The sequence below is a fragment of the Oncorhynchus masou genome, chromosome 32, assembly GCF_036934945.1.
Source record: "Oncorhynchus masou masou isolate Uvic2021 chromosome 32, UVic_Omas_1.1, whole genome shotgun sequence".
NCBI classification, from domain to species: Eukaryota; Metazoa; Chordata; class Actinopteri; order Salmoniformes; family Salmonidae; genus Oncorhynchus; species Oncorhynchus masou.
The window spans coordinates 63147199-63286777 of NC_088243.1; the positions used below are offsets into that span (position 1 = coordinate 63147199).

General features: G+C 41.8%; 13 protein-coding genes across 23 annotated transcripts in view; 4 read left to right on the forward strand and 9 right to left on the reverse strand.

Moving 5' to 3' along the window:
• The first annotated feature begins 1474 nt into the window (after positions 1-1474).
• Positions 1475-17074, forward strand: LOC135526433 (probable carboxypeptidase X1). The gene is made up of 5 exons (XM_064954804.1): positions 1475-2270; positions 4039-4234; positions 4418-4477; positions 12255-12378; positions 15710-17074. Exons 2-5 carry the CDS (start codon positions 4160-4162, stop codon positions 15733-15735), a joined length of 285 nt encoding a protein of 94 aa, XP_064810876.1. The 5' UTR covers positions 1475-2270; positions 4039-4159; the 3' UTR covers positions 15736-17074.
• Positions 17075-18580: 1506 nt separating this feature from the next.
• On the reverse strand, positions 18581-23684 carry LOC135526430 (adhesion G protein-coupled receptor E5-like). Of its 4 annotated transcripts, XM_064954800.1 has the most exons (10): positions 23329-23684; positions 23134-23223; positions 22540-22671; positions 22261-22298; positions 22012-22128; positions 21716-21878; positions 20812-20934; positions 20504-20670; positions 20200-20361; positions 18581-19223 (listed from the first exon to the last, which is right to left on the reverse strand). In XM_064954800.1, the coding sequence occupies exons 1-10, from the start codon at positions 23357-23359 to the stop codon at positions 19065-19067; spliced, it is 1182 nt and encodes a 393-aa protein (XP_064810872.1). In that variant the 5' UTR covers positions 23360-23684; the 3' UTR covers positions 18581-19064. The 4 variants fall into 4 exon arrangements, with proteins under 4 accessions (XP_064810872.1, XP_064810870.1, XP_064810869.1 ...); XM_064954798.1 differs by lacking the exon at positions 23329-23684 and having other exon boundaries at positions 20206-20361; positions 23134-23322; XM_064954797.1 differs by lacking the exon at positions 23329-23684 and having other exon boundaries at positions 23134-23322.
• A 1215-nt stretch (positions 23685-24899) lies between these two features.
• On the reverse strand, positions 24900-36103 carry LOC135526427 (adhesion G protein-coupled receptor E5-like). 3 transcript variants are annotated; one of them, XM_064954790.1, is made up of 13 exons: positions 32536-36103; positions 31738-31881; positions 29905-30004; positions 29388-29519; positions 29163-29294; positions 28541-28669; positions 28385-28422; positions 28145-28258; positions 27906-28068; positions 27308-27430; positions 27014-27180; positions 26716-26874; positions 24900-25781 (listed from the first exon to the last, which is right to left on the reverse strand). In XM_064954790.1, exons 1-13 carry the CDS (start codon positions 32659-32661, stop codon positions 25623-25625), a joined length of 1686 nt encoding a protein of 561 aa, XP_064810862.1. In that variant the 5' UTR covers positions 32662-36103; the 3' UTR covers positions 24900-25622. The 3 variants fall into 3 exon arrangements, with proteins under 3 accessions (XP_064810862.1, XP_064810863.1, XP_064810864.1); XM_064954791.1 differs by lacking the exons at positions 31738-31881; positions 32536-36103 and adding an exon at positions 30118-31399 and having other exon boundaries at positions 29966-30004; XM_064954792.1 differs by lacking the exons at positions 31738-31881; positions 32536-36103 and adding an exon at positions 30118-31399.
• A 91-nt stretch (positions 36104-36194) lies between these two features.
• On the reverse strand, positions 36195-47437 carry LOC135526428 (adhesion G protein-coupled receptor E5-like). Of its 4 annotated transcripts, none has more exons than XM_064954794.1 (12): positions 43024-43301; positions 41193-41292; positions 40677-40808; positions 40452-40583; positions 39830-39958; positions 39674-39711; positions 39434-39547; positions 39195-39357; positions 38597-38719; positions 38303-38469; positions 38002-38160; positions 36195-37068 (listed from the first exon to the last, which is right to left on the reverse strand). In XM_064954794.1, exons 2-12 carry the CDS (start codon positions 41275-41277, stop codon positions 36910-36912), a joined length of 1401 nt encoding a protein of 466 aa, XP_064810866.1. In that variant the 5' UTR covers positions 41278-41292; positions 43024-43301; the 3' UTR covers positions 36195-36909. The 4 variants fall into 4 exon arrangements, with proteins under 4 accessions (XP_064810866.1, XP_064810867.1, XP_064810865.1 ...); XM_064954795.1 differs by lacking the exon at positions 43024-43301 and adding an exon at positions 41406-42222; XM_064954793.1 differs by lacking the exon at positions 43024-43301 and adding an exon at positions 41406-42221 and having other exon boundaries at positions 41254-41292.
• A 133-nt stretch (positions 47438-47570) lies between these two features.
• On the reverse strand, positions 47571-52519 carry LOC135526431 (fibrillin-1-like). 2 transcript variants are annotated; one of them, XM_064954803.1, is made up of 6 exons: positions 52399-52519; positions 52174-52305; positions 51552-51680; positions 51396-51433; positions 51152-51265; positions 47571-49708 (listed from the first exon to the last, which is right to left on the reverse strand). In XM_064954803.1, the coding sequence occupies exons 1-6, from the start codon at positions 52469-52471 to the stop codon at positions 49550-49552; spliced, it is 645 nt and encodes a 214-aa protein (XP_064810875.1). In that variant the 5' UTR covers positions 52472-52519; the 3' UTR covers positions 47571-49549. The 2 variants fall into 2 exon arrangements, with proteins under 2 accessions (XP_064810875.1, XP_064810874.1); XM_064954802.1 differs by lacking the exon at positions 47571-49708 and adding an exon at positions 50308-51075.
• A 9521-nt stretch (positions 52520-62040) lies between these two features.
• On the forward strand, positions 62041-72572 carry LOC135526435 (insulin-like growth factor-binding protein 7). The gene is made up of 5 exons (XM_064954806.1): positions 62041-62531; positions 66166-66293; positions 68606-68713; positions 69788-69914; positions 70911-72572. The coding sequence occupies exons 1-5, from the start codon at positions 62069-62071 to the stop codon at positions 70931-70933; spliced, it is 849 nt and encodes a 282-aa protein (XP_064810878.1). The 5' UTR covers positions 62041-62068; the 3' UTR covers positions 70934-72572.
• A 160-nt stretch (positions 72573-72732) lies between these two features.
• LOC135526434 (DNA-directed RNA polymerase II subunit RPB2) lies at positions 72733-82586 on the reverse strand. Its single transcript, XM_064954805.1, has 24 exons — positions 82421-82586; positions 81946-82018; positions 81688-81838; positions 81466-81578; positions 81135-81354; positions 79566-79724; positions 79283-79447; positions 78958-79154; positions 78640-78759; positions 78282-78468; positions 78014-78157; positions 77685-77824; positions 77419-77530; positions 76920-77273; positions 76529-76697; positions 76308-76404; positions 76131-76225; positions 75710-75960; positions 75253-75342; positions 74782-74889; positions 74439-74552; positions 74171-74331; positions 73365-73560; positions 72733-73095 (listed from the first exon to the last, which is right to left on the reverse strand). The coding sequence occupies exons 1-24, from the start codon at positions 82437-82439 to the stop codon at positions 73006-73008; spliced, it is 3525 nt and encodes a 1174-aa protein (XP_064810877.1). The 5' UTR covers positions 82440-82586; the 3' UTR covers positions 72733-73005.
• Positions 82587-87569: 4983 nt separating this feature from the next.
• On the reverse strand, positions 87570-95720 carry LOC135526436 (RE1-silencing transcription factor B-like). Its single transcript, XM_064954807.1, has 4 exons — positions 95594-95720; positions 92942-93858; positions 92761-92844; positions 87570-92399 (listed from the first exon to the last, which is right to left on the reverse strand). The coding sequence occupies exons 2-4, from the start codon at positions 93846-93848 to the stop codon at positions 90418-90420; spliced, it is 2973 nt and encodes a 990-aa protein (XP_064810879.1). The 5' UTR covers positions 93849-93858; positions 95594-95720; the 3' UTR covers positions 87570-90417.
• Positions 95721-100601: 4881 nt separating this feature from the next.
• On the forward strand, positions 100602-118967 carry LOC135526438 (beta-1,4-galactosyltransferase 1-like). The gene is made up of 6 exons (XM_064954808.1): positions 100602-101523; positions 102794-103029; positions 111457-111644; positions 113656-113778; positions 115564-115668; positions 116317-118967. The coding sequence occupies exons 1-6, from the start codon at positions 101226-101228 to the stop codon at positions 116447-116449; spliced, it is 1083 nt and encodes a 360-aa protein (XP_064810880.1). The 5' UTR covers positions 100602-101225; the 3' UTR covers positions 116450-118967.
• A 6029-nt stretch (positions 118968-124996) lies between these two features.
• Positions 124997-127286, reverse strand: LOC135526440 (exosome complex component RRP40-like). Its single transcript, XM_064954812.1, has 4 exons — positions 127024-127286; positions 126116-126265; positions 125687-125838; positions 124997-125523 (listed from the first exon to the last, which is right to left on the reverse strand). The coding sequence occupies exons 1-4, from the start codon at positions 127237-127239 to the stop codon at positions 125316-125318; spliced, it is 726 nt and encodes a 241-aa protein (XP_064810884.1). The 5' UTR covers positions 127240-127286; the 3' UTR covers positions 124997-125315.
• A 213-nt stretch (positions 127287-127499) lies between these two features.
• Positions 127500-130140, reverse strand: LOC135526442 (probable pancreatic secretory proteinase inhibitor). The gene is made up of 4 exons (XM_064954814.1): positions 128618-130140; positions 128391-128425; positions 128111-128223; positions 127500-127784 (listed from the first exon to the last, which is right to left on the reverse strand). The coding sequence occupies exons 1-4, from the start codon at positions 128673-128675 to the stop codon at positions 127739-127741; spliced, it is 252 nt and encodes an 83-aa protein (XP_064810886.1). The 5' UTR covers positions 128676-130140; the 3' UTR covers positions 127500-127738.
• Positions 130141-130621: 481 nt separating this feature from the next.
• Positions 130622-135506, forward strand: nipsnap3a (nipsnap homolog 3A (C. elegans)). The gene is made up of 6 exons (XM_064954813.1): positions 130622-130883; positions 132940-133147; positions 133410-133571; positions 134315-134464; positions 134588-134674; positions 134786-135506. Exons 1-6 carry the CDS (start codon positions 130809-130811, stop codon positions 134860-134862), a joined length of 759 nt encoding a protein of 252 aa, XP_064810885.1. The 5' UTR covers positions 130622-130808; the 3' UTR covers positions 134863-135506.
• An 87-nt stretch (positions 135507-135593) lies between these two features.
• The window catches only part of LOC135526439 (phospholipid-transporting ATPase ABCA1-like), a 41608-nt gene continuing 37622 nt past the window's right edge, over positions 135594-139579 (reverse strand). For both annotated transcript variants that reach the window (XM_064954809.1, XM_064954810.1), the window contains 5 exons: positions 139433-139579; positions 138788-138891; positions 138330-138422; positions 137274-137517; positions 135594-137076 (listed from right to left, as the gene is read on the reverse strand). The exon at positions 139433-139579 is cut by the window's right edge and continues 130 nt beyond it. In XM_064954809.1, the coding sequence (XP_064810881.1) occupies positions 136921-137076; positions 137274-137517; positions 138330-138422; positions 138788-138891; positions 139433-139579 (744 nt within the window). In that variant the 3' untranslated portion in view covers positions 135594-136920. The remainder of the gene's footprint in view (positions 137077-137273; positions 137518-138329; positions 138423-138787; positions 138892-139432) is intronic.

A 139579-nucleotide genomic window follows, 5' to 3' on the forward strand; every position in this document is an offset into this window, starting at 1 on the left:
TGGCACCGGTGTGCTGAACTGTGCACATACATGTGCTTATGTGTTTCTATGAAATAAACATGAAAAAAGTTAAAGTTGCAAATTACAAAAAAAAATAATTAAACTACCATATTTGGTCAAGTCAAAAATGAAGCAGCATTGAATACTTCTGTTATTTGCTGTCCCCGGGCATGCTCTAATATCATTGACTGTGTCCTATGCTTCACAGTACAGGCTTAAACACCATTACACAAGGGCTAAAAAGACACAGGAGGATATTGGGGACAGGATCCAACGAACAGAGCTCCAAACACCTGCATGTGAGATTTCATTCCCCCCAGAATAGAGTCGGTGGGGTGGAGCCTGAATGAAGTGTACACTGGAAAACGTGCAAGGTGACTCATTTGAAAAGCATGTATAACTTAGAAGGAACCGGAAACTCTGCTCAAGTGTTTGCTCAACATTGTCAAAACAAATCTTCAATGAATAATGCAGAAACATCCATTTATAATTCCTTGAAGGACAGCGGAAGGAAATCAAATAAAAAGAGGACAATCAAGTAATAGCTACTGCAGTTGAATGGTAAGTCCACGAAGAAGTAAAAACATAAAGGCTACTTCCTATATGCCTGTCATACTATTGCAATTTTCTATTCATTATTTTCTCCCTGTGTATTTATCAAAAAAGTATACTTTTGCACATTGTCTGTCTGACGTGATGACAATTATGTAAGATGATGAACTTATGTTATATTCCACAAAAAATACTGAGATAAATTGAACTATCAAAGCTGATGTGGCTTACTTATCATGACTATAATCCATTAAGTCGACAAGACACTTGAAAGGTTCATACTCAACAAAAGCAAAAAATATATATATTTGGTCCCTACTTTGGCCCTCAGATCTTCAGCTCAAACTCTGGTCACTGGCGCCATCTAGTGTGTGTATCTTCCCTACTACTTATTATCCCGTTTACAGAATAACCATTTGCATCAAAGTCCACTGGCCCTACAATGTTAATGATACGGAGATAAAGCTAAGATAAACAATCCATATGGTTTCCATATACAATTTGACAGTTAAATAAAAAGTAAGACAGTAAGCCTGCTTTTATTTAGCCTTTTTTGAATGTCCTATAGGCTACTTGCTGAGGAATGCAACATTGCTTTTGATACATTTTCCATTTGTTTCAGCTCTGTCTTGAAAAAAACATATAGACAATGAACGCAAACGTCATCAATTATTGTCATTATTTTCGTTAAACTTTTATAGAATAATGTCATTAACATTACGTCTTCATTAACTTTCAATCATAGGGTTTAGAAATGATTTATCTTCTACATTCAAACTGCACATTATTCTGTAACTTTTATCGTTGTAATACTCAACTATGGTCACTAGACAGAAGCGCATCCCCACCAATCTTTGGCTGTCTAATATTAGTGGAGAAGCTTCTGCTTTTTCTTCTATCAAATTAGAAGCTTGATCGTATGATATAGATGTCTCATTGTGAACACCATCATTGTTTTGCGAATAACTAGAGAGAAGAAAAACTCATATAAATAGGCTGTAATTGTTTATGAAATATATAATTGTTTTGCGTTTAATAATACTCCACAGCCTTGTGAAAAAGTGTAACTTGTCAAAAAGGTGTAACTTTTTTAAACTGTCAAACATGGGCTCTTAATGTGACGTTGTCGTAAACGTTCTGGACACAGAATATTATCGGCAGTGGTCCTGTCACTGCAGCATGCACAGCAGATTGCGGAGGGGACCGTATATTATGTACATCTATGAGTGGACTTTCATGTGGAGTGGCGGACGTTTAAACGGTCAATATTCACCAGCAATGTCTGAAGGGACAGTTATGGTACAAGCCCGGTGCTTTGCTTTAGTTGTATCGTTTTGATATGTGGATCAACAACTACAGTGAGGTCTACTTTGGATTATAATAAAACTACATCTGCTGCCGAGAAACGAGATTCTACAACTAAACCAAATACTACCCCTAGCAATAATAGCACCACCGGTAAGGTTGACATCTACAATTACAGCAAAGCCCAAGGTACGGACTACCACTACTAGACCACCCAAAACGGCACCACCGGTAAGGTTGACATCTACAATTACAGCAAAGCCCAAGGTACGGACTACCACTACTAGACCACCCAAAACGGCCACCACCGCTAACTATAGCTTCAACATTGAAGTTTTAAATGAGGGTAACGACAGGAAAGGGGAAAAAATAGTATGGAACAAAGAACCTGATGATGAACACACTAGAATTAGGTGAGCATTCAAATGTATTTGCTGATGTAAAATGCAGGTCAACTGCTGAAATAATTGTTATATCAATATAATGCATACTAAAGTATTAACGTGTTATTATAGGCCTATACATTGTACATTATATATATTTGCCGACATTGTTAATGATCTCACGTGTCTTTATAAAATTGTGATATGACTGGAAAATGGCACAGCCCTATTGGTTAAAAAGCACCTCAATCTTTATCTTTCAGTTCTTACATGGAAAACATGTATACTATGAATACTGTCCATCAGGTTATTTGACAAACAACTCAGAAAACACACATTGAAAACTGACATGATAAATGACAATAGTGTGGATCACAATGCAGGGAAAACATGACTGACAGGGTGGTTGGTATGTCCATTCTGCATCGCTGTGGTCTTGAAAACCAAGTCCAGGGGGTTGGTTCTACATTCCCACCTCTGTGTGGTGAAGTGTTTAGCCGGGGTTATCAGGTGGTGATGGAAACCGGCTGTGTCTGCTAACTCCATTCAGTACCAAGTCACCACAGTTCTGCATAGCCAGTGAATGTGTTGTATAGTCCTAATTACGGACGTCATACTTTCACATTTCACAATGTTCGTAGTTGTTCATGAGATGGTTTGCCTTTTGTAGCTAAGCGGTTCACCAGGGGTGATAAGGTAGTAAAGACGCATAAAAAGATATGAAAGAAAATCAAGAAACCCAACGTCCTGCCAAAGAAGCGCAAGGCCAGTAGGCGCCCTTCGCTGCTAGTGAAGCCAGTGGGACGTATGTATGGGAGAATACATGTATACATATACAGTATACGAATGAGGTTCACCCAGTGGCGTGGCCCTAATAGCATTATTGAGATCTCTATTTCCCTGCTGTGCTAAACGCAGTGTTCATTTTCGTTCCATGTTGGAAATGCAACATGATCGACATCTGACATTCACAGCATTGCTTGATGGCACATAGTTACAGTACTAGTGGTGGTAGAGCAAAAACAAAAATGTTCCCTGGCTTAAATAGTTGTTGTGCTTGCACCTGTTCTCCAGTGACTGACCTATTCTTCTGTAGTATTTCCTACCCATCTCTCTCTCGCTCTCTCTCTCTCTCTCTCTCTCTCTCTCTCTCTCTCTCTCTCTCTCTCTCTCTCTCTCCCTCTCTCTATCTCTCTCTCTCTAATGAAAGCATTGTTGACATGGGTTCAATATATTTGGAATCAATTCACTAGTTCAGTAGATAACTTGGCTACATGGCATGGGACACCACAGGCTAGGCTGCTATCAACAGTAGTTTTAAACAATTAAGTCTTGGAGCAGTGCAGCGCTTTCCTCACAATGAACCCAGTGGAGAGATCCAGCAGGCCTCTAAGGCAAAATGGTATTAGGCTTTTAAGAGAGACCACTGCCGGCAGTGACACAGGAACTGGTGTTTAGAGGGCCAGTCAACCAGGCTCAACTCCTCAGACAATGAGCCCCTGTCTGCTCCTCTCATGGAAACGCAGTAAAAACTGAGGAAGTCTCTCTCTTTTTCTCGCTCTTACGCTCTCTTTCTTGTGAACCCTGCTGCTCTCCCTCTCGCTTCCTCACTTTCCCTATTATTGCCTATCATGCTCATATAAGCCTTGTAGAATTGCACTCTCTCAATACCCATGTAAAGGCATCAAATTCAAATATAACAGATGCATAAGTAACCATTGGTTCCCACTCCTTCTCTGGTGGTCAATAATGTTTCCCTCTTTCACCATATGACAATCTCATTCTCCATGTCTGTCAGAGTGCCCTCCTCTGGGGCTGGAGTCTCTGAGAGTGAAGGACACACTGCCTGCCTGCCTGGGCGTTGAGGATGGGGACATCTACAATGGGGCGTGGTGTGCCCTGTATGAGGATAAGAAACAATGGCTGGAGGTGGACGCCCGTCGACCCACACGCTTCACCGGGGTCATCCTGCACGGACGCAGCTCAATCTGGAGGTCAGTGCAGGTTTTTGTTCCACCCCAGCACTAACACTTCTGATTCAACTAATCACAAAGTTGCACTCACTGTGCAGTGATTTAGCCATTGCATAGATTTATATATATTGTAAATGTTGCATGGACATCGCTGAAGAGTTGCCCCGGTCTTTCCTAACAGTTGGGATTTCTCACTCACCATAGGTGCTGTTCAGTAATGATACCCTGGCCTGGAAGACAGCTATGAATGGGACTAAAGAGGTGGTGAGTTGATTCAATACAATATATTAAAATATGATATGTAGTAACCATAATCTATTGCCTTCTTTCCATTACTTTTACTGCAACATTTGGATATTCCACACATTTTAATCTCTTGAATATCTTTCTATTCAGTTCCTCATGATCCAGTTGTCAAGTTGTGTGTCATTATGTGGTCCAGTGAGGTATTATATCTACCATGCTCTGACATCATTGACCAATGACATTCCACTGCCGCTGGCCTATTTACACTGTAATGGAGACTGTGGCTATTGGCAAGCTGATCATGGCCCTGTCAGTGGTTCTTTTGGAAAATGTGCCCTGGCCAAAGCTGACTCCACTGTGCCAACCTTGCCAACTGTGTCAAACTTGCCAACTGTGCCAACTGTGCTAACCCAGCCTACTCTCCATGGGCACACTGTGGCAGATTGCACCATCTAATTACCAGTCTGTGGCACTGGTTTGGCAAAGGTGCAGAGGGGAAATGTGACTGGCAGAGAGATGTACACTGAGTGTACAAAACATTAGGAACACCTTCCTAATGTTGAGTTGCACTCTATTTTTCCTTCAGAACAGCCTCAGTTTGTCAGAGCATGGACTCTGTAAGGTGTCAAATGCATTCCACAGGGATGCGGGCCCATGTTGACAATGCTTCCCACAGTTGGGTCAAGTTGGCTCCATGTCCATTGGGCGATGGACCGTTCTTGATACACATAGGAAACTTTTGAGCATGAAAAAAACAGCACCTGGTGTGCCTGGCACCTACTACTATACTCCATTCTAAGGCACTTACATTTCTTGTCTTGCCCATTCACCCTTGGAATAGCACACATACACAATCCATAGCTCAATTGTCTCAAGGCTTAAAAATCCTTCTTTATCCTGTCTCGTCCCCTTAATCTACACTGGTTGAAGTGGATTTAACAGGTGACATCAATAAGGAATCATAGCTTTCACCTGGATGGTCACTTTGTCATGGAAAGAGCAGATGTTCCTAATGATTTGTGCACTCAGTTTTTTAAGTAAATACAAATTTATACATTTTTCATAAAACATATTTTTTATTTAAATGAATTAAGCTCTGCAGTGATTAAGTCTTGTTTTGTACACTCAGTGTTTTCCGAACTCTGACATTGTTCATTCCTATATTTATTAATTACTTTCTTTTTACTTTCTTGATTATGTGCATATTGTTTTGTATTGCTAGGATATTATTACTATGCTGTTGCGAGAAACATAAGCACCTGCAATAACATCTGCAAATCTGTGTACATGACCAATACACTTTGATTTGATTTGTTTTACACTTTTAACATAGGCCAGGCCTTGATGTTACCTCATATCCCACTGGGAAGAAAACATTTCAATTTGCTCAACTTGCCATTGGCTGAAACATTGGCTCAATTTACCTCATGGCTATTGGCTTAACCTCTTACACTTATGGTGGCGCTATTTCATTTTTGGAAGAAAAACGTTCCCGTTTTAAACAAGATATTTTGTCACAAAAAGATGCTCGACTATGCATATAATTGCTACTGTTCGAAAGAAAACACTCTGACGTGTCCAGAAATACAAATATCTTCTCTGTGCGTGCCCTTTAACGTGAGCTTCAGGCAAAACCAAGATGACTTGGCATCCAGGAAATGACAAGGATTTTTGAGGCTCTGTCTTTCATGATCTCCTTATATGGCTGTGAACGCAAGAGGAATGAGTCTGCCCTTTCTGTCGTTTCCCCAAGGTGTCTGCAGCATTGTGACGTATTTGTAGGCAGATCGTTGGAAGATTGACCATAAGAGACCACATTTACCACGTGTCCGCCCGGTGTCCTGCGCCGAAATTGGTGTGCAAAAGTCACCTGCCAGTATTTTTCCATGGGGCACAGAGAGAGAAGCAAGCTTCCAAGAACTGCATGTCAATGAAGAGATATGTGAAAAAACACCTTGAGGATTGATTCCAAACAACGTTTGCCATGTTTCGGTCGATATTATGTAGTTAATCCGGAAAAAGTTTCACGTTGTAGGTGACTGCATTTTCGGTTCGTTTCGGTAGCCAGGCGCAATGTAGAAAACGGAACGATTTCTCCTACACACAGACGCTTTCAGGAAACACTGCGCATTTGGTATGTGGCTGGGAGTCTCCTCATTGAAAACATCAGAAGCTCTTCAAAGGTAAATGATTTTATTTATTTGGTTATCTGGCTTTTGTGAAAATGTTGCGTGCTACATGCTACACAAAATGCTATGCTAGCTTTGCATACTCTTACACAAATTAGTCAATTTCTATGGTTCAAAAGCATATTTTGAAAATCTGAGATGACAGTGTTGTTAAGAAAAGGCTAAGCTTGAGAGCAAACGCATTATTTTAATTTTATTTGCGATTTTCAGAAATCGTTAACGTTGCGTTATGCTAATGAGCCTGAGGCTTGGTCACAATCCCGGATCCGGGATGGGGAGTTTCAAGATTAACTTACCCCAAGGCAAACATTTTGACTATATTATCCCACAAAGCTACAAGGATGTGCTTTCATGTTAAGTTTAGGGACCTCATATTAAAGCTTATAATATCAATGAAATCAAAGTTTATTTGTCACGTGCGCCGAATACAACAGACCTTACAGTGAAATGCTTACTTACAGGCTCTAACCAACAGTGCGAAAAAAAGGTATGTATGTGTGTATAAGTAAAGAAATAAAACAACAGTAAAAATACATTTGAAAATAAGAATAGCAAGGTAATATACAGACACCGGTTATTCAGGCTTATTGAGGTAGTATATACAAGTAGGTATGGTTAAAGTGACTATGCATATATGATGAACAGAGAGTAGCAGTAAAAAGAGGTGTTGGCGGATGGTGGGACATAATGCAGATAGCCCGGTTAGCCAATGTGCGGGAGCACTGGTTGGTCGGGCCAATTGAGGTAGTATGTACATGAATGTATAGTTAAAGTGACTATGCATATAAGATAAACAGAGTAGCAGCAGCGTAAAAGAGAGGTTGGGGGGTCGCACAATGCAAATAGTCTGGGTAACCATTTGGTTACCTGTTCAGGAGTCTTATGGCTTGGGGGTAAAAACTGTTGAGAAGCCTTTTTGTCCTAGACTTGGCGCTCCAGTACCACTTGCCATGCGGTAGTAGAGAGAACAGTCTATGACTGGGGTGGCTGGGGTCTTTGACAATTTTTCCTCTGGCACCGCCTAGTGTAGAGGTCCTGGATGGCAGGCAGCTTTGCCCCAGTGATGTACTGGGCTGTATGCACTACCCTCTGCAGTGCCTTGCGGTCGGAGGCCGAGCAGTGGCCATACCAGGCAGTGATGCAACCAGTCAGGATGCTCTCGATGTTGCAGCTGTCGAACCTTTTGAGGATCTCAGGACCCATACCAAATCTTTTTAGTTTCCTGAGGGGGAATAGGTTTGTCGTGCCCTCTTCACAACTGTCTTGGTGTGTTTGGACCATTCTAGTTTGTTGTTGATGTGGGCACCAAGGAACTTGAAGCTCTCAATCTGCTCCACTATAGCCCCGTCGATGAGAATGGGGGCGTGCTCGGTGATCCTTTTCCTGTAGTCGACAATCATCTCTTTAGTCTTGGTTACGTTGAGGGATAGGTTGTTATTCTGGCACCACCCGACCAGGTCTCTGCCCACCTCCCTATAGGCTGTCTCGTCGTTGTCGGTGATCAGGCATACCACTGTTGTGTCGTTTGCAAACTTAATGATGGTGTTGGAATCGTGCCCGGCCATGCAGTCGTGGGTGAACAGGGAGTACAAGAGAGGACTGCGCACGCACCCCTGGGGGGCTCCAGTGTTGAGGATCAGCGTGGCAGATGTCTTGCTACCTACCCTCACCACCTGGGAGAGGCCCGTCAGGAAGTCCAGGATCCAGTTGCAGAGGAAGGTGTTTAGTCCCAGGTTCCTTAGCTCAGTGATGAGCTTTGAGGGTACTATGGTGTTGAACGCTGAGCTGTAGTCAATGAATAGCATTCTCACATAGGTGTTCCTTTTGTCCAGGTGGGAAAGGGCAGTTTGGAGTGCAATAGAGATTGCATCATCTGTGGATCTGTTTGGGCGGTATGCAAATTGGAGTGGGTCTAGGGTTTCTGGGATAATGGTGTTGATGTGAGCCATTACCAGCCTTTCAAATCACTTCATGGCTACGGACATCAGTGCCACGGGTCTGTCGTCATTTAGGCAGGTTGCCTTTGTGTTCTTGGGTACATGACTAAGGTGGTCTGTTTGAAACATGTTGGTATTACAAACTCAATCAGGGACATGTTGAAAATGTCAGTGAAGACACCTGCCAGTGTGTCAGCACATGCCCGGAGCACACGTCCTGGTAATCCGTCTGGCCCCACAACCTTGTGTATGTTGACCTGTTTAAAGGTCTTACTCACGCCGGCTACGGAGAGCGTGATCACACAGTCGTCCGGAACAGCTGATGCTCTCATGCATGCCTCAGTGCTGCTTGCCTCGAAGCGAGCATAGAAGTGATTTAGCTCGTCTGGTAGGCTCGTGTCACTGGGCAGCTCGCGGCTGTGCTTCCCTTTGTAGTCTGTAATAGTTTGCAAGCCCTGCCACATCCGACGAGCGTCGGAGCCGGTGGAGTATGATTCAATCTTAGCCCTGGATTGAGGCTTTGCCTGTTTGATGGTACGTCGCAGGGCATAGTGGGATTTCTTGTAAGCTTCGGGGTTAGAGTGCCACACCTTGAAACGGCAGCTCTACCCTTTAGCTCAGTACGAATGTTGCCTGTAATTCATGGCTTCTGGTTGGGGTATGTAAGTACAGTCACTGTGGGGACGACGTCCTCAATGCACTTATTGATAAAGCCAGTGACTGATGTGGTGTATTCCTCAATGTCATCGGAAGAATCCCAGAACATGTTCCAGTCTGTGATAGCAAAACAGTCCTGTAGTTTAGCATCTGCTTCATCTGACCACTTTTTTATAGACCGAGTCACTGGTGCTTCCTACTTTAATTTTTGCTTGTAAGCCGGAGTCAGGAGGCTAGAGTTGTGGTCGGATTTACCAAATGGAGGGCGCGGGAGAGTTTTGTACGCGTCTCTGTGTGTGGAGTTCAGGTGATCTAGAATTTTTTTTCCCTCTGGTTGTACATTTAACATGTTGATAGAGATTTGGTAGAACTGATTTAAGTTTCCCTGCATTAAAGTCTCTGGCCACTAGGAGTGCCGCCTCTGGGTGAAAGGTTTCCTGTTTGCTTATTTCCTTATACAGCTGACTGAGTGCGGTCTTCGTGCCCGTATCTGTTTGTGGTGGTAAATAAACAGCCACGAAAAGTAGAGCTGAGAACTCTCTAGGCCACACTACTTGCAATTTATCACAATATACTCTACTTTAGGCAAGCAAAAGCTAGAGACTTCCTTAGATTTCATGCACCAGCTGTTGTTTACAAATATGCACAGACCCACCCCCCCCTCCCCTCTTCTTACCGGAGTGTGCTGTTCTATCCTACCGGTGCAGCGTATATCCGGCTAGCTGAACATCCATGTCGTCATTCAGCCACGATTCCGTGAAACATAGGATATTACAGTTTTTGATGTCCCGTTGGTAGGATATTTGTGATCGTACCTCGTCTAGTTTATTGTACAATGATTGCACGTTGGCAAGTAATATTGACGACAATGACAGCTTTCCCACTTGCTTTCTGCGGATCTGGACGAGACATCCGGCTCTTCGTTGTCTGCGTCGCTTCCTTTTGCGAATAATTGGTATGCCTGCCCTGTGGGGTGTTTTGGAGTATATCATCCTGCTTGTTGTTGAATTTTTTTGTCTAATTCGAGGTGAGTGTCACGCCCTGACCTTAGAGAGTCTTTTATGTCTCTATTTGGTTTGGTTAGGGTGTGATTTGGGTGGGCATTCTATGTTCTGTTTTCTATGTTTTTGTATTTCTATGTTTTGGCCGGGTATGGTTCGGGTATGCTCTGCGAACTGTGTCTCTGGTGCGTCTGCACAGCCCAGTGCATCCTGTGCCAGCGCCCCGCATTTGCAGGGCGAAGATAACCATCCAGCCAGGGCGGGTTGTGCAGGCTCTGCACTCAAAACCCCCAGTGCGCCTCCACGGCCCAGTGTATCCGGTGCATCCGCAAAGAACCAAGCCTCCTGTATGTCTCCCCAGCCTGGTGGGCCCTGTGGCAGCCCCACGCACCACGCTCCAGTTTCAACTGTTCTGCCTTATTATTATTGGACCATGCTGGTCATTTATGAACATTTGAACATCTTGGCCATGTTCTGTTATAATCTCCACCCGGCACAGCCAGAAGAGGACTGGCCACCCCACATAGCCTGGTTCCTCTCTAGGTTTCTTCCTAGGTTTTGGCCTTTCTAGGGAGCTTTTCCTAGCCACCGTGCTTCTACACCTGCATTGCTTGCTGTTTGGGGTTAAGGCTGGGTTTCTGTACAGCACTATGAGATATCAGCTGATGTATGAAGGGCTATATAAATACATTTGATTTGAACTGACCATATTCACAGCCATATATCTGTTGCGTTCCACTGCTTAGACTTTGCATGCATCAACCATCGGTTGCATTTTGTGCCACATCATCGACTGTGTCATTGACTGACAGATTGCTATATCATATGATGTGGTTAGCTGATAAGTAACATACATTTCCAGGCATTTTAAGATCTGGCAACAACTAAGCAGTGAAATGCGACCACTCAACTACTGTTTTCCTCTAACAATTAGCAAACTTCAGACCAATAAGAATAGAGCCAGGCAGTTTCTAGGTAGATAATCAATCATATTACCATTCTAAACAACTGACTCACAATATTTTAGAACTACACAGTGACTCAGAAAATAAATCATACAATGGCTAAAATGTTGTGATCTTGTGCACTCCAAATAAATAAATGCAGTAGGGACCTTACAAAGGTGCTATCTCAAACCTTAAAGGGTTCTTTGGCTGTCCCCATAGGATAACCCTTTGAAGAACCCTTTTTGGTTCCAGGTAGAACCCTTTTGGGTCCATCTAGGACCCTTTCCACAATTGTGTTCTCCATGGAACCACAAAGTGTTATGCTATGGGAACAGGAGAAGAACGCTTTTGGAAGCCTTTTTTCTAAGAGCATAGGCATCCATGCAACAGTTAGCAAGAAACTCCCTCCCTTCCATTCAATCTACTCTGTGTGGCGCTTGACTGAGCTGTCCTGGAAGCAGAGGGTTTGTGGTTGTAGCTACCTCCCTCAGTCTCACCGAAAAACAAATATTATTCTTTTTTCTTCTTCTTTTCCCCTCCTCACTACACTGCCACCACCGCTCAGTAAAGAGCTTGAGGTGAATCTGACCATTATGATATAACACTGGGCTCTTGTGTCCACACACACACCACACTCTCCCCATGTGCTCTGCAAACTAATCCAAGACTTGGATCTATTTTTAAAGTAATACAACTCTACTGTACATACTTTCTTCTCACACTTAACCACAGGAGGTTGGTGGCACCTTAATTGGGGAGAACAGGCTCGTGGTAATGACTGGAGCAGAATTAGTAGAATGGTTTCCATGTCTTTGATGACATTGCATTTGCTCCATTCTAACCATTATTATGAGCCATCCTCCCCTAACCAGCCTCCGCTGCACTTAACCATCATAAGGCAGTGTTATCCAATCCATTCCTGATGGACCCTGTGGGTGCAACAACAACAAAGAAATCTGTCCCCCAAAAATGTGCATGCCCTGGGGGTCCCACAGGAATGAAAGACTTCTGCCCACCAGACAACACCATAATGCTCAGTACCATTTAACTCTGTCCCTCCTCAGCTCATGAAGTCAGTGACCGAGTCCTGTCCTGACATCACCCGTATCTACAGCATCGGGAAGAGCCACATGGGCCTCAAGATGTACGTCATGGAGATCTCTGACAGCCCTGGAAAGCATGAGCTGGGTAAGTAGATATAGACCTACTCCAGTTTATGAAGTTTTATCTTAAGGCAATACTACATAACGTATCTACAGTACCACTGCTATAGTACTTTGTACTGTATGCTCTCAGAGATTGGAGTTAACCCTTGTCTACACTGACAGGTCTAAAGTGTTGAATCGGTCTGCCAGTACTGGCAACCGCTAATACCCCTTACCTACAGTACTTATAATGAAACAGAGAGAGCCAGGAATGCCGCAGCATAGACGGAGAACTGGTTAGCCTGCACACTGGAATAGAGAGGAAAACCCTATTATATAGAGGGTGACTAGTCTTCTTAATATGTCAACAGTGGAAATTCTTGGCCTGTTTTGTACGGAGTAAAAAGCTTTCAATGGGTTTTGGCGGTAAATATTTGTTTATCTCCAACTCTCTTGGCAGAGGTTAAGCCAGACTGTAGTTTAACTTGTTGAGTCTAGGGGTATTTTTTTTTTGGGGGGGGGGGGGGAAATAACGTTCCCAAAGTAAACTGCCTATTTTTCAGGACCAGAAAATAGAATATGCATATAATTGACAGTTTAGCATAGAAAACACTCTAAAGTTTCCAAAACTGTAAAGATATTGTCTGTGAGTATAACATAACTGATATTGCAGGCAAAAGAATGAGAAAAATCCAATCAGGAACGCAGCGGTTTCTAAATAATCCTATGCTTCCCTATTGAGCAGTGAATGGGATATCAACGAGATTCATTTTTCTATGGCTTCCTTAATGTGTCTAGTATCACAAGACATAGTTTCAGGCTTTTATTTTGAAAAATGAGCCTGAGCGATAACATTGTGTCAGTGTTCACCTGATGGCTCTTTGTGTATTTCTCACACAAAAGACAGAGGTAGCCATTTTTCCAAGCTCTGTCCCGGTTGATATATTATCGAATAGATATTTCAAAAACACCTTGAGGATTGATTATAAACAACGTTTGCCATGTTTCTGTCGATATTATGGAGCTAATTTGGAATATTTTTCGGCGTTGTCGTGACCGCAATTTCCGATCATTTTCTCAGCCAAACGTGAAGAACTAACGGAGCTATTTTTGGCTACAAATTTTTTGGGGGGGAAAAAAAGGAACATTTGCTATCTAACTGGGAGTCTCGTGAGTGAAAACATCCGAAGCTCATCAAAGGTAATCTATTTAATTTGATTGCTTTTCTGATTTTTATGACCAGAATGCCTGCTGCTAGCTAGGCATAATGCTATGCTAGGCTATCGATAAACTTACACAAATGCTTGTCTTGCTTTGGAGGTAAAGCATATTTTCTAGAATCTGAGATTACAGGGTGATTTACAAAAGGCTAAGCTGTGTTTGAATATATTTCACTTGTGATTTCATGAATATGAATATTTTCTAGTAAGATTTTTTGTCCGTTGCGTTATGCTACTTAGTGTCAGTTGATGACAATTCTCCCAGATCCGGGATGGGTAGTTACAAGATTAATGTTCCACTGGTAAATGACTGTCTCTCCATGTCATGTTCCAGTATTAATAATGTGAACTCACAGACAGTGGGTTCATAGTGAGAGAAATGTTCCTTGTTTCTTTTTTGTGGGTTCCTTCCTATGTAATCCCTAATGTTTTTCTGTAACACAAGGCTTAAAGGACGACTGTACTTCCTGATTTGACCTCGTTTTGAGTTTAACTCATTAAGAAATGCTAGCAGCCATGACTGAAGCTAAACAATAGTTATCTTAAGAGTGTGGTTTGATGTGGGTGTGTTATGTTTGCATATCGTACCTTGGCTGGTTTTGATATTTGTCCCTCCTGAGTCACTGTAGCAACAACATAGCCACTAGTCTGAATTAATCTAAGATAAATTAAGAAATCTGTAATTAATTTAGACGTTTTTGCCGAGGTCTTTGTCGCGCAATTTTATTACTAGGTAAATTGTTTGGTCTGGCTGCATGCTCAGAACTGATTTCTGAGAAAAATAACATGTCTACAACGTCATCATCTGCAAGCTATCGTAAATAAACTATCGTAAATAAACTATCGTAAATAAACTATCGTAAATAAAGCACGAGCTACACACTGTTTGTCAGTGCCCAAAATAACTTGTTAATTAGCTAAATTCCAACTATGTGTTTGTTAAAACCTCTGATGACTCCCCATCCCGCATGAGGGAGCATAATCATCGACTGACACTAATTATCATAACGCAACGGACAAAAATATTCCTAGAAAATATTCCTATTCATGAAAATCACAAGTGAAATATATTGAGACACAGCTTACTTAGCCTTTTGTTAATCACCCTGTCATCTCAGATTTGAAAAATATGCTTTACAGCCAAAGCTAGACAAGCAATTGTGTAAGTTTATCACGAAAACGTCGAAAAATATTCCAAATTAGCTCCATAATATCGACAGAAACATGGCAAATGTTGTTTATTATCAATCCTCCAGGTGTTTTTCAAATATATATTCGATAATATATCCACCGGGATATGGTTTTTCAGTAGGACCGATTGGAATAATGGCTACCTCTGTATTTTACGCGAGAATCACTCTGGGAGCCATCAGGTGACCAGTTGCGCAATGTAGCCGCTTACGGGTATTCTTCAACATAAATGCGTAAAACTACGGTCACAATGCTGTAGACACCTTGGGGAATACGGAGAAAAATCTGGTTGATAGCCCATTCACTGCTCAATAGGGACGCATTGGAATGCAGCACTTTCAAAACATGAGGCACTTCCGGATTGGATTTATCTCAGGCTTTCGCCTGCAATATCAGTTCTGTTATACTCACAGACAATATTTTTACAGTTTCGGAAACTTTAGAGTGTTTTCTATCCTAAGCTGTCAATGATATGCATATTCTAGCATCTTGTCCTGACAAAATATCCCGTTTACTACGGGAACGTTATTTTTCCAAAAATGAAAATACTGCCTCCTAGTCACAAAAGGTTAATGAAGCTAGCAAATAGTAGCTAGCAGGCACATTGAGCAGCCAGGCTACAATCAGCTTATCAAGTCACTGGCGAGTGGAGACGTGTGTGCTTCGTTGCTGTTTAGCTTTATACAACTTTCTCATGATCTATTACCAGAGTGTGAGTCTGTCTGGCAGTGTTTCAAAAGAACTGTCACGGGAGACACAAGATGCTCACAAATGGGTTATGGAATATTAACAAGATGCAGTTTGGATACAAGTTCACTCTGATCGTATCAATTCTAATCTTGCCAAAAAAAAGCGGCAGACTCGAGTGATTGACACTATAAAAAACATCAGCAAGTGGCCACTCCATAAAGGGCTTAGGGCCAAGGGTTATTCCAACATAACATTGGGGACGTGTTGTTTTAGGTAAACAAGTCGGAGGCACTGCGTAAAGGGCAGATCTGCTGTCTGGAGATTCTGGCTGCTATCTAGAACCTAAAAGGGTTCTTTGGCTGTCCCCATGGGAGAACCATTTGGAGAACCCTGCCATAATTCTCCTGTGACGATCTGGAAGATCAGGTTACTGTGGATCCGCTCTACAGTGTGCTCTCTCTCGTAGAGGGGGAAAGCAGGAAGTCTGCTGTTTTATGGGGGGTCATAAAATACGCTGCCTCTGTACTCTGGTGTGTTCGAGATTGGAATGTAAACTGTGGAACACAGAGTGACCCTTGGATATCAAAAGTTGAATAATTAAACAATATTTATATTTTTGGGAATGTGGGAATGGTCCGTGGACACTTAAGGGACAGTCATGTCGAGTGTGTTTCATTTGATGATCTCATGAAGGACAGGAAACGCACATAACTGTATCTCTAAAAGTGTACATTTCCCAGCTGTCAGGTTTACATATAAATATTGTGAAACATATGTGATTAAACATGACACTTTTTGTGAAAAGATGTAATGTGAACCTTCTAAATGAGAGTATGGATTTTCATATAACGTTTAACTAGTCAGTGACCACACCCCTGTGAGCCCAAACATCACATTAGGCATCATAGAACCGCCCCTTCTTCCACAGAGTATAAAACCACTTCCTACAAAATTTACATTAAGTCAGAGAACGCCGGGATGGATTCCCCACATTGGAATTGCTACAATTCTATAGGCCATCAGACCAGAAAATATGGAGATGACACTACCTGTTGAAATGGTTAGGCACTACAACTCTACCAAAGGATAGGACCATACAGCGTGGAGCACTAGCTACACAGCTGGAAATGGTTAAATTCTGAGACTATCAACTCAATTCAAGAAGTAAGAAATCCTAGGCCGTCGAACTACCAGTCTGCAGATGGAAATGTACGAAGCCTAGGACAAGAATACAGACACCACCGAAATATCCATCCTATGCGACAACCATGGGTACGCCTGACATACCATTATGAACACAACCAGAGACTTTCTGTCGATTGACTCTCCAGCAGACGGACCGGTGACCATAGAGAGAGACAGCAAGACATACACCAGTAAATATGTAAATTGCAATTTATTTTCAAATGAGCAGTTGTTCATGTAAGGTAGTAGCAATATCTATGAGTGTAGTTATCAGCTATGAGTTTCCCGCTCTTGAGCGGTCCACATCCCCTTTCCTTTGTCTACCAAGCCGTCATATCGTCCGCTGGGGACTTTGTCTTTGTATCATGTAGTAACCCTTGTATAACTAATTGTGTGTGTGATTATGTATTTCTGTGACTATTTAGATAGTTAGTAAATAAATAATTAAGCCAATTTGTAGATCGCTGATTCATCATTTAGGCATGCAGATATCCAAGGGTTTGTGACATTCAGTAAAGAGAACTAATGAGGTACAATACATTAATGAGAATTACTTATCGATAAGATATGAAAATATCTGAAGAGTCAATTCGGGAAATAGAGACTATAAACATTTTCCAGTGGTGCCCCGACTTCCTAGTTATTATTAAAGTTTACATGATTAGTTTAATCACGTAATAATAATTACACATAGAGAATTGATTTGATAAAATAACAGTCTTCACATTTAATGACAGTCACAGACACGACAACCCTTTTTGGTTCGAGATAGAACCCTTTTGGTTCCAGGTAGAAAGAAGAACCCTTTTGGGATCCGTGTAGAACCCTTTTCACAGAGGGTTCTACATGGAATCCAAAAGTGTTCAACCTGGAACCTAAAAGGGTCCTCCTATGGGGACACCGCAAGAACCCTTTTGGAACCCTTTTCTCTAAGAGTGTATGACTGGATAGAGTGCACAGAGCTGATAAAGAGCCATCACCACAGCTTCTTCTCTCGTGTTAGTGTGTAACTGTGGAGCTGTCCACTGTAACAGTGGAGTTGTCCTGTGATAAGTTCCCTCATGCCAGTGAGCTGCCCATCAAGTGGGAGAACAACAAAGAGTCTTTACAGGTCTACATGGAGCAGGTTCGTCCATCAATAGTGTCTAGTGCAGGTAAACACAACACGATGTTACGGTTGATCCTAACTCTATATTTTTGTTTGGTATTGAAGGTCCATAGAGGACGCAAGGGTGTAATCAGAGACAAATACACAGAGGCTGGCATTGAGGATGCTATAATAGAACGTGGATGCCATAGACCACCATATTAGATCAGATGGGCTCTCTCCCTCCTCACATGCAAATTTTTTTATGTCAGTAAATGATACAAGAAAACCTATAAATTATGCTGTCAAATTGCCCCTAGATGGCACTCCAGGAATATGTTATGAAATTAGTAGGCCAAAGAAGTCAACCACTTACCAGTAGCCATTTTGTGTCCTGCCCCTACTGTAGTACCTGACGGGGACTACTGGCGCCTGCTGAACCCGGGTGAGTACGAGGTCACGGTGAGTGCCGAGGGCTATAACACTTCCACACATACCTGCCGTGTGATGTACAACCACTACCCCACCATCTGTGACTTCCGCCTCACAAACCCCCCCCAAGCAGAGGCTGAAGGAGATCCCATCCAAGGGAGGCAAGCTCCCCAAAGCCCTGCAGCGGAGGCTGCAACAACTGCGTCTGCGCAAACTGCGTGCCAGCACTAAGGCCATCAACCAGCGGTGGCTAGCAGGAAGGCACAGGGATCGGGATTTTGAACAATCACAGCCCACTTTGTCTGGAGGGTTGTTGTATTTCATTGGCTCTTGTTAGGGCACTTTCTGGTTTAAGTCAGTTTGGGTGTTTGGAAGTCTTTACAACATGTGGGCAGGCAAAAAAAAATGTTTTGGGAGAGCAATGGTAAAATACATTGTACTTTCAGTATGGTAAAGCTTTATTGCTGAAGAAAGGGACCAATTGTATTTAGATATTTGAATCAGATTGGAGCAAAATATTGCAAGATGATTGAATGACAGGGCCAAATATTATTTTCACTTGATTAGCTCTCAGAAAATAGTTACAACAACAACGAAGTGGCTTGATACTTGACAAATGCAGCGTTGTGTGGATATACCACTATTCTAGGAAAATTCATGCCACAAATTCTAAGTAAAACTCGTGAGCCTAAAATGACTTATGTATTTTGACATATAGTTAAGAGCTCATATGCTACAGTCTAGAACTAATAAGAGTTCTATACATGAGATATTGTATATCTATTAATATAAAGTTGTGTTCTTATATTTTAGTTTTTTGATACATTTTTATAATACTGGATGTCCTTGCAAGCCAAGAGACAATGTTACAAATGAATTCCAAGTAAAGCTTTTCTTAGAACACAAATAGTTCAAATCCATGTCTTATTTTCTATGTAGCTGTACTTCCTGTTGCAGCCGGTGTCCTCCACGGCGTTTGCGGCTGACAAAGCGACACCACAGGGTGGTGATCAGGGACAGGACCACACAGGTCACTGCCACAATAACACCCACCCACATCACCAACGACAGCTGCCCGCTTCCCTGCCGAAGAGGAATAACAAGCATCAGACACACACCATCTAGACAGTATGAACATCTCAAACAACAGCACTTAACTTAAGCACTCAACAAGTATCAAACTCCCCGAAATAATGTGACAAATGAATCAAACACTACATTTAGTAGTTTAAAACATGCCTTTTCAGCTCGGGGGTTTGAACTTGCAACCTTCCAGTTACTAGTCCAACGCTCTAACCACTAGGCTACCATGCCACCACAGACACACATATCTGGGAATATATTTTCTCCCTCTTCAGATGTGCTACAGTAAGTTTCTATCCATTTGGCAACAGATTTACATGGGAATACTCTAAAATCAGCATTAAAACAATATGTGCATTTTCCCACCAGAGAGGTGTTTCCATCACATTGACTTGTTGCGGATAAAAGGCTGTACTTGATGACATAGTGCAGATAAAAATACCCTTTGCGGTAAAATTTCCATGTACCGAAAAAAAATGCAAGTTAAATGGGATTACATGGTATTTTCAACTTTTTGAACTTTACAGCAAATGTGCCCACTCCGGTATTGTCACGAGCGCTTAAGCCCACAGCGCTATTTGAAAGCAGCATCAAACTCATCACCATGCACATTCACCACCCTGTGAAGTTCAACATAAACATACTTAGTCTGTTGCCTAATAAACTGCATGCTTTCCCGACAAGTCATAGTGGGAGGACCACACACGGCATAGCGTGTCTCCAAGTTTACTTCCATATCATGGTTATTTTATCAATATATGGCCTTAAAAGCGTTTCCACCGATATGTCTTGCATAAATATTTTTACAGACACAAAAAGATCCCACCTTGTCTAGCTTATTTTGGTTTCTTGACAATTAGAAAGTTTTCCCGAAACATTTTCTGTTTCCATCAGGCCTGTCATGACATTTTTTAAACGACATGTACTTTACTCGCATAAAAAGGTTAGATGGAAAACAGGTTAGTGTTCTCATCACCTTTACCTGGATTCCCTTCAGCAGAGCGAATGTGCTGAGATGGTTGCAGGAGCACACAGTGTGGGTGGAGTTCGAAATCACTAAGGTGCAACCCCGCCCAGACCACACCCCCGGTCCATTCTCATCCGACCAATAAACACAGGTGGGGTCAACATCACTGGACTAGGACACAGTGTATATGGGTTGGGGTTAATTCCATTTAGACTCAGTAAATTCAGGAACGAATGTGACTTCATGAAAAATATATAAATGAAAAACATGTTTTACTGACAGTCAGAAACTATTAAGTAGAGACAAGTGTTACCTGCAGGTGATGGAAGGTGAGATTAACCTGTTGGGGCAGTTTTTTTGTATTGGAGTTGCTAACGGAAACTGTCACAGCACTGGACATGAGCTGCTGGCTCTGATGAGAAGTGTTGTCCTTCAGATTATCCAGATTCCTATAGCTGAGCAGAACGACATAAGCAAACCCTGCACACAAAAAAACAATACAAGAAAACATAAGGCCTGATACAAGAACATGTACAACTCACAATATCCCAAGTGAATCGATCAATGTATGTCTTTAGTAATATTTGGAGCAGATGATTGGTACTGTAGGACTGTGGCTACCTAGGTAATTCTGGTAATCTCCAACCACCGTCTCCCAGGTGGTGTCAAGTTGAGTGTTTTCATTGGTCAGGCTGACTGGTCCTTTAGGTGGAGTCTTGTCTCTCCTCACCATAATCTCAACCTCTGTTTTTATTGACAAAATCAACACAGAGCAGGAATCACCATTACTGAAAGAACACAGTATTGCATTAATTATATTTTAAGTTGACACCATGTAATGTGCTTGTGAGTGCTCTGTTTATGGTCAGTATGGTGCTCAGATTGTGGTCTTTCTGTGGTACTGTAACGTCTGCTTCCAACTCACACTCCCAAACACAAAAATCTGCTGAATGCAGCTCACTTTCCAGCTCACACTCTCAAACACATAGATCCCCTGAACGCAGCTCAATCTCCAGATCCCAATCACCTGAATTCTGATCACCTTTTCACACACCTGTATGTCATTATCACGCACAATTTAGTTCAGTTCTTTGCACCTCATCATTGTGAGGTGTTTGTTTTGTGATACACTTCTATTAGGAGCTCTGTTTTTGCATCTGTAATGTAATCCTCCTGTGTATGATAGTGAGGCAGGCAAAAACTAACGATGCCTTTTGTCTATTCCCTGCCTGTACTTTAGCCTATGGGATTTCCTCTTATCAACCTATTGCCTGATCTCCCGAACGTTACTAGTCTTTTCCCTGCCTGTACTGTTGCCTTTTTTGATTTTTTTTGTGTAAGACCTTCTGCCTGCCACTGGACCCAACTCTCTGCCGCCTCCTGTGGTCCCTTACAAATAAACACCTGCTGCGCCTTGCGCTTGAAACCAGCTCTCTGTCTCCCATTGTGTTCAATAAAGGTACCTGCGAGGTGGTCAGTAAATGGTAAATATGTGGTCAGTGTGTGCTCAGTGTGTTTATGTTACCGGTGTGGTTGGTCTCTATCCTGGTCACGTTCTCTGTCAGCAGTGGAGCGATCAGTCTGAATGAGATTTCAATCGTCCTCAGTAACTTAGTCACTTCACTGCTACTACGGTGACCATTGGACTGGAGGCCCAGTTGAACAACATCAGTGGCATTAACCAGTAACTAGAGAGAGACATAAGGGTTTTGTACGTGTGTGTTAGAGGTTGACCGATTATGATTTTTCAATGCCAATACTGATACCGATTCATCGGCCGACCTCTTGTGTTTGCATGTGTGTTTCTGTGTGGTGACTTACTGTCAAAAGCACATCTCCAGTTGGCAGCAGTCTTGTCGGTCCAGACAACGTAGGGCTGTTCAACACCAAACAGCTGTTTTTCAACAGAGACAATAAACTATCAAGGACTGGTAGAGTCTGGGAGGGAGGGAGGGAGGGAGGGAGGAGGGGGCATGTGCATTAGTGGGAAAATGCATACAACATTTCAAGATCATGGAAAAATACCCTGTTCTCAATTAATAATGTAATAATTCTAAAGTAAAGCCTTACCTGTCCAGGCTGTGTTTCGTACTGGTCACAATTAAGCTCTAATGTAAAAACATGGAGACATTATCTCAATACCCTTCTAAAGTACACTATGTACAGACCTGTGCATGATAAAGGAGTACATCATGGACAACAAGTGGAATGTACAGTATAAAACCTGACATAGACTTTTATGGCGCTTCAGTACAGTCAGCCAGTACATGGAAGACAGACAAAAGGTAGCCTTAGAGTATTTAGACAAAACCCAATACAACAGCACCCAAGAGGAAATGTGTCTCTCACCTGCACACTGAGTTTGTCTGTTGCCGTAGTTACTGAATCCTGTGGGACACTTGCACAGGTAGCTGCCCAGCTGATTGACACAGCTTCCCCGTTCCCCACAAAAATGTTGGTTCTCAACACACTCATTTATGTCTGATAGAGAAAGAGAGTGGTAAAGGGAAAAGTAGTGGAGATGGAAAGATGATTAAAGATTGTATGTTTACAAAGAGAGGGTGATAATCCCTCACGTTAACACAGTCACACTTTCAATAAGATTATATTGACCACCACATGATTCAAAGCCAAGCGATCTGAAGCCAGAATAGCATTGACAGTAATAGCTTTCAACGGTGTTGATACAAGTTGAATAGCCTACAGATGTTCTTCTCATTTAAGCACTCATTATATCTACATGAGGGAGATGAGAGGTGAATTTAGAAATACTAGATTATCTTCCGAAAAAACATCCCACTACAAAACAGTACATAGTGTTGAATGTTCCTAAACAGGGTCTGTTTAATGCTGGAGATTATCAGAGGTCAACATTACTGATCATAGCACATTCCTAAAGCAAAATACTATGCAGGAAATTATAACCATATTGTCCATCATTACCAATACAATTCAGAAACTCTGATTTGGAATTCGGTTGAGTAAAGCCATTCGCATATCTAGTAACTCTTGCTCCTTGGTCCTTGAGTAGCGCTAAATGAAGACAAAGAAAAGTTGAACTGCACACATGCATATGTTAAATGTTTTAAACAGACTTGTGGATGTGTTGGTTAAATAAAAAGCAGAAAATTGACCGACCCACAATCAGTAGAAATAGAATGGATCCCATGATGTCTGACAACTGGTGAGTTAATGGTACATGTCAGCTTGGTTTTAGTTCTAAAGATTCATTTGGAGACCTCACGGATGTGGTTACCGCAGGGAAGTAAAAATATTTCCCCATAACTAGCACTGGCATTTTCTTGTAAGTCGAGAACAAAGAGGAACTGACTGTGTGGCATGAGAAGACCATTTGCATCGCAATTCACATCAGGTTAATTTGTCTAGTTTTGCATAGACCACATCCAGGAGTTCCATCCCTGAATTAGACTCTAGTGTAGAAGGTCTATCTCCAAGATCAGATATAAGAGGACACATTGATCTAAAACACCAACATGCACAATATAGACTCTTATCAACAGGGCCACATAAACCAGCTGCCTTACCAAAAGCAGACTTAGAATCCATATTTCACTCTAAAGCAAGGCTATTTTTCTTTTCAAAATGTCTTGCTCTTGATTTCTTTTGAAGATGTCTGACCTTTACGCAAATTTTACAAGTTACTGCAGCAGCATTTCCCGTAACTTTCACATTCTCACTTGCTCTATCAGCATTGACGGGGAAGGGGTTTGAATGCTTAACATTTAGTGTGTCTTTATGATTACACAAATGAAGAGGGTCTCTGTGTTTTTCTTGAAGTGGTAATGGGACTATTTGTCCATGAAATCAATAATTTTCCTGACGAATTCTCCTTCCATAGCCGAAGCATCCTAATATATTGAAAGGCTACATTATCTAGATTTATGTTAGTTCAAAAGGTAGGTCGATTAACCAATGAAGAGAGAAGTTTCAAGACCTATTGAGAATGAAAGATATCAAAGTCATGATAATGATGGCAAATGCATTTGTGTGATAAACAGCCTGTTGGAAAATGAAGAAGCAACTATGATGAAATGGTGGGAGACATGAGATTTACAATATTAATATCACTCACACTATGTTCCTTCATGATGACCAACGGTAAGTTTTAGGGCAGACATACATATCTCTAGTCTGTCTGACACAAAACGCGAAGTCTTCTTGACAAAGCTATCTCTCTCTGTGCACTTGTCGTCACTAGCTACTACAGCCACAGCTTATTTCTAAAATGTCTCTTAATTAAAATTTCAGTTGAATCCTAACCCTAAACTTAAACACACGGCTAACCATATGCCTGCCTAACCTTCAACTAAAACCAAAAAGCTTCTTTTTGGGGGGATGGGGGATTTTTATGATTACAGCCCAGGTTTGGAACGCTCTTTCTTATTAGTCTATTAACTAATTTACTGCCTGGTGATGTCACCAGCAAGCCAAAACTTCATCCTACCAAAACAGGCTGACATTTCAAACAGCTCTTACACTTAAAGGGAATTATCATAATGTCCACAATTTCACAGTCTTATTCCAACCTCAAAGTGTTTAAATATAGATAAAACTCAGGAAATCATGTTCTTGACTGCACTGGGCCTTTAAGTCCGTTTGGAAGTGTTTACACCATGTGGGCAGTTCTATAGGCCTAGCCTCATGAGAGTCAAAAAAACAATGTCTTGGGTGAGCAATGATCAAATTCATTGTACTTTCAGTATGATGTTGTGCTTTATTATTTTTACAAAACGGACAGCTCATATTTAGACATTTATGTCAGAATGAAGGAAATAATAGCAAGATGATTTGTGGATTTAAATACCTTCTCAAGCACTGTAAAATAAACAGGAAAAATATTACTTTCACTTCAAATAAGTCAGTTACAACAACAACCAAGTGGCACAAGTGGCATAAAATTTAAATTTAAAAAAGAGGCAGCAGCGTAGCCTAGTGGTTACAGTGTTGGACTAGTAACCGAAAGGTTGCAAGTTCAAATCCCCGAGCTGACAAGGTACAAATCTGTTGTTCTGCCCCTGAACAGGCAGTTGACCCACAGTTCCTAGGCAGAATTGCCTAATTAAATAAAGGTACAATTTAAAAAAATACTGGACAAATGCAGCGTTGAATGGATATACCACTATTCTCATCTCTACAAATTACCAACCATGTTAATGAGACTGAAATGACTTATGTTGCCATAAAATTGAGAGCTCATTTATTACAGTCCAGAACTGATTTCTATACATGAAAAATTGTATATCTATTAATAAAAAGTTATGTTTTTGTTTTTGTTTGTTTGGTACATTTTTAAACTACTTAAATAAATACTAATTCTGGCAATTGGATGTCCTTGCAAGCCAAGAGACAACATTTTCAAATGAATTCCAAGTAAAGCTTTTCTTATAACACAAATAGTTCAAATCCATGTCTTATTTTCTATGTAGCTGTACATCATGTTGCAGCCGGTGTCCTCCACGGCGTTTGCGGCTGACAAAGCGACACCACAGGGTGGTGATCAGGGACAGGACCACACAGGTCAGTGCCACAAAAACACCCACCCACATCACCAATGACAGCTGCCCGCTTCCCTGCCAATGAGGAATAACAAACATCAGAAACACACCATCTAGACAATACGAACATATCAAACACAACAGCAGCACTCAAGCACTCAACAAGCATCAAACTCCCCTAAATAATGTAACAAATGCATCAAACACATTTAGCCGTTTAAAACATTAACCTTTCCAGAGGAACCAAAGGAAGTCTCTGACACAGATATCCTGGAAGATGGTTTCACCCCCATCAGATGTGCTACACTAGCTAGGTTTCCAGACAATTTGCGAAAGATGTACATAGGAATACTCTAAAATCTGCATTAAAACAACATTTTCATTTTCCCACCAAAGAGGTGTTTCCATCAAAATGACTTGTTACAAATAAAAGGCTGTACGTGATGACATAGTGCACATAAAATACCCTTTGCGGTTAAATTAACATGTACCGAATAAAAAATTAAGTTAAATGGGTTTACAATGGCATTTTGAATACTACTGATGGTTTTCTCAAGAAACAAAAAAAGCTTTATATAGCAAGTGTGCGCACTCCAGTTTTGTCACGTGCCCTTAAGCCCACAGCGCTATTTGAAAGCAGCATCAAGCTCATCACCATGCACATTCACCACCCTGTGAAGTTCAACATAAACATACTTAGTCTGTTGCCTAATAAACTGCATGCTTTCCCGACAAGTCATAGTGGGAGGACCACACACGGCATAGCGTGTCTCCAAGTTTACTTCCATATCATGGTTATTATATCAATATTTGGCCATAAAAGCATTTCCACCGACATGTCTTGCATAATTATTTTTAGCGACACAATCCCACCTTGTCTAGATTATTTTGTTTTCTTGACATTTAGAAAGTTTCCATCAGGCCTGTCATGACATTTTTCATCCGACATGTACTTTACTCGCATAAAAAGGTTGGATGGAAAACTGGTTAGTGTTCTCATCACCTTTACCTGTTGCACTTTGTTCAGCAGAGTGAATGTGCTGAGATGGTTGCAGGAGCACACAGTCTGGTTGGAGTTTGACATCACTAAGGTGCAACCCCTCCCAGACCACACCCCCGGTCCATTCTCATCCGACCAATAAACACAGGTGGGGTCAACATCACTGGACTAGGACACAGTGTATATGGGTTGGGATCAATTCCATTTAGACTCAAATTCAGGAAAAAATGTGACTTAATGGAAAATATATCAATGAAAAACACGTTTTACTGACAGTCAGAAACTATTAAGTAGAGACAAGTGTTACCTGCAGGTGATGGAAGGTGAGATTAACCTGTTGGGGCAGGTATGTTGTGTTGGAGTTGCTAACGGAAACTGTCACAGCACTGGACATGAGCTGCTGGCTCTGATGAGAAGTACTGTCCTTCAGACTATCCAGATTCTTATGGCTGAGCAGAATGACAAATGCATACCCTGCACATAAAAAACAACACAAGAAAACACAAGGCCTGATACAAAAACATATACAACTCACAATATCTCAATGTGTGCCTTTAATAATATTTGGAGCAGATGATTGGTACTGTAGGACTGTGGCTACCTGGGTAATTCTGGTCATCTCCAACCACCGTCTCCCAGGTGGTGTCAAGTTGAGTGTTCTCATTGGTCAGGCTGACTGGTCCTTCAGGTGGAGTCTTGTCTCTTCTCACCATAATCTCAACCTCTGTTTTTCAACATATTGACAAAATCAACACAGAGCAGAAATCACCATTACTGAAAGAACACAGTATTGCATTAATTATATTTTAAGTTGACACAATGTAATGTGCTCGTTAGTGCTCCGTTTATGGTCAGTATGGTGCTCAGATTGCAGTACCTGTGAAGTGGTAAGTAAATGGGAAAGCGTGATACCTAGTCAGTGGTCCAACTGAATGTGTTCAACTGAATTGTGTCTTCCGCATTTAACCCAACCCCTCTGAATCAGAGAGGTGCAGGCAGCTGCCTTAAATCGACATCCACGTCTTTGGAACAATGGGTTAACAGTCTTGCTCAGGGGCAGAATGACAGATTTTTACCTTGTCAGCTTGGGGAGTGAATCCAGCAAACTTCCGGTTACTGGTTCAACATTCTCACCACTAGGCTACCTGCCGACCCATTGTAAATATGTGGTCAGAATGTGCTCAGTGTGTTTATATTACCTGTGTGGTTGGTCTCTATCCTGGTCACGTTCTCTGTCAGCAGTGGAGCGATCAGTCTGAATGAGATTTCAATCGTCCTCAGTAACTTAGTCACTTCACTGCTACTACGGTGACCATTGGACTGGAGGCCCAGTTGAACAACATCAGTGGTATTAACCAGTAACTAGAGAAGAGACACATGAGGGTTTTGTATGTGTGTGTGTGTGCGTTTGCATGTGTGTTTCTGTGTGGTGACTTACTGTCAAAAGCACATCTCCAGTTGGCAGCAGTCTTGTCAGTCCAGGCAACATAGAGTTGCTCAACACCAAACAGTTGTTTCTCAACAGAGACCAACTATCAAAGCCTGGTAGAGTCTGGGAGGCAGGGAGGGGGGAGAGGGGGCATGTGCATTAGTGGGAAAATGCATAACACATTTCAAGTTCAAGTAAAAATACCCTTTTCTCAATTAATAATGTAATAATTCTAAAGTAAAGCTTTACCTGTCCAGGCTGTGTTTCGTACTGGTCACAATTAAGCTCTAAAGTTAAAACATGGAGACATTATCTCAATACCCTTCTACAGTACACTATGTACATAGCTGTGCATGATAAAGGAGTACATCATGGACGACAAGTGGAATGGTGCTTGTCTCTCACCTACACACTTAGTTTGGTTTTTGCCAAAGTTAGTAAATCCAGCAGGACACTGGCACCAGTAACTTCCAATCAGGTTTTGGCAGATTCCCCCATTTCCACATACTCCGTCTGTATTACACTCGTCAATGTCTGAAAGAGGAAGAGAGAAAGAAAGAGATGAGGAATTAAGGGAGAGATGTTGAAAGTGTGGGATGACTAGAAAGGATGTCACACACAAACATTTTACCAGTGATATTCTCAGGCTCTAATCTAAACCCAGGAAGACACAGTTTTAAACAGCCTGCGGTGTTGACGCATGTTCAATTGTCCCCACAGACGGGGAGAATGTCTATACACTCGTTGATATCTAAATAATGTTGAGTCCAAGTGTAAGAGAGTTTAAAATGTTTCCACCTTCTTCACCAAAATGGTACATTTTCGATGGCGCATCTGGCTAATGTGTTGTCAAGCAGACAGTTATGTGTGTTTGTTAATCAGAGTTTGATGAGTTTGAGCCAGGCACAGCGAAGCCTGTTACACAAGGAGTAAATACCAGTTGAAACAGAATATTATGGGTCAGTCAACATAACACAGCAGTGGACGGGACAGTCAGAAGACTCAAGAAGAATTGTGTTCCTCTCACCTACACACGGAGTTTGTCCGTTGCCAGAGTTCCTAAATCCATTGGGACACGTGCACAGGTAGCTACCCACCTGATTAAGACAGGTTCCCCATTTCCCACAAATATTTGGGAACGTAACACACTCCTCTATGTCTGAAAGAGAAAGTGTGTGGTGAGGATGAGATGGAGAGATGAGGGTGAGAGTGTCTGATTCTAAGGATGATACTAAAAACAGAGAAGACTTACCCAAGCATTGTCGCGCGGCACCAGTAAAGTCATCAAACCCAGGATGACACAAACAGAAGTAGCTACCCTCAGTTTTGAAACAATCTGAATTGTCCCCACAGATGAGGGAGTTGCTACTGCACTCGTCGATATCTAAATGACACCACATATACAAAAGAATGTTATGACACGCGTAATGTTGTTACATGGCCATTTAAAAGCACTGGTTTTGGCTAGTCCTGCTTACATACGATTCACTCTCAAACTCAAGGTATCCATAAGAGTACTGATTCAAAGCTCTATACATCAGAGGAAAATAATGTTTAAAGTTCTGACAGATCATATTTACGTCAAAATAAATACATATTTTCTGAATAAAGACCCCCCTTAAAGTGGATGGTTTTAATGTTCTTGAGCTAGGTCTGGTTAATGCTGGAGAATGAACAAATGAGCTATGTATAAATTACTGATATAGGTGAATATTACTGATCAACTTAACAATACAATCATTTACAAACATTAAGTCTAAAACCCTCACGTTCAGTCTTCATCATCATCACAAATAGCATAAAACAAAACCCCCTTAGCTTCAGCCCCACCTTCCTGTGGCGCTCCATGACCATAGTCCTTGAGAAGCGCTAAATGAAGACACAAAAGAAAGGTTGAACTGCACACATACATATAATATATATCTTTTAAACAGACTCAGTGATGATATGTTGGTCAAATAAAAAACTGAACAGTTACCGACCCAGAATCAGGAGAAATATAATTGCTCCCATGCTCTCTGACAAGCGATGAGTTAATGTCAAATACCAGCTTGGCTTTAATTCTAAGTAATGATTTGGTAACGTCACGCATGTGGTAAGCACAGTGAAGTATGAATAGCTCATCTTATCTAGCAACATCTTTCTCTTTAAACAGCAACTGCCCCTAAAAACCAACTTCTCATTTAGAAAACAGTCTATGTGGCATCTATAGGAGTCCGAAACGTATTCTTTACTGCCAAAATCGACTACCAAGTATAAATAGGATCATTTTTCATAAAGTCATTCTTTAACCAAGTTTTGTGAGATTGTGGTCGTGAATACTGCATCACAACATAAATGAAAGTTGCGTTTGTTGAAATGGAGTGGAATGGATGGAATGGACTGAATGGAATATTATCAAACCCATGAAAACCATGTTTTTTATACCATTCCATTTCCTCCATTCCAACCATTATTATGAGCCATTCTCCTCCTCAGCAGCCTCCCCAACTGTTCAATACTGCACACAGATGGCAGCACACAAGTCATCATCAGTTCGGAGTGCAGCTGCACATGTCCTTATCCAGGCACTTGTCCTCTCCTGTCTGGACTACCGCAACTCGCTGGAGGCTGCGCTCACCACTTGTGCAATCAACCCCCTGCAACTTATCCAGAACTCAGAAGCCCGCATGGTTTTAAACCTTCCCAAGAACCCTCATGTCACCCCGCTCCTTCACTCACTCTACTGGCTTCCAGTCGAAGCTCGCATCCACTACAACACCATAGTGCTTACCTACGGAACAGAAAGAGGAACTGCCCCTCCCTACCTTTAGGCTATGCTCAAACCCTACACCCCAAACCGAGCACTCCGCTCCCCCAACTCAGTCTCATGGCACGGGTGGGGGGGAGCTCCCACCTCAGCCCAATCCAAGCTCTTCTCTGTCCTGTTACCCCAATGGTGGAACCAGCTTCCCCCTGAAGCTGGGTCAGCAGAGTCCCTGCCCATCTTCCAAAAACATCTGAAAACATACCTCTTCAAACGGTATCTTAAATAATTATCCTTCTCACCTCGACCACCCGCCATTTTTTTTATTAAAAAAGAACACTTGCACTTGACACCCCCACCCCTCTTCTAGCTCTGAATCTACCGATAGCTACATTACTGAAGGAAAATGTACTTTCTATGCCTGTGATATGTGGTTCACCCACCTTGCTATCTTAAGATGAATGCACTAACTGGAAGTCGCTCTGGATAAGAGCATCTGCTAAATGACTAAAATGTATATGTAGCTGTCTCTTTTCTCTCAATTAGTTGGTGTCAAGTTGAGTGTTCTCATTGGTCAGGCTGACTGGTCCTTCAGGTGGAGTCTTGTCTCTCCTCACCATAATCTCAACCTCTGTTTTTCAACATTGACCAAATCAACACAGAGCAGAAATCCCCATTACTGAAAGAACACAGTATTGCATTAATTATATTTTAACGTTGACACAATGTAATGTGCTTGTTAGTGCTCCGTTTATGATCAGTATGGTGCTCAGATTGTGGTCAACCTGTGGTGCCTGCGAGGTGGTCAGTAAATGGTAAATATGTGGTCAGCGTGTGCTCAGAGTCTGTGTGTTACCTGTGTGGTTAGGTCTCTGGCAGCAGCTGAGCGTTCAGTCAGAGAGATTTCAATCTTCCTCAGTAACTTAGTCACTTCACTGCTACTACGGTGACCATTGGACTGGAGGCCCAATTGAAGAACATCAGTGGTATTAACCAGTAACTACAGAAAAGAAACAAGAGTTATATGCATGTGTGTGTTTGTGTGTGGTGACTTACTGTCAAAAGCACATCTCCAGTCAGTAACTATCTTGTAGGTCCAGACAACGTAGAGTTGCTCAACACCTAACTGTTTTTCTCAACAGAGACAAGAAACTATCAAAGCCTGGTACAGTCTGGGAGGGAGGGGGGGGGCATGTGCATTAGTGGAGAAATGCATAAAACAATTCTAGATCAAGGAAAAATACAATTTTCTCAATGAATAATGTAATAATTCTAAAGTAAGGCTTTACCTGTCCAGGCTGTGTTTCATGCTGGTCACAGAAACTCTAAAGTAAAAGCATCTCAATACCCTTCTACAGTACATTATGTACATAGCTGTGCATGATAAAGGAGTACATCATGGACGACAAGTGGAATGGTGCTTGTCTCTCACCTACACACTTAGTTTGGTTTTTGCTAAAGTTAGTAAATCCAGCAGGACACTGGCACCAGTAACTGCCATTCAGGTTTTGGCCTGGGTAAATAAAACTTGACAAGGAATGTTATGGGGGTTCAGTAGTCAGCCTGTACATGGAAGACAGACAAAAGGTAGCCACCTTAGAGTATTTAGACAAAACCCAATACAACAGCATCCAAGAGGAAATGTGTCTCTCACCTGCACACTGAGTTTGTCTGTTGCCGTAGTTACTGAATCCTGTGGGACACTTGCACAGGTAGCTGCCCAGCTGATTGACACAGATTCCCCGTTCCCCACAAAAATGTTGGTTCTCAACACACTCATCTATGTCTGATAGAGAAAGAGAGTGGTAAAGGGAAAAGTAGTGGAGATGGAAAGATGATTAAAGATTGTATGTTTACAAAGAGAGGGTGATAATCCCTCACGTTAACACAGTCACACTTTCAATAAGATTATATTGACCACCACATGATTCAAAGCCAAGCGATCTGAAGCCAGAATAGCATTGACAGTAATAGCTTTCAAAGGTGTTGATACGAGTTGAATAGCCTACAGATGTTCTTCTCATTTAAGCACTCATTATATCTACATGAGGGAGATGAGAGGTGAATTTAGAAATACTAGATTATCTTCCGAAAAAACATCCCACTACAAAACAGTACATAGTGTTGAACGTTCCTAAACAGGGTCTGTTTAATGCTGGAGATGATCAAAGGTCAACAATACTGTTCAAAGTACAGCACCAGTCCAAAAATGAGACACATTTACTCAGTCAAGGTTTTTCTTTATTTTTACTATTTTCTACAATAGTGAAGACATCAAAACTATGAAATAATACATGTGGAATCATGTAATAACCCAAAAAAAGTGTTAAACAAATCAAAATAGATTTCATGTGTTAGATTCTTTAAAGTAGCCACCATTTGCCTTGATGACTGCTTTGCACACTCTTGGCATTCTCTCAACCAGCTTTACCTGGAATGCTTTTCTGGCAGTCTTGGAGTTCCACATATGCTGAACACTTGTTGGCTGCTTTCCTTCACTCTGCGGTCCAACTCATCCTAAACCATCTCAATTGGGTTTAGGTCAGTTGAATGTGGAGGCCAGGTCATCTGATGCAGCACTCCATCACTCTCCTTCTTGGTCAAATAGCCCTTACACTGCCTGGAGGTTTGTTTTTGGGTCACTGCACAAACCAGATGGGATGACGTATCGCTGCAGAATGCTGTGGTAGCCATGCTGTTTAGGTGTGCTTTGAATTCTACATAAATCACTGATAGTGTCACCAGCAAAGCACCTCCACACTATCATATCTCCTCCTCCATGCTTCACGGTGGGAACGACACATGTGGAGATCATCCGTTCACCTGCTCTGCATCTCACAAAGCCACGGCGGTTGGAACCATAAATCTCAAATTTGGACTCATCAGACCAAAGGACAGATTTTCACCGGTCTAATGACCATTGCTCGTGTTTCTTAGCCCAAGCAAATCTCTTCTTCTTATTGGTGTCCTTTAGTAGTGGTTTCTTTGCAGAAATTTGGCCATGAAGGCCTGATTCATGCAGTCTCCTCTGAACAGTTAATTTTGAGATATGTCTGTTACTTGAACCCTCTGAAGCATTTTTTCGGGCTGCAATTTCTGAGGGTGGTAACTCTAATGAACTTATCCTCTGCAGCAGAGGTAACTTCCTGTGGCAGTCCTAATGAGAGCCAGTTCCATCATAGCGCTTGATGGTTTTTGCGACTGCACTTGAAGAAACTTTCAAAGTTCTAGAAATGTTCCACATTGACTGACCTTCATGTCTTAAATTAATGATGGACTGTCGTTTCTTTTGCAAGTATGTTAACACAGCTGAAAACTGTTGTACTTGTTAAAGAAGCAATAAAACTGTCATTAGACTAGTTGAGTTTCTGGAGTGTCAGCATTTGTGGGTTCGATTACAGGCTGAAAATGAGCAGAAACAAATAACTTTCTTCTGAAACTTGTCAGTCTATTCTTGTTCTGAGAAATTAAGGCTATTCCATGTGAGAAATTGAACAATTAGCCTTTTAAAATGATAAACCTGGATTAGCTAACACAACGTGCCATTGCAACACAGGAATGGTGGTTGCTGATAATGTGCCTCTATACGCCTATGTTGACATTCCATTAAAAATAAGGCATTTCCAGCTACAATAGTCTTTTACAACATGAACAGTCTACAATGTATTACTGATCAATTTGATGTTATTTTAATGGCCCAAAAATGTGATTTTCTTTCAAAAACAAGGACATTTCAATGATGATGTGTTGGTCAAGTAAAAAGCAGAAAATTGACCGACCCACAATCAGTAGAAATAGATTGGCTTCCATGATCTCTGACAGCTGGTGAGTTAATGGTACATGTCAGCTTGGTTTTAGTTCTAAAGAATAATTTGCTAACCTCACGGATGTGGTTACCGCAGGGAGGTAAAAATATTTCCCCATAACTAGCAACGGAGTATTATTTTAAGTAGAAAACAAAGAGGAACTGACTGTGTGGCACGAGAAGACCATTTGCATCGCAATTCACATCAGGTTAATTTGTCTAGTTTTGCATAGACCACGTCCAGGAGTTCCATCCCTGAATTAGACTCTAGTGTAGAAGGTCTATCTCCAAGATCAGACATAAGAGGACACATTGATCTAAAACACCAACATGCACAATATAGACTCTTATCAACAGGGCCACATAAACCAGCTGCCTTACCAAAAGCAGACTTAGAATCCATATTTCACTCTGAAGCAAGGCTACTTATCTTTTTCTTTTCAAAATGTCTTTACAAGTTACTGCAGCAGCATTTCCCGTAACTTTCACATTCTCACTTGCTCTATCAGCATTGACGGGGAAGGGGTTTGAATGCTTAACATTTAGTGTGTCTTTGTGATTACACAAATGAAGAGGGTCTCTGTGTTTTTCTTGAAGTGGTGGTGGGACTATTTGTCCATGAAATCAATCATTTTCCTGACGAATTCTCCTTCTATAGCCGAAGCATCCTAATATATTGAAAGGCTACATTATCTAGATTTATGTTAGTTCAAAAGGTAGGTCGATTAACCAATGAAGAGAGAAGTTTCAAGAGCTATTGAGAATGAGAGATGTCAAAGTCATGATAATGATGGCAAATGCATTTGTGTGATAAACAGCCTGTTGGAAAATGAAGAAGCAACTATGATCAAATGGTGGGAGACATGAGATTTACAATATTAATATCACTCACACTATGTTCCTTCATGATGACCAACGGTAAGTTTCAGGGCAGACATACATTTCTCTAGTCTGGCTGACACAAAACGCAAAGTCTTCTTGACAAAGCTATCTCTCTCTGTGCACTTGTCGTCACTAGCTACTACAGCCACAGCTTATTTCTAAAATGTCTCTTAATTAAAATTTCAGTTGAATCCTAACCCTAAACTTAAACACACGGCTAACCATATGCCTGCCTAACCTTCAACTAAAACCAAAAAGCTTCTTTTTGGGGGGATGGCGGATTTTTATGATTACAGCCCAGGTTTGGAACGCTCTTTCTTATTAGTCTATTAACTAATTTACTGCCTGGTGATGTCACCAGCAAGCCAAAACTTCATCCTACCAAAACAGGCTGACATTTCAAACAGCTCTTACACTTAAAGGGAATTATCATAATGTCCACAATTTCACAGTCTTATTCCAACCTCAAAGTGTTTAAATATAGATAAAACTCAGGAAATCATGTTCTTGACTGCACTGGGCCTTTAAGTCCGTTTGGAAGTGTTTACACCATGTGGGCAGTTCTATAGGCCTAGCCTCATGAGAGGCAAAAAAACAATGTCTTGGGTGAGCAATGATCAAATTCATTGTACTTTCAGTATGATGTTGTGCTTTATTATTTTTACAAAACGGACAGCTCATATTTAGACATTTATGTCAGAATGAAGGAAATAATAGCAAGATGATTTGTGGATTTAAATACCTTCTCAAGCACTGTAAAATAAACAGGAAAAATATTACTGTCACTTCAAATAAGTCAGTTACAACAACAACCAAGTGGCATAAAATTTACATTTAAAAAAGAGGCAGCAGAGTAGCCTAGTGTTTACAGTGTTGGACTAGTAACCGAAAGGTTGCAAGTTCAAATCCCCGAGCTGACAAGGTACAAATCTGTCATTCTGCCCCTGAACAGGCAGTTGACCCGCAGTTCCTAGGCTGACTTGCCTAGTTAAATAAAGGTACAATTTAAAAAAAATACTGGACAAATGCAGCGTTGAATGGATATACCACTATTCTCATCTCTACAAATTACCAACCATGTTTATGAGACTGAAATGACTTATGTTGCCATAGAGATGAGAGCTCATTTATTACAGTCCAGAACTGATTTCTATACATGAAAAATTGTATATCTATTAATAAAAAGTTATGTTTTTGTTTTTGTTTGTTTGGTACATTTTTAAACTACTTAAATAAATACTAATTCTGGTAATTGGATGTCCTTGCAAGCCAAGAGACAACATTTTCAAATGAATTCCAAGTAAAGCTTTTCTTATAACACAAATAGTTCAAATCCATGTCTTATTTTCTATGTAGCTGTACTTCATGTTGCAGCCGGTGTCCTCCACGGCGTTTGCGGCTGACAAAGCGACACCACAGGGTGGTGATCAGGGACAGGACCACACAGGTCAGTGCCACAAAAACACCCACCCACATCACCAATGACAGCTGCCCGCTTCCCTGCCAATGAGGAATAACAAACATCAGAAACACACCATCTAGACAATACGAACATATCAAACACAACAGCAGCACTCAAGCACTCAACAAGCATCAAACTCCCTAAATAATGTAACAAATGCATCAAACACATTTAGCCGTTTAAAACATTAACCTTTCCAGAGGAACCAAAGGAAGTCTCTGACACAGATATCCTGGAAGATGGTTTCACCCCCATCAGATGTGCTACACTAGCTAGGTTTCCAGACAATTTGCGAAAGATGTACATAGGAATACTCTAAAATCTGCATTAAAACAACATTTTCATTTTCCCACCAGAGAGGTGTTTCCATCAAAATGACTTGTTACAAATAAAAGGCTGTACGTGATGACATAGTGCACATAAAATACCCTTTGCGGTTAAATTAACATGTACCGAATAAAAAATTATGTTAAATGGGTTTACAATGGCATTTTGAATACTACTGATGGTTTTCTCAAGAAACAAAAAAAGCTTTATATAGCAAATGTGCGCACTCCAGTTTTGTCACGTGCCCTTAAGCCCACAGCGCTATTTGAAAGCAGCATCAAGCTCATCACCATGCACATTCACCACCCTGTGAAGTTCAACATAAACATACTTAGTCTGTTGCCTAATAAACTGCATGCTTTCCCGACAAGTCATAGTGGGAGGACCACACACGGCATAGTGTGTCTCCAAGTTTACTTCCATATCATGGTTATTATATCAATATTTGGCCATAAAAGCATTTCCACCGACATGTCTTGCATAATTATTTTTAGCGACACAATCCCACCTTGTCTAGATTATTTTGTTTTCTTGACATTTAGAAAGTTTCCATCAGGCCTGTCATGACATTTTTCATCCGACATGTACTTTACTCGCATAAAAAGGTTGGATGGAAAACTGGTTAGTGTTCTCATCACCTTTACCTGTTGCACTTTGTTCAGCAGAGTGAATGTGCTGAGATGGTTGCAGGAGCACACAGTCTGGTTGGAGTTTGACATCACTAAGGTGCAACCCCTCCCAGACCACACCCCCGGTCCATTCTCATCCGACCAATAAACACAGGTGGGGTCAACATCACTGGACTAGGACACAGTGTATATGGGTTGGGATCAATTCCATTTAGACTCAAATTCAGGAAAAAATGTGACTTAATGGAAAATATATCAATGAACAAAAACACGTTTTACTGACAGTCAGAAACTATTAAGTAGAGACAAGTGTTACCTGCAGGTGATGGAAGGTGAGATTAACCTGTTGGGGCAGGTATGTTGTGTTGGAGTTGCTAACGGAAACTGTCACAGCACTGGACATGAGCTGCTGGCTCTGATGAGAAGTACTGTCCTTCAGACTATCCAGATTCTTATGGCTGAGCAGAATGACAAATGCATACCCTGCACATAAAAAACAACACAAGAAAACACAAGGCCTGATACAAAAACATATACAACTCACAATATCTCAATGTGTGCCTTTAATAATATTTGGAGCAGATGATTGGTACTGTAGGACTGTGGCTACCTGGGTAATTCTGGTCATCTCCAACCACCGTCTCCCAGGTGGTGTCAAGTTGAGTGTTCTCATTGGTCAGGCTGACTGGTCCTTCAGGTGGAGTCTTGTCTCTTCTCACCATAATCTCAACCTCTGTTTTTCAACATATTGACAAAATCAACACAGAGCAGAAATCACCATTACTGAAAGAACACAGTATTGCATTAATTATATTTTAAGTTGACACAATGTAATGTGCTCGTTAGTGCTCCGTTTATGGTCAGTATGGTGCTCAGATTGCAGTACCTGTGAAGTGGTAAGTAAATGGGAAAGCGTGATACCTAGTCAGTGGTCCAACTGAATGTGTTCAACTGAATTGTGTCTTCCGCATTTAACCCAACCCCTCTGAATCAGAGAGGTGCAGGCAGCTGCCTTAAATCCACATCCACGTCTTTGGAACAATGGGTTAACAGTCTTGCTCAGGGGCAGAATGACAGATTTTTACCTTGTCAGCTTGGGGAGTGAATCCAGCAAACTTCCGGTTACTGGTTCAACATTCTCACCACTAGGCTACCTGCCGACCCATTGTAAATATGTGGTCAGAATGTGCTCAGTGTGTTTATATTACCTGTGTGGTTGGTCTCTATCCTGGTCACGTTCTCTGTCAGCAGTGGAGCGATCAGTCTGAATGAGATTTCAATCGTCCTCAGTAACTTAGTCACTTCACTGCTACTACGGTGACCATTGGACTGGAGGCCCAGTTGAACAACATCAGTGGTATTAACCAGTAACTAGAGAAGAGACACATGAGGGTTTTGTATGTGTGTGTGTGTGCGTTTGCATGTGTGTTTCTGTGTGGTGACTTACTGTCAAAAGCACATCTCCAGTTGGCAGCAGTCTTGTCAGTCCAGGCAACATAGAGTTGCTCAACACCAAACAGTTGTTTCTCAACAGAGACCAACTATCAAAGCCTGGTAGAGTCTGGGAGGCAGGGAGGGGGGAGAGGGGGCATGTGCATTAGTGGGAAAATGCATAACACATTTCAAGTTCAAGTAAAAATACCCTTTTCTCAATTAATAATGTAATAATTCTAAAGTAAAGCTTTACCTGTCCAGGCTGTGTTTCGTACTGGTCACAATTAAGCTCTAAAGTTAAAACATGGAGACATTATCTCAATACCCTTCTACAGTACATTATGTACATAGCTGTGCATGATAAAGGAGTACATCATGGACGACAAGTGGAATGGTGCTTGTCTCTCACCTACACACTTAGTTTGGTTTTTGCCAAAGTTAGTAAATCCAGCAGGACACTGGCACCAGTAACTTCCAATCAGGTTTTGGCAGATTCCCCCATTTCCACATACTCCGTCTGTATTACACTCGTCAATGTCTGAAAGAGGAAGAGAGAAAGAAAGAGATGAGGAATTAAGGGAGAGATGTTGAAAGTGTGGGATGACTAGAAAGGATGTCACACACAAACATTTTACCAGTGATATTCTCAGGCTCTAATCTAAACCCAGGAAGACACAGTTTTAAACAGCCTGCGGTGTTGACGCATGTTCAATTGTCCCCACAGACGGGGAGAATGTCTATACACTCGTTGATATCTAAATAATGTTGAGTCCAAGTGTAAGAGAGTTTAAAATGTTTCCACCTTCTTCACCAAAATGGTACATTTTCGATGGCGCATCTGGCTAATGTGTTGTCAAGCAGACAGTTATGTGTGTTTGTTAATCAGAGTTTGATGAGTTTGAGCCAGGCACAGCGAAGCCTGTTACACAAGGAGTAAATACCAGTTGAAACAGAATATTATGGGTCAGTCAACATAACACAGCAGTGGACGGGACAGTCAGAAGACTCAAGAAGAATTGTGTTCCTCTCACCTACACACGGAGTTTGTCCGTTGCCAGAGTTCCTAAATCCATTGGGACACGTGCACAGGTAGCTACCCACCTGATTAAGACAGGTTCCCCATTTCCCACAAATATTTGGGAACGTAACACACTCCTCTATGTCTGAAAGAGAAAGTGTGTGGTGAGGATGAGATGGAGAGATGAGGGTGAGAGTGTCTGATTCTAAGGATGATACTAAAAACAGAGAAGACTTACCCAAGCATTGTCGCGCGGCACCAGTAAAGTCATCAAACCCAGGATGACACAAACAGAAGTAGCTACCCTCAGTTTTGAAACAATCTGAATTGTCCCCACAGATGAGGGAGTTGCTACTGCACTCGTCGATATCTAAATGACACCACATATACAAAAGAATGTTATACACGCGTAATGTTGTTACATGGCCATTTAAAAGCACTGGTTTTGGCTAGTCCTGCTTACATACGATTCACTCTCAAACTCAAGGTATCCATAAGAGTACTGATTCAAAGCTCTATACATCAGAGGAAAATAATGTTTAAAGTTCTGACAGATCATATTTACGTCAAAATAAATACATATTTTCTGAATAAAGACCCCCCTTAAAGTGGATGGTTTTAATGTTCTTGAGCTAGGTCTGGTTAATGCTGGAGAATGAACAAATGAGCTATGTATAAATTACTGATATAGGTGAATATTACTGATCAACTTAACAATACAATCATTTACAAACATTAAGTCTAAAACCCTCACGTTCAGTCTTCATCATCATCACAAATAGCATAAAACAAAACCCCCTTAGCTTCAGCCCCACCTTCCTGTGGCGCTCCATGACCATAGTCCTTGAGAAGCGCTAAATGAAGACACAAAAGAAAGGTTGAACTGCACACATACATATAATATATATCTTTTAAACAGACTCAGTGATGATATGTTGGTCAAATAAAAAACTGAACAGTTACCGACCCAGAATCAGGAGAAATATAATTGCTCCCATGCTCTCTGACAAGCGATGAGTTAATGTCAAATACCAGCTTGGCTTTAATTCTAAGTAATGATTTGGTAACGTCACGCATGTGGTAAGCACAGTGAAGTATGAATAGCTCATCTTATCTAGCAACATCTTTCTCTTTAAACAGCAACTGCCCCTAAAAACCAACTTCTCATTTAGAAAACAGTCTATGTGGCATCTATAGGAGTCCGAAACGTATTCTTTACTGCCAAAATCGACTACCAAGTATAAATAGGATCATTTTTCATAAAGTCATTCTTTAACCAAGTTTTGTGAGATTGTGGTCGTGAATACTGCATCACAACATAAATGAAAGTTGCGTTTGTTGAAATGGAGTGGAATGGATGGAATGGACTGAATGGAATATTATCAAACCCATGAAAACCATGTTTTTTATACCATTCCATTTCCTCCATTCCAACCATTATTATGAGCCATTCTCCTCCTCAGCAGCCTCCCCAACTGTTCAATACTGCACACAGATGGCAGCACACAAGTCATCATCAGTTCGGAGTGCAGCTGCACATGTCCTTATCCAGGCACTTGTCCTCTCCTGTCTGGACTACCGCAACTCGCTGGAGGCTGCGCTCACCACTTGTGCAATCAACCCCCTGCAACTTATCCAGAACTCAGAAGCCCGCATGGTTTTAAACCTTCCCAAGAACCCTCATGTCACCCCGCTCCTTCACTCACTCTACTGGCTTCCAGTCGAAGCTCGCATCCACTACAACACCATAGTGCTTACCTACGGAACAGAAAGAGGAACTGCCCCTCCCTACCTTTAGGCTATGCTCAAACCCTACACCCCAAACCGAGCACTCCGCTCCCCCAACTCAGTCTCATGGCACGGGTGGGGGAGCTCCCACCTCAGCCCAATCCAAGCTCTTCTCTGTCCTGTTACCCCAATGGTGGAACCAGCTTCCCCCTGAAGCTGGGTCAGCAGAGTCCCTGCCCATCTTCCAAAAACATCTGAAAACATACCTCTTCAAACGGTATCTTAAATAATTATCCTTCTCACCTCGACCACCCGCCATTTTTTTTATTAAAAAAGAACACTTGCACTTGACACCCCCACCCCTCTTCTAGCTCTGAATCTACCGATAGCTACATTACTGAAGGAAAATGTACTTTCTATGCCTGTGATATGTGGTTCACCCACCTTGCTATCTTAAGATGAATGCACTAACTGGAAGTCGCTCTGGATAAGAGCATCTGCTAAATGACTAAAATGTATATGTAGCTGTCTCTTTTCTCTCAATTAGTTGGTGTCAAGTTGAGTGTTCTCATTGGTCAGGCTGACTGGTCCTTCAGGTGGAGTCTTGTCTCTCCTCACCATAATCTCAACCTCTGTTTTTCAACATTGACCAAATCAACACAGAGCAGAAATCCCCATTACTGAAAGAACACAGTATTGCATTAATTATATTTTAACGTTGACACAATGTAATGTGCTTGTTAGTGCTCCGTTTATGATCAGTATGGTGCTCAGATTGTGGTCAACCTGTGGTGCCTGCGAGGTGGTCAGTAAATGGTAAATATGTGGTCAGCGTGTGCTCAGAGTCTGTGTGTTACCTGTGTGGTTAGGTCTCTGGCAGCAGCTGAGCGTTCAGTCAGAGAGATTTCAATCTTCCTCAGTAACTTAGTCACTTCACTGCTACTACGGTGACCATTGGACTGGAGGCCCAATTGAAGAACATCAGTGGTATTAACCAGTAACTACAGAAAAGAAACAAGAGTTATATGCATGTGTGTGTTTGTGTGTGGTGACTTACTGTCAAAAGCACATCTCCAGTCAGTAACTATCTTGTAGGTCCAGACAACGTAGAGTTGCTCAACACCTAACTGTTTTTCTCAACAGAGACAAGAAACTATCAAAGCCTGGTACAGTCTGGGAGGGGGGGGGGGGGGGCATGTGAATTAGTGGAGAAATGCATAAAACAATTCTAGATCAAGGAAAAATACAATTTTCTCAATGAATAATGTAATAATTCTAAAGTAAGGCTTTACCTGTCCAGGCTGTGTTTCATGCTGGTCACAGAAACTCTAAAGCACATATGTCAGAGTCAAGGCCCGCGGGCCACATCCGGCCCGCGAGAAGGTTTTTTACGGCCCCTGGGATGATCTTGATTTATTATTAGAACCGGCCCGCAGACCGCAGCAAGCCGGCAGCCCGCAGATCTTTTACACGCACCAATACTACATTTCCCACAATGCAACGGTGACGCACCGAGCAGTAGGCTGCTTCATTTCAATATTTATTGGCACAGCAGTCGTCAGCATCACAGTAAAATTAACTTTCAGATACCCATCAAAAATGGCAAAACGGAAGGTGGACACTGAGAACCGGGGTTTCAAACAAGGTGGGAGTCGGAGTATATGTTCACGGAGGTAGCTGGAAAACCTGTGTGTCTTCTGTGTGGAGAAAGTGTGGCGGTACTGAAAGAGTATAATCTGAGACGACATTATGAAACGAAACACGCGGACAAAAACAAGAATATGGACATGGAACAAAGGCTACAAAAGGCAGAGGAATTAAAACGAGGCCTCAAATCTCGACAGGCTCTGTTCAAAAAAGCCAAATCACAAGGCCAGGCTGCTGTCAAGTTTTATTTTGTCTATGTTTGGCAGCACATACCTGTGTGAACAACTTTTTTCTTTGATGAACCTGAACAAAACATCACACAGAAGTCGACTTACTGCTGAACACCTCCACTCAATTCTGAGGATTTCCTCAGCTCAGAGCCTTACCCCGAACATTGATGAACTTGTGGAAAAGATGGGACACCACCAAGTATCACCCTCAACCTCAAACAAGTGAACATTACTGTGCAATCACATATTTAGAGTTTTTACTCAGTTCAAGTTTAAAAGTTAAAGTTTAATATTTGTTTTCACTGCATGTTACTTCTCCTTAAACAAAGTGTTGTTTTTGATTAATAGATTTTTGCACTTTATTTTATTGTATTTCAATCCAATTATATTTTAAAAATATTTCAGTTGAGTGGATGATAGAAAATTGCTATTATTGTTTTTTTCTTTGAAGTAAATTTAGCCCACTTTTGCTAAAATAGAAAATATAGGCTACTGATGGTGCCTTGAATACCGGTTTCTTTCATTTAATGTTCATGTTATGGGGATTTTTATATAAAGGAAATTTGTCTTTTGTGTCTGTTGAAAATTAAAGATTACTGACAGAGCCATAAGAAAATATTGCTTTATTTATCTGATCATATTGGAATATATTTGTTAGGTTTTCAGTAGGTTCAATTAGGTTCACTAGACTATATGCGTCATTTAAAAAATTTTCAATGAACATTCGAACAGTCCGGCCCTCGGCTTGTAGCTAAATTTTTTATTTGGCCCTCCGTCCATTTGACTTTGACACCCCTGCTCTAAAGTAAAAGCATCTCAATACCCTTCTACAGTACATTATGTACATAGCTGTGCATGATAAAGGAGTACATCATGGACGACAAGTGGAATGGTGCTTGTCTCTCACCTACACACTTAGTTTGGTTTTTGCTAAAGTTAGTAAATCCAGCAGGACACTGGCACCAGTAACTGCCATTCAGGTTTTGGCCTGGGTAAATAAAACTTGACAAGGAATGTTATGGGGGTTCAGTAGTCAGCCTGTACATGGAAGACAGACAAAAGGTAGCCACCTTAGAGTATTTAGACAAAACCCAATACAACAGCATCCAAGAGGAAATGTGTCTCTCACCTGCACACTGAGTTTGTCTGTTGCCGTAGTTACTGAATCCTGTGGGACACTTGCACAGGTAGCTGCCCAGCTGATTGACACAGATTCCCCGTTCCCCACAAAAATGTTGGTTCTCAACACACTCATCTATGTCTGATAGAGAAAGAGAGTGGTAAAGGGAAAAGTAGTGGAGATGGAAAGATGATTAAAGATTGTATGTTTACAAAGAGAGGGTGATAATCCCTCATGTTAACACAGTCACACTTTCAATAAGATTATATTGACCACCACATGATTCAAAGCCAAGCGATCTGAAGCCAGAATAGCATTGACAGTAATAGCTTTCAAAGGTGTTGATACGAGTTGAATAGCCTACAGATGTTCTTCTCATTTAAGCACTCATTATATCTACATGAGGGAGATGAGAGGTGAATTTAGAAATACTAGATTATCTTCCGAAAAAACATCCCACTACAAAACAGTACATAGTGTTGAACGTTCCTAAACAGGGTCTGTTTAATGCTGGAGATGATCAAAGGTCAACAATACTGTTCAAAGTACAGCACCAGTCCAAAAATGAGACACATTTACTCAGTCAAGGTTTTTCTTTATTTTTACTATTTTCTACAATAGTGAAGACATCAAAACTATGAAATAATACATGTGGAATCATGTAATAACCCAAAAAAAGTGTTAAACAAATCAAAATAGATTTCATGTGTTAGATTCTTTAAAGTAGCCACCATTTGCCTTGATGACTGCTTTGCACACTCTTGGCATTCTCTCAACCAGCTTTACCTGGAATGCTTTTCTGGCAGTCTTGGAGTTCCACATATGCTGAACACTTGTTGGCTGCTTTCCTTCACTCTGCGGTCCAACTCATCCTAAACCATCTCAATTGGGTTTAGGTCAGTTGAATGTGGAGGCCAGGTCATCTGATGCAGCACTCCATCACTCTCCTTCTTGGTCAAATAGCCCTTACACTGCCTGGAGGTTTGTTTTTGGGTCACTGCACAAACCAGATGGGATGACGTATCGCTGCAGAATGCTGTGGTAGCCATGCTGTTTAGGTGTGCTTTGAATTCTACATAAATCACTGATAGTGTCACCAGCAAAGCACCTCCACACTATCATATCTCCTCCTCCATGCTTCACGGTGGGAACGACACATGTGGAGATCATCCGTTCACCTGCTCTGCGTCTCACAAAGCCACGGCGGTTGGAACCATAAATCTCAAATTTGGACTCATCAGACCAAAGGACAGATTTTCACCGGTCTAATGACCATTGCTCGTGTTTCTTAGCCCAAGCAAATCTCTTCTTCTTATTGGTGTCCTTTAGTAGTGGTTTCTTTGCAGAAATTTGGCCATGAAGGCCTGATTCATGCAGTCTCCTCTGAACAGTTAATTTTGAGATATGTCTGTTACTTGAACCCTCTGAAGCATTTATTCGGGCTGCAATTTCTGAGGGTGGTAACTCTAATGAACTTATCCTATGCAGCAGAGGTAACTTCCTGTGGCAGTCCTAATGAGAGCCAGTTTCATCATAGCGTTTGATGGTTTTTGCGACTGCACTTGAAGAAACTTTCAAAGTTCTAGAAATGTTCCACATTGACTGACCTTCATGTCTTAAATTAATGATGGACTGTCGTTTCTTTTGCAAGTATGTTAACACAGCTGAAAACTGTTGTACTTGTTAAAGAAGCAATAAAACTGCCATTAGACTAGTTGAGTTTCTGGAGCGTCAGCATTTGTGGGTTCGATTACAGGCTGAAAATGAGCAGAAACAAATAACTTTCTTCTGAAACTTGTCAGTCTATTCTTGTTCTGAGAAATTAAGGCTATTCCATGTGAGAAATTGAACAATTAGCCTTTTAAAATTATAAACCTGGATTAGCTAACACAGCGTGCCATTGCAACACAGGAATGGTGGTTGCTGATAATGTGCCTCTATACGCCTATGTTGATATTCCATTAAAAATAAGGCGTTTCCAGCTACAATAGTCTTTTACAACATGAACAATGTCTACAATGTATTACTGATCAATTTGATGTTATTTTAATGGCCCAAAAATGTGATTTTCTTTCAAAAACAAGGACATTTCAATGATGATGTGTTGGTCAAGTAAAAAGCAGAAAATTGACCGACCCACAATCAGTAGAAATAGATTGGCTTCCATGATCTCTGACAGCTGGTGAGTTAATGGTACATGTCAGCTTGGTTTTAGTTCTAAAGAATAATTTGCTAACCTCACGGATGTGGTTACCGCAGGGAGGTAAAAATATTTCCCCATAACTAGCAACGGAGTATTATTTTAAGTAGAAAACAAAGAGGAACTGACTGTGTGGCATGAGAAGACCATTTGCATCGCAATTCACATCAGGTTAATTTGTCTAGTTTTGCATAGACCACGTCCAGGAGTTCCATCCCTGAATTAGACTCTAGTGTAGAAGGTCTATCTCCAAGATCAGACATAAGAGGACACATTGATCTAAAACACCAACATGCACAATATAGACTCTTATCAACAGGGCCACATAAACCAGCTGCCTTACCAAAAGCAGACTTAGAATCCATATTTCACTCTGAAGCAAGGCTACTTATCTTTTTCTTTTCAAAATGTCTTTACAAGTTACTGCAGCAGCATTTCCCGTAACTTTCACATTCTCACTTGCTCTATCAGCATTGACGGGGAAGGGGTTTGAATGCTTAACATTTAGTGTGTCTTTGTGATTACACAAATGAAGAGGGTCTCTGTGTTTTTCTTGAAGTGGTGGTGGGACTATTTGTCCATGAAATCAATCATTTTCCTGACGAATTCTCCTTCCATAGCCGAAGCATCCTAATATATTGAAAGGCTACATTATCTAGATTTATGTTAGTTCAAAAGGTAGGTCGATTAACCAATGAAGAGAGAAGTTTCAAGAGCTATTGAGAATGAGAGATATCAAAGTCATGATAATGATGGCAAATGCATTTGTGTGATAAACAGCCTGTTGGAAAATGAAGAAGCAACTATGATCAAATGGTGGGAGACATGAGATTTACAATATTAATATCACTCACACTATGTTCCTTCATGATGACCAACGGTAAGTTTTAGGGCAGACATACATTTCTCTAGTCTGTCTGACACAAAACGCGAAGTCTTCTTGACAAAGCTATCTCTCTCTGTGCACTTGTCGTCACTAGCTACTACAGCCACAGCTTATTTCTAAAATGTCTCTTAATTAAAATTTCAGTTGAATCCTAACCCTAAACTTAAACACACGGCTAACCATATGCCTGCCTAACCTTCAACTAAAACCAAAAAGCTTCTTTTTGGGGGGATGGGGGATTTTTATGATTACAACCCAGGTTTGGAACACTCTTTCTTATTAGTCTATTAACTAATTTACTGCCTGGTGATGTCACCAGCATGCCAAATCTTCATCCTACCAAAACAGGCTGACATTTCAAACAGCTCTTACACTTAAAGGGAATTATCATAATGTCCACAATTTCACAGTCTTATTCCAACCTCAAAGTGTTTAAATATAGATAAAACTCAGGAAATCATGTTCTTGACTGCACTGGGCCTTTAAGTCCGTTTGGAAGTGTTTACACCATGTGGGCAGTTCTATAGGCCTAGCCTCATGAGAGGCAAAAAAAACAATGTCTTGGGTGAGCAATGATCAAATTCATTGTACTTTCAGTATGATGTTGTGCTTTATTATTTTTACAAAACGGACAGCTCAAATTTAGACATTTATGTCAGAATGAAGGAAATAATAGCAAGATGATTTGTGGATTTAAATACCTTCTCAAGCACTGTAAAATAAACAGGAAAAATATTACTTTCACTTCAAATAAGTCAGTTACAACAACAACCAAGAGGCATAAAATTTAAAATTTAAAAAAGAGGCAGCAGCGTAGCCTAGTGTTTACAGTGTTGGACTAGTAACCGAAAGGTTGCAAGTTCAAATCCCTGAGCTGACAAGGTACAAATCTGTCATTCTGCCCCTGAACAGACAGTTGACCCACAGTTCCTAGGCTGACTTGCCTAGTTAAATAAAGGTACAATTTAAAAAAATACTGGACAAATGCAGCGTTGAATGGATATACCACTATTCTCATCTCTACAAATTACCAACCATGTTTATGAGACTGAAATGACTTATGTTGCCATAGAGATGAGAGCTCATTTATTACAGTCCAGAACTGATTTCTATACATGAAAAATTGTATATCTATTAATAAAAAGTTATGTTTTTGTTTTTGTTTGTTTGGTACATTTTTAAACTACTTAAATAAATACTAATTCTGGTAATTGGATGTCCTTGCAAGCCAAGAGACAATATTTTCAAATGAATTCCAAGTAAAGCTTTTCTTAGAACACAAATAGTTCAAATCCATGTCTTATTTTCTATGTAGCTGTACTTCCTGTTGCAGCCGGCGTCCTCCACGGCGTTTGCGGCTGACAAAGCGACACCACAGGGTGGTGATCAGGGACAGGACCACACAGGTCAGTGCCACAAAAACACCCACCCACATCACCAACGACAGCTGCCCGCTTCCCTGCCGAAGAGGAATAACAAGCATCAGACACACACCATCTAGACAGTATGAACATCTCAAACAACAGCACTTAACTTAAGCACTCAACAAGTATCAAACTCCTCTAAATAATGTGACAAATTAATCAAACACTTACATTTAGTAGTTTTAAACATGAACATTTCCAGATGAGCCAAAGATAGTCTCTGACACAGATATCTGGGAATATATTTTCTCCCTCTTCAGATGTGCTACAGTAAGTTCACATCCATTTGGCAACAGATTTACATGGGAATACTCTAAAATCAGCATTAAAACAATATGTGCATTTTCCCACCAGAGAGGTGTTTCCATCAAATTGACTTGTTGCGGATTAAAGGCTGTGCTTGATGACATAGTGCAGATAAAATACCCTTTGCGGTAAAATGTCCATGTACCGAATAAAAAATACAAGTTAAATGGGTTTACATGGCATTTTCGACTCTACTGAGTGTTTTCTCACAATTATTTGTTTGCGCTTTATAGCAAATGTGCCCACTCCGGTATTGAAACGTGCCCTTAAGCCCACAGCGCTATTTGAAAGCAGCATCAAGCTCATCACCATGCACATTCACCACCCTGTGAAGTTCAACATAAACATACTTACGTCTGTTGCCTAATAAACTGCATGCTTTCCCGACAAGTCATAGTGGGAGGACCACACACGGCATAGCGTGTCTCCAAGTTTACTTCCATATCATGGTTATTATATCAATATTTGGCCAAAAAAGCGTTTCCACCGACATGTCTTGCATAATTATTTTTAGCGACACAATCCCACCTTGTCTAGATTATTTTGTTTTCTTGACATTTAGAAAGTTTCCATCAGGCCTGTCATGACATTTTTCATCCGACATGTACTTTACTCGCATAAAAAGGTTGGATGGAAAACTGGTTAGTGTTCTCATCACCTTTACCTGTTGCATTTCGTTCAGCACAGTGAATGTGCTGAGATGGTTGCAGGAGCACACAGTCTGGTTGGAGTTTGACATCACTAAGGTGCATTGGCATCCACGTCTTCGTCGCCCATGGAACAATGGGTTAACTGCCTTGCTCAGGGGCAGAACGACAGATTTTTATCTTGTCAGCTCGGGGATTCGATTCAGCAACCTTCCGGTTACTGTTTCAACGTCCGTTAGGCTACCTGCCGACCATTGTAAATATGTGCTCAGTGTGTGTGTGTTACGTGTGTGGTTGGTCTCTATCCTGGTCACGTTCTCTGTCAGCAGTGGAGCGATCAGTCTGACAGAGATTTCAATCGTCCTCAGTAACTTAGTCACTTCACTGCTACTACGGTGACCATTGGACTGGAGGCCCAGTTGAACAACATCAGTGGTATTAACCAGTAACTAGAGAAGAGACACATGAGGGTTTTGTACGTGTGTGTGTGTGCGTTTGCATGTGTGTTTCTGTGTGGTGACTTACTGTCAAAAGCACATCTCCAGTTGGCAGCAGTCTTGTCGGTCCAGGCAACATAGAGTTGCTCAACACCAAACAGTTGTTTCTCAACAGAGACAAACTATCAAAGCCTGGTAGAGTCTGGGAGGGAGGGAGGGAGGGAGGTGGGGGGCATGTGCATTAGTGGGAAAATGCATAACACATTTCAAGTTCAAGTAAAAAATACCCTTTTCTCAAATAATAATGTAATAATTCTAAAGTAAAGCTTTACCTGTCCAGGCTGTGTTTCGTACTGGTCACAATTAAGCTCTAAAGTTAAAACATGGAGACATTATCTCAATACCCTTCCACAGTACACTATGTACAAAGCTGTGCATGATAAAGGAGTACATCATGGATGACAAGTGGAATGGTGCTTGTCTCTCACCTACACACTTAGCTTGGTTTTTGCCAAAGTTAGTAAATCCAGCAGGACACTGGCACCAGTAACTGTCAATCAGGTTTTGAAAGATTCCCCCATTTCCACATACTCCGTCTGTATTACACTCGTCAATGTCTGAAAGAGGAAGAGAGAAAGAAAGAGATGAGGAATTAAGGGAGAGATGTTGAAAGTGTGGGATGACTAGAAAGGATGTCACACACAAACATTTTACCAGTGATATTCTCAGGCTCTAATCTAAACCCAGGAAGACACAGTTTTAAACAGCCTGCGGTGTTGACGCATGTTCAATTGTCCCCACAGACGGGGAGAATGTCTATACACTCGTTGATATCTAAATAATGTTGAGTCCAAGTGTAAGAGAGTTTAAAATGTTTCCAACTTCTTCACCAAAATGGTACATTTTCGATGGCGCATCTGGCTAATGTGTTGTCAAGCAGACAGTTATGTGTGTTTGTTAATCAGAGTTTGATTAGTTTGAGCCAGGCACAGTGAAGCCTGTTACACAAGGAGTAAATACCAGTTGAAACAGAATATTATGGGTCAGTCAACATAACACAGCAGTGGACGGGACAGTCAGAAGACTCAAGAAGAATTGTGTTCCTCTCACCTACACACGGAGTTTGTCCGTTGCCAGAGTTCCTAAATCCATTGGGACACGTGCACAGGTAGCTACCCACCTGATTAAGACAGGTTCCCCATTTCCAAAAAATATCTGGGAACGTAACACACTCCTCTATGTCTGAAAGAGAAAGTGTGTGGTGAGGATGAGATGGAGAGATGAGGGTGAGAGTGTCTGATTCTAAGGATGATACCAAAGACACAGAATTCTTACCCAAGCATTGTTGAGTGCCACCAGTAGTCATTAAACCCAGAGAAACACACACAGTAATACCTAAAAAATACATGATTTTTAAAAGCTTTAACAAGAGCAAGGTAATTGTGTTTCATTTGAAAACAGCATCACATTTTGTAAAAGCAGAATATTTCAGGTCATCCCACCCCCTTGACCTCATAACAGCTAATTCCATGGGTGAAAGCACATGATAGTGTTGAAGCAAGCTGAATTGCCCCCACAGATGAGTGAGTTGTTACTACACTTGTCGATATCTAAATGACACCACATATACAAAATAATGTTATGATAGGCGTCGTTTCCTAGCATCCTTTCCTTTATTGTTTTCTTCCTTTCCTCCTTTGCTATGCTTGCTCTCCACTACTACTGCTTGCTCTACACTACTACTACTGAATGTCACACCATCCTTCGCTCTGGCTCCCCCTCCTGTCCAGCTCAGAAGTTCGGCGTCGCCGGCCTTTTAGCTGCTGCCAAACCTGCTGTGAACAAACGCCCTTCACTCATCAACCCCGTACATGTCGTCATCATTACACACACACCTGGTTCCAATCCCCACTCTATCACTGCATATATACTCCCCCAGTCATTGTAAATGTTGCTTGTTTTCCTGAGAGGAATCTCTCCTACTATTCCCTGAGAACTTTATTATTTTGCACTTTGGGTTTTGTCCCGCTTTTATATATGGCGATTTAATAAATGTAGTAGTTCGATACCTGTGACACTGCTACAATTACAGTTACTTTAACAGTACCAGCAAATCAGTGGCCCCGTGGTAGAGTCCGCCCTGAGATTGGAAGGGGGAAGAAAAAAAATAGACTTAAATTGAGATAGCGTCTGCAACAACATGGCCAGCGCCATTGAGGCTATAATCAAATATTTGTATAACTAACCCAAGATAGACCAGACAGAATCTGTCGTTTCCAACGGCAGCAAATTAATCATAGTTGGCAGAACAAGCAAGGTGGTTGGCAGAGTGAGATCCTATTGGCTCGTTGATTTAACTTGCTGGATTGTAATGTACAGATTGCGGATTTAATTCATTTCAATATTAGTTTCTGCATTTGGAATGAAGGTGAGAATGTATAACTTTATCCAAACTGCATGGGATAGCAAGCTCATGTGCAATACATGATGTACTAGTAGCTAAGCTACACAGACATGTTTTAGTTGTAAGATAACCTTGCTGCTGCTTGTTTGCAACAGCTTTCTTGGGTGGTTCCTATTCTTCTAAAGTAATGGGAAAGTTGTTTCAAAGTGCAAAAATAAATGTTTTAAGTTCCAATGTCCAGTGACCTTGTTGCCCGTGTCGCTAACTACGTAAGCTGATCAATCAGACAGCTACCAGCTTTCTGGTAACACAGCCTGAAACAAGCACTGCAAAAACTTGGAAAGCTGGTATCACAGTCTGATTTACCAGACTAACTAGCTAGCTACACAGGCAACAGGTTATATACAAATGTGCCAATGGTGACTGTTGGTTTCTATATTACTGTGCAACTTATTTAGCCCATTCACAAATGAAGCCTACTTCTCATAATAATAGTCCTCTCTTCTTAAAGATTTGTCACAATACTGCTGCAGAATATTAGCAAGCACTTGGGGCTCTCGAGTGGCATAGCGGTCAAAGGCACAACATCTCAGTGCTAGAGGTGTCCTTACAGACCCTGGTTCAATTCCAGGCTGTATCACAACCAGTCATGATTGGGAGTCCCATATGGCAGTGCACAATTGGCCCAGTGTCGTTAGGGTTTGGCTGGGGTAGGCCTTCATTGTTAATAAGAATTTGTTTTTAACTGACCTGCCTTGTTAAATAAAGGTTCAATTAAAAACATTACATCAAATCAACCACCTCCCATTCGAAGCATCTCCCACACTCCCTTTGCCTGTGACCACCACACAACACACAGCAACCACATCCCTCTTAGGGTGGCCACATTATCCTGGCTACATCCTAAAGTTGTAAAAAAAATATATTTATTTTATTTCACCTTTATTTAACCAGGTAGGCTAGTTGAGAACAAGTTCTCATTTACAACTGCGACCTGGCCAAGATAAAGCATAGCAGTGTGAACAGACAACACAGAGTTACACATGGAGTAAACAATTAACAAGTCAATAACACAGTAGAAAAAAAAGGGGAGTCTATATACAATGTGTGCAAAAGGCATGAGGAGGTAGGCGAATAATTACAATATTGCAGATTAACACTGGATTGATAAATGATCATGTACAGGTAGAGATATTGGTGTGCAAAAGAGCAGAAAAGTAATTAAATAAAAACTGTGGGGATGAGGTAGGTGAAAATGGGTGGGCTATTTACCAATAGATTATGTACAGCTGAAGCGATGAAATAAACTTCATGTTTCAGCCCGGTAGACCAGTTCCTACAACCAGCGGTAGAGGCCGGTATGAGAGCATAGCAGACTCTACTCCTGTCCCTCTGACTGAGCAGCTACTGAGGTCTATCCATCAGAACACAGGTCTACCGTGGTGGGCCAGTAGCGTCTGTGCCCCCGTGGCCCTGGGGACAGTCGTAACACTGCCACTGGGAACCTATAAGGTGGTCATCCTCGCAAAGGCCTGTGTTGCATCGAGAACCAAGCATCCTATTATACAGTGTGTTTTTTCAGCCCTTGTTGGTGCACACACTAGTCTCAACAGGGTCAGAGTTGAGCTGGAGAAGCCCTGGGGTGAATTTCCATAGTCTAAAGTGAAGTAGCATCCTTCCTCATCTTATTTCCTTAATTTGCACAGGTGAAAGCAAATATCCAGGAAGCATCGACAAGTGGTTTCACCTATTTTGTGAACACAGATGGATGCAGTTGAAGGAGAAGAGATACGAGTAGGAACCTACATTAGACTATTGAGGTACAACCCTGGCGTAATGTGTTATTTGCTAAACAATTTCAAATGTAAATGTACAGTATCCAAATAACCACAAAATATTTTATCAGGAAAGAAGTGCTCATCCATAGTGTTATGTTAAACAAGTGAAACATTATATAATCACAATGGGGAGATGTTCTCTGCTGCTCACCATTCGAGTTCAAAACCCCCGAGCTGACAAGGTACAAATCTGTCGTTCTGCCCCTGAACAGGCAGTTAAACCCACTGTTCCTAGGCCGTCATTGAAAATAAGAATTTGTTCTTAACTGACTTGCATGGTTAAATAAAGGTAAAATTAAATTAAAAATTCCACCAGAGGGAACACATGAGACACTTGTTGAAACTCCCTCGTCTCCCATCGTTTTGTCATTGAAACATCCCAGGAAGATCAAGATGTTTACACACATTCTGGGGAACTATGACAGGCATTTTAAAGTCAGCCAATGCTATGACTGGTGCAAACGTTGCTGAGCGCTTGGCCTTATTAAGCATTCTTTCACACTCCTCCATCCTTCCTCAGCTGTGGGATGTTGTTTTTTTCCTGCCTCCACTTACTCCTTTTCCTCCCCTCCCCAGTGCTGCTCTCTCCCCCACTGTGTGAGAACAAGGGTCAGCATATTGCTCCCCCCTCTCACAGGCCTGACACACACACACACACACACACACACACACAAGCATTCTATTCTACTCATGTCTGTGAATTACCTTCATGAGTCATCATGAGGAAAACAGCATTTTTACTTTAATATTTGGCTGTAATACATCAAGGTCCCTGACTCTTGGAGGACTTTGAGAACTTGATTTTAAAAAAGGAGCAGTCGGTTTGAATGTTTCGTTGTGCTCCCTTCTGACCAGGCTACTTGGCTACCCTGATTCACTCTACGACCTATGTCCAGTTTTGGGTTACTAATGTGTGCAGTGTAATTTTATAACTTTTGTCTGCAGGGGGTGTCTATGTTGAATCAAAGCTAATCCCTGTGTTTCTCTTTGCCTCCAGCTAAGTTGAAGACCTGAAAGTGGAGATGGCGGAGCTGGCTAAGAGGTTGCGCTACGAGATCTCAGTGTGAGCCAAGTGAAAAGGGCTGGATGGAAAAACACTGCCGGTAAAGAAATGACCTTTGACCCAGGCTTATGGAGGGCTGCCTCTGGGAGCTTGGCGCCAACCTCAAGACTCTAGTCTATATATATCAACAGAAATAGAACGCACTGCCTCACTCAGTATGGAAGTGGTCAGATGATGCAGATGCTTAGCTACCCGTACTGTTTTGCTAGCCCAGACTGGAATATGTTCCGGTATTCATCCGATAGCTTTGGCGAGTATTCCACATTAGTCACCGGCTTCATCAACAAGTGCATCAATAACGTCGTCCCCACAGTAACCATATGTACATATCCCAAACAGAAACCATGGATAACAGGCAACATCCGCACTGAACTAATGGCTAGAGCTGCCGATTTCAAGGAGCGGGACACTAATCTGGACGCTTATAAGAAATCCCACTATGCCCAAGAAAATAACCATCAAACAGGCAAAGTGTAAATACAGGACTAAGAATGAATCTTACCACACCGGCTCTGACTACCAGATGAGCTAAATGCTTTCTATGCTCACTTCGAGGCAAGCAATACTGAACCATGCATGAGAGTACCAGCTATTCTGGACAACTGTGTGATCACGCTCTATGTAGCTTATGTGAGTAAGACCTTTAAACATCTGGCAGGGCCAAATGGATTTCCAAGACGCGTACTCAGAGCATGTGCTGATCAACTGGCAAGAGCCTTCACTGATATTTTCAACCTCTCCCTGGCTTAGTCTGTAATACCTACATAGTCCCTGTGCCCAAGAAAGCCAAGGTAGCTTGCCTAAAAGGGTAGCCATGATGTGCTTTGGAAGGCTGGTCATGTCTTACATCAACACTAATATCCCAGAAACCCTAGACCCACTACAATTCACATATAGTGCCCTCAAAGCTCCTTACTAAGATAAGGACCATGGGACTAAACACCTCTATCTGCAACTGGATACTGGACTTTCTGATTGGCCGCCCCCAGGTGGTAAGGGTAGGCAACAACACATCTGCCACACCTGGCAGTGTGGAGCACTAAGTCTAGGTCCAAAAGGCTCCTTGACAGCTTCAACCCCCAAGCCATAAGACTGCTAAACTGTCAATCAAATGGCTATCCAGACTATTTGCATTGACCCCCTTTTTCACGATGCTGCTCCTGGCCATTTGTTATCTATGCATAGTCACTTACTACCTACATGTAGATAATACCTCAATTACCTCGACTAACCTTTACAACCGCACATTGACTTGGTACCGGTACCGCCTGTATACAGCCTCATTACTGTTATTTTATTGTGTTACTATTTTTAAACGTTAGTTTCTTTAATTTAGCATTTATTTTTCTTACTTACTTTTTAAAAACTCTGCATTGTTGGGCTTGTAAGTAAGCATTTCATGTTAGTCTATACCTTCTAAGATTTTATTGAGTTACAGTTCATATAAGGAAATCAGTCAGTTGAAATACATTCATTAGGCCATAATCTATGGATTTCACATGGCTGAGAATACAGATATGCATCTATTGGTCACAGATACCTAAAAGGTTGGTTTTCTGAATCATGCCCCTGTCAGTATCTGATGGGACCAGCCCGCCACATCTCCTTCTCATAGAGTTAATCAGGCTGTTTATTGTGGCCTGTGGAATGTTGTCCACTCCTCTTCAATGGCTGTGCGAAGTTGCTGGATATTGGTGGGAACTGGAACACGCTGTCGTACACGTCGATCCAGAACATCCCAAACATGCTCGATAGTTGACATGTCTGGTAAGTATGCAGGCCATGGAAGAAGTGGACATTTTCAGCTTCCAGGAATTGTGTACAGATCCTTGCGACATGGGGCCATGCATTATCATGCTGAAACATGGAGTGATGGCGGCGGATGAATGTCACAACAATGGGCCTCAAAATCTCGTCACGGTATCTCTGTGCATTCAAATTGCCATCGAAAAAATGCAATTGTGTTCGTTGTCCATAGCTTATGCCTGCCCATAACATAACGCCACCGGCACCATCGGGCACTCTGTTCACAACGTTGACATCAGCAAACTGCTTGCCCACACGATGCCATACACGCTGTCTGCTATCTGCCCGATACAGTTGAAAACGGGATTCATCCACGAAGAGCACACTTCTCCAGCATGCCAGTGGCCATCGAAGGTGCGAATTTTCCCACTGCAGTCGGGTCAAGACCCTGGTGAGGACTATGAGCACACAGACAAACTTCTCTGAGACGGTTTCTGAAAGTTTGTGCAGAAATTCTTCGGTTGTGCAAACCCACAGTTTCATCAGCTGTCCGGGTGGCTGGTCTCAGATGATCCCGCAGGTGAAGAAACCGGATGTGGAGCTCCTGGGCTGGCAGGTTACACGTGGTCTGCGGTTGTGAGGCCAGTTGGCCGTATTGACAAATTCTCTAAGACGATGTTGGTGGTTTATGGTAGAGAAATTAACATTAAATTCTCTGCCAACAGCTCTGGTGTACATTCCTGCACTCAGCAATTGCACGCTCCCTTAAAACTTGAGACAACTGTGGCATTGTGTTATGTGACAAAACTGCACATTTTAAAGTGACCTTTTATTGGCCCTGCAGATCCTGAGCCTGGGGGTGTCTGATGACCCCACTGATAAACCTCCACACTCACTCACCTACTTAATCAATCAATCAATTCACAATCAAGGCTGTTGTATCTTCTACAAGAGACATAATCACATTTGTACTGCTTTATTCTGACTATGGAATATTTAAAATATTAATTGATTAATACTGTCATTATTTCAGTGTGGCAGACAGAGCTGACAGTAGGTGGCGCTCTATGGTTCTTCAACCAGACGTTGTATGACTCCACTTGTCTCCCTGGGCGTCATCAACCTGTTCCACAGAGGTGAAGCACTGGTCTAACTAAGACACCCTGACTTGAGCAGCAGCTCCATTAGACACACAATAGGAAACATTTTAGAGGAGAGCTTTGATCCACCCAGTATTCAGACAACCCCCTTTTTTTTACAAGAGGAAACTCCTCACCTGTTGTGCTTTCAGCTGTGTTAAACTCACAATGGATTTCAGGGGTCGAGTGTCATGTTGTAGTGTAACAAAACGTAGGCTAGGACAGAACACACTGTTAAAGATGATCTACTGTGATATGTTTGCAAAGGATAGAAGTATGAATAGGGTTGCTAAAACATTTTTATATTTACATTTTAGCAGATGCTCACATCCAGAGCAACTTACAGGAGCAATTAGGGTTCAGTACCTTGCTCAAGGGCAGATTTTTCAACTAGACAGTTCATGGACTCAAATCAGCGACCTTTCGGTTACTGTCCCAACGCTCTTAATCGCTAGGCTACCTGGCGCCCTGGTTCAGATTTACTGTATGTGATTGACACATCTGTTTTGGATTTTAATTTGGTCATTCTGCATCCTTCACTGACCCATGAAAATACAGAATGTATTTCCCACTAGGAATGAGAACATTGAGATGTTGACATTGTTACGTCTGGTTTCTGTGTTGTCCAGTATTTTCTCTGTGGAGGAAAGAAGCATCCAGGTTCCAAAAGTATGTAACCAACTTTGTCAGAGGGATTTCTGTGTGTGTGTGTGTGTGTGTGTGTGTGTGTGTGTGTGTGTGTGTGTGTGTGTGTGTGTGTGTGTGTGTGTGTGTGTGTGCGTGCGTGCGTGCGTGCGTGCGTGCGTGCGTGCGTGCGTGCGTGCGTGCGTGCGTGCGTGCGTGTGTGTTTGTGCCTATTTGTGAGTCCATCCGTGCGTGTCCATATATCTGCATGTATGCACATGCGGGTCAGCATGCTTGTCTGCACACGCAACCACAAACCAGAAACATTTTAGCCTTCAACAACATTTCATCACAAAAGCTATTAAACATGCCACATCACTTTCCCCTGTAGATTAACAGACAGCTAGCACATTTCCCTAGCCAGCCTTATGTTAACACCCTCCCACTAGCTCTGAAGCAAAATACTTCAGCCACACCTCTGTCTCCCTAACTCCAGTTGCATCTGTGTGCCTATCCATCCATCACATAAGGGATGGATGGGAGGAACACTTTATTTAGAAGCCCACCTAAATGGTAATAGCTGAAAACACACTGAGGATGTTTTCTCCCCAACTTTAGTGACAATTCCACCAAGTCCACAGACCCATGCACAGGACGCCTCTCTTATATGGAAGATACACACACACACACACACGCAGTAATTTTTTTTAGAGTTCGACAGAAGTTGTGACAGACAAACCCTGCTCGTCCCTGAATAGCCTTCTCTGTTTTTGAAAGCCCTCACTCGCTCTTTCCCAGGTACACTGATTCATCCTCCCAATCTAGCCCCCCCCCCCCAATCTTTCTCGATAATCTGGAGTGTAATTTCGTTGTCTTCCTTTGGAGCACCATGATCGTTACATAAGAAACCGATCTGCCAAAGAGAAACCCAAAACGCTGGTCCACGTGAGAGTAGGCCCATGAAATCCTCCAAGGAAAACTGAAAATAATCTGAGGCTATTCCTGACCTTTGGTTTAGTTAGATCTATTCTCGTAGGGTGATGTTTCGTATGCTTTTTCAGATATGATTCTGAGGGGCTACCCATATGAACCTCGCTTCCAGTTGAATTTTATTTTATGTATGGAATTAAACCCTGCTTATTTGTCTATGCTGAATGCCAAAGATTGACACACTATCCTTTTGCCCTCCTCATTCTTCTCTAGTCTATAACTCTGTACTGGTTGACCTCCAGTTGGGTGGGACTGGGACACAATCTGCTCCTGTGCTAGCCTCGCTTCTGGAGGCTATGCCACATCCCCTCCACGTGCTCCAACTCAGACACGGCTTACAGAGATATTGCTTCCTCCTTCATTTCCAATAAATCAAGTCAAAACGGTTATCCATCTCATAGTGGATAAAAGACTTTCAATCCAAAATCAACCCTAAAGCCCCTTCCCCAATTCAGAGAGTCAAGGTATTAATGATTAGCTGAATAATCACGTGATAGCACTGGGTTGGCACAAACGCCTGCACTGTACACCCTGTATCTCTCAAAGACAAGAGTTGGTGACCACTGAACTGAGATCTAGAGTGTACCACAATGGGTGATGGTCCATCAGAGAAAATCAGACATATCCAACACGTCAATATCTAACAAACCTAGTCAGTATCAATATATCTATGTGACTGGTGTATGCTGTAACATGTATGTGCATGCTTACTTTGAAAGGCAACCACTCCCTGTTCTACCCAGGATAACTTGCTGTTGTGATTAGGAAATGTAACTGGCAATGCAACTTTGACTGACATTGTAACTGGCAAACGATGTGCAAGAAATGTATTGAAGATGACCACCATAGTCATGGATGATCAGTGGATGCTAGATTTGTACTTTGAACATTTAGTGTAAATTGCACAAAATGTTTATTTATTGAATGTGAATCTCATTATGTCATCCATAAATCGTTGATTATATCAGATGTGTTCAAAAAGTTGAAGTAATTGGGTGGAAGTTACTTCAGTAAAATAAAACATTATTTTGTATTACCTGTGGTGTTTTTGGTTCATTGCAAAGTCAATTTAAAATGGGGATTTAGACCAAAACTTTTATGGAGACATGGAAGTCAAGGGAGGGGATTTTGGGGGCGGGGTTGAGCTTCAACAAAATCGCTAATAAGAACTGTACAGTGCTTTACACTGCATGAGACAGCCATGGCAATACAGAATCACCACTATAAACTCAACATCAACATGTTGGTGCTTTTCGCCGTGGCTGTATCGTTGTCACTTGCGCCCACATCTGCGGACCGTGTGCCGCGCACCTGTGGCACGTGTGAACCCAGCCTGTGCGACCCTCTACCAAAGGAGGGCTGCAAGTCTGGCACAATTTTTGACTCCTGCGGTTGTTGTTCACTTTGCGCGTATGGAGCCGGGGAACCATGTGGAGGGCGCGGAGCCACAGCCAAGCGTTGCGCCTCTGGACTGGAGTGCATAAAGAGCGAAAAGGACAGAAAGACAAAGCTCGGCGTTTGCGCCTGCAAAACCAACTACGAAGTGTGTGGCTCCGATGGGGTGACTTATAAAACTGGTTGCGACTTGAAAGTTGCCAGCCTGAAAGCGGTGAACGAGGAGAAGCCTGAAATCAAGATCTTGAATAAAGGAAAATGCTCAACAGGTGAGAATGGGGGAACGGCAGATAACGGTCCACTTATTATAGAGAGCGCAGTAGTAGTTTAGTGGACATTGAACTCTGTATATTTTGGAAAAACTGTTTTGATTTGGTGTATCACGCTACAATAATTCTCATATCCATATCAATTCTCCATATCAAATACATTCTGACCTGATAGCCAATAGTTCACCAAGGGGCCTAGACATAACATTTTGGTGTTACATGTTGGTGTCACTTTCATCTTGACTAATCTTTCCCCTCCCTCAGTAAGAGGTATTATGTTTATTTTTAAGTGTGATATGCTTGCTATACGCTTTCTGGCATAATCAATTACCATTTACACAATGCAAATAATATTAATGTATTAATCCGATTAATTCATATATTAAACTGATTCTAAATGGTCTTGATTAGACTACTGTCTAGTTACTGGATAGAAGAACTGAGAACTATGGAAGATCTGTGGCACTGTCCACTGGGTGTGGACAAGGTTTACATCATCCTCTATCTCTATAACCCTTCCAAAACAACCAGATCTAATGCCAGCCACTGAACAAGCTGAAAGCCGTTGTCTCCACTCTGGGGTGGCACTCTCTGTAGAACATATAGCCCTGAACAGACATGTCTGAGATTTTACATTTTATAAAGGAGGATGACTGTCGATCAAACAGCAGCGTCTCGCCTACAAACACACAGACAGGCCCTGTTGGTTTAAAGCAAAGCCAGCAGTGTCTAGTTCACTGAACCATCACATGATTAATTATAACTGCATGCCGGCTCTGGATTAGGCAGGCGAAAAGGTTCAGGACGTGGAAAAAGAATGGAAAAAAACCTGGCTAGCTGCCAGAAAAAGTCATCCCACACGAAAGGCCCCACACTCCTGCTAATTTGCCCATATACAACAGGGCGAGGTCAGACCACCACTTAAGCTGCACCCTTTAGGCTCTCAGACAGGTCAAGGTGAATATAACGTTAGGTTCAAATTCAAGGCCAACATTCCTCTCTCCACTCCAAGTTGTTATTGTTTTCTGCGGGTTAGTTGACTAGGCCTAGGGCTGTGGTTTCAGGGGAGGATTTTGTTGATCTTACTTAACTGGTGACAGTAAATTTCACCGGAACTCAAAACAACAGGGGCCTCTAGCTACAGTTGAAGTTGAAAGTTTACATACACTTAGGATGGAGTCATTAAAACTTTTTTGGAGTCATTAAAACTCATTTTTCAACCACTACACAAATCTCTTGTTAACAACCAATAGTTTTGGCAAGTCAGTTAGGACATCTACTTTGTGCATAACACAAGTACATTTTCCAACAATTGTTTACAGACAGATTATTTCACGTATAATTCACTGTATCACAATTCCAGTGGGTCAGAAGTTTACATACACTAAGTTGACTGTGCCTTTAAACAGCTTGGAATATTCCCGAAAATTATGTCCTGGCTTTAGAAGCTTTTGGTAGGATAATTGACATAATTTGAGTCAATTGGGGATGTACCTGTGGATGTATTTCAAGGCCTACCTTCAAACTCAGTGCCTCTTTGCTTGACATCATGGGAAAATCAAAAGAAATCAACAAGTCTGGTTCATCCTTGGGAGCAATTTCCAAACGCATGGAGGTACCACGTTCATCTGTACAAACAATAGTACGCAAGTATAAACACCATGGGACCACGCAGCCATCATACCGCTCAGGAAGGAGACTCATTCTGTCTCCTAGAGAGGAACGTACTTTGGTGCAAAAAGTGCAAATCAATCCCAGAACAACAGCAATGTGAAGATGCTGGAGGACACAGGTACAAAAGTATCCATACCCACAGTAAAATGAGTCCTATATCGACATAACCTGAAAGGCCGCTCAGCAAGGAAGAAGCCACTGCTCCAAAATCGCCATAAAAATGCCAGACTACGGTTTGCAGCTGCACATGGGGACAAAGATTGTACTTTTTGGAGAAATGTCCTCTGGTCTGATTAAAAACAAAAATAGAACTGTTTGGCCATAATGACCATCGTTATGTTTGGAGGAAAATGGGGGAGGCTTGTAAGGCGTAGAAATTCATCCCAACCATGAAGCACGGGGGTGGCAGCATCATGTTGTGGGGGTGCTTTGCTGCAGGAGGGACTGGTGCACTTCACAAAATAGATGGCATCATGAGGAAGGGAAATTATGTGGATATATTGAAGCAACATCTCAAGACATCAGCCATGAAGTTAAAGCTTGGTCGCAAATGGGTCTTCCAAATGGACAATGACCCCATGCATACTTCCAAACTTGTGGCAAAATGGCTTAAGGACAACAAAGTCAAGGTATTGGAGTGGCCATCACGAAGCCCTGACCTCAAACCTATAGAACATTTGTGGGCAGAACTGAGAAAGCGTGTGCGAGCAAGGAGGCCTACAAACCTGACTCAGTTACACCAGCTCTGTCAGGAGGAATGGGCCAAACTTCACCCAACTTATTTTGGGAAGCTTGTGGAAGGCTACCCGAAACATTTGACCCAAGTTAAACTATTTAAAGGCAATGCTACCAAGTACTAATTGAGTGTATGTAAACTTCTGACCCACTGGGAATAAAAGCTGAAATAAATCATTCTCTCTACTATTATTCTGACATTTAACATTCTTAAAATAAAGCGGTGATCCTAACTGACCAAGGACAGGGAATTTTTGTGAGGATTAAATGTCAGGAATTGTGAAAAACTGAGTTTAAATGTATTGGGTAAAGGTGTATGTAAACTCCTGGATTAAACTGTATATGAGTCAGCACTTATTTATGATCCTAATTATCATATCATATCCATTCCTTGGGTTGGAGTATAGAGCATTAAAAAGACAACATAGTCAATCTTCCATAGGTCAGCTGTTTCATCATAACATTGTTCTAAAGCGGCCCTTACTTTGCAACCCTTGTCATTCAAAGCCTATTCATCATAACTGAAATAACATTCCAGTAAACCTACATTGCTGTCTACACTTGTGGATCGCATGTAAAGTATAACGTGCCAGAAGTGTGACGTGATGTAATTGCACAAATTATTTTCTTGACCCATAGAAATGACAGATCATTCTGTTTGAGCTAAAAAGATTACCAGCTTTGTTTTTCAGAATTAATAATAGAGTTTTAATTGGTGCAAGTCAGCAAAAAGCCTGTCCCAATGTTTCAAAGGCAATTACAGTAATGTCCAGGTTCACATTGAGAAACCAAACAGAGGTCATGTTCAACTAATTCTTACTGGCATGAGAAAATCGAAGGGAGAAAGTATGCTTAATATTTCACCAAATTCCTAACTAACAGAATGAACTCCAAACTCCTTGATGTGTTCCATGTTATATCAGCGTCACCACTTACTGTAAGATTCACATGAATTATTTTCTGAACGGCTAAAAGGACTGGAGCAGCTATCTGTTCATTTGTAACACACTCACTCATTTATACAACACATCAATCAGAACACGAACATTGAATTCTTGCTCTGACATTTCCATCCTGTACCAGCTTGTCCCAGGGGATAACACCAGAGCTCTCTCTGAGTCCGCCCAAGGTAACAATACATGTTACAGGTTGATGTGAAGGAGATAATAAATCCACTCAATTGTCTCACCTTTTTTTCCTTTATTCTTCTCCTCCTCCTCTATAGCACCTGTCATTGTGACAGCCCCTGATGAGGTCTACAATGTCACAGGCTCCCAGGTCTACCTGAGCTGCGAGGCCATTGGAATCCCCACCCCTGTGATCACCTGGAAGAAGGTACCAGAAGGTCCAACGGTGAGGTCAATAGGACACTTTTCTAGGTTATGGTACAAAAGAAAAGATAATCGCCTCATGCTTTGAGAAAACACTTCTACACGGGTATCAGAATCACTCCCATGAATAGTTTAGTATGACGGTCCAAATAACTACATACGGAAGGTTGTTAATGTATTTTCCTATGTCTAGATATTCATACATCCACTTCAACTGAATGTTGATTTGGGCTCTATAGTTGAGGACACAATGGATGAAAGAGATATGACCATGGAGGATATGAAGCGCGTGATTGTTGACACTGAAACAATAGCACAGGACATAAGGGGTTAATATGAAAACGGATATAATCATGATGGAAATCTGGAAGTTTTGGTGGTAAACAAAAAAGTCTTCCTGCACTGAAAGAGTGTGGGTTTGAATTGATACATTTTAACATTGTAAGCATGGTTTAATTGATTCGATTAACACAAACGCCCACAGCTCAACAGAATGTTGCTTTGTTCGAATTGAGCCTATAGATTAGAGATTTGCCTTGACCTGTTAAATCTGACCTATTTAGAAATCAATGCCTATGTAACTGTTGTTAGGGGTTTTCCTTTAAATAGCCAGTCACACACCTTAAATAGCAGAACTTGAGGAATTAAGGGTGAGCTTAGCAACCACATTCCTCTTTCTCTTGTAGTGGAGGGGCCCCATTATGTTTTAATTACAGTAGGTAGTGGGCCTGTCATGGTCCTAATCAAATCAAATCACATTTTATTTGTCACATGCTTCATAAACAACCCGTGTAGACTATCAGTGAAATGCTTACTTTCGGGCCCTTCCCAACAATGCAGAGAGAGAAAAAAAGAGAAATAGTAGAACAATATAAAAATTATATCAGAAGGATTAAATAGAAAAAAACTCAGTTAAACAGAATGGAGCTAAGCACAGGCAAAACCATCGAGGAAAACCTGGTTCACTGGTAGATGAATTTACTTTTCAGCAGGAAATTACCTAAAAGAGGCAAAATCTACACTTGCTTCCCAAGAAGACAGTGAATGTTTCTGAATTACAATTTTGACTTAAATTTACTAGAAAATCTATGGCAAGAACTTAAAATGGTTGTCTAGCAATGATCAATAACCAATTTGACAGAGCTTGAAGAATTTAGAAAATAATAAAATTAGCAAATGTTGTACAATCCAAGGGTGGAAAGCTCTGAGAGACTTACCCAGAAAGACTCAAAGCTGTAATCGCTGCCAAAGGTGCTTCTACAAAGTTTTGACTCAGGGGTGTGTAAATTTGATATTTCTGTATTTCATTTTTAATAAATTTGCAAAAATGTCTAAAAACTTGTTTTCACTTTGTCATTATGGAGCATTCTGTGTAGATGGGTGAGAAGAAAAAAAAATCCCCAGAGGGGCCCCCATGTTGAGGGTCAGCATGGCAGATATGTTGTTGTCTACCCTCACTACCTGGGGTTGGCCCATCAGGAAGTCCAGGATCCAGTTGCAGAGGGAGGTGTTTAATCCCAGGGTCTTTATCTTAGTGATTGGACGGGACTATGGTGTTGAGCGCTGAGCTGTTAGAGTGAAGGTGATGACTATGCCCGGGTTAGGTCCTATCTACTGTAGAGGACTAGAGCCTGGAGAAAGTAATGTCCGGGCCTCCTGAAGAACAGTTTTCAGCTTGCCTCAAAATCCCCTCAGATAAGGGGGGAGAGGGGAAGAGGGAGGAAAATAATGGGAAAGGGGAGAGAGGGACATAAAATTGAGGGGGAAGAGTAGGAGACGGAGACAGAACTGATGAGTGAGATAAGTGAGAGACGGGGAGAGAGAGTGAAGGAGAAAGAAAGGCCAAAACCTTCAACGTCTTCGACACACCAAAACAGGCCAAACTCACCTCCAGCTGGTTCTCACACTTCGTCTCTTTGAGGGGAGAGAGAGGAAAAACATGTCAGTGAGCTCGATAAAATACAACTGAAGATGGATGGTTTGGATCCAACAGAACATGTCATGTGTTAGTTACATCCATCTTTCCATACCAAGACTTTCTTGTGGCCCACTGATTTCCCAGATGAGCCTTTGCTTTCTTTGCTTATGTCATGTGTTTTTATAGCTGTAGATTTCAGTGTCTGAGCTTAGGTCATATAAAGAGAATGTGATTTTAGATGACTTGAAATAACATTGGGCAATTTACTGAAACCTACTATAACATGATTAGGTTGCTTCGTGAAGTGTAGTAGCTGAAGCGTCAAACGTTTTCAGTTTCACAGCTGCATGCACACTGTGTGCTTTTAATGAGTTGATTTGATTAGTAAGTTATTACGTTAACGGTTGTTTTCCCAGGTCACCAGCGGAAAACAGAGAATGGAGCTGCTTCCAGGAGACAGAGACAACCTGGCCATTCAGACCCGTGGAGGACCTGAGAAACATGAGGTCACCGGCTGGGTCCTGGTGAGTCCAACCAGCCCACACACACATAAACATACAGATATGCACACTACTTGAAATATTTTTGCTGTCATAATGACTTGTGGATCTTCCCCCACAGACACAAATCAGTCAAATACCTCAAAGACCACACACAGAGTTAATAAAGGGAAAATTAAAGCATAGGGTGGAAGAGTTACTATGTATTAGATAGCTGACATTCCATTATTTATGCAATTTATTTATAATTATAAACCAGGTATTTCGAGCCTTGAATGCTGATTGGCTTAAAGCAGTGGTATACCACGGGTATGAGAAAAAAAATTTTTTACTGTTCAAATTACATTGCTAATCAGTTTATAATATCAATAAGGCACCTCGGGGGTTTGTGGTATATGGCTGATATACCACGGCTAAGGGGTGTATCCAGGCACTCCGTGCTGCATCATGCTTAAGAACAGCCCTTAGCCGTAGTATATTTGCCATATACCACACCCCCTCATGTCATATTGCTTAAATATTACCTGAGGCATATTCCAAAGTTGTCCATCAACGCTCCTCATTGACTTGTTCTGTTCAGAGCCTCTACATAACAGAGTTGAATAGAAATTAAACTCCTTCTTCAATGTCTCAGTAAAGGAACAGAAAACATTGGTGGGCCCTGTTCAGTGGTTAGATCTATATCTATATCTTCTTCCGTCTCTTTTCACTCTCGCTATTCTGCTCCCCTGCTGTCAAACATCAAATTCTCTCAATTTCTTGATCTCATTTCAGAGTATTTATCTTCCACAATGATTCGTTGCCATGTTTTCTTAATTTGCCATCTTCCACTGTAGATGTTTGTAGTTGTGAGAAGTAAACGTCTAAACATCTACACAGGTGCAAGCCGGCACTGGACAGCAGTTATACAACTGCAAACAATCCTGAACACTTGAAATGGCGCCCGTGCTCTGTCGAAAGGAGCCGAGTTTGGCTGGGAGGGAGAGTTTGAGGCTGTGTTTGTGTCCCCTTGCAGCTGATGGTTTACTGCAGACCACATCATGTGTTCTGCTAAAAATCACATTGAGGTTTAATAACCACCGTCGCCATGCTTTTCAGATCTCGCCGCTCACCAAGGAAGAGGCGGGTTCGTACGAGTGTCACGCTGTCAACGCCAAGGGAGAGGCCTCAGCGGTGGGCACCATTCACGTGGTGGAGTCCATCGATGACATCCCTGTCAAGAAAGGTACTGAAGCACCCCTGTTCTATTGCACTCCTATTGCACACGCATTTCTACTTTGTTTCATGTTAAATCTAGATCCACACAACATGGCACCAAAGGGCATGTCTACCCTTTATACATTGATTTTGTCTCTTCAGGTTTGCATGATGCTGTGTCTGTACATGTGCGTCCTTGTATGCGTACATTCTGTATGTGTGTGTCTGTGCATGTATGCGTACATTTTGTGTGTGTGTCTGTGCATGTATGCATACATTCTGTGTGTGTGTGTGTGTCTGTGCATGTATGCGTACATTTTGTGTGTGTGTGTGTGTCTGTGCATGTATGCGTACATTCTGTGTGTGTGTGTCTGTGCATGTATGCATACATTCAATGTGTGTGTGACTTCTAGCCCGTGGTGGCCATCCCGTCCTGACATGTTTAGGAGTGCCTGCTTTGCTTTTGGCTCGGCCCACGTCACTTGGCTCTCGACAGGGCTAGATGGTTGCCTCGACAAGGCAGCACGTGTCACTGGGGTTGACACATGCAATTTATTGAACTGCCTTTAAAGCTTTGCTCCATGGGAAAGAACCTGGATGTTTGAGTGAAAACGCCATCACAATAACAAGGTTAGCTCTACCTTAAGGTGATCTCCCATCCCTGGTGGTTTGTGATGATGGATACTATTAAAAACAACAAACCCTTTCCAAGGCACACTCTCCATCGTGCAAGATCCTATCTAAGCACTTCTCCTTCATTTCCAGTGATCTAAAAAGGAAGCAGGGCAAGATAGGTGACACAATCTGATGAAAACCAATCCAGTATTCAGGTCTTCCCCAACTTTAGTCATAATTTGTATGTTTTTTTTCCACCTTGGGTCTGAGAAAGCGCTTTTAACAATTAAATTAAGTATTATTATTTATTATAAACAGGACCAGTTAAGGGCCCTTACCCTAGACATTCACTTACCTCTTTAATAAATGAACTTATCGTTCATTGTGTTCTTGTCTGTGTCTCTTCCAGTGACCAAGGATGATGAGCTGTAAGGCATCTCAGCACAGTAGGAACTCAGTGGCGGCTCCTGCAGGATCACGAGAGGAGGGAGCAGCCCCAAGCCCCCCCATCCCCAACTATCCCACCGCTGACACAAGTAGACCTGTACACTGACTGAGAAAGAGGACCAACACACACTATTAGCATCAATCATATTTATACTTGATTTGTTATTTGGTAACAAGTCATAGTTTTCATAGTGATACTCAGTATACTGTGTATGCACAAGCATCAACGTTGCATCTCACAACATTGAAAGTTACCATCATGGACATCCACAAGACACATCGAGGCCTCACACACATTTTTCTTGTCAGTGGCATCACACACAAGTCAATCTTTAAAATGTGCAAGTTACTGCCAAAATAATTTAAACACTTGAGTAAATGAGGGATACAAAGTATATTGAAAGCAGGTATTATTCCTGGCTTAATTAAGCAATTATAACATCCCACCATGCTTAGGGTCATGTATAAAAATGCTGGGCATTCCATTATTTTGGCTACCATGGCTATGGATGACAATGCCTGCATCCACAGTGGTCACAATGGTTTGATGAGCCTGAAAACCATATGCATGGCTTTCTCAGTCACCAGATCTCAACCCAATTGAACACGGGGGGATTCTGGAGTGGCGCCTGAGACAGCATTTTCCACCACCATCAGCAAAACACCAAATGATGGAATTTCTCATGGAAGAATAGTGTCCCATCACTCCAATAGAGTTCCAGACACTTGTATAATCGATGCCAAGGTGCATTGAAGCTGTTCTGGCTCGTGGTGGCCCTACACTACTAAAACACTTTATGTTGGTGTTTTCTTTATTTTGGCAGTTTCCTGTATGTGCGCACACACATGCATGCTTAACCAAACTCAACAGTATTTCACATCTGCCTTACTCTTCCACCATCTCTTCCTTTGATGTAGTTTTCTATGTGTTTGTGAATTTATTTACTCTAAAGAATTTTACCCTGGGTACCTCAAAAATATTACATTTCAAGGCAATCATGGTTGGCCAAGGCAGAAACATACTGACATTCAGGCTAAAAATAACTAAAATCACAACTTGCAAAATGAATGAATAAATCATTGCATTCGAGATTCCACTTTTTATTTATAATGTACACTATTTTTCTTTGACCTCCTGAAAAGTACACAAATCATTCTTTCCCTTGACATGGTACTTGATAAGCCATAAAGCCATGCCTTTGCAAAAGCCATTGTGTGGAGTGAGTGATCTGGAATGACAGGCAGGCTAACCAGACACAAGGCTTTCTCTAGCATTCATATAACCCCAGGGCTCATATACCACGGGTTTAGCTAACAAACCACACAGCGGCGGATGTCTGGGGATGTACTGTAGGGTATATTGAGGAAACGACAAGTTTGAAATGGCGTAGGGAAAAAAAGGAGGATTTATGTTGGAATGCAGAGATCCACTGTCGGTGCTATTGCTAAAAGTCTGCGACTCCAATGAAGGGGCCAGTGGACATTGCTTTTACCAAAATGTTGCTAGTTTTTCAGCTTAAGGATGTATTTGATGTATTCACTTTGGTGTATGGTTTACTAACACTGATGTTACTACCATGGGACACTTGCTGTACATTACTAATAAATACAAAATGGATTACAAGTTGAGGCTATTTCGATATTATATGATCAAGACGTCTGCATATATATATATATATATATACGCACACACACACACACACACACACACACAGTATATACCTCAGTTTTTCAAATCCACATAAAGCTAGCTAGCTCAATACAAACACTGAATGAAGAAAGTGTGACAAATTAAAAACCAACCTTTATTTATTCTAGTTTGACAAAAACAACCGAGACGATGTTCCTTCCGTTATAAAACAGTGATATCACTCCCAAAATAATTTTGCGAGACAAATCGTGGGGACCTGACCATTAGCGTCAAAACAAGTTGACTGTTGCGTTTGGTTTTTGTCTCCTGAGGCTCCATCTCTCCCACTGAAGAGATAAGCGATGTCCTCGACATTCCTACAACACAATTCCATTCCTGTTGACTCGACAGGGGTTTAGTAGTGCTCCTAACTGGTCATCATGCGAGGGGCGATACTCATGGACATGAGCTCCTGGAAGAGCAGCTTGCAGGCGTATGGCATTCTGACCAGTGAGATCTGACAAGAAAGGGTGGAAACGGTTACATTGTACAAACATCTTATTCGATAAATCTTCAACAAAACTAAGGCTATAGAGGCAAGACTTTTTTATAGTCCTGTTGGAACACTTTAAAATCTATTTCACTATACTGTATTGTAGTTAGAATTTGGAATTGACATTCTGGTTACAGTAATAAAGGTATAATGGACATAAACAACATGTGAATAGGCCGGCCTAAGTAATAAACAGGAATAACTGGGAGACTGGTGGTGGTGTTGTTCCGTACCTGTGTTTTGTTGCGACAGCCCCTGCACTCGTAGGTGTGTGTGCGGGTGTTGGCGATGGCCATGAGGCCACAGAGGTTGCAGACGTGGACCTGGTAGGGGTCAGACGCCTCGAACAGCCTCTCACGCAGGAACTGAGCCGCGCCGTGGGCTATCTGACAATCACGCTCCATCTCCCCAAAACGAAGACCTCCATCACTGGGTGCAAAATGAGAGCATGGTTAGTTAAAGTGGCAATCTGCAGTTACTAAATCAATGACAGTTACTAAATCAATGACTTATAGCCATTGTTTCTTGAAGAATATAACTTAGAAATGCTTCATGAGCTTAGTTCAACTGTTGTACGCCATCCCATCAGAACCCAAAATATAACCTTGTTTTACTGCATTATTGTTGCCTCAAAATATGGTTAAAACTATAATGTTGATATCATGGATGGTCAGTCCTTGCATCCATTGCTCTGTCTATGAATTTCAGTGGTTACTTTTCTCCAGGCCCATCCCTCAGCTTTTTACCAAAACAGAGGTGGGGTGTCTGCTTTGTTATTGTTTCAATTAAGGATTCTAGATTTAACTGGGCGAGATCAGGGCCTGTATTCATAAAGCATCTGATCTAGAAGTGCAGATCTAGGATCAGGTCCCTCTCCCCCTGTGCATTTATTATCATCTAAGAAGACAGAACTGATCCTAGATCAGCTCCTACTTAAAGTTGCTTAACGAATACAAGTCCAGGAATGCATGCCCAGTGCACTCAAATAGTGCCATAAAAGGGAAAAAGTCCTATGTTAAATAATTCTTAGTATTCTTACCGTGATCTGCCCTCCATGGGCTGTCTGTTGAGGATCTGGACAGGGCCCCGGGCCCGGGAGTGGATCTTGTCGTCCACCATGTGCTTTAGGCGTTGGTAGTATGTGGGACCGAGGAAGATCTGAGAGGTAATCTTACGGCCGGTAAAACCGTTGTACAACACCTAGGAGGGAAAGACGAGGCCCGTTAATTGTACTCTATAGACAGACTAGTGTGAAATAGCTACTAAGGAAGTTAGATGTGAATGGTAAAGGAGGGTGATGTCCTGACCTCGTTGCCCCTCAGGTGATATCCGTATTCAGACAGCAGGTTGGAGACCTTCTGCACGTTGACCGCATCGTTGAAAGGTGTGGCGTCACCAATCTCCCCTTTGTTGGCTGAAACCTACACGGTGAAAGAGGGTGAAAACAAGAAAACTCCCATCCATACACTATACTTTATTTCCATGACAAAAAGTTTGACCTTTAACAAACAAATTCACACTGACCTTTGTCACTTCTAAAATATTTAATCTAGGTACCTTATTAAGTTAACTGTCATATTCTTCAGAGGTCTCAACATAGGACTAACACAGGTTAAAATTAAGTAGGGGGAGGAGTTATTAGACAGGTACCTTGCCCTGCAGGCACTCGATCAAATGGCCGACTGTCATACGAGAGGGGATGGCATGGGGGTTGATGATGATGTCTGGGGTAATTCCCTCGCAAGTGAAGGGCATGTCCTGTGGAAAGAAACGGAACAAAGGACATAGTTCCCTTACAAAAACTTGTGTGAGGGTTCCAGTTTTCTAAGCTAGTCTTTCTAAGGCATAACCCCTTGCAGGAATGTTGCATGTTCTACAGAGACTTTCATGTTCTCTCTAAATCAATTTTATAGTATTTACTGGGACGTGGTTGACTTAGCACTTCCTCTGAAGAGGCCTTTGTGTTTAGACTGAGCCTAAACATAAATAAAGCCAATGTCTCTAGGCCATTGACTAAACATCATGATAAACATTTCCTGGCTCAATGTCATACTGTGTCGTCTACTTAAGAGTGAGCAGTCCTGTAGACTATGCATGAGGAACATGTGTTTAATACGCTACCTCCTGTCTGTACTGAATACCACAAGTACCCTTCTGCCCGTGTCGACTGGCAAACTTGTCACCAATCTGGGGGATACGAACAGAGCGAACCTGCAAGAAGAAACAAATGGAGTTTGAGTTAAATCATGCCACAAGTTGGGCCATAAGGCTCCATAACCTTATGGCCCAAGGTTAGAGGGTGCAATATTCAACCAGTTTCATTTAGTCAATCTGTCAACAACTCGGATTTGGTATCTCGGGCTTGTTGCTTCTATGGAAGCAATCATGCTCGTAAAACTCAACTCAAACCTGCCCATTCTACGGATGACCTTCCTGCCTACTCTAAACTTGACAAATAGGTAGAGCTGCCAACAGGGATAATTTATTATGGTTTATTTGTCATTTTTACAGCCTACTAATGCATTGTCAACTTGACACAATATGCCTATTGTGTGAAGGTAGAGGACTCAGGACACACCCTGATCTTGCAGAACTTGTAGCCCTCCTGGTTGAGGGTGACCATGACTTGGTCCACGATGCCCGTTTCGCTGGTGCGGAGGAAGGTGCTGCAGTCCCTCTTGGTGTAGCGCCGGTTGGTGCTGTCCAGCTCGTCGTCGTTCTCCGGCAGGGTCACCGTCTTGCCGATGATCACATCCTCGCCGGAGACGCGCACGCCAGGAGCTATCAGGCCATCGTCGTCCAGCTTGTCGTAAATGGCGTGCCTCATACCTGGGGGAAGGCAGGGGCATTGGATTGTTCACTGAGCAGTTCTGTTTGTATGACTGCCAATTTAAATGGAAGCTGCCGATGGAACATTTTATGAGATGATGGAAATAGTAGGCTCTGATTTTCTGGCCGAGTCCTCTATACTTGTAGATGCCAAGATGCCTAGGACGTACCCGAACATGTTTCGCGTGTGGGTTTTTCAAAGACTTCCTCCTGATCAAAGCCTTTCTTCGACTCTTGTTCTTTATAGGAGCGGTAGAACACAGACCTGAAATAAACACCGTTAATTACACCACCGCCTTAAAAGTCATTATCACAGCAAATTTCTATCTTCAAATCACAGCGCAAACCTGAAGAATCCACGGTCCACCGCAGAGCGGTTCATGATGACAGAGTCCTCCTGGTTGTAGCCAGTGTACGCCGCAATAGCCACAATAGAATTGATACCTAAACCAGGCACAAATGAGGGGATTTCAACGAACTTAAAAAAAAAAAAAAAAAAGGCATAAATCTTTAGGTCAGAGTTAAGGAGTGTTTTTGGCTGCTACTTCTGCAGCACTCCAGTTCTCACCTGCTGGGAGCTCTCTGAAACGCAGGTACTCCATAGAGCGAGTGGTGACTAAGGGTTTCTGGGGGTAGTAGAGCACATGGGCCAGGGTGTCCATCCGCACATGGAAGTTGGTGATGTACACACCCATGGCTTGTTTACCCATAGCAGACTGGTACGTGTTTCTGGGAGACTACACAGGGGAAAAGATGGGGGGGGGGGATGGCATTAATAAGATTACAGTTAAAACAGAGGCATATAAATGACAAATCGTGTGATACTGTATACCAAGACTGATAAAAATCCTTATGTTTTATATCCTTGTCTTGTCATAGACAATACCATTGCCACCGCACCTAATCAACCATGCCAACTTAAACATATATTTTAGGAGCGTAATATTTTTTAGCCGTACCTGGTTGTGATCGGGGAAGGGGATGATGGAAGCACAGACTCCCAGGATCATGGAGGGGTGGATCTCACAGTGGCTGTATGTAGAACAGTAGGCCACGCCCTTCTCCTGGAGGTCGTCAGGGGTCATGGCCAGCATCACTGTCTCTTCCTCCAGGGTGTCGATGTACTCCACCACGCCGCTGGCCACCAGGTCCTGCCAACTGTAGTTGTTGTACTCCCTCTCCTTCAGCTGGTCGATGTGTCTCCTCTTCAGCAGCAGCTTCTGTTTCTCTACGATCAGCAGAGGACGACAGATCCTCCCAGCGTCTGTGTAGATGCGGATCTCCCTCTCTCGGATGTCTCTGATCATGGACACCTAGAAACAGGCGTAAACACGGATCAGAACAACGTAGCACATCAGGATAAGGGATATTGTGTTTGTAGGTTAATTCAAATTAATAATAATATAATAAATAATGAAAATGTTAGAAAAGCTGAAATTCCGTGAGAAAAAAAATCACCTCAGACACAATGATGTCCATCTGCCTCCTCAGTTTCCTCAGTGTGTTCATCAGCTGCTCTGGGTCCTTGTGTATTCCCACCCAGCAGCCATTCACAAAGATCTTTGTGGCACTGTTAGTGTTGAATTAATGAAGAAAAAAATTCAGTTAAAATGCAAATAAGAGAGGTTGACAAACTATACAAGTCACTAAGCATAAAAGACTGAGAACGCTTAGATATCTTCTGGACTGATAAAGAGCAGTGTGCTGCCATCTGCTGGACTAACTCTGCGATGGCTGCAGGTGAGATCTCCTCCAGGTTCTCCATGCTCCACTCCTCCAAGAACTCCAGGATGGGAGAGGGCTGGGAGCCCACAGAGATGTAAGCCATGAGGGCCAGGTTCTTCACCAGGCCTACAGCATGACCCTGGAGAGACCAGATAGACAGAGGTAGGCACAAAGACAGGAACAAAGTAAGAAGGGACAATAGCATATCAATGACACGCCTTAATTGACGGAGAGCTTAATTCTTTGAGGGTAACCTCAACCTTAAAATATGGTATGATGCAACAATAGCTCTTGACACAGATGTCATTTGGATTGGTTTTGAACATACCTCGGGGGTCTCGGCAGGACACACCATGCCCCACAGCGTGTTGTGAAGCTGCCTGGGCTTGGCTAGCTTGCCGTCTCGACCGATGGGGGAGTTCACCCGTCGAAGATGGGAGAGGGTTGAGGCAAAGGTCAAGCGGTTCAACACCTAATGATAAAGAACACAAAAAGTTCTGGTTCGGAATGACAACAATCATCTTGTCGCAGCATAATGGCAAACTGAGCCTAAACTATATAGGAATGTGTACCAGATGTCTTCTGCACTGTGTTACCTGGGACACTCCAGCCCTGGCCTGATGAGCCTTCTTGACGTCACCCCAGTTCCCCGTGGCAAGAGAGTACTTCAGGCCATCGGAGATGATGCGCGTCTTGATGGCCAACTCCAGGTTGAAGTCTTTCCCTCTGTCAATGAACTTCTGGGCGTAGATGCGGATCTCTTTCAGCAGGTTCTTGAACATTCTAAAAGCGTCCAAAGAAATTAAAAAGAGCTTGATTCAAGTTACAGGCTTAGTATCCCATTGACTTCATAAATATTCACCAAATGCTCAGTTTGGATAGGAGTGCGGTTTGCACAAAGTAGTCCTGCATCTGTGAATCATAGCTTTGTAGAGGTGTTCCTTCAGGCCTTACCCTCGGAACAGGAAAGCCAACAGAGGCCCAGCCAGGTCCAATCTTTTGTTGCCATAGTGATCCCTGTCATCCAACTCTCTTCGGCCCAGAGCAGCCAATAGCAGTCTGTGGACCATGTACCTACAAACAGACCCAAATATACAACACTGTGTTAGGCTAATACATCAAGCACAACAACAACATATTGGTCTTCATGCAATCAGTAACATCATACTGTGATAACCATAAAATTACATATAGAATCTCCAACACAAACCTGGTGAATTATAGGATCTCTATGATTATTACATTAATATAACATAATTTAAAAAAACACACCCTAAGAAATAGGCCTTTTTGGTCTCACAGAAGTCACTGACTCCGACATGGGGGAGCACCTCCTTCTGCAGCACCTCCTTGGCGTATTTGATCCTCCTCTCTTTGGTGACACCGGGCTTGGCACCACGAGAGCCGATGAAGTTCAGGGCCACGTTCTGCTCCTGGATCACAAAGGCCTCATCCAGGGAGGGCTTGACCTGGTGGAGCACAGCACAGCATAGCACATCAGATTAGAGGTGTGGGTGGGCGATGAGAAGGGGTGGGGGTGGGGGGGGGGGGTGGCAGGAGTATGTTTCATGTGTCAGTTAAAATGTAGAACTTTTACCATCTCCATCATCTCAGGGTCGTCAAAGTCGTAGATGATGTGCTCCAGGATGTCTCTGTCGGAAACAAAGCCCAGGGCTCGGAACACTATGATGATGGGCACCTCCTGTCTGATGTAGGGCAGAGTGGACACGATCCTCTGACCAATGGCACTTTTCTTCACCCCCTGGGGGAAAAGAAACAAGGAGAGTCAACATTTGGGTGCAGTAGCAGTACCTAAATGCAACTTTGCCAGCAAATTCAGACAGGGTATATTTTGGTGTTCAAGGTTGCTTGTTTTTCACCTGTCCTCCCCTGGCCATCATGCTGACCCAGATGGAGCTGGTGGGCCGCGAGGAGTTCTCCAGGCAGGAGCGGCACTCCCCTGTGTATGCGTACTTTGAGTCCTTCTTGGCAAAGACGTACACTGTGTTCGTGGCCATCTTTTCTTGGGCAATCAGGACCTTCACACCAAACACAAAAATTGTTATCAATAAAACTTCCTCTTCAAGCAAAAGCGTGTGTTTCTCAGGTGCTTCGTGAAAAGTATTGAAGAAACATTGGTACCCAAACAAACAAGGCCAGACATACAGTACCAATCAATCAAAAGTTTGGACACACCTACCCATTCAAGGGTTTTTCTTTAGACATCAAAACTATGAAATTACTCATATGGAATAATGTAGTAACCAAACAAAAAAGTGTTAATCAAATCAAAATATGTTTTATATTTGAGATTCTTCTTTGCCACCCTTTGCCTGGATGACAGCCTTGCACACTCTTGGCATTTTCTCAACCAGCTTCATGAGGTAGTCACCTGGAATGCATTTCAATGAACAGGTGTGCCTTGTTATAAGTTAATTTGTGGAATTTCTTTCCTTCTTAATGCATTTGAGACATTCAGTTGTGTTGTGACAAGGTAGGGGTGGTACACAGAAGACAGTCCTATTTAACCAAGTCCACATTATGGCAAGAACAGCTCAAATAAGCAAAGAGAAACAACAGTCCATCATAAGTTTAAGACAAGAAGGTCAGTCAATATGGAAAATCTGAAGAACTTTTAAAGTTTCTTCAAGTGCAGTTGCAAAAACCATCAAGCGCTATGATGAAACTGGCTCTCATGTGGACCGCCACAGGAAAGGAAGATCCAGAGTTACCTCTCCTGCAGAGGATAAGTTAGAGTTACCAGCCTCAGAAATTGCAGGCCAAATAAATGCTCACCGAGTTCAAGTAACAGACACATCTCACCATAAACTGTTCAGAGACTGCGTGAATCAGGCCTTCATAGTCAAATTTCTACAAAGAAACCACTACTAAAGGACACCAATAAGAAGAAGAGACTTGCTTGAGCCAAGAAACACAAGCCATGGACACTAGACCAGTGGAAATCTGTACTTTGGTCTGATGAGTCCAAATTTTAGATTTTTGGTTCCAACCCCTTGTGTTTGTGAGACGCAGGGCAGGTGAAGGGATGATCGCCTGACCTCAACCAAGTTGAGATGGTTTGAGATGAGTTGGACCACATTGTGAAGGAAAAGCAGCCAACAAGTGCCCACCATATCTGGGAACACCTTCAAGACTGTTGGAAAAGCATTCCAGGTGAAGCTGGTTGAGAGAATGCCAAGAGTGTGCAAAGGTGTCATCAAGGCAAAGGGTAGCTACTTTGAAGAATCTCAAATATATTTGGATTTGTTTAACACTTTTTTGGTTACTACATGATTCCATATTTCATAGTTTTGATGTCTTCACTATTATTATACAATGTATAAAATAGTAAAGATAAAGAAAAACCTTTGAATTAGTAGGTGTGTCCAAAATTTTGACTGGAACTGAACATCCCACCCTCCACCCCTGTTCGCTCTTTCTTCTTCTACCTTCTCAGAGCCGTTGATGATGAAGTAGCCCCCGGGATCTAGCGGGCACTCGTTGAGCTCACAGAGATCACGGTCCGTCAGGCCGCTGAGAAGGCAGTAGGTGGAGCGCAGCATGATCGGGATCTTGCCGATGAAGGTCTTTTGGTGCTGGGTCTGCAGCTGGTCCTCTCCCTCCTTGATGATGGTCTTGGTGATGTCCACGTACAGGGGAGCAGAGTACCTGTATAATACATATGTGAGCCTGGTTGGCACTGGAAGGAATAAAGATTGCCTATGACATGCACAGGAAATATATTGTGATAAAATGTTGGCTCCAAATGGGCCAACTTACGTGAGGTTCCGGAGTCTGGCTTCGTTGGGCATCATAGGTGAAGGTGCTCCATCTCTTTCCCAGTGAGTGGGTTTGGAAAGGTAGATCTGTTCAAACTTCAGCAGGTAGCGTGGCTGTAGAACAAAGCAACAGGCTCATTAGTAACAGGCCATGAATGAGTGCCCTCAGAGAGAGGCCCTACATAGAGCAGCGTTTCAGAAAAAGTTCCTGTCTGTCACTCACCGGGTCCTCCACCTCTCCAGTGGTGTGCTGAGCCTCAGCCTGCAGGTCAATGGGCGGGGCGTCCTCCACAATCCTCTGCACAGACATCTGGATGAACTCGTCAAAGGAGTCCAGCTGCTGTCGCACCAGACCCTTCTCATCAAAGTAGGAACTGTAGGGTGCATCAGAGAAGATAGTGTTATTTGAACATAAGCAAGCTGCATAGTGTATGCTCCATGATGATCAAAAGAGAGATAGGTAGGGAGAGCATAATGTTACCTGATAACAATCCAGCAAGCTTCCTGCCATAAATCGGGGGTGATTTCATCCTCATCCTCATCGTATTGGATATCTGCAAGAGATCACGGAAAATACATCAACAAAGTGAATGCAGACACAGTGATTTAATGTTAGCCTAGGCCCCGGATCTAGTTCATGGAGTTTTCTACAGAAGAACAACTGATAGACACAAAGAAAGTTATTTCAGCTCTGCAGATATCAAAGACAGATTTTTTTGCACATAATGTCATTATGTGATGCTCATATAGATAGGCCTAGTTGAAAGTGTACTATAGCTAGCTAACGTTAGGTGTTTAGTTTGGTGAAACCATATTTGGTATGTAACAAATGAGTCAACCAACATAGCGCTAGCAAGCTTGCTTGCTATCTCTTCTTGTTGATGCTCCTGGCGCCATATATTAGCCTATATGCTAACTTAGCTAGCTGGCTACATTATGTAAAATAGCTGAAATACCTTCATCTTGGTCATACATGGTTACTACTTATTCCCTCTCGTGTTTGCCTAAATAAGCAGAATCCGACGTTTAAATCATCAACAGTGTCGGATTCAACGTTGTCTAACGTTGCACACTTTGCTATCTAAATGAATACAAAAAGAAATATTGACGGTCTATCGTAAAACGTCATTTCCTGACAAAACTGTTATTTTGCCGTGCTAGAAATTAGTCTTAACTAAATATTTATACTATTCTGCTCTAATATTAACTATGATAATCATATTATTTTATCTGATAAATAATATATTATTATTATCAGATGCCGAATCTTAATAGTTGTAAACGTAAATAAACAACATTTCCAGCAACGTCAGTTCCGTCAGGATATACATGGAGTTTTGATTGCAGCAACTCACATGTGTAATGGATTTGAACTACAGTTTCACAGACTAGATATTTCGCTGGATGTATAAAAATGAAGCATCCGCTTGGCGTTTCCACTCATGACCAAATATGGTCGTGATAAGAAGCCCTTTGCCCACTGGCCGGCAGTGGGGGAAAATGGAACGAGCTGGATTACGCCAACACTCTGCAAATGTTTTCATCGATCAAACATTTGATCTCAATACCGTTTTCTGTTCCCAAAACTAGAATCTGTTTTGAACAGAGTGGATTACGTTTTGTGGACTTTACCCTTTGCAAAAGTTTTTAAAAATCGCGTTTAGAAAGAGTGCAAAAACGAATTGAATTATTGCGCACGTGCACTTCACAGAGTATGCGTTCCCTAACGAAAATATGCAGATGATGCTAGAACGCGCCAATAGATTCTCGCTAGCTCGTGCTTGGCTCTCCCCACCTCCTGCTTGCTCTGCCCACGATAACTATTTTTTCGACATCTATCAATTCCATGTCTATCTGTAAACCAAAGTACCAAATCGATCTCATCTCCTCTACCAAGGCACTATATGTCTGTGTTTGAAGGAAACATGTTCCATCATAAACTCCCTTTTGTATTGGATGACCAGTGGTGGAAAAAGTACCCAATTGTTATAGTTGAGTAAAGATACCTTAATAGAAAATTACTCAAGTAAAAGTGAAAGTCACTAGTAAAATACTACTTGAGTAAAAGTCTAAAATAATTTGGTTTGAAATATAGCTAAGTATCAAAAGTAAAAGTATACATCATTTCAAATTCCTTATATAAATCAAACCAGGTGGATCCATTTTCTTGTTTTTTAAATTTACGTATAGCCAGGGGCATGCTCCAACATTCAGTATTTTATACAAACTAAGCATGTGTTTAGTGAGTCTGCCCGATCTGAGACAGTAGTGATGTTCTCTTAATAAGTGTGCGAATTAGACCATTTTCCTGTCCTGCTAACCATTCAAAATGTATCTAGTCCTTTTGGGTGTCAGGGGAAATGTATGGAGTAAAAAGTACATAATTTTCTTTGGGTATGTAGTGAAGTACAGATACCCAAAAAACTACTTAAGTTGTACTTTCAAGTATTTTTACTTAAGTACTTTACACCACTGTGGATGATACAAGGACGACCAGATTTTACAGCACTGTAAGAGAAGCAAGGGGTGAAATTCAAGATCTGGGTAAAAATGTCAACATTCAAGGGAAATGCAACTCCATAGAGCCGGAAAATGAGGGGGAATTTGTTTTCCTGGACTACATAGATCAAGAAAATACTCACAAGGACCAACTTTATGGTTAGCTCCATGTGATTGCTGTCCCCATGATTTCCAAAGAAGACAAGAGGTTGCCGCTGAGGTCAGGCTCTGAGAAGCAGCAGAGAACTCTGTAGCAACAGCTGTGGTCATTGAAAGATGGGACCAAAGTGGCGACAGCTAGCCCCGATTCTCTCATCGAGTTTCGTGATATAGACTTCCTTCTCGAGGAAACAAGCAAAAGGACGAAAAATAAAATCTATGGTACGCTAGATATGGAGGATTGACACCTGTTGCAACGGATGTGGCGCAGTCATGCACTGCACCTGATGTGGCAGGCTATCTACCAAGTGAGAAGTATAAACTTTTGCTAGAGGAGAAGGAATTGAAAGAAGGCATTTGTCATCATTGTTACTTGCTCACACACCACCAAAAGGCATTGACTCTCAAGATGTCCAAGGAGGAATATCTGGATATAGTCTGCAGGGTCAAATCAGAGAAAGCCTTGGTGCTGTTCATCGTGGATCTCCTGGACATCCCATACTACATAGTACCAGACTTGCTATAGCTTGTTGGAGAAAACAAACACATAGTGGTTCTGAGTAATAAAGTGGACTTGCTCCCTGGAGACTGAAAACTACTTGCAAAATATGAAATGTCAGCTTTCCCAGTACTGTGCTGGTGTAGGCATTTCCAGTGATAATATCAAAGATACCCCCTTCATTAGAACCAAAACGGGATATGGCATAGAAAATCAAATCTCCAGAGATTGTGGAAGTACAATGGAGACGTGTATCTAGTGGGAATGGCCAACACGGGGAAATCCACATTGTTTAACACTCTACTGGAGTCAGACTACTGCAAATCCAGAGCCTCGGATGTGATCCACAAAGCCACCATATCTCCATGGCCTGGTAAGATGGAGCTCTGCCGAGCCTGCATGTTTATCCACAGTTACTATAAGATACATTATGATTCATGGAACACTCTTCTTTGTCTATTGTTGCTGCAATCATTAGTCTTGAATGAGCTTCACTTCCAACCACTTTTACAGTCACATTGATGGAGGGTTTGAATCAGACTTACATTTGTTTATTTAAAAGTCTCTAAAATGTAGATTTTCTTCAATTTTACTTTAAAATGTAATATTATCCAAAGATATAATGCCGAACCTTCTGAAGTTCCCCATCATCAACCCCATTCGGTACTGCATGTTCAGGAGGTCCTAGAGGCTCCAGAGTGCCTCCAAGCAGACGGAGAGTGATATCTCCACAGGAGCTCAAGCGACTGGAACAGTTCAGCAAGCAGGGCTACCTAGTGGGTAAGAGATTGGTGTTGGCTGTTGGTGACAGAACTGGTGGTAACCCCACAGGGTAACCTAAATACCAGGGGTTCGAAATGGACATCCCATACAGCTCAACCCTTGTTGTTAATGGTTACTCTTAAATGTGTACATTGTAATGTAAGCTAATTATTTTTTAAAATCCTATGTTGATTTAGGTAGTATTGGGAGGACGTTCCGGACCGTCGAAGAATCCAAAAGAGGCCTGATACAGTCTGGCCTATGGAGAGGACATGATTGACAAGGAGGAGGAGAAAGACCATACTCTTTTCAACCCTTCTCCAGATGTGGGCTTGACGCTCAACGAACTGAAAGATGCCCACTGGCTCTATGACACCCCTGGCATCATGAAAGAGCATGACGTGAGCTACTTTCTGCTTCCGCTTGGCGCCACTGCTGGCTGTTACGCCGGGCTAAAACGACTTCAATGTGGCCAGTATAATTGTTGTCTCATAGATTACAGTGCAGCTCATAATGGAACCCTGTACCTTCCTAATTGAAACAGCGTGTATACATGTTGTAGCTGTTCACTAGCACTCGGAGAGAACACTGCTGACTAATTAATACCACTCGACTTAGTTTCCCTTCTGATGCAAGAGGGTTGGTCGATACAAAAAGTACCTTTGCATGTCCTCTGGGGGAAAAGGTGTGCCTTTCTATTTATCCTATTACTAGGCTATACCACAAAGTATAATTTGCACAAGCAGGATGCCATGATACATTTACGCACACTGCAATAGAACAGAATTATCTATAAAGTGGTCACTGCAGTAGATTTATGACTGGTTTATTATTGCATTGTACCACTCTCGTAAGTGGTTTCTTACAAGAAAAGCCCAGACTAGTGTTGAACAATGCCAACCATTCAGCTCATAATCTTCTGGTCATTGCTATAAACCAAGGCAAAGTGCCCCCCCCCACCCCCTCTTTCTCACTATCTCATGCTTGATAAGTCCTCAATCTGTTGACCGAGCAGGTTATGGTGGTCGTGCCCACACAAGCCATCGTACGAAGGACGTTTGTGTTGAAAACTGGAATGTTGCTGTTCCCGGGAGCTCTAGGACGAATTTATTACCTTCAGGTGAATGCCTTCTTTCATTATTAAACTTTGACATCAAAACAATGGTGCACACTTTTGTCTTTATGACATACATATTATTAACTGCTGGTTCTTAGTCATTGCTTTTAACCGAGTCTCAATTCACATCACCAGTGTGGACAAGGCTGACCGCATCTATCAGAAGCATGCTGGTCAAATCCTGCTGGGGTTAAGTTGATGCTGCTTGCTCTACTCTACTGAGTTAAGGAATTAAAATCTCTTTCTCAAGTGCTACTACAAACAGGTTTACAAATAATGTTATCAACATGAAGAACTGTGTGAATGGGTATCAATGGGTTGAGAAGAACCCATGAAGGAATTCCACCCTCTAGTCTCCAAAGAGTTTGAGCTGAAGGGGCAGGGCTTTCAGAAAGCCAGCCCTGATATTAAGATGTCCTCTGTGGGTAATACACACATAATTACAAATTGATCAACCAGATGACCCAAGATTGTCCTTTTTTCAAAAGAGGCAGGTGCTACTGATACATTTATTCTGTTCTTAGGTTTGGGTAACAGTGACAGGAGTGGAGGGGAACTGTTTCCTGCTGCGTGCCCATGCTCCAGAGGGTACAGGGCTCTCCTTGAGTAGTCCACCTCTACTCCCCAACATCGTTAATCCTGAAGGGAGAGCACATCAACACATCAGTCTGTTGCTTATAAGACCAGGAAACCCCAGGGCCTGGTGGACACCAGCCTGTCCTACATAGGAACAGAGAGGCTCAATTTGAAGAAAAAATTAAGTGCGTAAAATCTAAATGGAACAACGTGCATTTTCAAAAGGCTTTTTGTACTCGATGTCTAATGTTGATACCGTACTTTAAGCTTGTGGATGGTTTTCGGCTCTGGGTTTTGTAACATTGTAAATGTAATGATTGTAAATACCCAACATATAAACAGCTGTTGTCATTTATCAATGTGTAGGCTGCTTAAATTTACATTTCTTTCATTACATTTAGACAGCAGGCACCTTTAGTATAATATATTATTAAACATATCAGTAACTGCTGAAAAGGTAAGAAATGGGAAGGAATCACACACCAACAATACCTCTGGATATTAAGCCAACCTTTATTAAAAAGCGTAGAGCAGAAAATGGTACAGGATGCTTTGTTTTAACCTGCACAAAATGGTTTTAAAAACAGCCAATTGTTTTCAAAAAGTCTTAGGGACAATGGCCAATAACTCCCCACTTTGGTGAAGGTATTAATAGAAGTTAGTTGTCAATTATTATATTGAAAAAGAGTACATTTCTTCACTAACTGCAAATGACAGGTATAGGCTAACAGTAAAAAAAAAAAAAAATAGCCTGGGCATGTATTTGCTTTAATCGCTGAACACAACCAGCGCTTATTTGAGCCAGGCTTCTATTTCCTAATGCACACAGCTTTTCCTCAATAAAATGTTGTAAAGACTACCACACTGTTTGTGACCAGTATAAACATAACAAATCCATCGCAGATCAGTCTAGCAAAGGCTGCATATCAAACACCCCAATTTCACCCTTCAGCAACATGAATTGAATGTATTTTTTTCTTTTTGGTGGCGACATAGCTAGCAACAATGACAGAATAAAAATAAATAATTAATACACATGGGAATATCGTAAGCAATTCATTAGACCCGGGAATTCATTTGAAACATGCGTTTATTTGCTGAAATGTGTGCCGATTCCCAGCTATTAAAATGAACAGGCGGCTGGCAATTTGAGACTCAGCATTTAATTGAAGTTTTACGGTACATATGATTACAATATGTGAATGCAAAATGGTTACAATGACTGAAATACAGTTCTTATCCATTAACAAGCACAATACAGTAAGTGAACAAAGAGATAAACGGTGTACATTTACAGTGCTACGGAATCTAACTGTCTAGATAGTGTTCCCTGGGAAACTGCATTTATAGACCGGTTCAAGAGCACATCGGCTAAATTGGACCAGTTTCCCAGGGAACCCTGGTATAGTCTGTTCCTTCCAATAGTCAGGATACTCAAGACATACATCTTTATAATTCTATATCTTCTCACTTTGGCATCACACCCAAAATATATTGCACTGAATTTACTAAAAGAGTACACATGGCATATTTTTTTTTTATTAGCTCAGTCTAACAATCACCTCATAGTACAGAAAACTACATGCATATGAATGAAGTATTTCACAGGCTACGCTTTGGAAGTACAATTCTGTAAAAACAGATGAGTGGGGTAATAAAAACAGCAACAGTCAGAGAAATCAAACAATTGCAACTAAACCTCAAGGAATGGTTATAAAGATAGACATGATGTAACAACAATATAATTGAAATCAGAGCTCTTACAGTGTACACAGAATGTGACTCAATTAACAGAAACCTACACTGTTAATATGCAAAAACATAAAATACTGATTGTCGAAGGCACTGAAGAGTAAAAAAAAAGAAGAAGAAAATGTAGAACTACAGGCATCTTCGCAGGCTCAACAACTGTAAAAAAAAAATAGAAACATCTTTGGACTTTTTCTGAAATCAGATACAAAACTGATAATGGTGTGTTCACAAACTTCCATTTCATAACTTGTTTTCAATGTTAGCTGTCTATTCTCTGTCAGTGATAGCAACATAGTATCTGTTTTATACCACCCAGAAAATCTCTATCCATATCTTAAGTTCTAGAGGGCTACAAATGTCAAGGTCCAGTAGGCTGACACTAGGAACACCCTACTTTCCACAGAGTTGTGCATTTATTAATGAGTAGTATGAGTTTTTTTGTATGACTACATTTACTTGGATATTCAAAAAGTGACAACATATTTCAAACATTAACTCAAGAAACAATTCTATACACATCTCGCCACCATTGTACCGGATGAACCCCAAAAAAACTCACCACATTTCATAGTTCATCAATTTGAGTGTAAGTCAAGTTTTTTTGTAATTAAGAGATTTTTATAATTAGTCCATTGTGAAGATTGATAATTGATTTATACAATGTTTAATAAAAAATCTCTATTGATGTTATCAATAAAAAGACAAATTAAAGTAGTTGTCAAGTGCTCCCTAAATGGTGGAGTGGACAACTTACACGTGTGCCGACTTTGAACATGCAGCCCTCTTCCCCATTTAGGGCACAGACCACTTCACTGGAGTGGACTCACACAACAGGACCACCTGGGTCCTTCTAATATAATCACCGTGTGAATGAAGGGGTTTCTTTGGTACTTCATTGAAAAAGTGTACCACTTCCTTTCATAATAGACGTACTATTGTCGTTCAACAGGGCTGATGGATAAAAATACAAAAAACTGGTGCAACTCATCTCTTGGTGGCTTCTTCTAATATAGAAACTCAACCGGCAAGGTGTAGCGATTTCTTGACTATCAACTATATCGACTATATATGTAAGATATATACAATGCTATTCGATTTTAGATACCAGTAGGTGAATAACCATATGAGATGTACAAGTATTCTGAGCTTTACAAGCAACAAAATTAATATCCCATATTTTCTTTGATGGGTGTTTCAGCCAAATGCCAAACAATTAATTTTTTTGGGGGGCCTCTCACGTATTAACTCACATATCCTTTATGATTTAAATTAAAGGCATCCCATCATGTTTGAAAACAAGAACTGTAGAATTAATAGTCAAAATGTCTGGGAACCAATCTGTGAACCAATAATCAAATTAACGAGTCGGCCTAAAACTGTATTACAATGGCTGTCAGAGTTTTAGGCATACCATATCATATTTTATACAGTACTTACTAGTGAGCACTAATGCAAGGTAACTGAATATGTAGTGTCAACATGTTTACACAGACAATTATGTTTTATAACAGGTAGAAAGGGTAAAACAAAAATACACTGCTGAAACTGATTAAAATGGGATAAATCAAAGCCCCCTGCTCTGCAGTCACTCACTGGTCCAGCTTGGATGCATTGTCAAGATAGTACACATTCACCAGGTGGCGATTCAGGTGCCGACGGTACTCCACCTCCAAGGGGAAGGTACGGTCGCAGAAAATACACATGTGACTCTTGAGTTCAGTTGGAGTCGGAATCTCTTCTGTGGGAGTTTCAGGGTCATTGGACAGTTTGCCGGCGGCAGCGGCCAGTCCGTTGAGCCCCGAGTCGTCGCTGCCCTCCGAGGCACTATCACTGATCTCACTTCCTCCGTCATGACTGTGGATGCCCTCGTCCTCTTCAGTTTCGGTAGGCTTTCCTCTTGGCCTAGGGAGCTCCAGGGAGGGTGTTGTTGGTGTTGATGGTTCTCCCTGTGGCCGTCTGAAATCGGGAGAGCCGTCAATTTCTGTGGGAGATGGGGACCCATCTTCAGGAGTAGGAGTTTCCTCTGAATGGTCGGCGACCTTAGCCTGCTCAGCCTGTGGAGTTGTGTCCTGAGATGTAGAGGTATGCATAGCGGGGACAGTCTCCTGGTCAGACGCCTTCTGCTCTCCCTGTAGAACTGTTGGCTGAAGCTTTGTAGCTGGACCCTTTTTGTTTTCAGGGAGGCTAATAGGGTTCTCAATGATGGAACACCCCTTGTTCTCACTGGAAGCCTCGGTCTCTTCATAGCTTGCTTCTGTCTTGTTGCTCTTTTTCACAGGCGAGTTCATAATCTGGTTTGCTGGGTTCTCCTGTTCTGACAGTGAGCAAGGCTCAGTCGTCATGCTTTGGCGGATACTGGCTTTTGATTGTGACTTGTGACCAGCCTTGATTTTTAACCGTTTGGCCTTTATGTTGGTGCAGGGCTCCTCAGGAGATTCCTTCATTGATAAGTCCAAGGCCTCTGCAGCCTTTCTCTTTCGCGGCTTTGTCCTGCTCTTCTCTCCCTGTTTTTCCACTGGTGCGTCCAGACTTTGAGGTGCTTTTGCAACAGTCTTATCAACCACTTTCTTAATTTTTTTAGAAGGACTCTTCTTAGATTTTGTTGTGTTTTTGTTCTCTTTTCCTTCCCTCTCATTCTTCAGTGTTCCCAGCTGCTCTTTTTTCTCCTTCTCCAGCTTCTTGTTTTCCTCCTTCACTTTCTCCATATTCTCCCTCTCCAGCATGTCTTTCTCTAACGTCTCCTTGACCGATTTCTCCTTCTCAACATCGTCCTCTTCCAAACTCGCCTTTTGAACTTTTTCCACGGTTTCCTTTATTTCACTCTTATCCTGAACACTCGTTTTCCCCTTCATCTGTTTTTTGGGACGTCTCTTAACTTTATAACCTGTGGTTTGAACTGAAGCTGCTGTCTCCTTCAGGGTAACATGCTGCTTTGTATTCTCACTGCTCATCTCTGTACTCTTGCGTTTCAGTGTTACCTTTTTCTCTGCCTTGTCCTTTGACTTTTTAGGTGTCTCTTTGACAGGGGAGACACAACATTTCTTGTGGGTCTTGTCTGTTGCTACACTTTCTGCAGCTTGAAGAGGGCCGGGATTGCTGCTCTTCTTGGTTGAGAGATTGATATGGCTTGATTGTTTATCAGCTCCAGAGATCTCTGGTCTCTCCTCCATGTCCTCCTCCTCATCATCAATTGCAGACAGCTCAAACTTTGCAATTCCATTCACGATGGTGTACTCATCAGCGAATTCATCAGAATCAGGTTTCTTGACACGCAGCTTGACCTTTGACACATCCATTGCAATCTGTGGGCAGCCGGGATGTCTGGATTTGATGTGATACTGCAGGTTACACTTCTTGGAAGCGGCGTACTTGCAGACAGGACAAAGGAACTGACGCGGGTTGAGGTGGAGCTCCACATGCTTCTTGTAGTTGCTGCGATCAGCCGTCTTGTATGGACAGTGGGGGCAGCACAGGGGCTTGGGTCCATTGTGAACCTGTCTGGAATGGCGTGTCACCTCATGCTGATTGGCAGCCAGGTAGTTGCAGCGGTCACATTTGAAAGGCCTTTCACCTGTGAAGAAAAGCAATGTGGAAAATGCTCAGGTTACAGACATTTTAACTGATATTAAACTTCAATGGGAACACTGGCTCACATTTCATGCAGGGAAGATGGACCAGAGTAAGGAGAGACAAGCAACAATTACAGGTCGACCACTAGGCATCTCACAGCACGTATCGCAAACCACTTTACCGTTCTTATCCAAAACCATCTGCTCCAGCGAATGCAACAAAGGAGAAAAAGTTGACTATGAGAGGAAAGCAAAACAGAGACCTATATCTATGCACAATCAATTATGTGTGTAATTTCTGCTACATGCTAGAAATATGTACCGTCAGGCTTTTTTGTGATGTAGCCTGTGTTAGACACTCACCTGAGTGGGTTCTCATATGCCTGGTAAGATGGGTCTTCTGGGAGCTTGAGTACTCACAGTACGGACATCGAAAAGGACGCTCCCCTACAGCAGCAAAAACAGAGTTAGCTATACTGTTAAAAACACTCATACGTTGACCATTAAGTGCATTCTTGGAGTGAAAAGGTTCTGTTTGACATACCTGTGTGGGTGCGGATATGCTGCACGTAGTTGTTCTTACGGTCTGAGAAATAGCAGCACTGGTTGCAAGTGAAGAGCTTACTGGGGAAATGGTTCCTGAGGTGCTTCCTCCAGTGGTACTGGCTGACGGTGGTATAAGTGCAGATAGTGCATTTGTAGACCCTCTGGTCGTCGCCCTCCTTTTCGTGGTGCTTGAGGTGAGCCATGTAATGGTCGTAGCGGTTGGTGTTGTAGCCGCAGCGCTCACAGCGGATCACCCCTTTGTTGTTGGCCCCACCATCACCGCTCTCCGCCTCTTGATCTGGTCCCGCCAAAGTCTCTTTTGCCCGTGCCTTGTCCCCCTCCACGCGTTTCACCACGATCATCCTATTGGCGCTGTGGATTTGGATGTGGGTTACAAACTCCTCCTCTCGCTGGGCCTGGTAGTTGCAGGGTTTACAGAAGAAGGGTTTCTTCTTCTTAGCTGACTCCATGATCATGCCCAGAGGGGTAGAAGGGGTAAAAGGGGTGGGAGGGCTAGAAGGGCGCTGTTCAGAGGGTTTGGACAGGTCCAGCCCTTCTTCCTCTTCTACTTCATTGTCAATCTCCTCAACTTGGGAAAGGGCCACCCGTGGAGACTCTGGGTAGTCTACAATACACATCTCTCTCTCATGGCTATCGTAACTATATCTGATGATGTTCTCGTCTTCACTATCGGAGTAGCTGCTGCTGCCGACGGTTTGAAGCTCCATCATCTCCTTCCCTTCTGTTGGATTTTCACAGGCTACGTTGGCGAGCATGACCAGTTGTGGGGCCGGCAGCTCATTCTGTGGAAGCTCAGCCAACCCCTGGGCATCCTCCACCATGGGCATGCCAGCTGAGGTGGCATACATGACCAACCCCATTGGATATACCGTCTGAGAAGCCATGCTGGGAGGGCTGTGGTTGTGGGGGAGGAGAGCAGAATCAGAGGTCATGGTCATTGATCAAACAACTTCAAATAAGATATGTTAAATTACATTTGTTTTCATTACAGAACTTACATTTTTGTAGTAGTAGTCACAGAGAGTATGAGTTTTAACAGGCCTTTAATTCAGGACTTCATCAATCTTTTGAACATTTATCACATAGGCCACTCAGTCACACATCAGTCCCACGTCATCAAAATGATATGGCTTGCAAGTTTTCCAAGCAACTACCAACCAGGGACATACCATGTAAGGTAATGTCACTGTTCCTTCTCCGAATTAGTAATTTGGTATTCATATCATAGTTGGAAAGTGCAGGATGTTTTTATAATAATCCAGGAATGGTGGACACAATAAAGAAAAAACAAATGTCATCAATACAAGTGTCAAAATAAATAAAAGGGAAGTATGCTAAACCTATACAATTTCAGAACACTTTCATCATGTAATTGATTCCTTATCTAGATTTATTCATGTCTTCATGCAGTCTGCTGTACATATCAATGTGATGAACCAGTATATAACAGATGACAATGTTGTATCTATTCTTAATTTGTAAAAAATAATATTTATCCAGACTATTTCATACTTAAAATGTAACCAATTAAATCAAAAATAAAATAGTTTTTTCCCCCATAAATATATTTAAATGTTTAGCACAAAACTACCAAGAATATCCCACCACTTCAAAATGTATGTTTCATAACTTCATTGTGGGCCTACGTCATGTATTTTACTTTAACACAGTGCCTTGGGAAACCCCATAGTGTCCTAGTCCTGTGTTTGCATGCACAGAAATGTGTGTTCGGCCATTTTGAAACAGCACCACCAACTTGGTCGACAGCGCCCAAAAACTACAGTAGCCTGCCCTACATTCTAACTAGTACGCAGAGAAAATAAGAAAGGGGTTGTATGATCTCAATGCGAAACAAAATATATAGTTAGAATTGACCTAAATGGTAATGATGACCAAATACGTAAAACAAATCAAAAATAAACGTTTTACATGTCTTTACTTTATAACTATGAGACAAAGTGTATAGACATACTTTATCACCATGCTGGTATTACAATAATCAAACTGAATACAATATGACTTGCAAAATGACATTTATTTGACTGCGTTATAGTCTATAGTTGTAAACAAGGACTTGACCTCAGCAATACAAAGCAGAAAGTTGCAACAAAAAAAGCTACAGTAAAGGTTTGGGCGTGGGGAAGACAGTTATTATTTAACAAATGGATCGATTGTAGTTAAAACGTACTTTTACCAACAATAGTATTCCACAAATCGCCATGCAAACTTGCCACGACAGGCAGAGAATGTCGCTGTCCAGCAAGGCCCTCAAAACTTCACTCGGAAAACTAGTTTTGCGGAAGAGCAAACTCCGAACAAAACGAGGTTGTTAACTTGTTAACTCTTGAAAAATGTAGCGATAATGAGTGTTGTTCGTTTTACTTATTTTTTTTATATATATATATATATCACAAATAAAGTTTGGCGTATAAACACTTAGAAAGTTAAGAACAGCGTTATGTTAGCCATGGTCCTGATATTCGTGCTGAAATCAGCCCTGGACAGCGCCTCTCCCTTTCAACAACCCCCACACTGCCTCCATTTTCAAAACTGTTCGTCAAAGTTAGTTTGTTTCACAAATTAAAACAATAGAAAACAAATATGTTAATTCCTAAATTAAACAACTCACCGTATATCTGTATCCACTCCTTGTCAGTAGTCGGTCTATATTATCGATGTAGTAGTACACAAACTATTCACGGAAGAAGTTTCCACACATTCCTACACATCGGCCTGGCTCCGTGTGTTTGCATGGATGGCTGACGTCAGCGCCAGCTAGTGTTTCTGCCGGGGTCTTCTTCTTTCCAAATCCCAATGATCCAAATTGCCATACAATCTAGCAATCCGGCTATTATTAATCATTATGAGTTGATTTTTTTCATTTAGAAACGTTTTTGGCAAAAAAATGTATTCCTCTTATATATAAATTAAACTAATACTAAACTAATATAGAGTGGGGCAAAAAAGTATTTAGTCAGCCACCAATTGTGCAAGTTCTCCCACTTAAAAAGATGAGAGAGGCCTGTAATTTTCATCATAGGTACACTTCAACTATGACAGACAAAATTAGAAAAAAAAATCCAGAAAATCACATTGTAGGATTTTTTATGATTTTATTTGCAAATTATGGTGGAAAATAAGTATTTGGTCACCTACAAACAAGCAAGATTTCTGGTGTCTAACAGACCTGTAACTTCTTCTTTAAGAGGCTCCTCTGTCCTCCACTCATTACCTGTATTAATGGCACCTGTTTGAACTTGTTATCAGTATAAAAGACACCTGTACACAACCTCAAACAGTCACACTCCACACTCCACTATGGCCAAGACCAAAGAGCTGTCAAAGGACACCAGAAACAAAATTGTAGACCTGCACCAGGGTGGGAAGACTGAATCTGCAATAGGTAAACAGCTTGGTTTGAGGAAATCAACTGTGGGAGCAATTATTAGGAAATGGAAGACATACAAGACCACCGATAATCTCCCTCGATCTGGGGCTCCACGCAAGATCTCACCCCGTGGAGTCAAAATGATCACAAGAAAGGTGAGAAAAAATCCCAGAAACACACGGGGGGACCTAGTGAATGACCTGCAGAGAGCTGGGACAAAAGTAACAAAGCCTACCATCAGTAACACACTACGTCACCAGGGACTCAAATCCTGCAGTGACAGACGTGTCCCCCTGCCAGTACATGTCCAGGCCCGTCTGAAGTTTGCTAGAGAGCATTTGGATGATCCAGAAGAAGATTGGGAGAATGTCATATGGTCAGATGAAACCAAAATAGAACTTTTTGGTAAAAACTCAACTCGTCATGTTTGGAGGACAAAGAATGCTGAGTTGCATCCAAAGAACACCATACCTACTGTGAAGCATGGGGTGGAAACATCATGCTTTGGGGCTGTTTTTCTGCAAAAGGACCAGGACGACTGATCCGTGTAAAGGAAAGAATGAATGGGGTCAAGGATTGTGAGATTTTGAGTGAAAACCTCCTTCCATCAGCAAGGGCATTGAAGATGAAACGTGGCTGGGTCTTTCAGCATGACAATGATCCCAAACACACCGCCCGGGCAATGAAGGAGTGGCTTCGTAAGAAGCATTTCAAGGTCCTGGAGTGGCCTAGCCAGTCTCCAGATCTCAACCCCTTAGAAAACTTTTTGATGGAGTTGAAAGTGTTGCCCAGCAACAGCCCCAAAACATCACTGCTCTAGAGGACATCTGCATAAAGGAGTGGGCCAAAAGACCAGCAACAGTGTGTGAAAACCTTGTGAAGACTTACAGAAAACGTTTGACCTCTGTCATTGCCAACAAAGGGTATAAAACAAAGTTTTGAGATAAACTTTTTTTATTGACCAAATACTTATTTTCCACCATAATTTGCAAATAAATTAATTAAAAATCCTACAATGTGATTTTCTGAATTTTTTTTCTCATTTCGTCTGTCATAGTTGAAGTGTACCTATGATGAAAATTACAGGCCTCTCATCTTTTTAAGTGGGAGAACTTGCACAATTGGTGGCTGACTAAATACTTTGTTGCCCCACTGTGTATATGTATATATTGGGGGGCTAATTAGACTGGGGGGCTAATTAGCTGTCTAGAATGCGCGGAACACCTGCGTGTAATGGAAGAAGGCCGCCAGAAATGTGTAAGCTGCAACTGTGATAAAGCCAGTTTAAACAGTGTACAGTAAGTGTATATTTTGCATTTCTGAAATTATTTTGATGTGATATGAAAGTAAAGGGCTGTACTGAGAATCAATTCACGTTTAGATGCAGTATTTTGCTGTTTTGGCTGCCAGAGCCAGTCTACCTCTGAAAATAATATTTTAAATCCTTGGACCTTAAGGAGTAACAGTAGGCTCCTTAAGAGTACATATTGGGTTACATACAATGTCTACTGCTATACACATCATTCCCAATAATACAATCACGAATGTAACATTATAATTACATATAAAGAAATTTCACAAGTCAAAGTACAACGATTTTTGCATAATTCATGATGTGTTTTAAATCTTCACATTGTCTGCTTCACAACAAACAGTTGACAGCTCCAGCACCCTGATAATGCCACATTATCAGATGGTCTCATGATTTAATTCACCATACCTGGGTTGGCTGGTCTGGTTATCTCCCCAAAACAGTCCTTAAACATTGTTTACATGATGTGTAATATATACATACAGAATGTGTAGTTTTTAGATCAGTGTAAGGGGAGAAAATAGCTTAATCTTCCTGTTTCTGTGTTTTATTACTAGGTATACTGGGGAAAACCCACACTGACCATGGCGAAAGAGCTATTGCATAAATTCCACAATGCAGGTTTGATTGAATTCTGTCCACACCAATATAATATAATACCTGGATGGGATGGTTCAAGTGATGCCCATCCTTCTGTGTGACCTCTGTATGTGGGGAATGTTTCAGGAGAGGATCTACCAGGCCTAAATGCAAAATAAAAAAATAGAACATGAGAGCAACCCACACAGACTGCATTCTCCAGTCCACAGTGTACTGCTGCACAAAAACTAACTTTGGTCTGTTGGGTCCATGGTTGGGTCCAAAGTCTTTTGTAGCATGCCAGGAAGCAGGCTCTAGTCTGGGCAGACACGTGCCCTCACTTGTGAAATTTGGTCTTTGCAACCGTATAGTCATGGGTCTGTTGCAAATAGAGACAGATTTTCAGCTTGATGAAAGTGTTATAAACAACTCAAGGCTTCCAGGTCATGAATTACACCAGAAGCATAAATAGTTACCTTGGGGGAGTTTGCCTGTAAAAAATGTAATTGCCACACACCAGCTGGTCATGATCAAATAAAAAAAACATTAATAAAAACATTTTTGCTAACACAATATTCAAGAGAAACAGAATTATCATGGACACAATGTATCACAACGAATCTTTGTCCGCCACGGGGTGGCGCTTGTATGTTATATTTGACATGGGTACACCGCCTCAATCAACATTTTAACAAAGATTGTTATAATTAAACCAAGATGAACCACAGACTGTCGTTTCAACTCGAAACAAATGAGTCAGTGGGCAGAACAAACAAGAGGTGGGCAGAGCCAAACTCGAGCTAGAGAGATCCTATTGGTGCGTTCTAGCATATATTAAGTCTACAAAACTTAGTGCACTCTGTTCGTAACAGGTTATAGTTTTGGGAATAGAAAGCTGTATTGAGATCAAATGTTTTATCGATGAGAAAATTAGCAGAATGTCGAACAAAATCCATCTCGTTCCATCTTCTCCCACGGCCGGCCACTGGGCTTCCTCTCACTATCACATTTGGTAACGTTAGTGAGTCGAAACGCCAAGAGGATGCTTCACATTTATACATGCGGTGAAATATCTGTCTCACACAATAGGATTTTTATGCAGATTTGATCAAAACATTTTTGCAGTTGTTTAATTCTATCAATGGAGGTCACATATGCCTTGATCTCATTGTCCAATGAAATAAAGCGTGCTCTTAATTTAGTGCTCCATTTGAAATCATTGTTACTAACAGACTAAATGTTTCATATTAAAAGGGACAATAACATAAAACCAAAGTTACACTAAATAAACAGTTTAATAACTTTCTACCACATGTTATTTATTTACACTGACAATTGAATTTCATAGTTTTATTTTATTTCCATCTGTCAAACAAAGAAAAAAGTTTAGAAAGACCGACTTCAGTTAGTCCGTGCATATATAAAGGAAATCCAACCAGTAACATTTACAAGCATATCATATAAGATATAACTACTACAAGCACTTTTTTGCTTGGGATGTATTCATTACGTCTTGCAACTGAAACCGTTTAGCGTGTAATAACCAAACGGAAGCAAACAAAGCAAACGTAACGAAATGGGGAGGGACCTAAATTATTTGTTCAATAGAAACTCGTTTTCGTTACAAAACGTTTTCCTTTTGGAGTAAACCTTTTCTGGTGAAAAGCATTTTGCAACAGAATAGGCGTAATGTCATGTAACTGTACGCACACTCGGTCCTTCATAGGGTTCCGTCGTGAGGGACCTTGAGCAGAATTGCAGGCAGGGAATGGACCCTGAGAGCGCGCTAGTTTGAAATTGAAAAGTGTCGCGGGAGCTTGTGATAAAGAATATCATCAAGACGAAGCAGCTGCATTATAAGTTGGATGCACTGTTGAGCGCTACATACCTAGGGGTTTGCGCTGATTATAGCTGGTTATATGACATCCCTTGAGAAAGCAAGAACAATATGTATGTATGTCAGGAGAAGTTCAGTATTATCATAAGGAGATGCATACTTGGAATAGACAGGGGAGGTTTAAGAGAGAGCGGGAGGAAGATGGTGAGCTTGAGTCGGTTAAAAATAGCAGAACAAAGGGAGATGGTTTGTTAAAGAAGAATGGTAGAAAGTGTAAGTGGAGTGTGCTGAAAGACAAGAGGAGAAATGGAACAGAAATGAAAGAGAAATTAAATTAAACAAAAATGGATTTGAGATTTTTTTTTGTGAGTGTAGTGTTATGGTATGGTATTTATTTATCTAGTAGGTGGAACTTTTGTGCCGAAAAAATAAAAAATCTAGTAGGTGGCGGTAATGCAACATATTGGATGCCAACCGCCGTTAAATCTCATCGAAGAAGAAGAAATTCTTCGTAGGGCAGACTCCTCCCTGCTGCAGTTCACATGGAAGATGTCACTTGAACTAGTCACGAATTTATGTTGGGGTCTCCACAAGGAAATGGTTGAGGGATTACGTAGTTTTTTTCAAAATTGTACAACTCTTTAATCCTGGACGCGAATATTTTAATAACACTAGCATTATACCATCGGATATGTGTGTTTGAGTTTAGTTGAAGTCAATTTGGCCAACACAACGGGAAAATAATAATTTCGAACTTTTCGGACTTGCTGCTGTTAGTTTACTACCTAGCGATAACACCTGATATAGCTAGCTAAATCGTTTTAAGTAATTTGGGACAGTTCGTAGTGATGGCTGGTATTAACTTGAGGGAGGCTTTTACAACAAGATAACTAATTTCTTATACGAAATACGACTAAAGTACAAGCAAGGTAAAGGATAAAACGGGCAACTTTTTATTGAAGTTGTCTCGAGCGAAAATGAACAATTGTACCGTTAGCACCTAGCTAGCAAATTATCTAACGGTAGCTAGTTGACAGTGACATCAGTGGAAATTGGGTATGGTGTTGCAACTTTGTAACGTCAACGTTACCTACTTTAGATTTGTTTATCAATTTAACTAGCTACAGTAGCTGATTTAGCATAGCATGCTAATGATGCGGGATTCAACTGTGAATTTCAGTGTTCTCCATAGAACTTGCAAATTGGTCGTCATTCTTTGTTTTCTCCATATTTCGGTCACTTTATTTTTTTACGTGAGGTCGTTAGATATTCCATTTTCGTTTGCACAAAATCAGCAAGCACACACAGCGAAAAAGCATAACCAAACTACATCAAAGGACACCAAACCTGAGGTCGTTGAAACGAACCGCTTTTCTGTAGACAACGTGACATCTACGTTCAACAAAGAACTTGTAAAATGTTTTGACACTTCACCACTGCTTGGTAAGTAGCTATGAATGTGTTGCCAAAACTAATAACGAGTCGATGGCAATTAATATTTAATCAATATTTCTGACGTATGCTGTAGACTCACTGGTACTTTTTATAGTCATATGATGCCTGGTTGGTAGTCTTGCCAAAAGTGGTTTTTATCAGCATCCAATAGTTGTTGGCCATGTAAATCGGACGCAGTCATTCATTCATCTGCTCTAATGAGGAATGGGTATAGCTTGCATTACATATATCGCTTTAATCTGTATCTTAATGCAACCTATAAGCGCCAAGTATAACCAGTTAGCCACCAGTCGATGTCTTAGTTATTTTATGACCCCTTCCTTAGCCTGTAGGGTTTGATATTTCACTTATTCATACAATATGTATATCTATGGCGACACGCCCACACCCTTATGTAACAGTTTTACTTCCGTCCCTCCACTCGCCACTACCTGGGCTCGAACCAGGGACCCTCTGCACACATCGACAACAGTCACCCTCGAAGCACGGTTACCCATCGCTCCACAGAAACTACTTCAAGGTCTCAGAGCGAGTGACGTCCCCGATTGAAACGCTATTCGCCCCCACCCCGCTAACTAGAAAGCCATTTCACACCGGGTACACTTGCATTATTAATGCATAGCATAGGACTACTGCTAGTGCTCTTGAATGAGCAGCGTTGCTTGTTTCCACAAAGGCTTGTTGTTGTTCAGTGCCCTTCTCTCTTAGCTCAGGTTTTTTTTAAATGGTTTATGCGGCTGTGGCCCGAGCTGATCTGTCCCTCTGCCACAAAACCCTGACTGCTCCACAGGTGGGAATTGGTGGATTAAAGTGGTGTGCACATTCTCCCCTCAGCTGACTTGGAGATTAAATTGAAAAGCAATGCAATCTAGGAACATCAACCTCCAGGTCACATTGCAGAAAACAATACAATAAATTCACTACATCATATATGCAGTTTAACCTTCTGTTATTTTTTTGTATTGCTTTTGTAATTTGACCTACTGTAGCTACCTGTGTAAGCCACTGGCATATAGGAGCCACACTATTGTGTTTAATAATAAAACAGCTGAGAGGTTATTGTCAGCAGAAAAGGCAGTCACAGGAGAGTGGAGAACTAGGCTCAATTTTCTTACAATAGTATATTAGGCCTACAATATTAACAGATTTTACATGCTATTTCCATTGGCTCTACTGAAATCATCAGTTATCAGAGCTGTTGTAAATAGAGCCCTGACAAAATTGTATAAGACTTCCCTTCTCTCCCGTTCTCATCCAGTGGGCCCACTGCGAATTGAGTTTTCTAACCCAGTCAGCCTTGATGTGGTAAGGAAGGAGAACCCCAATCTTCAGAATGGGGGGCGCTTCAGGCCCAAAGACTGTGTGGCCCTCCAGAAGGTGGCTATCATCATCCCGTTCCGCAACCGCGACGAGCACCTCAAGTTCTGGCTGTACTATCTCCATCCCATCCTTCAGCGCCAGCAGCTGGACTACGGCATCTACGTTATCAACCAGGTGAGTCCTTCCCGGCCCGTCTGCTCTCTGTCTGCCTGTGTGGAGTAGTTGGTAGTGCCGAGCGATTATTGGAATTCAATTTTTTTCCCTTTTTTTTTCCTTTCTGTGAGCTCAAACGCGCACATCGCACAGTTTCTCTAGAGATAAATCAAATCGAGCCTGAACTGTGCAATGTAGTAGGCAGTTGTTTCCAACAGGCCAATATTCTACAAAGTTTAGTGCATAAAACATGCTAATTAACCACAATGACCATAATCCATTGTGCATCTACTTGTCCGGTCTGTGTTTCTGCTATGGAAGAGAGAACGATGCACAATTGTGAGGTGATATAAAGAGTAGTTGTTTTTTTGCGTTTCTTTTGCGAGGTATCACTGCCTTACAATGCATGATCTAAGTGATTGATACTTGGTATTCAGCAGTCTTAAAGGTATGGCTATTTTACTTTGAAGAACTACAGTAAAGTGATTTTGTCAGACAGCTTAGGCAGTAGCTCTATAGAGATGGGATGGTGGCTTGGAATGAAATAATAAAGTCATCAAATAAAACAAATGTAATATACACAACTGAAACATATTACTAAAGTAATGTGAATTAATGGTTAGTAAACAGTAATGGGCAGTCACTACTATCATAGGACTGGTATTCACTGTTTTGTGTTACAGCATTCAGCCCACGTGCTTTTAATGTAACATAAAAAATACAATTATTTTTTAATAATTGAACCAGCTTCAAAAAGCTCTAATCACTCAGCACTAGTAGTGGGAAATGCAGTAAGATTTAAACCAGTGAGCAAATCTTAGTGCAGGGAGTGCCCCTTTTAATTAGGTGGTTTTAATGCATGAAACAAACAAAGTTTGTCTGTATATTTTAAATATAGGATAGCTAGTGTTTACTCGTACGGTAAACCACAAGTATGGGTACTTTTGCCATATTTTATTTGGGTTTGTTTTTTACGTGTTAGACTAAGCTATGTAAAACGAAAAGGGCATCAAGCTCCCAAATGACAGGCTGTAATGGCAGTTGCCAAGTGACTAGTTGAGAGATGTACTGGTATATTTATTTTCTTGTTGAGTAACTCTTCTGGGACAGAGACATATGGGCAATTCCATGGTAACGGTGTACGCTGAGACTCAGGTTTTTCACTTTAAAATGTATACCAAAGAAAAAACATTGATTTTAAGGTTTAACAATAAATACAACTTTATGCACAAGGACTACTACACTTTCAATACTTTCCACTGAAAATTTTACAAAAACACATTGATAGGAAAAACTGTGCAGATACAAAGTTTGGTAACAATAAAACTGAGGGAGATTGTATCGTAATTCTGTTGCCAAACTTTTTTTCCAGTAAATATACAATACTGTTCAAAAGATGGTGTCACTTAGAAATGTCCTTGTTTTTGAAAGAAAAGCGGTTTTTTTTTGTCCATTTTAAAATAACATCAAATTGATCAGAAATACAGTGTAGACATTGGTAATGTTGTAAATTACTATTGTAGCTGGAAACGTCTTATTTTTTTAATGGAATATCTACATAGGCGTACAGAGGCCCATTATCAGCAACCATCACTCCTGTGTTCCAATTGCACGTTGTGTTAGCTAATCCAAGGTTATCATTTTAAAAGGCTAATTGTTCATTAGAAAACAATTTTCAAATTATGTTAGCACAGCTGAAAACTGTCATGCTGATTAAAGAAGCAATAAAACTGGCCTTCTTTAGGCTAGTTGAGTATCTGGAGCATCAGCATTTGGGTTTGAATACAGGCTCAAAATGGCCAGAAACAATACTTTCTTCCAAAACTCGTCAGTCTAATCTGAAGGCTATTTCATGTGAGAAATTTCCAAGAAACTGAAGATCTCTTACTACTCCCTTCAAAGAACAGTGCAAATGGTCTCTAACCAGAATAGAAGGAGGAGCAGGAGGTCCCGTTGCACATCTGAGCAAGAAGACAAGTACATTCGTGTCGAGTTTGAGAAATGAATGCCTCACAAGTCCTCAACTGGCAGCTTCATTAAATAGTACCCGCAAAACATCAGACTCAACATCAACAGTGAAGAGGCCTTCGAGGCAGAGTTCCGGTGTCTGTTCTTTTGCCCATCTTAACCTTTTCTTTTTATTGGCCAGTCCGAGATATGGCTTTTTCTTTGCAACTCTCCGGGTTTGGCTGGTGTAGGCCATCATTGTAAATAAGAATTTGTTCTTAACTGACTTGCCTAGTTAAATTTAAAAAAAGGCCCACCTGTTAATTGAAATGCATTTCAGGTGACTACCTCATGAAGCTGGTTGAGAGAATGCCAAGGGTGTAAAAAGCTGTCATCAAGGCAAAGGGTGGCAATTGGAAGAATCTAAAATATATTTAGATTTGTTTTAAACAAAAATTGATTATTACATGATTCCTTCCAGATGTGTTATTTCATAGTTGTGATGTCGTCACTATTGTTCAAGAATGTTGACAACAGTAAAAAATAAAGAATCCATTGAATGAGTAGTTCTAAAACTTTTGACCGGTTGTTTGTGTATTTTTTTTTCCTGTTTTAAATTGTTCAATAGTTGTATGGTTTGAACTTTCAAATGAATGGTTTTAGTTTGGCATGCATTTTAAAGTGGAAAAATCAGAGTCTTGGTGTAATTCCGTTACTGTGGAATTGCCCAAATATCTGTTTTCCATAAAGGAATTTCTTGCTTTAGTCAAGAGGGAAAAGTAGGCCAGCGTCCAAATAACTCTTGCCTCGCTTCTTTAAAGAACTCCTACAATTTGCAGTAGGCCTAATCCTTTGTGTTCCCATCTATGGGGAAGAAATCAGATCTGGCAACAGTGCCAGCATTTGTCTCTGCGTCTGTTCTTTGTACATCAGCAATTTCCTCTATTTATTCATGGTGTTTGCACAACCAAGAGACTCATGCTCTCTATCGTCAAACTAGCACTGAACACCAATGGACGTGGCTTTCAGACGGTGCTATCTCTGTCACTTTAAAGACCTGAGAGAACAATCCTGTTTGGAATGCTCTTTTTATCCTCACACATTCCTGTTTCTTTTCATCAAGATCCTTTATTAAAGGAAAGCTCTTATGTACTAAAAGTGTATAGAGTTGGTTACAAATAACTAATGGAAGAATTGGGTTGTACTTAAATGTGAATGCACAACATTTGGGTAACCTGGCCTGGGTACAAAATGTCCTGTCTTTTCCAGATGTAAAAATGATTAGTAGGTGTAATTTGGGCTTTTTATTGCAATCAAGTAGGCCCATTTTATTGTTTAGCGGTGCATGTTCTTACGCTACTTGACCAAAAGTATGTGGAAACCTGCTTGTCGAACATCTAATTCCAAAATCACGGGCATTGGTTCCCCCCTTCCCCTTTGCTGCCATAACATCCTCCACACTTCTGGGAAGGCTTTCCACTGGATGTTGGCACAGTTCTGCGGGGACTTGCTTCCATTCAGCCACAATAACAGTAGTGAGGTCGAGCACTGATGTTGGGCGATTAAGCCTGACTCGCAGTCGGTTTTCCAATTCATCCCAAAGGTGTTCGATGGGGTTGAGGTCAGGGCTCTGTGCAGGCCAGTCAAGTTCTTCCACACCGATCTCAACAAACCACTTTTGTATGGACCTCACTTTGTGCACGGCGGCATTGAGTCATGATGAAACAAAGGGCCATTCCCAAACTATTGCCTCTAAGTTACAGGCACAGAATGGTATTGTATGCTGTAGCATTAAGATTTCCCTTCACTGGAAGTAAGGGGCCTAGCCCGAACCATGACAGCACCAGACCATTATTCCTCCTCCACCAAACATTACAGTTGGCATTGAGGCAGGTAGCGTTCTCCTGGCAACCGCCAAATCCAGATTTGTCTGTCGGGCTGCCAGATGGTAACGTGTGATTCATCACATTACATTACATTACATTTAAGTCATTTAGCAGACGCTCTTATCCAGAGCGACTTACAAATTGGTGAATTCACCTTCTGACATCCAGTGGAACAGCCACTTTACAATAGTGCATCTAAATCATTTAAGGGGGGGGGGGGTGAGAAGGATTACTTATCCTATCCTAGGTATTCCTTGAAGAGGTGGGGTTTCAGGTGTCTCCGGAAGGTGGAGATTGACTCCGCTGTCCTGGCGTCGTGAGGGAGTTTGTTCCACCATTGGGGGGCCAGAGCAGCGAACAGTTTTGACTGGGCTGAGCGGGAACTGTACTTCCTCAGTGGTAGGGAGGCGAGCAGGCCAGAGGTGGATGAACGCAGTGCTCTTGTTTGGGTGTAGGGCCTGATCAGAGCCTGGAGGTACTGCGGTGCCGTTCCCCTCACAGCTCCGTAGGCAAGCACCATGGTCTTGTAGCGGATGCGAGCTTCAACTGGAAGCCAGTGGAGAGAGCGGAGGAGCGGGGTGACGTGAGACAACTTGGGAAGGTTGAACACCAGACGGGCTGCGGCGTTCTGGATGAGTTGTAGGGGTTTAATGGCACAGGCAGGCATCACTCCAGAGAACACATTTCCACTGCTCCAGAGTCCAATGGCATTGAGCTTTACACCACTCAAGCTGACGCTTAGCATTGCGCATGGTGATCTAAGGCATGAGTGTGGCTGCTCAGCCATGGAAACTCATTTCATGAAGCTCCTGACAAACAGTTCTTGTGCTGATGCTGCTTCCAGGCAGTTTGGAACTTGGTAGTGAGTGTTGCAACAAGACTATTTTTACACGCATCAGCACTCAGCGGTCCTGTTCGATGAGCTTGTGTGGCCTACCACTTCACGGCTGAGCCATTGTTGCACATGGATGTTTCCACTTCACAATAACAGCACTTACAGTTGACCGGGGAAACTCAAGCTGGGCAGACATTTTACAAACTGACTTGTTGGAAAAGTGGCATCCTATGACGATGCCACTTTGAAAGTCACTGAACTTCAGTAAGGCCATTCTACTGCCAATGTTTGTCTATGGAGATTGTATGGTTGTTTACTCCATTTTATACACCTGTCAGCAACGGGTGATGCTAAAATAGCCAAATCCAGTAATTTGAATGGGTGTCCACATACTTTTGGCAATTTGGTGTATCTAAAACCTTTGAATGAAAACGGACAAGTTGACCATAGACATCACATCATTTGTATGCCTGCCGATGACTAGTGATCATAAGCGCTTAGTGCCACAACATGTTGGCTACTCTGTTTTGAAAAATAGCCTAGCTACAAACTGCCCAGTGTTGGTCATTATCAATGGCAATCATTAGCCGGAGTGGTGCCACCTAAAACATTTTGGTTTCATGAATTGAGGGCTTTCCTGCCTAAAATCAGGTTCTGTCTCTCTATCTCTCACGGACTATCTCCCCATTTGTAGAAGTCTCTAAACATGAGTCCACAGACATGGGCAGAAATGTATTTTGTGCGTGCGTGTGTGTGTGTGTGTGTCTGTGTGCGGTGATGCTGTAAGTAGTTAGACTGAATTCTCACAGGTGTGGGGATTTACTGACTTATGGGAATACTAAAGTTGGCCTCAAGTATATTTGGAAATTAATTTGGCAAAAGGACAAACTAGTATGAATGCCACTGCAGAGCCCAGAGTTGACAAGGTGAAAATGTAGTAGTTATTGCGGCGGCAGGGTAGCCTAGTGGTTAGAGCGTTGGACTAGTAACCGGAAGGTTGCATGTTCAAACCCCCGAGCTGACAAGGTACAGGTAGTTAACCCACTGTTCCTAGGCCGTCATTGAAAATTAGAATTTGTTCTTAACTGACTTGCCTGGTAAAATTAAAATTGGGTCACCTAATCCCATTTCACGCAAAGGCAGACCTTAACATAGTATAATGATATCCATTCTTCTCAATATCCTTCTAATCATCAACACTGTCTGGGTTAAAGCAAAGTAACTTTTGAACATTAACAACCAAAGTTAATACTAGTGTACAGGGCCATGTTGTAGATTAAATCTATTCCTATTTGATAAAAAATGCGTATCAGTTCGGTGTAGTTCAATGGTCTATTTAAGGACATGATTCTTTGCAGATGTAGGCTCTATTGGCACTTGCGAGGCCAGTACTGGGTTTCAGCTTGAAGGCATAACTTCCTTGTCTTTCAGGTCTCATGCCAGGACATGAGTCTGTTGCCTCCCACCCACCAACATGTAAAGTGTGGGAAACCAGCATGTTGTAGGGCAAACGCCACACCTAGGCTTTACGCAGGAAATACATGGTTCTATTTGAGCATATAACCTTTTTTTTTTTTTTTTTTTTTTTTGCCTACGCTCCATTCCAGTCTCTTGCACAGGTAGCAAATTGGTGTCCACTGCAAAGAAAATAAGCTTTAATGGCTGCTTTTATACTAATGGGCCAATCATGACAGACCAAGCTATTGCTAGAGGGCTGTTCAATGCTGTTAAACACAATTATGGGGTCTTTGTTGAAATTATACTCAGTCTTTCTGTTTCTCTCTTCTCTCCTATTTCTCCTAGCCTTTCCTATCTTTTCCTCCCTTGTTTTATTTCCTCCTTACCCTGGCCCCTTGCTCTACCGCCGCCCTTTTGCATGTCAGGCGTATCTGGCCAATGGCTGTGGTCGCTGGAAGAGGTGAGACCGGCCCCCTGCTTGCTCTGGCCAATTGCGTGATCCCATGGGCTGAGGGGTTCTACTGGTAATATGGGATTATTTTCTCTGTCTCATTGAATTAGAGATCTATTTTAGTCTCATGCTGTCTTCTTCACTTGCTTGTTTCCATCTTTGCAAATGATCCACATCCTGTATACAGGTGAAGCTGTCATGCACTGGAGGAGAGAGGGATGCATCACTTGGTGGAAGGAAAACGCAAACACACACAAACTCACTCCCATAAACACACTCACAGACCTCCTTAGCGGATATTTATTTCAGACCGTAGCAGATGTCAATACGTTTATTTCAATCAGTGTACATGTCTGTTTCATATCACCACAATGTGTGACATGTGACTGACAGGGAAGTTCATCAGCAGAGAACACTACTGAACATTGAATCAATTGTCCAAGGGTTGGAACGCCTCTTCAGATGACTTGAACTTCGCTGCTTTGTGGCATCCAGACCCTCTTCCTCATTTTCCATTTCTTTTTAGAATATTGTCTTTTTAAAAATAGAAATACATGTTTTTATTAAAACACTAGCCACACTATTCTTTAATTTGAGAACCTCGGTTCTTGTTTCGACTGCATGTTGTTAGGTTTCATCTGCCTCCATTTGAGTATTTTGGTTCTGTGGGTATTCAAGCTGAACTTTTTCAGGAGGACCATCAGATAAAGCCAGTGATACATGAGACGTGACCATTTGAAAGTCATTTGAAGGCACATTGACACAGAACACGATGCTCCCGTTTTTTTTTTTTTTTTTCTTTTTCAAAGGACACCACACAGAATCATGCCCGGTCACTGACGTACATTAGCCCTGGTAACTGACCATGTATGCAGCCCGAGAACACAAAAAGATCATTAAAAATACCCACCCAACAAGTAGTGGATGACATGCCAGCCCTGAAAAGAGCCCAGAATATGTTGGTTTAACAGAGGATTAAGTTTAAAGCCTGTACAGACTGCAATATGATATTCTGTCATTCAATCCCCCAATTTAAGGATATTTTGTCCCCTTTCAGTAAGCTAGGCCAATGGTTATAAGACAAGAACTGAAACTCGATTACTGCTTCAAAATGGAAAATGGTTGTCTCCTAGATTTATCTATCCATGTCCATCAGCATTCCTTTGTTTTTGAGTCATAATAATTATCCTACACCTTGGAGAAAAATCTCTCCTTCCCATTAGAATTCTGTCTAGTTACATTCACTCTACATAAAGCGGTCACGATCCATAAGCTACTAAAATGCCACTGACACGTTTTTAGCACTATTAAATTGTATTTGAATCTGTTGATTTATACACCCTTGAAAAGACCTAGCGTAACAGCTACATGAAGCCACAAAGAGCTGGGCCTGCAAAGCTTTGACACTGCATCAGCAACAGAATGAATTTCAAGTTTGTACGTGCACGCACTCTTGATATTAAGGGTAAACACATGTTTTCCAGCAAACAAGAAGATGACTACACAACGTCATCAAAGACCAACGACTCAAAGTCCTGTACTGTATACACCAATGTTTTTCAGTTGTCCAGTCCAACTAGCTACACAAGTCTGGTACCTTTTCTTTCCAAACTTCAGTGTAGGATGTTTGTAACGTCTAGTGCTCAGTCTCTGACACGTATTGTATTCCCAATAACATTATAATAGATAGCCACCTGGATGGTTTAGTTTAGCCTTGGTTCTGGTGTACATTTTAGTCCAATTAGACATGGGTTGCTGAACAATGAGGACCAGAGTTGCTTACTCCTGTCTAGACCCTCAAAAATAACTATTTAGTTTACCACGATTCACCTTCCAATTCCAAACCCATATTCTCTCCATTCACTCTCTAGGACGGTGATGAGATCTTTAACCGCGCCAAGCTCCTCAACGTTGGCTACACAGAGGCCCTGAAGGAGTACGACTACGGCTGCTTTGTTTTCAGCGATGTGGACCTAATCCCTATGGATGACCGCAACACCTACAAGTGCTTCAGCCAGCCCAGGCACCTGTCTGTCTCCATGGACAAGTTTGGCTTCAGGTAAGTCAACCCCTCCCACAGATGACCAGGCATTCTCTCCAGTCCACGGCGGCCTCAGCCTCTCCCCCAGTCCACGGCGGCCTCAGCCTCTCCCCCAGTCCACGGCGGCCTCAGCCTCTCCCCCAGTCCACGGCGGCCTCAGCCTCTCCCCCAGTCCACGGCGGCCTCAGCCTCTCCCCCAGTCCACGGCGGCCTCAGCCTCTCCCCCAGTCCACGGCGGCCTCAGCCTCTCCCCCAGTCCACGGCGCAGACATAGGACAGACACTTGTGCATTCACATTGTCAAAGGCACATACACACTGAGCTCATTTATTAGGAGTGGCCACATAAAAGCTTAAAGAGCACCTGTGGATTCCATGATGTTCTATCCCTGTCACTCACTTCAACCAATTTACTGCTGAATTACCACTACGGTTACAGATGGCTAACGGTAGACTTTGCTTGATGCTGCCTATTGAAAATTGACTTGTCTTTTTTGTTTTGTTGTTGAGTTTCTGGTTCTGCCTGTCTTTATCTCAATAGCTGTCTATAGGTGTTTGCTGTGGGCATTTCAAATCAAGCCCTTCACTGGGTTTTAGTGATTGACTACCACATTCCCCATGGGATGGGGATGTAATTATGAAGGATATTTTATGGTTGGTAATGATTTCCTTCTTCATCACGTGACTGATCCTAACCAGGTTCTGTAAAAGTTTAGCCAATAATTAGGCTAGAAAGATTAGGCTATGTGTAAAGTATCACATGCCAAAGGAATAACATTATTTAGTTTCTCCCTATTAAACGCACAAAGGCTTGTTTCTCCTTACCTCTGTCGGTAAGACAAGCAAGCATTTAGATCACTAATGCATTAGGCGGTGTTGGAAACAGCTTGACATGTCATTTGAATTAGGCCCTAAATCTAGCTACACTAGTAGTAAACTGTTGCTCATTTGTATTTGTTATGGATCCCCATTAGCTGCTGGGACTTTATTTGCCTCGAGTTGTGTGTTGAATAGCCTGCCTCTAGACTTACAAAACTGTGCAACACTCACATGAGAAGTACTGGCTTCAAAGGTCAGCTCTCAGAATGGCTTAAATGCAAATCATTTTAGCCTTAGGTGGCAATGCTGTGAGTGTCTCATGGGTTTTGAACTGTTTTCTGCTTTGTGGAGTCCAGTGACCTGTAGCGCAAACTCCAGTTGGTTTAGCTGTTGCTCTACACGTGTAACACGTCAGACAGGGAAGGGCTCTTGTGAGGCTACAGGCTGTCTGTGTTTGATAAAGTGATTTGGGAGCTTCTGATCTACACCTCTGGGCCCACACATCTGTAGGGCTTATGCTTGGCTAGGCGCTGATATACAGTCAGTTTGCCTCCGTTGTCTGCTTCTGATTTTAAGATTAGTAAAGTAAGCTGCTCCCAGAGGTGACGTCATAGTACAATGTGCCCCCTGTGTACAGGTCATAGAACAGGTCTCTCAGCTTCTAACTGGGCTTTTATGGGCGTCCTGTCACCAAATTCCTCCCTGTGTTGCACACACAACAGCTTGTGTCCTGCCACTGTGTCATGTTCCTCCAGGGGCATGCAGCTCAGAGATGCCAAGCTCCCCTTGTTCGGTGACTAAATCCCACAATGGATTAATGTTTTTTTTTTCTCTTTTCATTAGATTTTCTTAATTGTGGCCACCTTTCCAATGTTAGCCATGGGATTTAAAGAATACGAGTTATCCTAGGCTATAATGCGAGAGTGTCCAAAATGAGGCAAGGCAAAACCAGGGATCCTCAGTCTCTCAGCTACACGTTGCCCTACAGTGTACAGAGAGCCAGCGTGTAACTTACAGAAGGCAGTGATGCATAGAGGAAGAGGGTTTTTCTGCAGCACCACATCTTCTAGGCATATACTTCTTTCCTGGAACAGGAAATTGACTGCAATTTCTGCCGGGCCCCAAGTCCTTGACCCCTTCATTTGAGAGCTGTTTAAACTCCCAAGTATCACTATGTATTTATTTATCTTTCTCTCTCCCGCTTTCTCTCAGGTTGCCGTACAACCAGTATTTTGGGGGCGTGTCGTCAATGAGCAAGGAGCAGTTCCTCAAGATCAACGGCTTCCCCAACAACTACTGGGGCTGGGGAGGGGAGGACGATGACATTTTCAACAGGTCAGAGTCCACACACCCACTCTGACTAACGTCTGTGGTGTATCAGGACTCCATGTGAAAGTCAGCCGCAGGACAGCTGAAATAAGACTCCAAGTAATTCATATTTATTGGGTAAAGTGTTAGCCAAGGTTTCACATGAAACGGTTTTCTTGTTCAGTGTCGAAGCCCCATCACATAGTAACATAGCCCTAGTTCTTGTCACTCGTCAGTGATACTCGTCAGCATTGTTCCAACTTGTCCCCGAGGGTGCCTTTGTATGCCACTACCACCATTTGCTCTTGAAGGAAATGTTAATGAGTTAAAAGAGAAATGTTTGCTTTTGAAAGAGTTATGGCTCCTTCAGACCCAGTCTGACCTTTCCTGAAATAAGACTAATAGGGTATTTTATAGGGATTGGAACCATAAATATTTTTGTTCTGTTCCAACGAACAAAAATACAGTTCTGAACCGGTTCAAACCAAAAATGAATACCGGTTTATATCGTTCCCTTAACCTGTGAAAACAACTTTTTTTAAACATTCATCTTATTAAATTAGTTCAATCAGTGTGGCTAGAGCAGTCAAGCTAGTTGTTTACATGTGTGATTGACAGACAAGTGTAGCCTATGGCTCAGGACACAGATGTGGTGAGAGAGGGTTGAGGAGGAGGCTTGAAGCGCTGGGCATCTTATGACCGGCATTATCTGAATTGGGTCCACAGAATTATACCTCGGAGGAGCGGCTTCTATGGAGGAACTTTGGATGTCCTTTTAGCTAGCTAGCTCACAAGCTTGAGCAGAGCAGCACCACTATCTTTTTGTAGTTAAATCCAATGTGATAACTAGGCCTATATTATCCTTAACTAGCATTGAAGTTCATCCATTTTTCTCTAGCGAATTAAAAAATCTATCTTCTGAATCACACTTGTAACATCAGTACATTACCCTAGGCATCGCAGGTAACCTCAACACTGGCAAAGATTTTGCGTTTTTTTTTTCTGGAACGTAAAATAAAGTTAACTGGTTAACATGCTTTTAAAATAACAGTATGCATCACTTTCTTCCCGTTTCTGTTCCTTGAAAAAATGCTGTTTTCCGGTTTTGTTCCCTGAACCAGTTCCAACTCCTGGTACTTTGTGGAAAAGAGAAACAAAGTGAACCATGCATAACTTAATTTACAGTATCTCCTGTTCCAGAGCCAGTTTTGTTCAGTAGTGTGATCCAAGCTTTGCTGGATTTGGCATTAAATTAGCTCTACAAAACATATACTGTGCCTTGTTGACCTGTGTCTTTGAGTCATGTGTAACCCTATAGTTGTTATTTAATTCAGTTTGGCTGGTCTATAGAGCAACTCCACCCTTGGTGCGAAATGCCCAACAGCACAAGGTGTTAAGATGTGTTTTTGTCTCTTCTGCTTTACGTAGGTCTTCGTAGGGGTTGGTTTATAATTCACTTCATCCATTTTGATTGTGCAACTGTAAACTGGCAGACTGGATGTTTCCAGAGACGATCAATGTTATTCACGGTGTTCGGGAAGCTTTTGTAGCTGTGTCACTGAACCCAGCTACACAAATGTGACCTGTTATGTAATAAGCAAGGCCAATTTGCATCTCTTCCAGAGGCAACTGAATTAAAATCAAAGAACTTGTTTTACTCCCTTTCACATCTATCCTATTTTTATTAGACTTTTTTTTTTTATGTTTATTTCTAGTGTAAAAAAAAAGTGCAGATTTTCTCCTCTGAGAACTGTGGTCCAGTGTTTTAGTTAGACAGGGGTTCTGACACATGTTGCTGCTGTCTTTTAACAGGCTGAGCTCCAAGGGGATGACCATCTCACGGCCCAGCGGCGCCGTGGGGAAATGCAGGATGATCCGCCACAACCGGGACGGTGGGAATGAAGACAACCCTCAGAGGTGAGGTTCCCCCTTGTGAACAGGACTCCTGCACGATGCTCAGGGGTGGTATTTCAATCTGTCATGGTACCGCCTCTGTCTTCATTCACTTCCCTTCACAGGGATATAGCCAAACTGGATTTGATAGAGTAAGTGTTTTGGTCCACCTAGTTTCAGCTATATTGCTTTCACCGATCCAGCTCTGTCAGATCTGTAAAGGAGAGCAGAAGGGATGGAACAATAGGTGAACCCTCCCCAGGCTCCCCTTTCCTTCTCCACACAAAGATCCGTTCTCTCGCTACTGTTCCCCTTCACATCATTTCTCACTAACGCTGGCTGACTTTCTGAACTTGGACATTCTTCTCCGTACCGATGCAACCTTAATAGAATATTAAAGTCTGGGAAAACATTGGCGTGCAATGTGTTTATTATCACGCAAAGCAACTTAATCCTTCATCTCTATTGAAATCACTATGTAGATATTTATAGTAATGACTTTTCCCTATAGCACTTTGATTTGTTTGATGTCGTGTAGTTTTCATGTTTAATCTAGTGACGGTTGTTGTGAAATCCAAAAGAGATGTTTGCCATGGGCTACACCTTAAACAAAAGACATGGTTCCTAAACCACGATATTGAATTGTGGTTGAACTGTGGTTTTTCGTTCCAGGTTTGACCGCATCGCCCACACCAGGGAGACAATGAACAAAGACGGCATCAAAACCCTGTCGTACAAAGTGGTCAAAGTGGAGAAGGATCAATTATACACCAAAATCACTGTGGACGTGGGAAAAAAAGACTGAGAGAACCAATCAAACATGAACAGCCTTGCCAATCTGTGGTGGATGCAGTAACCAAATGTGCCTTGACATTGTAAATAATGATATGCCTTGGACTCTTTGGACTACAGAGAATGACTGATCTGATCAGCAAACAAACGTTCCCTTTATTTTCGGCCTTTGCACATCCGATGGTGAATTGAACTGGGATTCCAGCTTTTTCTTTATAGGATCCATAAATCATTGACACCAGGAATGACCGTTGACATTCAGTACATTGACACACTGTTGGTTTCCTATTAGGCTTGTACGTACTCCACACTCTTTGAAGATTGCTGCTGCGACAAATTCCTTTGTGAGCCATTTTGTCTTGACGGGTGGTTGTAAAATTCTTCATTTATTGTCCTATGCATCGGGGACACTCAATTCATTTTATGTCTATTTCTTTCTAGTACTGTTGATGTTGTTTTGGCATCATTGTAGTTTTCTGTCACTTTTGTGAGATATTTGCTATTCCTTTTGATTCCTTTGCTGATCGAGCAAGGTTTCAACCCATTCAATGCCAAGTGCTCAGGCCAAAGATTGAACTTCAAATTGTAGAGTTCCGTAACCAACCAAGTCACTTTTTTTTCTTCCAAAGGCAACCAAACAATGATCTTAAGATTGTTGTACTTTTGGATACATTCACAACCTTTTGATAGAGCATCAAAGGGCCTAGAACTCCAAAAAATACTTTTTTTTAAAGTCCAAATCCCATGATAGTTATATTAGAGAAGGGGTCCTTAAGGGTATTTGAACTATCTTGAAAGTGTCTCTGTTGAAGCTCCCTTCCCTGTGAAGAACACCATTCCAGGTAGCCTCTAAGGAGGCCTCTCCCTGGTGGAAAATAGGTAACTGAATGTATTTGCCTGGTGGTGTTGTGCGTGTGTGTGTGCCCAGAGTTAAAATGCTACCATGCTGTTGTCTGTCATGAGTGTCTGGCGTTCTACTTTTTTTGTGTCTACGAGAGTGGGTTCTATGCTGAAAAGGATCCTCTTGTAGTCCGTGTATGTCTAAGGAAGTGTGAGGGTTAGAAAAACAAGCATTTTGTATCCTCAATACGTAGTAATCAATACCCTTAAAGACATCCGCATGTTTTTAAACTGGACGGTCACCATGTCTTCCTCACAGGTACTTTATAGATCCTCATATACAGTGAAAATGGCTCAAGCTTGTGAGCCATGGGGCATGATGTTGCACAAGTAAAGTTAGTAACTCAATCTTGAGAAAAAAAGCCATTGAGATTTCTGACTCGATGGAACAGAATAATTGTGCTGTCCATACTTAGGCTTAAATGTTTGCCATTCCTCTCCTGACTGCTTCTTAATTATATCAGTGCTGGTGTCTGGAGAATCTATAAAATGATTGCCATTTCTGCCTTACCTAAATAAACTTGAAAATATAAATTAATTGGTCAACATTTTTATATTGACATTGTAGTAATTTATCAGACACTGACTTACAGGAGCAATGAGGGTTAAGGGCCTTGTTAAAACGCACATTGACAGAGTTTTCACGTATTTGGCTCGGGGATTCCAACCAGTGACCTTTCGGTTACTGACCTCAATTTTAGAGACAATACTGTACAATGGACCTTGGACCATTTAGTAGGAGGGATGAGTGTACATTAAGCTCTGAAGCATAGTCAGTAATTCCCCAGCTGTTTCCCAAAAGTGTTTTCCCAGATACTGGATAATAGTTGGCTGCCTACTGTACATTCTGTAGTGAATGTTCCAATGAAGCAGCCAAGCCATATGTATACACATACACAACCTATAGTTTCCACTGTAAAGTAGAGAATGGTTGTGACGTCACTGGGTTGCTCTTCAAGCTGTAAGCCTATATGGGCTCGGCCAGGAAACCCAATATCGTGGGCTTATTCAACTATGGTGGAACGTTGCGTATAGAAATCCTTTATATAGAATGAGCACAGTGTACAATCATGGTGACTAGAGGATTGTGTCAGCTCTACGCAACACATTTCTATACTTTAAATTTGGAGTGGTTGTCAACTTGAGTACATCTTAAAGGCCTCATCACCACATACCACCTCACTGTCTGGTAGCCACACACAATCGCTCTAAAGACATGGGAGATGCCTTGCATGCAGGGATGCGTTATGTGCAATGCATACCATTTTTATCTCATTTTCTCAATCCACCCAAAGGCTCTTTCAGAGTTAAACTAAGGTCTTTATAGGTTGGCTAAAGCCAGGTTGTGTACCTCCCATAGACAATGGCCTTTATTGAGAGCCAGCATTTTGTATGTCAAGTGTGAATTCAGTTTGTTTTACAAAAGTTAGCTGGCTAATCTGCAAGGCTTCATTACTCTGTTCCTTTTTCTCTTCATGGATTCCATTATGATTCAATGTGTGCATGTATGTGTATGCTTGTGATTTCTACAAATGCATGTCTTTGTAAATCTTTTGCTGGCTCTTCACATTTTCATTCAAAAATGTATACTGACTTGCAGCAATGTTTAGGTAATTAAATATTTAAGTAAACGTCTTCTCATTCATTAACATGGGTCGAAGACTTGGTGGTTTCCATGACACAGATCAAGCCCTGGAATGAAGTCTCAATTGAGAACATTAATCTGTGCCTGGGAAACTGACCCTGAAAGTCCCCTCACACCATTATTTTTGTCCAAGCATTGGGTCAGCCAGCTAAACTCTTAAGCGCCCTCTTAGTTAATGTTCAGTGTTGGAATTGGTCAGTCGTGTCCTATGCACAGTGCAATGGGACACTTGACGGGACAAAAGTGTAGGGGCGGGCAGAGTAGCCCTCTGTACCTTTCAAACTAAAGACAAGCCAACTGCTTTCTACATTTTATTTAGTGAAAGAAAAAACATCCAGGTGAGAGGTAACTACTACTACATCGTTGCATCAGTCTCTCATGCAGTTGTGAGTTGAGACAACCAGCTTGAAGCTGTTACCTGTAGGTGGTGTCGTGAACACTGCAGTGTTATGGAGGGCAGGGGTTTTGACACAGGTTGGCAGCAGAGGCTGAAGTCTTTTCCACTTTCCAACCCCATGGACGATATACCACCTGGCTGACTTCGACTCACCCAACCTGGGACGGTTGACCTCCAGGGCCTCCTGGACTCGGAGCAGCGTAGGAGAGATCTGGAAGTCAGTCTGGCTCGGGTCAAAAGTGCTCTGCAGAAACCGTCTCCGACTGCTCCAGAGAATGGGCCGAGGGAGCCGACATGCACCACCCCAGGTAATAGACAGCTGCTGCTGCCACCTGTTCTGTAGTATAGGCAGTGTCCTTCATGACCACTCATCTATGAATGGACTGGGTAGGTTTCCAGCTCCCTATGACACTTGCCGCATTCCATTATGTTTGTTCCATTTTGTATCAGGGATTCTAAAGGAAGGGAATTTAGGCTAATGACACATCTAAATAAATACCTAGCTGAGTGGATTTCCTTTCTCATAGGGTAACTGCTAACTTGTGCCATAGTTTGACCCATATTTGTTAATTGCCTCCCCCACAGATACTTGTTTTGAATCTTCGGCAGATCAAACGACCAGTAAAACTCCATCCCAGACTGTTATCAGGGAATGTCTACATCCCACCATGTGGTGACCTTTACAGAAGGTAATGAATAATTATGGTGCTTGTTGATCAGTGTAGTGGATCATTGGGCTCTTGAGTGGCGCAGCCGGCTAAGGCGCTGCATCTGTGCTAGAGGCGTCATTACAGACCCTGGTTTGACTCCAGGCTGTATCACAACTGGCCGTGGTTGGGAGTCTCATAGGACGGCGCACGATTGGCCCAGCGTCATCCAGGTTAGGCCGTCATTGTAAATAAGACATTTCTTCTTAACTGACTTGTCTAGTTAAATAATAATAAAAACATTTGGGTGTGTGGGGGGGGGGGGGGGGGGCTTTCTCTTTTTGTATGTTTCCCAGGACTTTTCTGTCTCATGTCCTCAGAGTGGGCAGGTTAAAGTTGGACTTGGAGATCATTTGCGCCCAACTGGACCAGGTTTTCTGTTCTGGGGGAAAGTGTCTCCACAGGAATGGACCATCGGCCCATAAGGACAGCTTGACTCCTGTAAACCCTTCATAAGCATAGGAAACTATCCTCCCATTGGCAGTAATGAAATCTGCCCACTATGAAAGTCATTTGTCCACTGAAATGTTATCTTTCATTTTGACCTCTCTGTCAATCAGGAGAATTGACTCGGTACTGTTCCTCTAGTGTCAGAGAGAGGACCATAATATCAACGACCTAGCTTATTTCTCAAGCAGTGGACAAAGGTCAACATTTGAAAGTAAATCACTCTCATCCTTTTGTTCACTAATAACATGACAAAACTGACACCCCTGACACCGATCATGTAAACACCATGAGAAAATAATTCTGGGTGGCTGACTGCTGTGTTTGGGCCCTAACCCAAGAAACTGTTGGTGTTTTCAGGAGCGAGACAACCTTGAGCATCTGCTGGAGGAGTCTAGCGCCTAGCGGGGTTTGGTGGAGCAGGTAAGGATGCTTCAGAGGCCCGTATGGAAGCCCTCCACTCCCAGCTGTATTAGGAACGCTTCAGCCTCCAGGAGACACACAGAGAGAGACTGACCACACAGGCAGAGCAACATGGCAGCAAGCAGGTGGAGCCATGGAAGACCAGACCAACTAAACTGGTACAGGGATTCACACCCAAAATGGATTCAGGTGGTTCCTTCTACACTTCGTATTTGTACAGAAGCATGTAATCTTGCCAGACGTCTCGGTAGTATCTAACCCAGGCCTCACCTGATAAGGCTAACAGAAAACTGAAAGGGGTTGTGAACCAGTAGAAGTCAGGTTTTACTAATCATCACACCAGTTGTGAGTAGCCACACAACAGTTGTCTCTATAATAATGCGCCAGTAAAGACACATACTATTTTGTATAACACCACTTTGTTGGCTGATGATCTGCAGATGAATAAGTCCCTGTAAATGGAGGTGGTGTCTCTCAGACAGAGGCTGGGGTCTGCAGAGGAGTGACCAACCAGATGGAGAGTGACAGGCGCCTACTCAGGGTTCTCCTAGCGGCACCGGAGACTGAGCGGGAGGAGCTGCTTCAACAAGGACACCCCTCAGCCCTTGGGTAAGGAACCCCCAGCCTCTAATATTGGTGCTCTTCGAGGGCTGAAAGAATCAGATGGATCAAATCAATATGGTTCTACTTTGCTCTTTTATAGGCTGGGTAGAATGTCCTCTGTATTACTGCCTTACACCTATCCAAACCTTATGGTCGTCATACGTGCAAAGAGAGTATGGGTGGATTTGGGATGGAATCAGTATCTCTACCTTTATCTTGAGGTAATGGAGAATTCTTTTCTCATTGTTTTCACTCTTTACATCATCAGTGCTGATAGCTCCAGAACACGGAGAAACAGTCAGACTTCTAACGGAGGAACAAAAACCAGTGGTTTGTCAGTCCAATTGGAAATGGTCAGACTTATAAAGGGCGAGCCAGAAGCATGGGTTTGTCAGTCCACATATTTTTGTCTCTTAGGAGCACTTGGGAAACGAAAGTGGAAATCTCTGGAAAGGAGGAGAGGGTGAGGGAGGAGAGTGCCGTGTATGAAATGGAGGAACAAGATGAGGAGAGAGCGGAAGGGAATAATGTGTGTTATTCATCTGCAGTCAAAATTCAGTGAGGACTTAAGATCCATGAGGTGACCCACTCTAGGCCTGGCCCACAGAAAGAAATAAAGGAAGAGAACCTGGTAACTGCCTCTTTGGGAGTCCTTTCCTACAGCACCATGTCACGTTGAAGCGGTCTAACATGTGGCAGACTGTTTCCTTTCAAACATACCTCTCCTCCAAACTCCACTTCAGCAGTTCCCAAACTTTCATTTAACATATAAAAATGTTATATAATATAACAAGCATATTTTTTTTAAACCTGGGATATTATTAAGCCATGGTATTTATTATACTTCCAGTACTTTAAGTTAAAATATCACTTTAGTAAAGTTCATGCAACCTGAGAACCATTTTTATGCCAAGATGCTACTTTTTGCAGTTTACTGGGCTACATGCCTCACCATCCAGTATCATGCCAACACATGCTGAAGAGACAAGCTATAGACATACATATGAGTTATGTGTATTTCTGAGGATTCACTGGCTTAGAATACTGCTGATCAAAGATAATTCTAGACAGTCTCTGCCTCTGGTCTGTGAGGGGAAAGAGGGGAATCTGGAGAGCCCATTCTCTAACGTGCTCAAATCCGGCTATGTATACATTATAACAACCTTATGTAACAGCAAGCTTGTTACAGCCACAAAGCCCATGGCCAATGTCCATTTCTTCATGTAACACCCAATTACACTGGTTGACACAGAGTGCCATTGTCTTAGTCTGAGGACTCTGACATGTTCTTGTTTATTGTTGAGGCTGGTGAGGAGTTTTGATTTCTGGCTTAAGCTAATACTAATCCCTCTCTGAGACTTTTCTTTGGCCCTGAGCTTGTGGTCCACGGTGCACTGCCTTTTACTTCCCTGGTCCCCGAGGACACAAACAAGGATTTGTGGGATATGCAGACTGGGAAGACATGGTTGGAATACCGCAGGGCAAGACACTTTCTCTCACCGATATGACACTGTCATTGTGAAAGGACCAATCAGAGCTGGGTGATGATGTCATTATGAAGGGTTAAGACAGAACTACTTTAGGATGTAAAGAAAGCACTCCTAGATAGCAGTATTTTTCTTTGAAAAATATGTAAAGACTGTTATTTTGTATTTATATTATTATCATATGCCATTTAGCAGTTGCTTTTATCCAAAATGACTTAGTCATGCGTGCATACATTTTAAGTCTGGGTGGTCCTGGGAATCAAACCCACTATCCTGATGTTGCATGCACCATGCTCTACCAACTTAGCTACTTCATATTTTCCTCTGTTCTTTTCACTTCCAAGTACACTGCTTACTCAGGAATAGGTGTTACATAATGTTATTACATTCATACTGACCAATCCTGGCACTTTATTCTTGGAGCTTTTTGACTAATTTCCCCCTACAGTTTAGCTGATCTTGCACTAATTTTATTTGTTGCAACTGAGGTATGTGCCCACAACCATGTACTTCTGGCTGATGCAACGTTGCATGATTCCACACTGGCAGACCACACACAGTCCTTCTTGATTGAGGAAGCTGGAAACTACTACACTTACTAACACACTCACTTTATTCTTCCATCTTTTTCTCTTATTCTCTCGCTCATTATGAGGAAATGGGATGATGACCCTGTCATGAGATTTTCCATTGACGTCATCACAGTCCAAGATTTCCACGTGTTCTCAGTGTATGCTTGTCCCTGTTGCTTTTTAACAGCCCCATGTCTGCTAATTTCAACGGCGATACAAACGTCAAACTAGGTATGTTAACATTGCTCCATAATCGACTCCTGATTACACTTACAGTATCTGAAGTGTACTTAATCTGTTTTAGTGCAATAAAGTTGCATTTACCAGACGTTGACTGTAATCCAAAATAACTACTATTCATATAATGTTAATGCAACCCTATCATTCCATGTACAGAACCTGCAGGAACCCTAGCGCAAATCTTCCTTTTGAAAACCCAGGAGTTACACCAGCAGGTAAGAAAACAAATAGTCATGTGGAGATTGAATAGATACACCTCCCTGTTTCACATGTCTTCCATGCGTTCCATTCCATCTACCACATAATGATGTACTTCGGTTTCGCAGGCGGAGAAAGTCCTGGCGGTGAGGCACATTCTTAGATAAAAGGAAGCTATCTACAACCAAAAAGGGTTCTTTGGATATCCCCATAGGAGACCCCTTTGAAGAACCCTTTTGAGTTCCATGTAGAACCCTTGCCACAGACGGTTCTACATGGAACCCAAAAGGGTTCCCCTATGGGGACAGCCGAAGAACACTTTTGTAACAATTTTTTTCTCTCCTAAGTGTAGCCACAGATGGCAGACTTGGTGCCCTTGGGACCAGTATTTGTCATGAAGCTTAACTTTATACCTTCCTCATCTGTCTCATCTCAATACAGCGAGAAGGGGCTGGTATTTGTCAATTGCTGGAATTCATGGCAGCACGAGCCAATGGTAGCCAGTCCAGTCCGTTCATGGCATCATCATAAGCCAATTCTTAGTATCACCTCACACCAAGTTGCTCATATCTATATCTAGACCTCTATACCAGGCGGTGTCACTTTTTTCTGCTACCGGATGGCAAGCGGTACTGGAACACCAAGTCCAAGAGGCTTCTGCTTCTACACCCAAGCCATAAGACTCCTGAACAGCTAATCAAATGGCTACCCAGACTGTTTGCATTGCCCCCTTATCTATGCATAGACACTAACTTTTTTTCTGATAATTGAATCAATGCATGAAAAAAACCATGTGGACAATGTTATGTGTAGTAATAATTGTTTATGCCTCTACAGTTGGCATGACCAATATGGGCTACTAGATCAGTGGTTCCAGTTATCATGCTAGCAAAGGTAACTGAAAGTGGTGACTCCTTGTGGACTGGTTTGAACAGGAGCTCTTATTTTTAATCAACCGAGATTAATTATTTATTTCTCAAATGTAGTTGACGAACAAAAGACGTAATAAAAAAAATAGGATTATTCACACAGCGCAAACACACTGGGGTCAAAATCCCCTTTGACTTGATAAGTTTCAACTACACTGCATTCATCACTCAGTTGTGATTCATTCACCACTTTTAGCTCAGTAGTCAGGAGAGGAGACAAGGAAAGGAGACTACCACACCAATGCCTCCTTGCCTTCAAATGATTGAGACAAACCCCATTAATTCAGACAGTTCTCGAACATCCTTCTCCAGAGCAGAGTGGTCCCCTAGCCTAGATGGATCCGTCGGCCACCCTTCTGAAGAGCGTCTGTCGCTGCTGGGCTGTCATGTTCTCACAGCTCTCCAGCAGGTTGGCCACGATGAGGGTCTGCTGGATAGTCTTAGACTTGACCCACACCCGCCCGTTCATCCCCACCACGATCTCAAAGGGGAACATCTTCTCCAGGTCCTTGGCTATCTCACTCTGGGGTGCCAGCAGCCTGGATAAAGAGAGGACAATTACTATTCAGAACCAGGGTCGTGTTGAGTGGTGCAACATTACAGAATGTTTAGATGTAGATCATATGCTGAATGTTAACTGTGAGGCTGTTTTGAATAACACTTGCTAAATGACCATAGACTAGTTTTATTATTGTGACATACCTGCGTACAAGTCCTAGGGACACCTTGAAGAGAAGCCCGCCTGCTCCAAACACCCCCATCCCGTTGGCTCGTCCACAGCTGTCTATACACACCAGCTCCGGCTCCATGTCTTTGTTGGCAATGATGAACTGAGAATACACCAGGTCCCCCACCTGCAACGGCACCACAGAAACAAAATTGAGAAAGACTAGTGCCATCAAACTTTAAATTTAATTGATTTCAGGTGAATTTGACTTTCTTTACGTGCTCACATGCCTGCAATTGATTGTTAGCTGAAGTTTGTAGTGGCTGTTTAAAAGAACAGCCCTGGATGACCTTTTCTCTTGGCCCATAGACTACTTTTTAGGGTGAAGAACCATCTAACGTCAAGTTGTAAAATAGTGAGCCTTCCTCCTGGAAGAATAAAGAAGTGTTTGTGGCAATACTGACCTGCACATTAGGTCTATTCCTCTTGGTAGCCCCCTCGAAGGCGAGGTAGGAGAGTGACGCCTGCTCACTCCCCCCTACATCCACCTTGAAGATGTCACCTGACTTGGCAGTTATGATGCCAATCACACTCTCCCCCTTTCCTGGAACATACTGGGCGAAAGGAAATAAACAGCGAGTCCATAACTTACTTGAAAAGGACACTGCCTGTGTTGTGCCGAAAATCTCCCTCCTGACAGAATTCTGCCCCCCGCCCTCGCGTGAACGCGCGGCTAGTTGGGATTTCTGCTCTTCACTCCGTTGTCAGTTTAGGCTACATTTCACTGAAAACTGATCTGCAGGCATTACTAGTGCCCCCCCCCTCCCCCCTCGATCAAAACACCATAAAATTAAACGCAGCCTAACTGATCATTGACAGCTGCCTTGAAGGACACAAATAAAAAATACTTTCTTACTAAGATCCGTGAAATGTAGGCTAAACTGACGGAGTGAAGAGCAGAAATTTCAACTAGCAGCAATGAAGAATGAGTGTCAACGCTTTCACGCGAAGAGATGGGGATTCTGTCAGGTGGAATATTTGTCACAAAAAAGTCCAAGTCTGGTACTAGAGTGCAAAATGTTCATGCATGCCATCAATTTCACCAACCTTTTTACCTCATTCCTGCCAAGACCATATTTGTATTGGGGTTGTGAATTGTCTGTTTACTGTGACAAAGATGGTAACGTTAGCTAACTAAATATAGTAGCCATACTCTGCAGAGATACCATAGGCACGCGCCTTTCTTTGTAAAACACGTGGTTACCAACGCATCGTGCGTTTCTTCTTCAAACGCATATAATGAATCTGACCCTGAATGATATCGCTAGGTATCTAGATAGGTAGCTATTTATCAGTTATTCAAGATGCATACCCTCCTTTGCTGAGAGTCTATCCAGTACAGATTCGGTTGTTTATGTCGAAGGATTCCGCTTTTGCAAACGAGAACTTCATCTCCGTTTCGCCGAAGCCCTGGTCCACAAACAACTTTCTCGGGTTTGCTGTCGGTGATCCTTTCAGGCATTTGAAAAGAAAATACATCTCCTGGTAATAAAACATCACCAACTTTATCTTTGAAACAACTCAGCATGTCTGCAAATGTGCACTTCTGATAGGGGAAACAATAAATGTGACACAGGAAATCGAGGAAGAAAAAGCAAAAACGGAAGTATATTTGTTGTAGCTCACCCATGTGGTTACTACAAGTTCCTACTACTAAGAATGTGACTTTAATGTATTGTAGGTGTAATATATTGTGTATTGTATTCCAATCAACATACTACGTGAATAATGACGTAAAAATAGGACAATATAACACAAACAAATAAACAAACCATGTGGACACAATAATGAGCATCTGGACATTTAATGATAAAAGATTCCACAGGAGCTGGGACTGAAATCGATTTATTCTTTACAAAGATAATGTTAAGATTGAATACAAATCAATATGATTATAAATGATTGTGTGTGTACTGTGCATGAGTGTTCCATAAAAAACTACTTCTACAATCACAGAAAGAATCAAAGATAAATGTGATGATAATCACATTCACAGCGGAATCATCTGTACTTGAGTAGGCTACTCTTCAGCAACTTCCGTCTTTCACTATCAAGATGTCTGCATTGGTTTCCCTTAAGAGAGACACAGAAAGAAACAGCCAGTAAGATTTTTTAAAGCAAGCAAAACGTCTCTTATAAAGCTTTCCAGTGGACTAATTCTGTGTTTTCTATAGATCTTTTTTCATAGGTGGAGTAGAAAATCACTTGCCTAGTCACCAGATCTCTTTGTTCAGATCCTGCAACCAGGCAAATGTAGCACCACCCTGTTCTTACTGGCTATAACAAAATGTACAACTGTGCGTGGATGACGCTGGGGGTGTTACAGAGATGAGCAGCACACCCAAACAATTAGAGAGGAAACATTTCAGGATAATTAAACTGATATATGGTAGACTCACAGCCGGTGAACACACAGAGAACACTCGTTGGGATAAGTGTTTCCATCATTACCGCACACTGGGGAGTAGTTGAGCGGGCATGCCTGGGATTGGCTCATATCCCCACAAGATGGCTAGTAAAAGAATAAAATAACATTTCAAGATGATATCATCTTGCCACCTGGAAGACTAAACCAATCCTGGTTGTCTATAGTCATGCATGGACATTCTCATGAATTCATTTGGAGTTGCCACATTAGTAAAGGGAACTGTAATGATAATATTGTAATGGAAGCCTCACCCTCCTGTAGAGTCTGGACTGGTCTGCTGCGTCTACTAATGTGACATATAACCACAAGTAGAATTTAACCTATTATGCTTTACTACCTATCATTTATTATCATAACTGCTAATGAACAGTACAATCTGTCATGTTTTGACAAACTACTGTTCCTAAATGGAAATGAAACATGAATTATGTACAGAATAGGCAGGCATTTTGTTCATATAAATGATTAATGTATTTACCTGCAGAAAAGAAGACAGCCAGGCAGACTAGCAAAAGAGTTTTCCCAATCATGTTCATGTGGTCTGACCAAAAGAGATCCAATTCAACTGATAACAATAGTTGGTATAGGTCCAATTACTGAATGCAGCTCCAAAAGTACACTATAATTTCTATGATGTCGTCTTTGCTACTGTATTATCTGCGATGTGCCTTGCTCAAGGTCTGCTGTTGGTTTAGTCCCTGTGGATGGAGTGGCGTTGTCATATAGTGGAGGTCGCGTCTGTTTGTCTGTGAAATAATGTGACCCTGTGTTGGGTAAAGCTGATGTTTTGACGGCATTGCACCTGACCAGCCCGCCAGCAGCAGTTACGGCAGAGCCCCCCTATTGTCTATGCCTTTATTAAGGGATGAACATTCCTACTGCCTAAATATTGCTGAGCGCCCAATAAAAACGGGGGTGTGACACTGGTTGTTGATGCTGAAATGCATACATGTTGACCAAGAGAAACTATCAAACCTTACTATGTAATGCGTTTTTTTTAAAGCACTGAATTAAAGACCGTACATTATGTTCACTGAATTTGTACCAATTTTGTAATATGTTGGTCCCCACAACAACATAACCTGGTCTTGTTTTCACCTGTATGTATACTTATATTGGCCGTGTTCGAGAGCATCAAATCGATGATGCAATGTGAGTAAATGGTGACTGCTTGACTGATCTACAAATAACAATGAGTAGTTATTAAAGATGCATGGTGATTTGTAGCTCAGTCAATCGGGAGTCGCCTGCACTGTCGGCTGCAACGTCGACAAACCCAATGTCTTTGTGCTAATGCTAACGAGGCTCTCATTCACATGACTTCTACTATGTACAGTCAATCAAATATGATTTATATAATAATTTTGCCACAGAAGGCTCAATACGGTCAGGTAGCGTTGGGCCAGTAACCGAAAGGTTGCGGGCTCGAATCCCCGAGCTGACGAGGTAAAAAAAATCTATCGTTCTGCCCCTGAGCACGGCAGTTAACCCACTGTTCCCCGGACGCAGAAGACGTGGATTTCGATTAGGGCATCCCCCGCACCTCTCCGATTCAGAGGGGTTGGGTTAAATGTGGAAGACAGATTTCAGTTGTACAATTGACTATGTATTCCTCTTTCCCTAAATCCTAAAATTTTGTGACAGGGAGGACGAAAGTTTGAGATGAATCAGACTCGAGAGGGGGTAGTATTAATCTGGTTGGATTAAATATTCGGAATAGTAAATTATACTTTTCAAATTTTACTTTATTATTCATAATATTTTAACTCACCCAAGTGTGGATATACATGTCATATTTCATTATTCCTATGCGTTACCAAATTACATTTTATCTTCTCCCTTGGACCATCATTGAGATCTGAAAGGTAGCTCAAAGGAGTATGTTTTTCATGGATCTCTAAATTTGAGCTTCTCTCGGTTTCCGTAGTCTACAACTGCACAACGCCAAAGAGTATCTATGATATTGACAAGATAGCCGAGTGACCGCTCTAACAATGGAAATACATGTCCACAATTGAGCGTAGGCAAGTGAGATCAGGTGGGACCATTCTAGCCAATGAGAGGACAGATGCGCGTGTGAACAACAGGCTTATGTTAAATTCTTCTATAAGAATTTAACGACTGCATAGGGCTATGTTTTGGATGACTGGCTGCGAATGTTTATTGAATTGTTTTATTTCTGCCTTTTCTATTCCAGACATCTGAAATTCACTAAAGCAGCCCATGTATGTAAATTTAGTCTTTCACTTTTCAATAACTGAGTTGTTTTTCTCAAAGTCGCCGGAAGGCCACGTGCATCCACTTATACATGAACATATGTGTAACAGACTAAACTTATATTCGACACTCTCTCATAGACTTCCATGCAAAAAAGGACAGAGTAAATCCTTTTTGGGCGGAGTAAATCCTCCCGCTTCGCCTCTTCGGACAGCTCAAAAACAGTTTACTGAACCAGAGATTTGTAAATAATGACGATATGCTAATGTCTCCGCCCAACAAAGACAGGCGATGGAGTTTAGGTCCAAAAGAAACCCAAATAAATTCATTATTTTGTACAGATTTGGACGAGAGTGAAACGTCTCGCTCTGCCATTCTCTCTGACTGAACTCGCAAGGTGCTCTTGGTTACTTTTTGTGACACTAGTGTTATTATAAAAACTTTCAAGCGAAATGTTTACAGTAAGAAATTCATTTCGCAGATCGTCAAGGCTTATAGAAAATATTTGTTTGAAAAATGGTGACGTGGTAAGTTTGGACTATTATAATTTGGTCTATTTTGACAGTGGGATGAGGGCAAATTCCAATGCAAATCGATTGTTAACATTATTTTAAAAGTTCAAGTTTGTAGCTTAACAGTCACCAGGTTTGACAAAAGTCAATGTGAGTTTGTTTATCTATGCAAACGCTTTTTTTGTTGTTGCAATATCCGCGTGGTATTGCGAAATCTTGGAAACAAGGAGAGATTTGCCCTCGGTGTATGTAGCCCAACCGGTCGGCAGATGGCACTATTATTAATTTCACGTCGTTTGACAAATTATTGCCTTAACTTCATTAAGTCATTCTATGAGAATGTCATGCATGTTATGTTTTATTTACAATGGACCTATAGGATACAGTGTGTGACTTGTTTTATAATGTACCATATCTAACTTTGCATAATAATGTAAGATTGTCTTAGATTTTCGAAGCAAGAGTACGAGTAACGTTATGCAATATAATTCATGCACACTGCAGACATTTTAGACTGGAAGAAGTCACCAACTCCAATGTACGACAGACCTTTGGACCAAACTGAATGAAAAGTTGGGTAGCAAACTGATTCCAAAACGCCAAGGCCCGGTTTTCCAAAAGCATCTCAAAGCTATGTTCAATCTCCGAGCTGTTTCCCAAAACCATCGTTAACGTTGCCCTTGAACACGCTTGTAGTCTAATTTTTGCCTCCGACCACTCGTAGAAAAGCCAAGTGCCTCGTATATGCTTTTTTTGCCCTACCGCGTCACTTTAGGCCTATAGGCTACACAGAATATCTCCGCTAAATATTGGGTTTATCAGTCTGTGACCGCAGATAACCTCAGAACAAAGTTCACTACAAATACAAAGTTACCAATGTCTTTGCAATTGATACAAACAAGTGAAGTAGAAAAATATGCTTCAAATTAAAACTGAGATGACTGCATTAAAAATATAAACAGTAGACCTATTTAAATCATATTGAAATACATTCCATGTTCAATCAATTTAGTTATATTTTGCTACAAGCGAAAGTCTGTAATTTGTGTCTCTATTTTATGATGCGTAGCCTAACTGTGCGCAATGACGTGTCAAATCCGTGATTTAGGGCATTTTTATTGGGTAAGCAATAAGATACGTCAATATTTGTAGCCGTAAATAGTAATATTTTTCTAGAACCTGATCCGTCGTCAGTATTATGAAATAATTCAAATGTAGAAGTTCTATTTGCATTCAGAAAGCTGACCCGTGAACAGCACTCCCTTTCTTTCGATCATACCAGTATCGACACATGCTCCAACGATGTATTTGCGTGGTGTTTTGGGAAACATGTATCTCGGGCGGTTGAAGGAACGATGCATCAATAAAACATCGGTTAGCCTAAATTCCATCGTTATCGGGAAACAGGACCAGAATAGTTTTGCTCATAGGAGTAGGCAATTAGTTTAAGATTAATTTAACGTGATAAATAGCGGAAAGACGACACCAAAGGTTTGACTAAAACTCACATTTAAGTCATGACATTGAATAAAGTATCCAGCTGGGTCCCTCAAGCAAAAAAAACATGAAATGAAGAGAGAAATTAGAATACATATAGTATCTTATTAGAATTTCATGCTGTCAGTAATGGACAATTAATTCAATGGTAACGGAATTATGCTTAGACTCCCAATTTCTTTAAAACAATTAAATAAACAAATGTTAATTTCAAGGTTTAACAAGCCATACTATGCACAACGACTACTTTGAACAGTTTACACAGTACATTAAAAAAAACTGCAGATTCAAAGTTTGTTAACAGAATTTCTGTAAAATCTCCTTCAGTTTTATTCTGTTGCCAAACGTTGGATATGCAAATTTCTTCCTGTAAATGTGTTTTTGTAAAATGTTGAGTGGAAATTATTAAAAGTAGTTCCTGTGCAAACAATTCTATTGTTTATTAAACTTTGAAATCAATCGTTTTTGTTCGTGTACTTTAATCTGTCTCAGCAAAATTCGCTTCCCATAGAATTAATTTAAAACCCACATTGAACACAGGGTGTCAGCAGTGACTGTACTTCTCTCCTGTCAGGCTCTAGACTGTATTTCCACTGGCCCCCAACAGCAACAAGGGACCTTCTATGAATTCCGTACCTACAGAATCCTTCCAGAGAAGAACGCTGCCTTCCTCAAGCTGACCAATGAGAAGATCCACCTGCGTACTGCTCACTCCGAGCTCCTGGGCTACTGGAGTGTAGAGTACGGAGGCTTGAACCAGGTCTTCCACATCTGGAAGTATGGTGAGGAGGAGGCTGAGAGCAAGCTAGGGCTTTGAGAACCAGTCCATGTGTAATTCAGTCAACTCAGGAAATACTGTACATTGAAATTGTATAAAGAAATGGATATTCACCTACAATAAGCAAGCACTCATGTTTGTATTTCGGAATCCTAAATTGACTCTAAGGGAACCTGCATGAACTCAAGCCCAGAGAACAATGTAAAATAAGCCATTGTATCGTCAGTATATCTCACTGTCTCTCCTGTTGTTGTGTTGCTATGTAGACAGCTATGCTCAGCGGGCAGGTGTGCGCGCATCCTTGGCTCAGGACCCCAAATGGATTGAGGAGTACATCTCCAAGGCCATGCCCATGCTCATGTCTCAGGACAACGAGGTCACGTATTTGGTACCCTGGAGCAAGGTGGACAGGCCACCCAAGGAAGGTGGTGAGTAGCTGAGTTAAATAATTACCCTCTTGTCTGACACGGTTTGAGTTTAGTTGTCCCAAGACAAAAAAACAGAACTTCTCCCTCCTTTGTTTGTGTGTATTTGTGCGTGTGCATTGACCTTTTGTGTTTATTTCCTTGGACAACACTAATCTTTTTAGAGTAGTTCTATTTCTTGTAAGTACAGGACAGCACCTTGTGTTTTTAGCAGGAAATGAAATCAGCCATGTTTACCCAAAAGAGGTGGTGGCAGGTAGCCTCGCTTCTTAGCATGTTGGGCAAGTAATCGAAAGGTTGCTGGTTTGAATTCCCCGAGCTGACTAGGTGACTAATCTGTCAATGTGCCATTGATCAAGGCACTTAAACCTAATTTGCAACTGTAAGTCGCTCTGGATAAGAGCGTCTGCTTACTGATTGAAATGTAAATGAGTGATTTCCCACAGGGAGGAGTTTAGCCTCATTTTAAAATGGGTTTTTGAAACGTAAAGCACATGACATTCATATTGATTTGGTAAACAAAACCACTGTGTTCCAATTAAGAAAAAGTTCCTTTCAACACAGATCTGTAGTGCTATGTTGCATCACCCTCGACAGTTGAATGCACTCAGTTAACTGCTCTAGAATTAGTGTTCTGCCAAACCACTGAGCTCGATTTAAAGCATTTGCAGAGGCTAGGGGTTGGTTTAAGAAATGATGATAGTTGGATATGTTGCATATTATTAAGGGCGTTGTGTGTGTTTCAGGGGTATATGAGTTGGCATCGTTCCAGATGAGGCCAGGAGGCCCAGCAGTGTGGGGGGAGGCCTTCCAGGCTGCAGTCAGTACCCACGCTGCCGGGGGGCATGCCCACCTGGTCGGGGTCTTTCACAGCGAGTTTGGACGGCTCAACAAAGGTACAGTAACAATCGGGTCAATGATTATCAGGATGGAATGATCTAACACATGTGTAACAACACTGATATTATAATATGAATGCAAGAGTGTGAGGCAGAATGGGGTTTCTCCTTGTTTGCCAGTCAATGCTCTGTGGTGGTATGAGAGTCCGGACCAACGGGCAGCAGTACGCCACAAAGCCCATGGTGATGCCAGGGTGGTGGCAGCTGGTAAGCCCTTCAATTTATTCCCCTTTTAATCCAAGAAGAAAAGGGAATTTTGACAGCTCTATTCACATTTTACTTTCTATCCTGCACTCTTCCAAATCTCTCTCCCCAAAGTGAGGGAGAGTGTGACCTATCTGGAGTCGCAGACGAGCAAACTCATGTTCCCCTGCCCCTACTCTCCCCTCAAGTGATCTCACACTGAAACCCAGGATTAAAGGGACTAAACCTATGAGTCTTACACTGTTTATAGACCTAAGTAGAGGTTATAAAATGCTACTGAGATTTCTTAAATCAATCAACCAATGGTGATCATATCATCTAAATGTGATGACAGTTGCACTCAAACAATGTATTAATTGTAATTATGAATGTTGTACTGATATCAATATATGTCACTCAGAACCAAGTATAATTAGGACCTTGGCTATAACAATGTTTATTTCATTCTACTGAGGACTGTTCAGTCTTAACAATAGATGGCTCTTGTGAAATGCATTTATATGTTGTAAAGAACTGCTTGTTATGAAATGTCTCTGTCCTGAATCAAACAGTTATATTAGTAATGGATTAGATTTATATTATATGTATTATAATATATTACATTTAGACGCGTGCATACGTTTTGCATATGGGTGGTCCTGGGAATCGAACCCACTACTCTGGCGTTACAAGCGCCATTCATACTATATTAATAGGTATAGATAATTGTGCCTTATTCATCATGTACATACCACATGAATACTTGTCTGGACTAGAATGCGCTTTTCTGTAACCTTTGTCAATAAGAAGGTTATGAGAAGATGTATGACCAATAAAGACATATTTCAAAATGAAACATTCTGCTAAAATGTGGTTTTGGACAGGATTAAGTTTACGGCCATGTTGACACAAGATTAAGAGAATGGAAAACACTTGCCAGGACTGATGATTTGCTGGGTTTTATTGTGTAAATAAGTATTGTACAGGGCGAGTAACAGACATTTCCACAGCCTTTCTCAATACATTAAAAACAAACAGCTATTAAATAAATAATTTTCTTTGTAGGATTCTTTCTTTTTGATCAAAAACAAAACAAACAATTGTATACAGTCTGTGGAAATTCCAGTGCAAAAACAATATTCCAATTAACACCACAAATAAAGTGCTTGGAATGTTGAACTGCCCTCATTTCAGGCAAGCTTTGTTTCAAAATACTGAGTCAATTTCACCCGAATGACCACAAAATGAATTTCACAATAAAATGGCACTTGACTGCACCGGTCTCTGCAACGATACATGACAAGCTTCCAGGTCACGCGTTATGACAGGAGTTCAAAACTGACACGGCACGATTGGTCCCTTCCAGTGTCCATGATGATGTTACTCGATTTACTATTATCAACCCATGGAGGGAATGTTTCTGTTTTCACCTAGTGGTTAGGTGGTGAAAATACTGAAGTATCCTTAGCAGTTTGTCTGGCAGGGCACTGTGGTATGTTGTGTTGAGGTATTCATTGCAAATGTTGATAATGTGTCTTAACCCACAAACAAATCTTTTAGTTTTCTGTAAAAGCTATAAAATGTTTTTTTATATATATTTATCTTGTAGTTATTTGCATATCGTACATTGAAAAGTGTACTTAGTCTCTGCAATTGGAGTGTTTCAAAATGGCTGAGTCCACTACATAGTAAGGTACTGAACTACAAGGAAGAACATTCATAATTACAGTAATGCCACAATGTACTTAGCCAAACAAAATTAAACTATTCCTTGATATATAAATAAAAGGTACATCTTTCAAAACAAAATCAAACCAATTCAGATTCTACAGTACAGCCCTTGGCCACAGAAATGATTGGGATTCTTCATCATGTAATTCTGGTCTTGGAGAACAAAACCAAAAACAGACCATGAATTATTTTCCTATCATTGGTAGAAACCAGTTAATTGGAATTATACAAATGAACACAGTTTCCTTAAAAATATACACTGCATAACGTCTGCTGAAGCACAGGATAGAATTATGGCAGTTATTCCAAGTTTAATACTCTTTCTCCTTAATGACTATCGTGAAGGGCTCTCTGGGCCTCAACTCACTTCAGCACGATTGGGAAACTTTGCATTGAGCTTTCCAGCCGGGCCCTTCCGAGGGCAACACCTGGCTGAAGAATTAAAACGTTAAAATACTACTGTAATAATACAAGGACATAAACTCAGTCCAACACTGTTTGCGGGTTCCAGTTTTGGGTGGAAGATGGTGTCTGTTTGCTCACACCAAGCTCTCCTTTAGCCTCTCCTCGGCGAGCTTCTCTTCAGCCTGCCGCGAGCTGAGCGGGGTTGTGTCCATCACCGCCTCTTTGCGCTTAACTGAATTGTCTTTTGAGTGGTAATCGTCACTCTGGTCCTTGGCAAAGTTCACAAACACCTGGTAGAGAAGAGGGTGTGTAAGCTATTATCAATGTGCATCCCAATCCTCAATAGCGTACATGATGCTATGTCCAGTCTACTAATAAAAGAACATGCAGGAAGACAAACATGCATAGTGCTGTAATCCACAATCACACCTCAACGAAAACAACTCTTGACCACAAAACCTTAAATCAGTGACGGATGGCGTCTTACCTGGTCCAGTGTGGTCTGCGACACAGAGTAGTCTTCTATCCGAAGCAGGTCCTTGTTCTTGGCCAGGATGCTGAAGATGTGTGCCAGGGAGGTGAGAGAGGAGGGCAGCTGGTACTGCAGCATGTTTCTGTGCTTCTCCTTCAGGGTGCTGCCCGGCAGCTCGCTCTCAATGAACTTCATCACCGGCGGCAGGTCAGGGTCCGCCCCCGCCACACGCAGGATGATGGTGTACCCGTCTCCGAACCTGGAGAGACAGAGGGAAGGAGAAAATATTGGGGAGGGGACAAGGTGAGAATTATTTTATCATTCTTTTGGCTCACAAGAAAATAAGATGAGCGTTTAAAAGGCAAACAAAGTGTCACGCCCTGGTCTTAGTATTTTGTGTTTTCTTTATTTATTTGGTCAGGCCAGGGTGTGACATGGGTTTTGGTATGTGGTGTGTTTTTGTCTTGGTTTTTCACAGGTATTGGGAGTGTAGCTTAGTCTATGGCTGTCTGAAGTGGTTCTCAATCAGAGACAGGTGTTTATCGTTGTCTCTGATTGGGAACCATATTTCGGCAGCCATATTCTTTGAGTGTGTCGTGGGTGATTGTCCTTTTTTCTGTCTGTGTTACTTTGCACCAGTATAGGCTGTTTCGGTTTTCGTGTTACGTTTCTTGTTTTGTAGTGTTTGTGTTTAGTTGTTTTTTTATTAAACATGAATCTAAATAGCCACGCCGCATTTTGGTCCGACTCTCTTTCGCATAAGGAAAGCCGTTACACAAAGTGATTTCAGGAGAGGTAAAAAAAAAAAAAAAAAACTGAGAGGCTTGTAAGGCACCTCCCCTTTCAAATGATTACAAAACCATACAAAAAAAGTATAGTTAAGAATTATAAACAAATACATCTAGATTTACACAAAAGTTAAAACATTATGAATTAGGGGGGATAAAAATAGTAAAATAAAAAATATATCAATACATCATTTGAGCAATTTACTGTATTTAAAGCCACAGAGCACACTTGGTAGGTATTGGCTTGTTTCATATGCATCAGTGAAAGGACTTGTCATTTTACCTATTCTTTAGGTGCTGAACGCTCCCCAAGCAACGGAATCTGCCGTTGACCATGATGGCCATTCTGGTGCACAGGGCCTCACATTCCTCCATACTGAAGACACAAAATGGTAGACACAGACATTAGGTACAGTGTAAAGGAATTGATGAACTAGAAATCACATCCCTGCAAAGGTTAGTCTATGTCAAATAAGCGAATACCTTGTCAAAGTAAAGTTAACACTCCAAAAGCTATTATTGTCATCCTGCATAGTAAGTGGGTAAGCAATACTTTGAATCATGTAAACTATGTAGTACAAGCCAATAGGCTACATTTGTGCTAATGAGGACTGCCTAACCGCAGCCTATACCGTACATAAGCTATGCTGCCAACCAATCAACAACAAGACCATGCATTTCAATGTATAGCAGTTAGCTCTTAGCCTAGCATGGCTGAGGTGTTATGGTGTTTCTGGTTACCTGTGCGAGGTGAGCACCACGGAGCGTCCCTCCTTGATGACGCTGTGGATGCAGTTCCATAAGGCCCTGCGCGCTTTGGGGTCCATCCCAGTAGTGGGCTCGTCCTGTCACAACGAGCACAGCCAGGTTAAGGTTGGCCCACAGGTTGAGCAGGAAACACACAGAGAAGACCAGCAGCAGGGGGGAGCAAGGCATTATGGCTCTTCTAGTGTTGCATTATGCTTTAGAAACTTGCTTTCTCTCTGGCTTTGTTTGTCTTTTCTCTTTCGCTCTCACCATGTCTCTTGCATTGTCTCACCACTCAGTTTCTGTCTCTCTCTCTCCTTTTATCCTGCTCACAGCTGATGTGGCCAGCCCCACTCTCCAGCCCAATAGGAGCAAAACATAAGCCTATGATTTTCCAGGAACCATTTGAGAGCACTGGTGTGCCAGTGGGAGAGTTTTAATCTAACCCTCATTACACAACCATCGCTGCTGCAATCCCCACCGGGAGAACAATGAAACACCAGTTATCTGATTTAGAGGAGGTTCCTTCGTTGATATGTCACATCAAGGTCACCTCCAAGCTGATGCAACCAGTCTGATCCCCTTGTTGGTGGTTACAGTTTATGTAGGTCTGTGTGTGTGTTGGGACATAGTACGTACCAGGAACACGACGGGTGGTCCTCCTATTAGGGCCATGGCCGTGGAGAGTTTCCTCATGTTTCCTCCGCTGTAGCTTCCTGCTGCCTTGTCCACATACTTTACTAGGCCCAGCTTACGGATGCCCCATTCAGCAACCTCACACACTTC

Bases quoted from the DNA above. Each gene is read 5' to 3' on its own strand.
- LOC135526435 (XM_064954806.1), top strand. From the start codon at position 62,069: ATGGCAATACAGAATCACCACTATAAACTCAACATCAACATGTTGGTG. The intron at 68,714-69,787 runs GTGAGTCCAACC...CATGCTTTTCAG, and splicing joins AGGTCACCGGCTGGGTCCTG to ATCTCGCCGCTCACCAAGGA. The intron at 69,915-70,910 runs GTACTGAAGCAC...TGTCTCTTCCAG, and splicing joins TGACATCCCTGTCAAGAAAG to TGACCAAGGATGATGAGCTG.
- LOC135526436 (XM_064954807.1), bottom strand. From the start codon at position 93,848: ATGGCTTCTCAGACGGTATATCCAATGGGGTTGGTCATGTATGCCACC. The intron at 92,845-92,941 runs GTATGTCAAACA...TTGCTGCTGTAG, and splicing joins GCATATCCGCACCCACACAG to GGGAGCGTCCTTTTCGATGT. The intron at 92,400-92,760 runs GTGAGTGTCTAA...TTTTCTTCACAG, and splicing joins GCATATGAGAACCCACTCAG to GTGAAAGGCCTTTCAAATGT.
- LOC135526433 (XM_064954804.1), top strand. From the start codon at position 4,160: ATGGCTGGAGGTGGACGCCCGTCGACCCACACGCTTCACCGGGGTCAT. The intron at 4,235-4,417 runs GTCAGTGCAGGT...CACTCACCATAG, and splicing joins GGACGCAGCTCAATCTGGAG to GTGCTGTTCAGTAATGATAC. The intron at 12,379-15,709 runs GTAAGTAGATAT...GTGTTGTTTTAG, and splicing joins CCCTGGAAAGCATGAGCTGG to GTAAACAAGTCGGAGGCACT.
- LOC135526434 (XM_064954805.1), bottom strand. The intron at 77,274-77,418 runs GTGATTTTTTTT...GCCTGTTTCTAG, and splicing joins TGGACATCATTGTGTCTGAG to GTGTCCATGATCAGAGACAT. The intron at 75,961-76,130 runs GTACGTCCTAGG...GCCTTCCCCCAG, and splicing joins CACACGCGAAACATGTTCGG to GTATGAGGCACGCCATTTAC.
- LOC135526438 (XM_064954808.1), top strand. From the start codon at position 101,226: ATGCTAATGATGCGGGATTCAACTGTGAATTTCAGTGTTCTCCATAGA. The intron at 111,645-113,655 runs GTAAGTCAACCC...GCTTTCTCTCAG, and splicing joins ATGGACAAGTTTGGCTTCAG to GTTGCCGTACAACCAGTATT. The intron at 113,779-115,563 runs GTCAGAGTCCAC...GTCTTTTAACAG, and splicing joins GACGATGACATTTTCAACAG to GCTGAGCTCCAAGGGGATGA.
- nipsnap3a (XM_064954813.1), top strand. From the start codon at position 130,809: ATGTTTACAGTAAGAAATTCATTTCGCAGATCGTCAAGGCTTATAGAA. The intron at 130,884-132,939 runs GTAAGTTTGGAC...CTCTCCTGTCAG, and splicing joins GTTTGAAAAATGGTGACGTG to GCTCTAGACTGTATTTCCAC. The intron at 133,572-134,314 runs GTGAGTAGCTGA...TGTGTGTTTCAG, and splicing joins CAGGCCACCCAAGGAAGGTG to GGGTATATGAGTTGGCATCG.
- LOC135526428 (XM_064954793.1), bottom strand. From the start codon at position 41,562: ATGTTGCTAGATAAGATGAGCTATTCATACTTCACTGTGCTTACCACA. The intron at 39,548-39,673 runs GTAAAGCTTTAC...CCTGCCTCCCAG, and splicing joins ACGAAACACAGCCTGGACAG to ACTCTACCAGGCTTTGATAG. The intron at 37,069-38,001 runs GTAAAGGTGATG...CCTCATTGGCAG, and splicing joins TGCTGAACAAAGTGCAACAG to GGAAGCGGGCAGCTGTCATT.
- LOC135526427 (XM_064954790.1), bottom strand. From the start codon at position 32,661: ATGAGTGTGTTGAGAACCAACATTTTTGTGGGGAACGGGGAATCTGTG. The intron at 29,520-29,904 runs GTGAGGGTTTTA...GGTGTCATTTAG, and splicing joins GATGATGATGAAGACTGAAC to ATATCGACGAGTGCAGTAGC. The intron at 28,259-28,384 runs GTAAAGCTTTAC...CCTGCCTCCCAG, and splicing joins ACGAAACACAGCCTGGACAG to ACTCTACCAGGCTTTGATAG.
- LOC135526440 (XM_064954812.1), bottom strand. From the start codon at position 127,239: ATGCTGAGTTGTTTCAAAGATAAAGTTGGTGATGTTTTATTACCAGGA. The intron at 126,266-127,023 runs GTATGCATCTTG...CCTTTCGCCCAG, and splicing joins TAGACTCTCAGCAAAGGAGG to TATGTTCCAGGAAAGGGGGA. The intron at 125,524-125,686 runs GTATGTCACAAT...CTCTTTATCCAG, and splicing joins TCCCTAGGACTTGTACGCAG to GCTGCTGGCACCCCAGAGTG.
- LOC135526430 (XM_064954797.1), bottom strand. From the start codon at position 23,263: ATGCATGTGTGCAGTTCAACTTTTCTTTGTCTTCATTTAGCGCTACTC. The intron at 22,299-22,539 runs GTGAGAGACACA...TTTTTACATTAG, and splicing joins CAGACAAACTCAGTGTGCAG to AGCTTAATTGTGACCAGTAC. The intron at 19,224-20,199 runs GTGATGAGAACA...CCTCTTCGGCAG, and splicing joins TGAAGGGAATCCAGGTAAAG to GGAAGCGGGCAGCTGTCGTT.
- LOC135526442 (XM_064954814.1), bottom strand. From the start codon at position 128,675: ATGAACATGATTGGGAAAACTCTTTTGCTAGTCTGCCTGGCTGTCTTC. The intron at 128,426-128,617 runs GTAAATACATTA...ATGTCACATTAG, and splicing joins GGCTGTCTTCTTTTCTGCAG to TAGACGCAGCAGACCAGTCC. The intron at 128,224-128,390 runs GTGAGGCTTCCA...TTCTTTTACTAG, and splicing joins AGTCCAGACTCTACAGGAGG to CCATCTTGTGGGGATATGAG.
- LOC135526431 (XM_064954802.1), bottom strand. From the start codon at position 52,471: ATGTATTTTTTAGGTATTACTGTGTGTGTTTCTCTGGGTTTAATGACT. The intron at 51,266-51,395 runs GTAAAGCTTTAC...CCTCCCTCCCAG, and splicing joins ACGAAACACAGCCTGGACAG to ACTCTACCAGGCTTTGATAG. The intron at 51,076-51,151 runs GTAAGTCACCAC...TCTCTTCTCTAG, and splicing joins CTGGAGATGTGCTTTTGACA to TTACTGGTTAATACCACTGA.